Source organism: Anarhichas minor, unplaced genomic scaffold (assembly GCF_050575085.1).
Source record: "Anarhichas minor isolate MPS153535 unplaced genomic scaffold, ASM5057508v1 ptg000037l, whole genome shotgun sequence".
Classification (NCBI taxonomy): Eukaryota; Metazoa; Chordata; class Actinopteri; order Perciformes; family Anarhichadidae; genus Anarhichas; species Anarhichas minor.
The window spans coordinates 3,484,160-3,620,000 of record NW_027466483.1 but is presented as its reverse complement, the minus strand read 5'-3'; the positions used below and the strand labels follow the sequence as shown (position 1 = coordinate 3,620,000).

The 135,841-nt window shown below is 41.6% G+C and overlaps 4 protein-coding genes across 13 annotated transcripts in view; 3 read left to right on the top strand and 1 right to left on the bottom strand.

The window, feature by feature from the left end:
* pals1a (protein associated with LIN7 1, MAGUK p55 family member a) overlaps nucleotides 1-6,827 on the top strand; it is a 32,713-nt gene extending 25,886 nt beyond the window's left edge. The window contains exons 11-17 of one of the 2 annotated variants that reach the window (XM_076106952.1): nucleotides 1,078-1,149; nucleotides 1,466-1,537; nucleotides 2,316-2,483; nucleotides 2,585-2,674; nucleotides 3,624-3,736; nucleotides 4,022-4,080; nucleotides 4,191-6,827. In XM_076106952.1, coding sequence (XP_075963067.1) covers nucleotides 1,078-1,149; nucleotides 1,466-1,537; nucleotides 2,316-2,483; nucleotides 2,585-2,674; nucleotides 3,624-3,736; nucleotides 4,022-4,080; nucleotides 4,191-4,437 — 821 coding nt within the window. In that variant the 3' untranslated portion in view covers nucleotides 4,438-6,827. Of the gene's footprint in view, nucleotides 1-1,077; nucleotides 1,150-1,465; nucleotides 1,538-2,315; nucleotides 2,484-2,584; nucleotides 2,675-3,623; nucleotides 3,737-3,969; nucleotides 4,081-4,190 lie in introns of both variants that reach the window. The other variant, XM_076106953.1, reaches the window with a different exon arrangement.
* Nucleotides 6,828-14,552: 7,725 nt separating this feature from the next.
* ccdc88c (coiled-coil domain containing 88C) lies at nucleotides 14,553-78,381 on the top strand. 2 transcript variants are annotated; one of them, XM_076107000.1, is made up of 31 exons: nucleotides 14,553-15,146; nucleotides 16,686-16,798; nucleotides 19,391-19,499; nucleotides 33,145-33,214; nucleotides 33,726-33,784; nucleotides 34,670-34,753; nucleotides 35,983-36,126; nucleotides 37,051-37,283; nucleotides 37,996-38,077; nucleotides 38,876-39,034; nucleotides 39,585-39,731; nucleotides 39,986-40,136; nucleotides 40,242-40,423; nucleotides 40,513-40,650; nucleotides 40,838-41,122; nucleotides 41,225-42,022; nucleotides 43,207-43,334; nucleotides 43,465-43,606; nucleotides 43,692-43,802; nucleotides 44,182-44,343; nucleotides 44,478-44,755; nucleotides 61,384-61,527; nucleotides 62,175-62,361; nucleotides 62,486-62,631; nucleotides 63,220-63,309; nucleotides 63,420-63,724; nucleotides 67,558-67,647; nucleotides 68,274-68,378; nucleotides 68,467-68,604; nucleotides 71,076-71,314; nucleotides 74,458-78,381. In XM_076107000.1, the coding sequence occupies exons 1-31, from the start codon at nucleotides 15,087-15,089 to the stop codon at nucleotides 75,229-75,231; spliced, it is 5,853 nt and encodes a 1,950-aa protein (XP_075963115.1). In that variant the 5' UTR covers nucleotides 14,553-15,086; the 3' UTR covers nucleotides 75,232-78,381. The 2 variants fall into 2 exon arrangements, 1 of the variants encoding a protein (XP_075963115.1); XR_012957828.1 differs by lacking the exons at nucleotides 68,274-68,378; nucleotides 68,467-68,604; nucleotides 71,076-71,314; nucleotides 74,458-78,381 and adding an exon at nucleotides 65,332-65,765 and having other exon boundaries at nucleotides 67,558-67,649.
* A 17,714-nt stretch (nucleotides 78,382-96,095) lies between these two features.
* gpr68 (G protein-coupled receptor 68) lies at nucleotides 96,096-105,606 on the top strand. The gene is made up of 6 exons (XM_076107032.1): nucleotides 96,096-96,343; nucleotides 99,637-99,786; nucleotides 100,117-100,250; nucleotides 100,367-100,589; nucleotides 102,023-102,203; nucleotides 102,891-105,606. The coding sequence occupies exons 1-6, from the start codon at nucleotides 96,248-96,250 to the stop codon at nucleotides 103,427-103,429; spliced, it is 1,323 nt and encodes a 440-aa protein (XP_075963147.1). The 5' UTR covers nucleotides 96,096-96,247; the 3' UTR covers nucleotides 103,430-105,606.
* Nucleotides 105,607-120,288: 14,682 nt separating this feature from the next.
* The window catches only part of dglucy (D-glutamate cyclase), a 35,657-nt gene continuing 20,104 nt past the window's right edge, over nucleotides 120,289-135,841 (bottom strand). For 5 of the 8 annotated variants that reach the window (XM_076106942.1, XM_076106947.1, XM_076106943.1 and 2 more), the window contains 7 exons: nucleotides 135,658-135,768; nucleotides 134,243-134,385; nucleotides 134,019-134,118; nucleotides 133,331-133,479; nucleotides 126,870-126,989; nucleotides 123,207-123,367; nucleotides 120,289-122,087 (listed from right to left, as the gene is read on the bottom strand). In XM_076106942.1, coding sequence (XP_075963057.1) covers nucleotides 121,926-122,087; nucleotides 123,207-123,367; nucleotides 126,870-126,989; nucleotides 133,331-133,479; nucleotides 134,019-134,118; nucleotides 134,243-134,385; nucleotides 135,658-135,768 — 946 coding nt within the window. In that variant the 3' untranslated portion in view covers nucleotides 120,289-121,925. Of the gene's footprint in view, nucleotides 122,088-123,206; nucleotides 123,368-126,869; nucleotides 127,022-133,330; nucleotides 133,480-134,018; nucleotides 134,119-134,242; nucleotides 134,386-135,657; nucleotides 135,769-135,841 lie in introns of those variants that run through there. The other 3 variants (XM_076106945.1, XM_076106946.1, XR_012957817.1) reach the window with 2 other exon arrangements.

The following is a 135,841-nucleotide window of genomic DNA, read 5'->3' as shown; positions in this document are numbered from 1 at the left end:
CGAATTGTAATAGTATGGCTACTCGTTTGCATTAGCAAGCTAATGTAGGCTAACATCAGTTGGTACTTGTTGCCATGGCAACGATACACACTTTCATGCCGACTGAAAGAATGCAAATTGTAAACATGGATAATATGCATTGTACTGTTTAGAATGATAGCAACCCATATAACCTATTGACTTGGATATATATATATATATATACACATACAGTATATGTATGTGTATATAGGTATGTATCTATATAAATATATTTATATGTATGTATATATTTATACAATTTGTATACAACTTTTTTTCTCTTTGTCCTGTCTGTCTCAACAGGACAGTAGGGGGAAGTAGTTGGGGGAGGCAGTAAGAAGAACCTGATCACATGTTTTTTTACTAAACTAATTTCAACTACCAACAGTCATACCTTCAAGGACCTTAATGTATTGTCACATAATGTCAAATAACGACAAATAAAGGCTAAACTACCGCGGAATCGGCACCAAAACGGTGGGAGCTTGCAACAGGAAGTGCCTTTGAGCTTGCCCTGTCACCTCCGCAAATTGCGCAACTCTAACGCTAGCAGCCTCGTGGGGAGGGGAGGGGGGAGCTGCGCTCATGTGATTGGTTGAAAAAGAGAACGTTGAAAAAACGCATTTGCGAATCCAGCCACGTCAGGAGAGTCTCAAAAACCCACAAATAAATGTGTAGCGATCCACAAAGAAATGCAGTGCATCCACAAACAAATGCATACAAATCCACAAACAAATAGAAAAAATCCACACAGAAATACATACAAATGCAGAAATATATTTGTGATTTATTTTTACACATTTATATAAATTGTAATTTATTGATATGTGCATTGGAATGTATTTGTGAATCGTTCTGCGTGCATTTGTGAGTCAAATTTATTTGTAAATCCTTCTGTGTGCATTTGTAAATCGAATATATTTGTGAATTGTTCTGTGCGCATTTGTGAGTCTTTCTGTGTGTATTTGTGATTATTGAGACTGATCTGACCCCATACTATTTAGTCAAACTCTTATATGGCCACTGGTTGTTTGCTCTCATATTCTCTTTCCACAGGGAAGAGTTTCCAGCAGCAAAGAGAAGCCATGAAACAGACCATAGAAGAAGACAAGGAGCCGGAGAAGTCAGGTCTGTTGCTCTCCTCACTACGCCATAACCTAATGGCTGTGAATACGTTTTTTTTTAGTGTACAATGCACAGTATATAGTTTGTTGTATAGTCTATTTAATGATTGGATTAATGTCCAGAGGGACTACAGGAAATATCTTATTCACTTGAGGGAGTTTGTTGGTGCCCAAACTTCCAGCTAGCTAACTGACAGAGAGATGAACTTCTCATGCAAAAATTAAAAAATTGATTTAGTAAAAAACATATGCTCCGATGCAGTAAATGCATCAGCCTTTTAGCTCCAAGGTGTGTTTCAAGTTGCCTTGCTTGTTTACAGGGAAGCTGTGGTGCGCAAAGAAGAACAAGAGGAAGAGAAAGAAGCTGCTGTACAACACTCACAGGAATGATGGTATGGCTTCCTGTCTCTCTGGGACTCTCATTAAATCTCATTAAATGTAACTGGGGCACAACTTTCATGTGCACGCAAACTGCTTCTAAATGTAGTAGTGGATGACCAACTGTGAAGAAAAAAAGATTGAATTAGTCATGAATGGGTATCTACGACGGCTTATTCGGGCCATTGTAGGTAACGAATGAATGATGAAGAGGGACGAGGTTTAAATGGATAATTAAAAAAGTTCAAAGTAAACTATTAATACCGTCTGAATAGCATCTTTAAAGTGCTGTCCTTATGGTAGGCACAGCCACTAAGTTAGGCAAAGGTCCTGAAAGATACATTTACGTGTTTCGTTCAGGTTTATTTCTGTCTTCTTTTATGAACATAGATAAATACTAATACAAGTCATATATTTTGCACTCTGTGGATCACGTTACAGCAGTGTTTAACAGTGGGGTCCTCGGTGTGATGAGGTTGATCTAACTTTGCAAAGTGAAGCAATGTTATTTTCAACAGAAAGAGGACAATCTACCCTTCTACACTGGCCTGGTTAAAACATCACCATTCACAGAGTCTAAATATATAACTTTTTTTAAACAAATTAAATCAACTATTCGCTGCTGACTTTCTTGCCTTACATCTTGATGAGTTGATCTTAGATACGTCATGTTCGTCATCGTTTCCTCTCTTCTTTGATATCCTAACTTTCTGCCTCTAACCTCTTCTTACAGTTTTTCCTTTGGACCCTATCATAACATTTTCATTCAGTCCTTTCTGTCCATTTGCCCAGACATTGATAACGAGGAGATTCTCACCTATGAGGAGATGGCTCTGTACCACCAACCAGCCAATAGGAAGCGGCCGATTGCACTGATTGGTCCAACCAGCTGCGGGCAGGCGGAGCTTAGACAGAGACTGCTCAACAGTCAACCAGAACGCTTCGCTGGAGCTGTACCCCGTACGACTAACACACACACACTGTACACTCTACACATGCTTTTATGTGTTTGTGGATATACTAACTACTAACCTGTGTGTGTGTGTGTGTGTGTGTTGTAGACACCACGCGGAGCCGTCGGGATTGCGAACTGAGTGGTCGAGATTACCACTTTGTGTCTCGTCAGACTTTTGAGGCCGAACTGGCAGCAGGTAAAGTTCCATATAATTAGATACTCTGACACACAGACGTGTATGTAAATGTATTATTTAGAGGGACATTCTTCACTCAGTATCCAAATTGGCCTGTTTTTTAATAGTTTACTCAATTTCACTCAACAAAAATCAATTCTCAAGCGATCAAGCTAAAAGTATGTAGAAGTAATTTATGAGCCTAGATTTAGAAAACGTCTCCAGAATAGTAGTAGCTAGAAAGCCTTAATGACATACTCATAGATAAGTTACAGTATATAGATGTGTCCAATCCAAATGGTCTGAAAGTGAAGCCAATGAGGAAGTGTGTTAAACCTGCATTCTCTCTACTGACCATCAGGGGGCGACTCCTCTGGTTGTATAGAAGTCTATGAGAAAATGACTCTACTTCTCTCTAGATTTATTACCTCAGTAAACATTGTAAACATGAGTTTATGGTCTCAATCTCTAGTTTCAAGTCTTCTTCAATACAGCATGATGTTCATTTCGTAAATGATGCTCCATTTAGAATCAAATAGAGCATAAAGCAGAGGATGCTAACTCCGCCATCTACTGATGAGGACACTCCCACATACGCAGACACTCGATGGTACTGCCCACCCTTCCATGGTCACAGTGCAAACAGGAACTGCTGTTAGCAAATGCAGCATGGCTTTCCATGGTGTGTTAAGTTCCAAAACGTATCCATGAAAATTATTATTTTGTTTCCACTGTCACTGTTGACAGTCATAAGGTTCAGGAAGCCTCTAACTAAAGTGAGTAAGAAAAAAACTATCATTTGCAGTCTAGATTGATGCAAATCAAATGTTACAACATGACAAGTGATTATGAGCACACTGGCGCTATAAAGGTCGTTTAACTCTGTCAGAGTAACACAGAGACGTCTCGTCCTAGTCCGAGGAAATGATGCAGTACCAGCACTAATGTGGCCTCTGTGTTCTGTTCCCAGGGAAGCTTATAGAGTCCGGTGACTTTGAGAAGAACCTGTACGGGACGAGTACAGACTCAGTGAGACAGGTCATCAACACTGGAAAGATCTGTGTGCTCTGTCTGCACACACAGGTGTGTAAACACACACTCATTGAATGAGCACTGCAGAATACAGTTAAAGGGTTTGTGGTTGAATTGTGTGTGTGTGTGTGTGTGTGTGTGTGTGTGTGTGTGTGTGTGTGTGTGTGTGTGTGTGTGTGTGTGTGTGTGTGTGTGTGTGTGTGTGTGTGTGTGTGTGTGTGTGTGTGTGTGTGTGTGTGTGTGTGTGTGTGTGTGTGTGTGTGTGTGTGTGTGTGTGTGTGTAGGCTCTTAAGGTGCTCAGGAGTTCTGACTTGAAGCCTTACATCATCTTCATAGCTCCGCCCTCCCAGGAAAGACTCCGAGCCCTATTGGCTAAAGACAACAAGAACCCCAAGGTATTTATTCAGTGTCCCTTCTACTCCGCCTGTTTACACTCTGTCAAAGATAAATATCACCAGTGTTTACATCTCTGTTTTTCTCACTAATGTGTGTGTTTTGTGGACAGCCCGAGGAGCTGCGGGACATCATTGAGAAAGCGCGGGAGATGGAGCAGAGCTGCGGTCACCTGTTTGACGCCGTCATCGTCAACGCGGACCAGGACAAAGCCTTCAACGAGCTGCTACGACTCATCAATAAACTGGACACTGAGCCCCAGTGGGTGCCCTGCTCCTGGCTGCGCTGAGAGAACACACACACACCAGTCAGAGAGAGTCACAGCAGAGTACACGTTTCTAGTGGTCCAACACACCTGATGCTGCGTTACGATGGAGTATTAGGGCCACCGCAGCGAGACTACAAGTCTTTTGAGAGATGAAGTTGTAATTTTATGGGAAAACATCACAATATTACAACCTAAAGTTGTTATTTTACAATATAATGTCATAATATTAAGAGATAAATTAAGAAAAAAAAACCATCATATTATAAGATAATGTAGTTTTGGGAGAAAAAATCCTGATATTATGAAATCAATTTCTAATTTTACAAGAAAAAGTCAAGACTATTAACAACAGTCATAATATTACTAAATATAGTTGGATTTTCACTAGAAAAGAAAATCCTAATATTACAGTGACAATTTATTTTTTTTAGAACAAAAGGCTGTATGTTGGGATAAAAACAGCGCAGGTTAGTTTACATACATGTGTTGGTATATCCTAACACATGTATGTAAACTAACTAGACTATATAGTGCGACTGTACAGTTGTTAGTTGAATGGGTTTGGAGAACTGCGTGTCTTTACGATGACAGACATTAGCTTCATCGTTCCCAGCAGACTGGATACACAGCATACTGTTCTGCTGACAGCTGATTCTGGCTGCCTGTCACCATAAAACCCACTGGACTCTATTGTTGGGTTTCACTTCATCTCAATATCCTTCCAGATATAATATTAATGTGCTTATTATAGAAATCTTTAACATCAATACTCCCTCATGTAACGCATAAACGCTGACAGACTGCCATCAACTGTTCTCTTTTAATATTAAGATCTTGTAATTTTACAGTTAAAATTGTAGAATATTAGATTTAGTAAAATTTTAACATTATCCTATAATATAAGGATTTTTTCTTGTTTCATAACATGGAAAATGTTTCTCCAAATACTCAATTATCAAAATATCACCTTACTAGTACAAGTTATATCATACAATTATGACTTCATCCTTAACTATTAAAAGAAAAATACAACTTAATTCTACACCTTTAATTAATAATTAACATTATATTCTTGAAATAAGTTTTCTTCCTCAGAAAATGATTACTTTATTTCCATAAGATCATAAATGTATTGTTGAAATGTGACTTTACTTGTAATTCCAACTTTATTCTCATAACATCATGACCGTTGTCTTTTCTTAACATTGACCCTAATACTCCATTGTACTGCAGAGAGTATGGATAGTAGAATGTATTGACCCTAATACTCCATTGTACTGCAGAGAGTATGGATAGTAGAATGTATTGACCCTAATACTCTGTTGTACTGCAGAGAGTATGGATAGTAGAATGTATTGACCTGTTGGCCCTAATGACATACATGCCATGTAGCTTTGTGTGTAGGGCCTCCTCAAAGGGAGGACCCCTCTACAAAGAGATCTGGTTTGGTGCCCGAGTGATATGACACTCATCTCTTTCTTATCTTCACAGTTCTTAGTGAGACCAAAATATGGACCTGGACAAATCCCTCTTTCCTCTGAGAGCTCTTTCTCAGAAATGTGAGGCCTCGTTCGTTACGCACCCTTTGCCTTTATTCTGTCGTCATTTCAACCGCTATGATTCAAAATATTTAAATGATCACAGTCACAATTATTTTAACCTTTTGCAGTGCCGAGAATCTGTGTAAAAAATTGAATTTTGTGTTATGGCTTTTTAGTTGTTGTAGTTAATAAGTTGGCCCCCCGAGCACAGAGTACAGATGAGGCCCCTGGTGAGAAGTAAATGTGAAAAGTCACACACACACACTAAGATTCATAAAGTGCTGATTTAAATCCACGCTGATTATTGCTATGAAGAACACACGCACACAGGTGTGTACGTACACACCAAAACAGCATTAGATGCTGACTTTACCCTAAAATCTGTCCACTGTGGCCTGAAGCTGCAGCCTTCTTCACACTGACTGACAGCTTCTGACCGGCTCTCCTGTTAAAGTACAAGCTACTGCAATAGAGGACGAAGCACTTGATATTTCCTCTCGGACTCTTACGCTCCTGTCTGATCACATTTGAGTAGTAGTGACGTCTGAACCTGAGCAGGTACAGAAAACGTGGAAGTTGTAGTTTTTAGTCGTGTGTGTGTGTGTGAGAGAGAAGACAGCAAAGTATTATTATGAACTGAAATAGACCTGACAAAATATCACTCGTCACTGGCTAGAGCATTTATATATTTGTAATATTGAAAAATAGATTTATGAAGTCCAGAATGCACCAATAGGATTGCAGGTTTTACCTTTTGCCTCAACTGCCATTGGTCCAGGAGGAGGAGGAGGAGGGGGTGGAGCTAAGCAGAATTAACTGTATTGAATGTAAAGTTAATTGATACCACTTGTTTATCAGACATCACTTCCTAAGTAAATCTGCATTTTGTATGAATATTCACAATGAATAAATAAATAAATAGATGATTGATAGAAAACAACTGACTTTGTTTTTTTGAGGTTTCTTCATGTACAGATTTTGTTTTACATATTTCCTCAAGTACATATTTTTTCCAAAACAGATCTGGCCAAGAAAATTTTCTCAAGACAGAGACTAACATCTTAAAGTAACTCAAATGAATGAAAGCCAGATGCAAAATTTCTTTAGCGGAGTTTGGCTTGAAATGTTCCCCATGCGAGGAAGAACATCCATCGTTGAAGGTTCCCTCTTTGTCCTTTCAAGTTCAAGAGTTCATCCGAGGACATTTTCAGCCCGCTACTGATCGCTGTGCTTTATCGGCCAATACCTAGAACTGATCTGATACCAGACCAGTGTTGAATTAAAAAGCTGCCTGCCTCACTTTATATGTGTATAAGGCAACTTAAGAGGCAAAATCAGGCTTGACTTCAACATTGCTTTTCCTCACTTTGTAAAACAACATGTAACAAATAAATAACTGGATATAAATGCACTTAATTTCTTAAAAGAATGATATCCGATTCTGGACCCAGTGACTTGAGTCAGTGTCAGACAGATATCAGTATCGGTGCATCTCTAAATTTAACCTCAGTCACAAATGATGTAGTGTTGCATCGCTCCAAGGATCTCCACAGTGCTGTGAATTGGATAACCAGATGCCTGAATATCATATTATCTTCTCAACCAGATGTTGAAAAAAAATGATTGTAATTTAATTTTTTTTTTTTATTATACTATAGTGATCCCTTTAAGGGGGAAATTTGTCTCTGCATTTGACCCATCCCTGTATATAGGGAGCAGTGGGCTGCCAATGACGGGCTCCCGGGAGCAGTGTATTGTTCAGTTACACTTTGACACGTGACCCGTCCCAGTCCCAGTCGAGGATCGAACCGTTGACCTTTTGGTTGCCAGACAACCCTCTTAACGGTCACCCCTAATGTTATTTACCTTTTAGTTTGATTCCAGAAAGCAGGATGAACAATGATGAAATGATGCCGATGGTTACATGAGGCCTCTCCCCTCCATTTTCTCTGCTAAAATGACAATACTGCATAATACCATTGACTCGTACAATGGCCTGCTGTTGATGTTCAGTGTTTTTGCCTCTAAAAAGCATCAAAATACACAGTATTTGAATGTATTTTGGGAGAATGCTACAATACTGTTAGAATTTGTCTGAAGATTTTTACAGTGTATGTGACAAAAAATATCCTATTTCACTCAACCAGATCTCATGGTTTCCATCAGTGAATGGAACAAGTGGAACGTCATCACATGACCTAAGTGAAAAAAAAATTGCGTCACATTGCGGGACTCTAACCCGGCCTCCCTGAGGTCTTATTTAGCGTGGGACTCCAACCCCGCCTCGGGACTCTAACCCGGACAATTGGACGCGGGATTCTAACCCCGTCTAGACGCGGGACTCCAACCCGGTCTCGGGACTCTAACCCGGCCTCCCTGAGGTCTTATTTAGCGTGGGACTCCAACCCCGCCTCAGGACTCTAACCCGGACAATTGGACGCGGGACTCTAACCCCGTCTAGACGCGGGACTCCAACCCGGTCTCGGGACTCTAACCCGGCCTCCCTGAGGTCTTATTTAGCGTGGGACTCCAAACGTCTTTCAATGATGCTTACACTTTTTATCGGTTTACCAGGACTTTTCAGACATCGTAACGTAACATCACTAAATTTCGTGTTTTCAATCAGCAGTATTTGGAAATTGATTAATATATTAATTGAATGTGGTTCAATTAAAGGCAGCAGCAAACAGAAAAGTCTTCAATCTTGATTTAAAGGAGCTGAGGGTCTCAGCAGACCTGCAGCTTTCTGGGACTTTGTTCCAGATATGTGGAGCAGAACAACTGAACGCTGCTTCTCAATGTTTAGTTCTGACTCTGGGAACAGAAAGTAGACCAGTCCCAGACGACCTAAGGGGTCGGGATGGTTCATCAGGTAGCAGCAGATCAGAGATGTATTTTGGCCCTAAACCATTCAGTGCTTTATAAACCAACAGCAGGATTTTAAAGTCAATTCTTTGTTTGACAGGAAGCCAGTGCAAAGACCTCAGAACTGGAGTGATGTGATCCACCCTCCTGGTCTTAGTGAGGACTCGAGCTGCAGTGTTCTGAATCAGCTGCAGCTTTCTGACTGACTTTTTACAGAGACCTGTAAACACACCGTTACAGTAGTCCAGTCTACTGAAGATAAATGCATGGACAAGTTTTTCCAAATCCTGTTGAGACATAAATCCTCTAATCCTTGATATATTCTTCAGGTGATAGTAGGCTGATTTTGTAATTGTCTTGATATGGCTGTTCAGGTTCAGGTCTGAATCCATAACTACACCTAGATTTCTGACTTGGTTTGTGGGTTTTAACATCAGTGATTGAAGCTGAGCGGTGATTTTCAATCGTTCGTCCTTGGTACCAAAAACAATTACTTCAGTTTTATCTTTGTTTAATTGAAGAAAATTCTGGCACATCCAGTTGTTGATTTGTTCAATGCAGTTACCCAGCCCTTTTATGGGATTATAGTCCCCTGGTGACATAGTTATGTAGATTTGTGTGTCGTCTGCATAGTTATGATAACACACTTTGTTGTTTTCCATAATCTGAGCTAGTGGAAGCATGTAGATGTTGCACAGAAGAGGCCCCAGTATTGAACCTTGGGGAACACCACATGTCATTTTAGTCAGGTCTGATGTGTAATTAGCTACAGACACAAAGTATTCTCGGTCCTTCAAGTATGATTCAAACCAGTTAAGTGCTGTGCCAGAAAGTCCCACCCAGATTTTTAGTCGACCGTCCATGGTCGACCGTGTCGAATGCAGCACTGAGATCCAGTAATACTAAGACTGAAATTCTGCCATTGTCTGTGTTTAAGTGGATGTCGTTGAAAACCTTAACAAGAGCAGTTTCAGTACTGTGGTGCTGTCGAAAGCCTGACTGGAAGACATCAAAGCAGTTATTTACGGCCAAGAAGTTGTTCAGCTGTTGGAAAACCGCTTTTTCAATTATTTTACTTAAAAATGGGAGGTTTGATATTGGCCTATAATTTTTCATTGTTGCGGAGTCTAAACTAGCCTTCTTTAGGAGCGGTTTAATAACTGCAGTTTTTAGGGGTTGTGGGAAGACACCTGAAAGAAGGGATGTGTTTACAATTTGTAAAAGATCAGTGGTCATGCAGTTTGAAATATTTTTGAAAAAGTGTGTTGGTAGAATATCCAAGCAGCAGGAGGATGACTTCAGATGTTGTATAATGTCTTCTAGGCTTCTACGGTCGATTGAATGAAATTGTGTCATGATATTTGAATGGATGTTATTTAGAGAAGGGGACAACACATATCCTGTGGTTGGTGTGGAGGCTGCTTGTCTAATTTTCCGAATTTTGAATTCTGAATTTTGTCAGTAAAAAAGGAGGCAAATTGATTGCAATCCCAGGTGGATTGGAGCTCAGCACCTACCGACACTGGAGGGTTTGTTAGCCTGTCGACGGTAGCAAATAAGACACGTGTATTGTTATTGTTTTTGGTTATGATGTCAGAGAAGAAGGACTGCCTTGCATTTCTAAGTTCCAAATTATAATTGCGAAGTCTCTCTTTATAGATGTCACAGTGAACCTGGAGATTAGTGTTTCGCCACCTGCGCTCAGCTTTCCGACACTCTCGTTTCTCTATTTTGACCAGCGTAGCATTTCTCCAAGGAGATCTTTGCTTACCCGAGACAACCTTCACTTTAGTGGGTGCAATGGCATCAATAATATTTTTAACTTTAGAATTGAAGCCATCTACAAGCTCATTGACTGAGATGCAAGAGAGGGCTGGTGTGGAGAACTTCTGAATAAATAGTTCACTGGTGTTTTCAGAGATGTAACGCTTTGTCACAACCTCGTTTTGGACATTTGTGTGCAAGGAGATTGCACTCTCAAAGAAAACACAGAAATGATCAGAGAGTGCAACATCAGTCACAGCGACCTTGGAAATGTTTACACCTTTGGTGATGATTAGGTCCAGAGTGTGCCCCCTGTTGTGTGTGGATCCTGTCACATGCTGAGTCAGATCATAGTTATCAAGGACACCACATAGTTCTATAGACCCTCTGTCCTGGGGATTATCAACATGGATATTAAAATCGCCAACAATAACAACACAGTCAAAATCAATACAGATTATAGACAGCAGTTCAGTAAACTCATCAAAGAAGGTTGCGCAGTATTTAGGCGGTCTGTAAATATTTAGGAATAAAGCTTGAGTGGAATTCAGAGCCACATCTTCAAAAGAACTAAAATGACCAAAGGACATCTGCTTGCATTGAAGAGAATCATTAAATAAAATAGCAACTCCACCTCCTTTCTTATGCGCTCTTGTTTCACTCATGAAACTGAAGTTGTGAGGTGTTGATTCAATAAGAACAGCTGCACTGTTATCTTGATTTAACCATGTTTCAGTTAAAAACAAAATGTCCAGTTTGTGCCTAACAATAAAATCATTGATTAAAAATGTTTTTCCTGACAGAGACCTGACATTTAATAAAGCTAAGTTTAATGTGGTTAAAGCTTTCTTTGCCCAATTTATTTGGACAGGCTGACGAGGAAAGAATGTTAAGTTTGATAAGTTTGCAGGTTTACTATTGTTTCTTCGCAGCCTCACCTTTCTTTTTCTATAAACTTGCAGGACAGGAATTGAGAAGGCTCGCTGCATACAGGGCCCCGACTTTTCCTGGAGAGAATCATTGGTGTCATTACCCTTGTAGCCTGGACCCAGAAGATATCAATTATTGCCTTTATCAGGTAGGGGAGTCAGAGGATGGTTGTGACGTCGAGGAGTGGGGCGAGGAGTGTGTTTGGTTCCAGCAATGACCAGCTCTTTCATGTGGTCAGTGAACTCCAGGTGGGGGAGGATGGGGAGAGTGTGAGAGAGGAAAGGGACCTGGATGGAGTTTGGGGGGTGGAAGTAGGTGCTGGGGAGGGAGGTAAAGACTCCTCGTCTCGGAAGGGTAGGGAAAGTGGGAGATCGGAGGCGGTCCCTGATGATGAGGTTGGAGACTCCTCCTTTTGGCTGTCGCTAGGAGGGGGCATCCTTCCCGTAAGGTCTCCATGGCGATGCTGTGTGGTTATCTCTTGTTTAGACTCCTCTTGTGTCTTGTCCTTGGCAGTAGGAACAGACGGATGACGCAGGGAGAAAAATAGGTTAGAGGTAAACAGTTTTACCCCTGACTTGTTCAAGCAAACTCCATGTGCCGTAAAAAGATGTCTGCGCTCCCAGAAAAGGTAGAAATTGTTGATAAAATGTACTGAATGGTCAGTACATGCAGTTGACAGCCATTTGTTCAGTGCAAACAGCCTGCTGAATCCTTCATCTCCTCCTCTGACTGGTGGAAGAGGGCCACTGATAAACACCTCAGCCTTGACAGAGCTGACTGTGTTTAACAGATCAATAATGTCTCGCTTCAGAACTTCAGACTGTTGTTTCACAATATCACAAAGTACAAAGTATCACTATATCGCAGCTATTGCTGTTATTTATACCACCATTTCAATTCTTCTGAAGTTAATGTAAAATAAGAAATCATGATTTAAAAAGTTGAAGGATTCATGAAAACTATTATTTGAGGTTTCACCCTAACTCTCCTCTAGCTTTCACAGCATATCCTTTCACTACATGTCCTACTGACCACTGGCTTTCTAGTAAGAGGTCAGGTGTTTTAGAATACATGAGCCACAGGGGGGCGCTGTTCTACAGATTATTATTTTTTACCACGTGTGATCTCTGAAGTGGAACAAAGTCCACTTCCATGCCACAGTAGACCCCTGGATCCACCACTGCAGCAGCTACAGTGCTTTGCTTGTATTGAGCTCCGTTAGTGTCGACTACGTGTTTGCTCTGCTTGTGGACATGAAGCCGGTGAACTGGCCTCTTTCCTTTCTGATCATGCCAAAAGCAAAAGCATACTCCGGACTGACTTTCTCCAGGTCGGATCCACCCTGTACTCCCCCACATGTAATGCTGTCAGACTGCACTGAGATCAGCATCCAAATCTCCCATTATACTCCTCTGTAAAGGTCCGTCAACTTGGACTGGGCCAGAGGATCAAGTTTACTGAATGCTTTACTCGACAAAGTAACCAGAAACATTCACATAAAGTTGAAGACTTCATATAAAAAATATAAAAAGTACAAGACACACACAGAAATCCTTTGTCATCAGTTGCTGCTACTTTGCATTTGGCCTTTGTATCCGTTTGATCTGAGCTGATCTGAGCTTTCCTTTTCAACCTGTTTGAGGAGCAGTCAGAGAGTCTCAATGCAGAGCAAGAGATTTACCCCAACCCATGTCTGTGTTAGTTTTAAGGGAAAATTCCACTTAGAACCAGTTCCACTCAAACAAGTTTACTGGAAGTGTTTTTTCTTTTTTTTAATTCTATTATCCTCTTTTTCTTTCTCTCTTTTTTTCTTTGCATTCGTCATATGAAGCAAATCACAAGGCCTTGAAATCCATACTTTATATAATCTTTCCTGTAATGTTGCTATGATATAGGACAGAGCCTTCTCTTTCATATCTGCCATGTAAATCGCTATCTGATCTTCAATCACATCTTATCTTATCATGGAGAAAAGTCTCTGTTATATTTTAGATCAATCCATATCATAATTCTGAATCCACTATTTGGCTTAACCCCAAGATAAGTAGGGATCCCATTCCATGGACAGGGTGGAAAGATTGTCCTTTAAAAAAATGTAAAATCAGTAAAATATTCATAAAATTAAGTTTGGTCTTTTATCTATCCCTTTATTTTTTCATTCTCAAATGGTCAAACATTGTGAAATATATTCATAGCAACTATCAGACAAAATAAATAACCCTACAGCTATTTGTAAACATTTGTTTTTGCAGACAAAAGTGAGTGAAAAACTGTCTGACTAAATTACAGATAAACTAACCTTTGTGAAAACGTCTTGCTTATGAACACAGAATAGTTGTTGGCTTACTGGGACATTTAAATGGAATGAGCCATATCATGTGTTAGAATTTACAGCTGTGCTTTTACTGCCATGACAAACAAAATGTCTGCTGGGAAAAAGGTTTATTGTGCATGGCTAAGCACTGTGAAGTGTAATTAATTAAACACATGCTAGGGAGCTAAGCACATAGCTGGTAAGCTAACTGTTGCTAATCCAATCTGTATTTACTGCCTGAGTATGGTAAATAGTAAATAGTTGCTTGAAAAGCTAAAATTACAATTAGCTAACTAGCTAACACAAGTAAGAACTAACAATAGTTGGAACCATAATTAATATACCAGAATATCAAGACACTAATCGACACAAATATACAGCCATGGTTTGTTATAGTTATCTTTTGTAATCCGCTTTAAGAAACTCTGTTCAACAAAAAATATATGCAAAGAATGTAAAGTCAACATCATAAGACCATTAACTATAACATCAACTAAAATAAACTCACTTACTACTATTACCTAAATCACAGAAATCCACTAATTTAAAAATAACAAAAACGTTAATCTTCTATCGTTCTGAGGACGATTACTATCTTGTTCCGTCTAAGGTCTTTGGTTGGTGGCGAACGGTGGTGACGTCAAGCTCAGAGAAAACGCTGCCAAATTACTGCACTGTAATTGGCTGATTTAACGCAACGGGCGGGGACCGCGCTTTTTACGGTAGCGGATTGGTCGGCCCTGCTGTCGGTCAATCCTCCCCTCCTGCTGGTCGCACACAGTCAGGTTGATGGAGAGGAGAGGAGAGAGGTAGAGAGACGTGGTGAAGATGTAGCAAACAACGGAAACATATATTTTTTAACATTCTCTGTTTGCCTCTACCGCGCATTTGACTTTTCTCAACTTTGTTTACTTTACTTTTCGTATTTCACGACCGTTTCCCCGCTTTACGGTCAGAGTCTTGTATCCTTGGAAACGCGTCCTGCGAAGTTTGGATCAAGTGTTACACATTCAACCGGAAAATAAACTGCATATTTACCCTCCAAGCTAACGGAACGGCCAGCGTGGTGCATATGGGCGTTTGTGGAAGTATTTCGAACAGTTTTTATTCATATTTAACGCTTTTCATTTTAAACCCAGTGTTTAGGGAAACGGGACAGCGCGAGACAATAGTGGTGTGAGAAAGAGAGCTCGTGCAGGGGGGGAATCGATGCCTCGCGGGGGCTTTGTTCTGTCCGCGAGCCTGCTGCGGATATCGACTGACCGGCCGGTGGATTTATGATTGCTTGGTGATTGATAAACGGACTCGGGAGCCGTTGGAACAACCATGGACATGACTCTGTCCGAGTTGCTGGCCACTTTCATGGAGTCGCCGCTGGTGGTGTGGGTGAGTGAGAGCAGCACGCGCGCACACACACAACTGTGTGTGCGGTGATGCACGCGACTTGCCGACTCGTGTCTCTGTTGTACTTTCCCTCTGCTGTTTCTCTCAGTTCAGCTACACTTTTTTTTTTTTTAGAACTACCCGACTAACTAGTAGAAAAACAAAGTACTTTGACCTCTAATGTACCATTATGTAGTACTTTGCTCTCTCGTGCACCATTAACCCATTTATTGACACTGCTCAGACAGATGCATTACAGTGACAGGGGCAAGATTTTCAGTATAAAAGCCTCAGATAAACTGTATATTTAGAGATGTTGGTTTGTATCTCTGGGACTTTCCAAGTTTAGATCTCATACTGCCAAACAGAAAAAAAGTGAATTCTGTGTTTCTTCTGCTTTACTGGCCACAGTCCTTCAGTTACCGCTGTTTCTTTACCTCTTTATCATCTTTTGCCATTAAAATCATAAAATGCGCTAAAGTTTTCCACCAAGTATTTTCAGGGTGTGAGTGATTGTAGCTGCCTTGCATGTCCCTGGTCCAAAGGGGTGAATGTGTTGAAAACAACTTGTCCATCTGAGCCAACAGCACTGCATCTGATTTCCCTAATCCAGCACAGCTTTAAGCACAAACTAATGTCAACTGAATCCAATGTAAAGCAGCGTTATTTTACCCAACTGCAAACTTATAATTATATATTTGTTTTACAGTGCTCTTCTGTGAAAATATGTTTCATAACATTAACAGGAAGCAACAAAACAAGTTGTATAAAATCTATTCATTCCTTAGTAGACTTTACTTTAGATATCAGTGGCCTAAGAGTCTGGGACAGTTGTAATCCTTCTGCTGGCCCACAATGGGCTTCCAGTCCGGACTGTGACGACCCACGAGCAGTCAACAGGTTATTAACTCTGTGGTCCTTCCTGTTTCCCTGTGACCACATCCTGTTGACCTGACCGCTCAACCAACAGTTTCTCCCAGCTTTGGGAGAGAGGTTTTGTCAGACACAGACAATCAGACTCTGTGGCCAGCAGCGGATCAGACTGTGGTTGTACTGGGCAGCTTCCAGCTGTGTCACTGTGTGAGCGCCAGCAGGGCCTTCAACAGAGAGCATTACTCTCAGCAAACAAAGAAAAACTCAATAATTAGGCTTTAAAAAAGATGAAATATGTAATGTAGTGCATTTTAATTCCAGCATAGCTCTGAAAGAAAGGTTCAAGTCTATCTTAAAACATTGCTGACATGCCCATTAATACAATAACAGGGTTTTTGGTGACTGTTATTGTTCCTGCTGGCCATGAATAGATGTCCTCCAAACAAACTTCTGTGTAAGCAATGGAGGACAATATCCACAGTCCTTTTCTGTGCAAAGATGTATTCCAATGTTCAGCTGTCGTCTTTTTAATAACAAATGTGTCACTAACAAGGAAGGATTGCCCAGGTGATTCAGCAGGACGTCAGCCAGCATATTAAGTTGAAGGGGAAAAAAAGATCAGTTGACGTGTGTCGGTGGCATGTAGCTGACTTCTCTTTCTGTCCCCAGGTGAGGACACTGGGTCCTCTGGGTTCGTGCGACGACGCGGGCTCAGAGGAGAGCGTCAACATGTTCATGGAGCTGGTGGACGGCGTCTTCCTGCACAAGATCATGACACACATGTAAGTAACGCCACAGAGTGAGAGTTTAAACATTTAATTTGTATAAGTTGGCGGTTCTTTTGGCGTGTCTGGAGTGGGTTTATGAACGGCAACTGAGTTAATCCAGTGTTTCCTGTGTGTGTGTGTGTGTGTGTGTGTGTGTGTGTGTGTGTGTGTGTGTGTGTGTGTGTGTGTGTGTGTGTGTGTGTGTGTGTGTGTGTGTGTGTGTGTGTGTGTGTGTGTGTGTGTGTGTGTGTGTGTGTGTGTGACCACATCCTGACGCGCTGGTTTCAGGTTGTAAACGTCACAGCCAGATGTGCTGCTGAAGTCTACATCAAGACAAACAGTAGAGTATGAGCGATCATTACCGGTCCCTTTAGAGCTGAGCTGCTGTCTGTTTGTGCTGTGATTTAGGAATTACACCTGTTGCAGACAGGTAAGAGTGTGGGCCAACATCTCTCAGCATATTCAGTGTATGCATATTTAGCTAAGCTAGAGACGCACTGAGAGAATCGGTCCTAGCTATGAAGGTGATGCAGCCCTTGCTGACTCAGTAAGAGTGCAGGATGTCCATCTCTGACAGCAGAATGTGGTGTGATGAGGCTTATGATAGGATGATACTTCTTACTGTACCAGGCTTTGTAAGTACGCTCGTGGTGATCATGGAGCCGTGTGGCTCATTGATGTGTCTTCAGAGGAGCTCTATGGCACTGAGGAATAAGATGTATCAGGCTTTGGATACACACACAACACTTGTTAGTAGGACACGTTCATTGTTGGCTTTGCTCTTTTCATGGGACTTGTTGACAATAAAATATCTATACGCTTATTCCTTTAATTGTTTCTGGTTTGGACAGACAGCATTTGGACCACAGGGACACTAATACTGTCCACAGTGATTAAAAACAAAACATACCCACTCCTCCCACCCAGACGGCCCTCTGGCCCCAATCAGACCACATAGTTATTGTCTTCAGAAACTATGATAATCGCCCTATTGTTCTCCACACACTGAATGTAGGCTGGGCTATCTTGGGGGGGATTAGGACTTGGTAGGGGTTTAGGGGAAAGTGGGTTACAGAGGAGGAGGCCGGTGTGGCCGTGCCATGAGGAACATTACTGGAAAGCCACTCAGAGAGCGTCTGTAAATCAGTCAGTCAGAGAAGCAGTCAGTCTGTAAACCTATTCTCCTCTCTGACCTTCTGAGCTGGAGCAGAACTTTGCAATGCTATTGCAATTTAATGAGGACATCTTCAATGAACTGTGTTGGACTTGTGGACTGGGAATAAAACTAAAACAGGGTACATTCCCTGAAGAAAATGTAGCATTGCTCATTGCTGATTGTTAGCGGTTGAAACATTAGAAAAAGTAGGAAACACTGAAATAGGCTGAAGTTGAAGTGGTAGTCAAAATATAGTCACTGAAGGGAGTGGACATGGCGTTTAAAATGGACGCACTGAAAAGAAGTTAAAGTGTAACTGTAGTGAACTGAATAGTGTCAATTTACTTCAAGCGCCTATGAAGTTTTAGTAGAGTTAAAATTGTGGAAGTAGAAGTGATAAATTGAGTTGGTAGTGTCAATGGAAGTGGAGGTGATGAAGAAATTAGTTGAACAGTTGAAGTTTCTGCTGAAGTGGAAGCACTGAAAGCAGTACGTGTTTTATAGTTTGTCTTATCAAGATCTGAGATCTGAAAGGGTCCAAGTGTCAAAGGAAATATGTGCAGAGTGAAGTGAAAGTGCTGAAAGGAGTTAAAAGCGTTGTAAGTGATGAATTGAGCTGGAAGTGTAAGTTGAAGTGCAGGCTAGGTGATGAAAGACAAAGCTGTAGAAGATGTCATTTGTGATTGTTGAAGTTTCCAGTTCATTTATCGATTATCAGTCAAAATAGTTTTCAACTAAAAATGTCCCTCGCTCTGTGGTTTCTGATTCGCCAGGGGGAGGAATCGTTGCTTTTTTTCTCTGTCATAAATTCTATTTCACCGTTTCCTGATATCGTGTCACATTTTGGTTTGAAGTGTCAGTTGAAGTGAACAGACTTGAGACGTCGGTTAACCACCGAAGGAGATGAAACATTGGTTAAAAGAATAGCAAATGAAAGCAGTGGAACTGTCAGTCCCAGTTCCAAGCGTTCCAGGTGCATGACGCCAAACCGTAAAGAGAAAAACATGGCTGACCGTGACAAACTGATGTTTCTTTGCCTGGTGTACAGCCAATTGAACTGTGAGAATACAAAAAAACTACGCATGAGGTAACAAATGCCATCATACATTTTATTTTACAGCCCTAAACATTTACTGTGTGTGTGTGCTAGGTCAAGCAAAATGAAAGTGTGTATATTTAGAATAGTCTCCATTAGGCATCAAACTGACGTCATGTTTTTGTAAGTCAGCCAGACAGCGTTACCCCCCCCCCTGTTCACATGCAAATAAGTCTGGCACGGGCTGATGTGTTGATGTGAGCATCCATCTCTCTCGAACACAACAGTTACCCTGCACTTGGAATGTGTGTGCCTTTGTGTGTATAATTAACAAGATCTTTGTCTTAAGAAGCAACAAGTAACGTCAATCTAATCTGTGATGTGTGTGTGTGTGTGTGTCTGTCTGTCTCCATAGCGACCCCAGCCCAACCAATCAGAGGCTGAACAAGAACGTGAACAACGACGTGTCTCTTCGCCTATACAACCTGACCGTTCTCACCAGACACATCAGGACGTACTACCAGGTATGCACACACACACACACACACAGACACCATGCTAATGGCAACATGCATGGGTCAAACTGCACCAGTCTAGATTGTATTATTACTTTGCCTCCCCCATGCAAAAAAGTCTTAACTAAGTAGAATTACTGTAAAACTTCATGAGCACCAAAATATAATACATTCAAATGTATCAGCATGGTAAACAAGAGAGACAAAAAACAAGTGGTGAATGTGTGTCCTTTCCTCATTTTTAATATTCCTTTAGTCCATAATGGTCCAAAGCTTGTTGTGAAATTTTTCACGTGAAGTCCTTTTAATTCTCTGTCTGAAAACCACACTTAAACTGGCACAGAAAATATGTCCTCCTCCTCCTCCGTGTCGTTGGGTCTGCTTGTTTTTGTTACCTCGCTGGCTACGAGATTAAAGTGTGCGCTCCTCTCCCTGTGGGTTTTTAGGGCGATAAAGAGAGGTGTCGGTGTGTGCCGTCAACCGTCTCAGAGCTAGATCAAATGAATAACTCGTAATTGATATGATATTCCGTAACGTAAGTATTTAAAAGTAGTAGCTCATACTGGTTTAAATGCACGATTTGATAATATTTCCCATCTATGCTGAGCACACGTTTTGTGTTGTCACATAAATACTCCAGTTGATTTGGGTGAAAATAATTATATTATCTGCAGTTGTATTATCTGCAAATCAATTGCTCCTTATTCTGCCATTTGTATGTAATGTATTATATAGTATGTTTTTAAACCAATATTACTAAAGTTTTACTTGGTTTGAGAGTCTGGAGATCCAGCTGTTAATGTCTCCTCAGCTGCTGGTTAGCCTTCATCATTGTCATGTGTGTGTCTTCTGATGTGTGTGTTTGAGCTTGGAAGTTTCGAAAAATAGAACGGGCTTATGCAGACACACACGCACATTCGTATTCCTAAACCACATGCGCGCGCGTGTGTGTGTCACTCATGGGATGTATTGATGATGCTGTACATCAGTATGGATCAACCTTGAACTTGCTGGTCAATCATTTTTGAGTTTCCTTGCTTGACAACCAGTAATCTGCAGCGATCAATGGGAGCAGGAAGTAACACAGTTCGGTCAGATGATTGGGAGCAAATCTCCTAACGTCATGCTCAGTGTGGGGCATTTAGTCACTTTGATATAACATAGCGACACCCCGACACTTATTTCTTGTTGTTTTTTAAATGTATGAGTCATTTAAAAAAGGAGAGGTCTTTTTGAACTGCTTCTGAAAGGTTTGTGAGTTCCACATCATTGTCTGTGTTTGTAGCTTTGCTCCTGTTTATGAAGGACGGCTGTGTTCAGCTTGGATTCACAGCTATTGCACTACAATGTATTCTAATAGTGGATGTTGTTACAGTGGAAGAAAAGTATCCTCGGAAACTTCCAGTTGTAAGATCATAAGCATCCTTTGTCAGTCACATTTTGGCCAATCGTGTTCCAGCTGAAGCTCATATATACATCGATTTGGAAGTATAACCAAACTGTCAGCCTCTAGTTTCCCCACATCAACAGATGGAGCTCTGAATGGCTTTGTTTTCTGACTTACAGGCAAAAAACTACTAATTTGTCCCATGACAAATAATGACATAATTACTTTCAGAACCAGCCTGGTTCAACCAGGGGATTCCTAGACAGCAGGCAAAAACACTACATAATCCAGAAAGGGTTGCATATCGTATTTAAGTATCTTACTACGTGCAAGCAATACACTCCCCATCACTGTGTGGGGTTAGAGCTCAGAGGAAGTGTGTGTGTCAACAGGACATGACTGCAGCTCCGCCAAATCAACTGCATCTGAGCTCCTTATCTCTTGATTTATTACACAAAAGACACGGATGCCTCTGAGCAATGAGCTGTGATTAGCTTTGAGAGGAGGCTTACATTACATCATGTGCCTGTCATCAGTACACACACACACCTGTGTATATCATTGCCAACACTTTTCTCTCTGTAATACAGTGGAAGCCTCTGGCAGTGTTGGATGATAATTATGACCATTTTTTGAACCATCTGATTGACATTTGTGTAGATAGGTCATGTAATGCACACCTTTACATGACCTAACATTATCATTATCAATCCACTTGAGTAGGCTGCTTCACCCACAGGTGGCTTCTTTGTGCTCATTCGTGTTCTGTGTCCGTCGATGGCAGCCATGACCGTTTCTCCTTGTGTGAGTACGACACGAGGCCTGAGGAACACTCACTTTCTCTGTTGCACGTTGGCCGGCACTTTGTCATGAGCTTCAAGGAGACTGTGTTTTTCAGTGTGAGAAAACGACTCTCTTTTCCCCGTCATGATTTCAAGGTGGACGCAGCACCAGCCACAAGTAGCCAACCGGAAACATTCAAAAATTTTAACCAGTAAATTCAACTTTATTTATACAGCACCTTTCCAACAAATCAAATACACTTCAAAGTGATTTACACGTACTAATAGATATAAAGATGATAATAGAATAAGTACAACTAATAAAACCACAAAGATTATAAGACACAACACAAAAGAGAAAAAGGGGGGTTTATAGTTAGGTTTAAAAATATCAATATTATCAGCTCCTTGGAGCTAATAATAATAATGGGTAACCAGTGTAAGGACTTTAAAATAGTCTTTGGTCTTGAAGGATGGATCAAGAAAGTACTGAACTGTAATGAGCCTGTGAAAATGGCATACTCATTAAGGAATATCTTAAAAGCTGTGATACTGCATGGAAACCTTTTCTGGATTGTGTCAACTTTTGCCTGGGCTCGAGGACAACATATAGTGTGACCCTGTTTACACTTGGTTTTAGAATGCATCTTGGTTAGTTGGATCAAAAGTGGAACGTTTTTATTTGAAGTGTAAACGACAACCAATGATGTGACCCGATCACTCAAACCACTTGGCGAAGGAATCTGGGCTTGACCACAAATCCTTTGTGGTGTAAACACTAATGCTACCAGAGGTATGTTACGAGTGAGTCAAACATCTTGTGGAGGTTTGGTTTGCCTGGAACACGTCAAGGAAAAGACCCGGTATCATTTCGATTTCTTCTTCTTTTAATTTCTGGCAGTCAGACTAGGAACAGGAAGTGATGCGCTGCCTCCTACCGGTTACAAACAAACGCATGTTGTCTCTGTAAACAGAAGTGATGAAGCCTTTGTGTCCAGTGTCACAGAATACAGTACAACACTGGGCATGTGTCGCTCATGCAGATCAGACAACAATAAAGGCCACATCTGCTGCTAGTGGTATGTGTGTGTACACTTGGTAAAGTGGGTCATTCTGGGCAGTATGGGGTTAATCTGTCCATGATGGTTAATCTCTAACCCCGGTCAAACACGCTGGCCTCAATGCACACACACGCACACATGCACACACCTCATAGTACAACCTTAAGTCAATGAGTTGTGAGCCTCAGAATGCCACTTAGTTTAGGATCAGCCATAATGACACACACACACATTGTGTACGGAAAGTATTCAGACCCCTTTAAATTTTTCACTCTGTTTCATTGCAGCCATTTGCTAAAATCAAAAAAGTTCATTTTATTTCTCATTAATGTACACTCAGCACCCCATCTTGACAGAAAAAAACAGAAATGTAGAAATTTTTGCAAATTTATTAAAAAAGAAAAACTGAAATATCACATGGTCATAAGTATTCAGACCCTTTGCTCAGTATTGAGTAGAAGCACCCTTTTGAGCTAGTACAGCCATGAGTCTTCTTGGGAATGATGCAACAAGTTTTTCACACCTGGATTTGGGGATCCTCTGCCATTCTTCCTTGCAGATCCTCTCCAGTTCCGTCAGGTTGGATGGTGAACGTTGGTGGACAGCCATTTTCAGGTCTCTCCAGAGATGCTCAGTTGGGTTTAGGTCAGGGCTCTGGCTGGGCCAGTCAAGAATGGTCACAGAGTTGTTCCGAAGCCACTCCTTTGTTATTTTAGCTGTGTGCTTAGGGTCATTGTCTTGTTGGAAGGTGAACCTTCGGCCCAGTCTGAGGTCCAGAGCACTCTGGAAGAGGTTTTCTTCCAGGATATCTCTGTACTTGGTCGCATTCATCTTTCCTTCAATTGCAACCAGTCGTCCTGTCCCTGCAGCTGAAAAACACCCCCATAGCATGATGCTGCCACCACGTTTCACTGTTGGGATTGTATTGGGCAGGTGATGAGCAGTGCCTGGTTTTCTCCACACATACTGCTTAGAATTAACGCCAAAAAGTTCAATCTTGGTCTCATCAGACCAGAGAATCTTATTTCTCATAGTCTGGGAGTCCTTCATGTGTTTTTTGGCAAACTCTATGTGGGCTTTCATATGTCTTGCACTGAGGAGAGGCTTCCGTCGGGCCACTCTGCCATAAAGCCCCGACTGGTGGAGGGCTGCAGTGATGGTTGACTTTGTGGAACTTTCTCCCATCTCCCTACTGCATCTCTGGAGCTCAGCCACAGTGATCTTTGGGTTCTTCTTTACCTCTCTCACCAAGGCTCTTCTTCCACGATTGCTCAGTTTGGCTGGACGGCCAGGTCTAGGAAGAGTTCTGGTCGTCCCAAACTTCTTCCATTTAAGGATTATGGAGACCACTGTGCTCTTAGGAACCTTGAGTGCTGCAGAAATTCTTTTGTAACCTTGGCCAGATCTGTGCCTTGCCACAATTCTGTCTCTGAGCTCCTTGGGCAGTTCCTTTGACCTCATGATTCTCATTTGCTCTGACATGCACTGTGAGCTGTAAGGTCTTATATAGACAGGTGTGTGCCTTTCCTAATCAAGTCCAATCAGTTTAATTAAACACAGCTGGACTCCAATGAAGGAGTAGAACCATCTCAAGGAGGATCAGAAGAAATGGACAGCATGTGAGTTAAATATGAGTGTCACAGCAAAGGGTCTGAATACTTATGACCATGTGATATTTGTTTTTCTTTTTTGATAAATTTGCAAAAATTTCTACATTTCTGTTTTTTTCTGTCAAGATGGGGTGCTGAGTGTACATTAATGAGAAATAAAATGAACTTTTTTGATTTTAGCAAATGGCTGCAATGAAACAAAGAGTGAAACATTTAAAGGGGTCTGAATATTTTCCGTACCCACTGTATATCCAGCTGTTCATAAGGGGCTAGGCGTTGGCTTTCTCCTAATTAGATGATGTCTCAGCAGACACACAGGCTGATCCAGTGACTCCTCCCAGTCTCCCCAGTGAAAAAGCACAAAGTGTGAGTGTGAGTGTGTGTGTGAAGAGGGGGTGTCCGTCACCTCCCTTCTGTTCCGTCTCTATTGTACAAAGCACAGTAACCTGATACCACAACCTCTGAATACTAAGCTGTTAACTCTCTTCACTCCTGCTGGGTTTTCTGTCTAACGCTGGAATAAGTAACCAATTCATTGTTTGACAGAAAATCAATCCAAGACATTTAAGACAGTAAAATGACCACTTGGTGGTGATAGCCTGTCAAATGTGAGGATTACCATTTACAATGTTTAATATCATTGTAGATGGAAACCTACAAAGTAGCCTATCCTCACTTTTTGTCATATGTGCTGAAACTGTCATTAGAACAGACATTAGAACAACCATGAGCGACAAAAGCAACAGAACCAAAGCCGAGCATGGCCCGCTACACTGCTGCAGAGTCGCAGTTGAATTGTTGCATTTAATGTCACTAAGAACTGGTTTTCAGAACTAGGGGAATCAAAAACAGAATTGGTTGAGGCTTCACCGCGTTATTGGAGCGCTGAAACAATTGAGACCGGCTCCACTTTGATCTGTAGGCCGACACGCCCGCCACACTAGGAAGTCCACTGTCTTACAAACTACACCTTTTAAACAATGAATGAATTAACAAAATTATTGGTTATTCTTTTTCTGTCATGGACTAATCGATGAATTAATTGTTTCAGCTCCAGTTTATAGTATGCCCACTTCTTCAGTTACCACTTTATGTACCGTATTTTCCGCACTATAAGGCGCACTTAAAAGCCTTTAATTTTCTCAAAAAACGACAGTGCGCCTTGTAATCCGGAGTGCCTTATATATGGATCAATTGGTTAATTGGTTGATCCATACTGGTTGTACACGGCGCTCTGTCAAAATGTTTCAGTACGACTGGTAAACTACAAAGCCGCACCGCGGTAAACACCGGTACTGTGCTTACTCCTAGTCCAACACCACTTGTGTGTATAAAGACCCCAAAATGGCACCTTTCAAGAGACACGTTTACGACGCTATTCTATTCTATGCGCCTTATAATCCGGTGCGCCCTATATATAAAAACAGTTCTAACATAGGCCATTCATTGAAGGTGCGCCTTATAATCCGGTGCGCTTTATAGTGCGGAAAATACGGTAAGAACCATTATAAATCGGATACACATGGCAGTTTAAATGGCACGATGATTACATTTAGTCCAGAGCACAAGTCCCAACATGTGAACCAGTGACAATATTCTTCTTTTGCACTGAGACAGATACAGATTTCATACTAGAGAGACGGACAGAATTGAAACAGACAGCGCTACAGTGACAGGACCAAATGACAAAGCACTCGATTGTTTGGATAAAATGGGATGCTTCATCCAGAGGTTGGTCAGATGACAAATGTTTGCAGGCTGTCAATGGCAAGCAATACAATCAACCTCTTTTATTGCCTCAACATTAAACTTCCATGAGTGTGAGGAATTTTTGAGAACGTACTTATTCAAGCTGGGACACAAGTAGCTCTACTGTTGGTGTAAAATGAAAAGAAAGAAAATAAATCTCAATGCAGACATCACTGTGTCAGGAAGGAGAACGTTTGTTTCTGTCAGGCCGAGGGGCAGATCCGGGACTCAATCGCAGATAAGACACAAGAGACGAGGTGAAGTTCAAACTCAAGAATCTTTACTTGAAAAAAGGTCAAAAACAAACTTAAAGCGACTCCAACGGAGCAGGCAAAAATATCCAAAAAAACAAAAGAAGGGCAAAGGTACACATCAAGAAGGAACTCTGGAACGCCGATCAAACACGAGGAAGGCACAGAACGAACAGACAGGGAACAAACAAGGACGATCTGACAACCAGAACAGGGAAAGCAGGGGAGTATATGTGTGTGGGGTGATGAGGAGATTGAAGGCAGCTGGGTGGACTGGGCAGGTGAGTGGGATGAGTGTAATCAGGGGAAACACACACACACAGATACACAGACAGACACAGAAACACAGGAAACACACACAGAGACATGAGGAAGCTAACGGGATGTTACAGTTTCTCTCTTTCTATCTGAGTGTCGGTGGTACTGTGAAACTGTGGCTCTTGTGAAAGACGTTTTATTGTTGTGTAGTAACGTAAGCAAAGCTCTCCCCTCCTCTCTTTCTCCCTTCACTTTACTCCTTGGTCACCGTGGGAACAGCAGAACAAAGCCCTGAGCCTACGTGGGATGTTTTGAACTCCATATCCTCAGGCCTACTTCGTACTCACTCGTCCTGGCCGGGTGGATTGTGATATTCAGTGTGTGTGAATTGGTGCATGTGTGTTTGTGTGTGTGTGTTGACCCTGGTCAAACCCGTCGACAGTGTTTTATTGCCCCTAACTAACTGCTGTTTTAATGTGTGTGTGTGTGCTGGAGGGGTGAAGCTGCACCGTGAGGTTACTACAGATCTGACTTTACTTTGATGAAACACATCAATACTGGAGTAAATATTGATATTTCTTACCAAATGTATAAAAACAATTCTGCATTTTATAGTTTAAAATGGCTCAAAACGCCATCCACTGTTTTCAAGCACAACTCTTATAGCAGCTGGCTAGTAGCTAACCCCTCCATGTTATTGTGCTAACGTTACGCTGGTTACAGAAAATGAGCAGAACAGCTGGGTGTATGTTCCCCGCTGCTAGGAGACTACAGCCGGGTGTTGGGTTAGCGCTGGCTGAAGCTCAGCTGCTACAGACGACGGTTCCTCTCTGAAGCAAGCTTCAGGGAGAGCAGTTAGCCAGCGGCTCGGAGTTGACCCTAATTAAACCACCATCACTCCTAAAGACACACACATCTTATTCAAAGATTAACACAACATTATAGTTTTCTGATTATCAGAAAGCTAGGTGAAAAAAATGTGATCCACAATTATATTACTTTATTATTATAATTGTAATACTTTTGGTCCAAAATAAATACATATGGAAATAGGGTGTTTTTTTTGTTCCTAAATGTTAATTCAAAGGGAAATATTGTACTTTTCTTACTGCAATTCATTATTTGATAACTTGTGGTTACCTCGTGGTTGATTCGGGCAATGAGCCTCACACAGCAACAGGCTGGAGAAGAGCTGAAGCAGCATCAGCCCTTGACCAGTGACTTCAAAATAAAAGCATCTATTTTTGACCAAAAGAATTTACATTGTGGATCAACTTCTTTGTTGGTTTTCTGATAATCAGAGAATCATACTGTTGTGTTTATTCTGGAAGAAGATATTTGTGTCTGTTGGAGTGCGTGGTGGTCGTCTAATAAGGGTCTCCTGATAGGTTGGTCCTTACGGTGTGAGTGTGTGTTGTGTGGCTGTCCACAGCTCTTTTGGACTGGTAGAAGGAAACAACTGAGGGCTAATGTTCCCTGTGTCAATAAAAAAAAACACATAAAAGAAAGGACAGCAGAGGAGTAACTATGGAGGGAGGAATGAGCCTCTCCCTGTCTCTGTCAGTCGGCCCTCGAACCGTGTACTGTAACTTCATGCAACCGTCACTCACTTTGTACAGACGGAGTCAGACGCTGCAAGCTATGTTTGCCTCCATATCGTAGCATTTACACACATTTACCCACTTAAGACTTCAGTTAAATCACATGGAACATTAGGCCATGGGCCAGTGAATAAAGGAATAAAGAACTTTTGTAACTGGCCGTCAATGTCTTGTAGACCTGGACTATTTGACACCAGTTACGTTCATTCTTGAAAACATTGGGCAAGTGCAGCCACATTTAGATGACAAACAGTGTGTGAGTGATCTTGCAAAACTGTGATAACATTTGAACCACAAGTGGCCCTGCAGCTCGCTGCTTAGTAGTTTTGTAACGGACCAATGTCCAACCGTACGGATCGTCCCTCTGGCTCTGTTCGGTTAAATGAGTACTGGGTGAAGGTAGATTATAACGTTGTCATGATGCGTTCACATGTGATCTGTAAAATGTAGTGTTGGTGATAAACTTGAATAAATGCAGTTGTTTGAAGGAGACATTTTCACAACAACATAAATAGATATTAGAGATGACTTATGAGCTGTTTACATTACAGATTATAATACATCATTAAACTAAAACTTTATTGTTTACAGACTTCAGAGTCATTGAAATGATTTTTGGGATGGTGGCAAAAAATAAATTGTATAAATCCTTGTAGACCAGCTGCTATAATCAAACAACAAAGGGATCGGTATCTGCCAATATGGATCATCAATGATCGGCAATTAGTATCGGCGGCAAAACAACCTGATCAGGGATCTATGAACGTTTTGTTTGCTCCATTTTTCTTTTGTGTTGATCCGATCCGTGTCTCTGATCTGTGATCCGAACCGTGAGTTTCATGATCACCACTACTGTTTAGTCTTTTAGATTTAAAAGGCAGGCTTGGGGTGAAGTAATTTGACTATACTTTAGCACTGATAAGTAGTATTTCAGGATAAATTATGTTTTTGTCCACAATGATCGTAGCATGGAGATTTGATGCCAGCACATCTGTAGTGGGGAGGAAAGAGCTCTGTGGTGTGTTTAGGGTTGCTGTTTCCATTCAGACAACAGATCATGGCTTTAATGCCAGAGCTAACTGGTGCTAACTAGCTTGTATTGTATTGTATTGTTATTATAGATGAGACCGATAGACTTACACTCTCTAATAGCACCTGGACCTGCACTTTGTGAGTGTACACAAATTAAATACAAGCTGTGTGAGTATGGTGAATGTCAGTGTCTGATCAAAATGCACTCTGTTTGACTTTAAGTGTGTGTGTGTGTTTGTGTGTTTGTGTGTGTACTAGTGAGAGCTCAGATCTATAGATATTCTCCTGCAGCAACATCACCAGCAGGATCTAACACTTAAAACTGACAAGGGATCAATATAGCCTGCTACATGACCCATTTATACACACACACACACACATGCAGGGCCTGAATCCATGGCCCACTAACACACTGGGCTCGCATTTCTAATCCCAGATCAATAACATGGTGGCGGCTAACACAAGATGTGACTTTAACTGAGCCGCTGGGTTCTGTGCTCCACAACTTAGACACCACTTTAAATCACAACCAGTAATGGGAGACGATGCTGTTTTTTGCTGTTATAAAAAAGATAAAATGGGCAAAACTGTATTTGGGTCAGCCATTCAAATGTATCTTATTGCCAATACAGCTTTGTTGGATTCTGCAAATGAACTAATATCAAAACAGTTTTTTTTTGTTTGTTTTTTAAGTTTGAGGCAGTTGATTGATAATTACTTTAAACTAGTGCTGTGCCCATTGAAACATGCCTGTTGAGAGTGGTCTGAATGCTTGGCCCGCTCATAAACAACTTCACACGCGGCACAGAACTTCCTTGGGTCAGCAACACACCTGCCATGACACAGTTATGTCACACACCCAAGTCGTGGCTACTCATGGTCAGAAACGCCGGCTCATGTGTAGCCCAAGTTGACTAAAGTGGGTGATAGCTCTAAATCAGTCATCAGAAGATGGACCCATCAAGGGACAGTGCAAACATATTTTCATGTTGCAATAATTAACCCTTGAAGATGCATATATTAATAATATAGCTTATTTTATGCTTTGACAAGTGTTTATGTTTTGTCTACAAGTACATCCTTTATTATTGATTTATTCAGTTTGTGACTCAAACTCACAAACTATATAATATAATTATTAACACCAACCGGAACTGATTATTCAACTATGAAACATTCAAGTTGAAATCAAACTTCAATCAATTTGAATTGATCAATTTTAGTGTTACAAGATGTTATGTGATAATACGTCACAATGCTAATGTTTTCAACTGGGATTTATGTCATAATATTAGCACAAAGTCTGTTATGATGTTTGAGGTGTAGCTTGAAAGTCTGACAGTGTAGAGTCTGATAAACTTTTCCTCTGGGAACACCGATGTAATATTTAAGCCATGTTTTAGATTTAGCCAAAGCTGATTTTCTAATTTCTATATTGAGTTTTCAGCAGTGGCGGGCCGTGCATTTTATACCTGGGCCTTTACTGCTGTCCTGCAGCTGAAATACCACCTTATAACCACATGATGGCGCCACAGCTATTATTTGTTTCTAAAGCTGTAACTATGCACGTAATTGTATTAAACCATTCGGTACGAGGCTTACAATACGTTTGGATAATGCTAGAGCATTTGGAAAACGGAGGCGCTTAAATACAGGAATAGACAATGTTTTCTGTGTTCATGTAGGACAGTGGTTCTCAGCTGGTCTGGCTGTGGGACCCACCATCGTCCCTTAATGATATGCCACGGCCCATTAGTCTCTTTAGGAGACAGTTTTATGATTTAACTTTCACAATTTAAACATTGAACGTACTGCTTTGCAGTGTCTCTCCTCGTCTCAGTCCCCTGTGTCATGGTGTGTGGTACATCTCACTCGAGTCAGGAAACTTGTCAGAATGCCCATATTTGATTGGCTGAGCTGCATCACGTGATGTGATTCACAATGCCGACTAAGCCTCTGCTGTTAAGTTTCGTTTCACGATAGTCACGTGCTCGCCCACTGACCAATCACAGCACACTCTGCACCTCGCGGCAGAGCTGCACATGGACACTGAGCTGCACGTAATGCTGACGTCATTATAGGCCAGTGCTGACACGTCAAAGAATACGCCCAACATGTCAAACTAAAGATCTGATTGGTTGAACACTATGACAATCAACAATATCATCCCCATTCACTTAAACTGCAAAGGGATTCACGTGTGAGTCTGCAGGCCTCGGGCCTCTCTTCTTACCTAGAGACACAGAGGTGAAATCTGATTGGATAAAAGCTCTACTTAAAACAAGCTGCACTGGAAGCAGAGCAACTGAGGAAGACAGGAGCTGTGCAATGAGAAAATAAGATAATGGGAAATAATACATGTGTATTTAAGAAAAAATATTAAATTATAAAATAGATATAACTTTGTGATTCTGTTTAGGCCAGCAGAGAAGGCCTTGCAGGCCCTGACGGCCCACCACTGGTTTTCAGTAGATATTTTTTTTAAACAGTATCAGTTGATGGATTGGAAAATATCCTCTCACTTGCTCTGTGAGAGTTTCTTTGGTTTAGTTTAATGTTGTCGTCGACTCAATCTGCAGTGTGTCTCCATGAAACAAACAAAACGTTGTTTGCAAAGCCTCCAAACTGACGGTGTGTTTCAGCTGAATTCCCGCTGTGCCTTCAAGACATCTGGTAGCCAGCCTGCATGTTTTATTCACATTGTGTGTGAGTGTGAGAGATCGACAGAGGGAGACTGCAGGGCCTCTCGTTACCTCCTGGTGTATGGGCCGGTGTAACAGTATCTGCAGGTACGCTGGCTACCTCAAAGCTGTAGCCGTGGTGTAAGCTGATGCGTTTATGTGCCTGGTTAGCAGATGACACTCTAGACCAGAGCTCTGTATCTCTGATCATGAAGTTGTGACTGTGACCAAATGATTGTGAGTGGGTTTTTCCAATCCTTAATAACCATGGAAACGGCATCAACTCGCATGTGAATTTTTATATCTTTCCCTATCGTGAGATGGTGTGTGTGTGTGCTGTTGAGTGTATTATTCCAGCCAGCCTCTCCCTGCTGACAGTCACTTCCCTCATCCCACAACACCCAGATCTAACACACACACACGCACACACGCACGCACGTGCGCGCGCTTCCCTTCTCCTTAGCCAGAGGTCGTCAGCATGTCTTCTCCCATGTGTCCTTTCTTTAAACCTGATGTCTTCCTATGTGACCTTATTCCACTGTCATATTTCCTCATCCCAAAACAACTTGCTTTGACAGTCAAATGAAATGTTTTGATAAAGACACTGCACCTCTGAGGGTTAATTAGAAAATAAAATGAAAGTGTTTTCATTTGTATAAAAATTCTCTCTTCCTGTCTGGACAATCAGGTGTGTTTTGGGGGACAGGAGATGATATTCTGGAATGGGAAGCTGTTTCTTTCCCGACTCAGACACACACACACACACTCTCTATCGACAGCAGGGTGTTTCCTGTTGGCTGCTCGCCTATATACACACACACACACACACACACACACACACACACACACACACACACACACACACACAAACATGTAGGTGCACAAGTCTGGGTCAGTTGGTGGCTGAACTTTGATTCCTTTCCTCTTGAATCATCAAAGCCCAACAGTTACATTTTCATGACTTGTATCGGCTGATTTACTTTATCATTGATGTAAACTGGCCAACATTCTTTCTTTTTCCTTCTCAAATACTGATATCAGCCTAAACAATCCAGCATCTTTCAGGCTCTAATACCAAGGACCCACCTCAATGCTTTTGCTGCCCCCAGTTGGTGTCCGATGGACAGTTTTGTCAGTGACACTGCCTTTTGCTCGGTTATCATTAGGACCATGAAATTGCTAATGTAGTTGTTCTTTTCCTCCCTGTCCAAACAACCCCCATCTCCATCTTCTCTGCTGCAGGAGACCTTACAGCAGTTAATAGTCATGCCCCTTCCTAACATCCTCTGCATCGCCAAGGATCCCATATCAGGTAACACCCACACCCACACACCTCAGTACTAATCAAGTCCTACATTTTTCTACTGTCCGAGGGAAGTTACATGATGGCCATTGATGAAAGTTCGTAATTTAGTAAAGAAGTAACACATTTTTTTTTCAAGATTTAAGAATGGTAGAGTTCAAAACGGTGGTTACTCCAGGCACCGTCTGCATTTTGTTGCTCCTAAAGTAGTGTTATTATAGTAAGGACGGCTTCTGAGTGAGGCAAAGGTCCTTAAAGATACATACGCAAGATTTATTTTATGTCATTTCTGTGTTCGTTTATGGACATAAATAATATTGTTGAAGTAGAAGAATAATGCCTGAGGTCACCATCAACCTTTAGATAATTTCTTCAAACATTCAGTTCAAAGTCTTGCTGTTTGACTTTTATTCAACTTTTCTCTCAAAGTGACTTTTCTTCTTGTCGCTGTTATTCAGCTGTGTCGTGGTTTCTTGGGTTTGAAGTACTCTAACGTGTCTGTGTGTTGTGTTTTCTCCAGCTAAGAGCATGGAGCAGCTGAAAAGACTTTTGTTGCTGATACTAGGCTGTGCTGTCCAGGTAACACACACAAGCCCAAACACAGCAGCTTACTATACCACCCAGTCTCTCAGCAGGAAGTCTATTTGTGTCTATTTAGTTTTGCATGTCTGAGCACAGCGGTGCCTGCTGATACGGTGCAGGCTGGGACAGCAGGATCAAAATGGAGTCACATGGAGCTCCATCAATGGTTTATATATACAGTAATAACCATTAGCATTACGGTGCTTTATAATAAATATGATGCCTGCTGGTCGGCACAGTTTGGCGCTTTAAAAGCCTTTAAGAATCAGCCAGATATGGCGAGTTAAGAGTTAATTGGGTTACCTGTAGTAAAAGAGGAGGGGCTAGTCATGTGGGAGGTGGGGGTGCAGGTGGTTTCTCTGTCTGTTTGTTTGTTCTGCTCTTTGTTGTCTCTCATTTCCACCTCTCCCATGGCTCAGAACCCACCAACTTGTCTTTTGGTTTAGCTTTGTTTTCCTTTGCACACGGCTGTTCTAGTTTCTCCCTTCATCGCTCCTGCCTTCCTAATTTCCCCTCCCTTTCCTTCACTCTTCCCTCTTTTTGTCTCTCCCTCCCTACCTGTACTGGTTCTACTGGTTCCAGGAAAGAGGCCACGGGGGAGCGATGAATGGAGAGATGGAGGGAGGGAGGGAGGGAGAGGTGGATAAAGCCACGTGCAAACAATTGATGTAAATGTTGTACAAAATAAACACTTTTCCACCTCAGCAGTGGTCCAGTTAAGGTTTGCCAAACAAACTCGCAACCCTCATCATACATACTGTATTTCCCATAGTCCTGTTCTGCTCAACACCAATGTGATGGCAACAAAGAGACATTAACGAGCACAGTTTTCATTCAAATGTGTTTGCTAATTTTATTTCCTACTGTGTGTGTGTGTGTCAGTGTGAGCGTAAGGAGGAGATGATAGAGAAGATCAAGCTGCTGGACATTGAGACCCAAGCTGCCATCGTGTCTCACATCCAGGAGGTCAGTGGAGTGCAGTGATAGAAACATGATCGACTTCACTGAACAGAAGTTCTAAAGACTAGCAGAAGTTTGACAACAACATCGTCTTAAAGGAGACATATCATGAAAAACTCACAATCTCAGTGCTTGAGAACTGCCTTTGCAAATGTGCACCAATCAGAGCAGACTGAGCGTTTTTAGGACGTGAACCTTTGACCTCAAGGTCCAGGTCACCTATTTCTTGGGCTTTCACCCACATCTCACAGTCTTCATCAGTAGATGGAATTTTTGCAGTTGTCATGGAAACGGTTCAATTGTCATGTGACCTAAGTAAGTACAAATTGTGGAACTAGTCAGGTGATAACAGGTGGTTATGTATACTGGGGGAGATGAATGTCCTCTTTGAGCTTTTTATTGTCCTTCACTGACTCCGATTAAAACGTTGTGTATGCACAAAGCCTGAAATATATACTTTTTAAATACGTTTTTTTTTTTTAAGCTAAAATTGTCAAATATTTAGTTAATTAATAGTTTTCTCTTCTCAAATGTGAGTATTTGCTGGTTGTCTTATTATCTATGATAACAAACTCAATATTTTTGATCTCATTAATCTGTTAATGTTTTTATTTAAATAACTACTATTAACATTTCAAATTTTTGACTGCTTACAATGATTTTTCGAGATGTTGAAAAAACAAAAAAACAAAGACAATCTGTATTGGCCGATATGGCTCAACAATCAGCAATGTGAAAAACCGTGATGGGGAATCTCTGAAAGTTATATTTGCTTGTTTTTTTTCCGCCAATCTAATCCGTGACTTAAAACCATGATACGTTACGATCCATTGCATTCTTGTTCTCCATCTATCTATCTGTGTGCACCATGAAACAGTCCAACATCAGCTGACATCAAAGAACAATAACCGCTCGCTCAGCAGTAATCACTTAAAGGCATTTTGTTCTGAATGTGATGTTTAATATAGCTCCTTCCTATTTCTGTCATTACTCGCTGTGTGGACAAGCATTGTTCAAACTCACACAATTTAACTGTTTTAAGATCCCGAGGTTTCCAATTGTGTCAAAAAAAGTCAAGCCAAATTACAGCAGTAATAAGTGTGGGGAAAAACGGCAAGTCATTTCAAATCAAGCATCAGCTGTAAAAAGTGTCACTTGGGTTTTAATATTTTTACTAACGATATAAAAGTGCACTACTGTATACAGCCTGAATTATTTTATGTTGTTTGTTGCAGGTGACCCACAACCAGCTGAATGTTCTGGACCTGTCCTGGCTGGAGGAAGGATCGGAGCTGGCTCACGAAGAGCTGGAACCTCTGTCCCGTAACATGGCTGTGTCGCTACAGCAACTCATCGACCAGAGAGACAAAGCCAGTGAGGTACTGTGACTCACACATTATTTTATAAACAATGATGAGAATATTTATTACACTTTAAATACGCATTATTATTGTCTACTTCTTGTATGGTTACATAGGTTTGATTATTGTAATAAACCCTCTGAACTCCAAGCAATTTTATGGCATTTTTAAAAATATTTTTGCTCCTGTCAAGTTTTATTCACCCTGACCTAGTTTTTCACTGCGTTGTATACGTCCTGCACCTCTATAGAAACAGCACAATTATGGCTAGAAGTAGAGAGGACTCAATTATGTCCTTTGTACAGTACAACACAGTTATAATGCCATACATCATTAAAAAGAACCATGCAAGTTCATTGATTATTTATTTTACCAAAATTTGAATAAATGTAACATTTTTCCAAGGGCCCACAAGCGTGACCAGCATTTGAAAGTCTCCACATACTTTAGCCTACATATTGAACTATTTACATGTGTTCAACCTTTCTGCTCTTTGTAAACTTTGTCACTGTTGGTCTCCAGTGGCGCTGAGGAGCACAGAATTTAATGTTTTTTACAGGATCTGGTTCGTGCAAATGGATTTTGGCAACATTTTAATTGAGATTAAAGTGATTTTGATGAAACATCACTATTTTAAGCTTAGATTTGGTTATTTTTAGAAATTCAATGATAATTTCTGTCGTAACATTTTCCGGCTATGATTAATTGTGTAATTTTAGCATTTTCTTCAAAGAAAAACCCTGTTGGCGGGTTGTGGGGTTCGAGTCCAATTTGTAATGTTAAATAGTGAAATACTGTCTGAGGATTTTCCACTTGAACACAATAATAAATCAGGAAACTTCTCAAATTTAAAGAAGAAAATCAGCAGAAGTCTGCCTGTAACATTTCAATGGGAAAACAAGAATGAAACGTGAATTTAGCAAAAACACTTCTGCGTTCCAGGTGATTGTGGATCTGACCCAGGAGAGGGACTACCTGTCCAGTCAACAGCCCCAGGAAGGGTGCAGGAACCTGGGCATGAGCAGCCCAGAGCGTGGGCAGAGATCTAGGGGAGTGGGAGTAAATAACGGTGGATCGGCCTTGACTGTGCCAGGGCTGACCAAAGAGGAGAAGCAGCATCTGTCTGTGGAGCTCGCTGACACCAAAGCCAAGCTACGCAGATACAGACAAGAACTGTGAGTGTGGGTTGCTTGTAACGTGGAAGGTGTCGCTTATAGTGACGACCTCATATGGCTAAAGCAGCAGCTCATTTCTTACTGTTACACAGCAGTCCTAAAGGGTTCTGTGGGTATCGCTGGTTTAAACTGTGGTGATACAACAGCAGCTGGTAGTCATTATATATGCAACATAGCTTATTATGCTGTCTAGTTCTGATAGATGCGCAATGTAATCACATAGGGGGATCCATCTATTTGCAGGTAAACTATATACTCCCACTTTACACACAGCAACTGGAAGTCATTCTGCAGAATGTACTGTCTGGATTCATTCACATAGCTATATTAAAGACTTTCTGTAAATCTACTGTGTGTTTCTACAATGTCATTACTGTTAGTTTTCAAACTCTTCAATTACATCAAGCTTTCTAGACATTACCAGGGCGTGGGGCTGATGATACAACGTAATTAAGGATTGTAAAAAAGAAAAAAAATAATGATTGAAGCTGAACTATTCATTTATTGAGTGTGTGTGTGTGTGTGTGTGTGTGTGTGTGTGCGTGTGTGTGTGTGTGTGTGTGTGTGTGTGTGTGTGTGTGTGTGTGTGTGTGTGTGTGTGTGTGTGTGTGTGTGTGTGTGTGTGTGTGTGTGTGTGTGTGTGTGTGTGTGTGTGTGTGTGTGTGTGTGTGTGTGTGTGTGTGTGTGTGTGTGTGTGTGTGTGTGTGTGTAGGGAGGAGAAGACAGAGCAGCTGATGGATTCAAAACATGAAGTGGAGCGACTGGATCAGGAGTTACAGAGACAGAAACAAGAGGTCAGGACCTGTTAGAGAGAGATTGAGTAGATCAGTATGACCTAGATGAAAAGCAGTTTGGACTGCAGGGTTTCTGACTAAAGGCCTTTTCACACGGGTTTTTTTGGCGAATAAATTTAGAATTTTTTTTGGTTGGAACACTTGTTTTTGTCATGAGTACTTTTACACAGCTCAGGATTATTTTGTGGTGAAAAAGATCCATAATTCTTTTTTGGAGCAAGGTTGATTTTCTTTTAGTTTTCTCATTGCGAATAAAGATAAAGGCATCAACCAATCACGTTGTGTGGAACAGAGATAACGTGACAACGTCAAATCTCTGGAAAAGAAGTGATATATATATATATATATCTATATCTATAGATATATAGATATATATATATATCTATATATCTATATCTATATATATATATATAGATATATATATATATATATATATCTATATATAGATATATATATATATCTATATATAGATATATATATATATATCTATATCTATATAGATATATATATATATATCTATATATAGATATATAGATATATATATATATCTATATCTATATCTATATAGATATATATATATATATCTATATATAGATATATAGATATATATATCTATATATAGAAGGTAGCATTCTTCTCGTAACCCCCCAAATGCCCATCCAGTCATATCTAATGCTTAGAATGTTTTTTTTTTTTTTTTGGATGTGAGGATATGTATGCACTGTGTCTTTCTGTCATGTTAAACTAATGCATTAAAATTCAAAAAGATATTGATGAATATGTGTGTGTGTGGCTCAGAACCAGTCGTTGTCTTGTGAGGCTCGGTCGGTCCGAGTGTACCGGGACGAGGTGGACTCACTGAGGGAAAGAGCAACGCGGGTTGACCGACTGGAGACTGAACTGACCAGGTGTAAAGAGAAGCTCAATGATGTTCACTTCTACAAGACCAGAATGGAGGTACACACACAGCTTCACGCTGCACATCAATATGTTACCATCATGTTCAGCTCTCCTGTCTGAAGACACTGTGAGAGACTCTGGATCTGTGAAGGTTCACTGGAAGAACTTATTTTATGTTTTGATAGTTTTGGTATATTTTCATATATTGAGTGTTATGTTAAATGATCTTTTGCTGCTGCAGTTGAAATGACTGGTTGACTTGTAACTGTACGATTTATGTTGACACTTCATAAAGAGTCAGCAGCAGACAGAAGATTTAAACAAGCTATGAAGATAGACTGACTAAGCAGCTGGCACCAGCAGTCCACTCAGAGAGAGAGTGTGTGTGTGTGTGTGTGTGTGTGTGTGTGTGTGTGTGTGTGTGTGTGTGTGTGTGTGTGTGTGTGTGTGTGTGTGTGTGTGTGTGTGTGTGTGTGTGTGTGTGTGTGTGTGTGTGTGTGTGTGTGTGTGTGTGTGTGTGTGTGTGTGTGTGTGTGTGTGTGTGTGTGTGTGTGTGTGTGTGTGTGTGTGTGTGTGTGTGTGTGTGTGTGTGTGTGGTGTCATACAGGAGCTTCGGGAGGACAACCTGACTCTGATGGAGACGAAGGTGCTGTTGGAGGAGCAGCTCTCCGCCTCTAGGGGGCGCTGTGATAAACTGCACACGCTGGAGAAAGACAACCTGTTACTTCGAGCTAAAATACACGACCTAGAAATGGTATGACACAATGTCATCATCAACAATTTATGAGTCAAAATGACATGTATCTGCTGTTTTAAAGGTTTTTACACATTAAACTGAAACTCATTATTTGTGGCGTAAACATAACATATTCAGAATTTTTTTTTTTTTTTTTGAATCTATGGTTTTATTCGGGAGTTTTTCACATTACCAGCCCCAGATATCAGACCAAAATGATTGCCTATTATCACCCTTATTAAAGAATATGATCTCGTGTGTGTGTTGAGCAGGAGAGGGACAATGAACGTCTGCGGTTGGAGGAGCTGGTGGAGGAGAACATGCTGCTGGAGATCGGACAGAAACAGAGTATGAACGAGTCGGCTCATCTGGGCTGGGAGCTGGAGCAGCTGACCAAGAACCATGACAACACTAACACAGAGAGTAAGACATGCTGTTATATTCTGTTCTACCTACTTCTATTTGTGTGTCCACACATGTTGTTTATTATATTTTGTCCAACCCAAATGATTTTTTCCTGTGCCGCAGCTCGTAAGTCGTTGGTCCATGAGCTGAACGAGTGTGTTTCCAGTCGGGTGTTGAAGCTGGAGAAGGAGAACCGGGAGCTTCAGGCCTCCGTAGAGAGATTGAAAGAGAACAACCACCTCCTGCAGGAGCAGCAGCTCCACACCCAGGAGCTAGACAGGGAGAACCAAGGCCTCAGCAAGAAGGTAGGAGGACACATCCATTATTTTTCTGTTACCTGTTACCCATTTGCATCTTACTAATCTACAGTACGTTTATCTTGTGTGTTTGTTAGTTGGACCATCTCCAGGGTTTATTGGACCAGGAGAGACTGACCAATCAGGATATGGAGTCTCTGGGAGAGGAAATATTGAAGGAAAAACAGAGTCTGGAGAGAGATATGCACACTCTGAGGGCAGAGAAAGACAGACAGGTAGTTAACGCGCGCGCGCGCACACACACACACACACACACACACACACACACACACACACACACACACACACACACACACACACACACACACACACACACACACACACACACAGGTAAGACATTGTTAACGTTCACCATAAGAGACCAGAATGCATCATTCGTTGACACTCTTCCTGTCCAATCAGATTTCAGAGTTGGAGAGCGAGAAGCAGCACCTCTCTGACGCTGTGGCGTCCCTTCAGGAGCGCGCTCAGTCAAACAATGAGGCGCGGGTCCGCGAGGTGGAAATGGAGAACCGCCTCCTGCACCAGAGCATCACCAACACCAGCTCCCGATTGGCCAGCTTAGAAACCCAACTCAAGCTAGCCAGTGAGGATGCAGAGAGGCTGAGGGAGAGGGCGGGTCGGTGTGAGGAGGTGGAGCGTGAGGCGGCGAGGCTGGAGAGGAGCAGGGACGCCCTGAACCGAGAGGTAGTAATAAAAAAATATATATATGTTTTATGTATTCTTAAAAGCTAATTTAATTCATACAAAAATGAGTATATTAAACGTACTTCTCTATTTTACTTCTAGGTGGCCTCTCTGCGTGCATGCAGTGAGCGGTCCGAGGCTCTAGAGAAGCAGATGTCCTCCTTGGAGCAGGAGGTGCACAGGCTGAAGCGGGAGGCAGAAGAGGCCCAGCGGGAGCAGCAGCGACTGGGGAGGCACGAGGTGGAGAACAGCCTACTGTCGAAGGAGAACCTGGATTTGCGCTGCTCCCTGGAAAATCTGCGCTCCTCATCCGCCCGCCTGGCCACCCTCCAGGAGGAGCATAAAGAGGCCCAGAGAGAGACGCAGGATCTGCAGAGGAGGCTGGAGGAGACCCGAGAGGAGGCACAAGGAGAAAGGAAGAGGGCAGAGAGGCTCGAGCTGAACGTGGCAGCCCTGAACCAGGAGAAGCATCGCTTAGAGGACAAAGTACAGAAGAGCAGAGAGGAGAGGGAGGATGAGGAGAGAGAGAAGCAGGACACCCAGGCCAGAGAGGAGGAACTGAGAAGGGAAGTAGGAGAGCTGAAGGAGGAGCGGAGAAGGAGGGAGGAAGTTGAAGAGGAGAGGAGGAAGCTCCAACTGGACTTGGAGCAGTCAGAGAAGGGCAGGAAGCACCTGGAAAAGGAGAGCTGGAGGATCAGAACGCTGCTGGAGGGGAAGGAGACAGAGCTGGAGGAGAAAGTCAGGCGATTGGCCACTGTGAAGAAAGAGGGTGCGACTCTGGCTAAGGAAGTAGATAGGCTGAAGGAGGTGTCGGTCAAAGTCAAGGAGTTGGAGAGGGAGAACAAGGAGCTGCAGAAACAGGCAACTATTGACAAGAGGACTCTGGTCACTTTGAGAGAGGTGAGAGTCTGTGGTAATGATTCATTTCTTACACAAGGTAAAATATTGAACAAAGAGATGAACAAACTCTAAATTCTTCCCTTGTGAGTTTTTGTCAAAGAAAAACAATATTGGACAATCTTTTCCCCACAGCAGTTCATAAAATACAATAAATTGAACTTGAAAAACACGCTCATGTGATCAAAAGCTCCGGAACAGCTAAAAAAAACTGACCTTGTGGTTGTACTGTTTTGCAAACCACTGTTTCCAAGATCCAGAATGAACTCAGTCTCAATAGAATAGTTTTGAATAACTTAACATTAAATAGTCCACTATATCGGGTAGATAACACTGACCCATAAACCCCATATCCAGTTTTTAATACAAGAGTAAAAGCGTTTCTCACCAGTCTGATGCCAGAATGTGGTGCAGGAATGCGGAATATTTGCATGGCAATCTTCCTTATGACAACAATGTACACGTGGCGCGTGCGCAAATTAACCGCGTTGCAGTGTTCCATTTTTGTAAAATACAAAAACACAAAAAAGTCTTATTTTGTGAAGAGAAAACTGAGTCAAGGAGTAGCAGCTATGACAATGGACAGTGTGCTACACAATACATAAACTAATTGGACCCCAAATTTGCTGCTGACGCTAGCTGTAGTGGCTGTTCCGTGACCAACATATTATGTAAGTGGACATCAGCTACATTACTATCTTCCTCGTATCCCAGCTGCTTCTCAAGCCATCTATCACCATTTATTTGGTTGTTGAGGTAGTCGGAGTGTTTCTCATACATTATTGGGTGTTTTTAGAAACCCATATGATAAGCCGTTCCCCCATTTTGGCAGGAAGCTATCTGGATGTATGACATCACCTGGAACAAAGGATTTCATTGGCCAAACATTTATTTACACGGGTGGAAATCTGCTGAAATCAAGGTCCATCCGAATATTTTTTCCCCTCACAAATGTTCAGCAGGGGTGTTGAAGTGTTCATAATGCACAAAATCAGTTTTTTGTAAATTTCAGGGCAAATTCTTTGAACAGAAAACGTTTGATGTGAAACGGCTTCAATATTGGCATAACATTCCGAACAACCTACAGTTTGCTTTTTTTTAACCCTGATGTGCGTTGTATCATCTATGTGGAAATGTTGATATGTATGAGTTTCATAGCTGCAGCTCGTGTATCTTTATGTGTGCAGGAGTTGGTGTCCGAGAAGCTGAGCGTTCAGCAGCAGAGTGTAGAGTTGGAGAGACTCAACCAAGAACTGGAGAAGATCGGGCTCAACAGAGAAAAACGATTACAGCAAGAGCACACACTGGAGTACAGGTAGTCTGCTCTAATACGCTGCTATGCTGTTCCCATGCTAGGCTTGCTAATCACATTGAGATGATTTCATGTGTAGAAATGAATGTCGGATGGGAAGTTGATCGACCGATTTCTCTTGTTCACACGGCAGCAAGTACAGGCTGCTGGAGTCTCGGCTCGAGGAAACCGTCCAACAGACGATGAAGATTAAAGAGGAGGAAATCTCCTGTCTGGAAAAGAAACTGGAAGACAGCAACACACTCAACACTACGCAACGTGCTAAGCTAGCCACCGTAAGCACATGCACACAAACTCTTACTAAAAAATCTGGTGTTGTTTTTTGAACAGTGTGTTACAATTTGTTTTGTTTTTTTCCAGGGGGAAGAAAACCACAACTACCAGCAGTGCTCAGGAGGCGACCGGGGTCAAGGGTCAGCCACTGCTGAACTGCTCCGAATCAAAGATCATCTCATTGAAATAGAAAAGAATGTACGATTTGTCTGTTGTTTTTATTCAATTCAGTTTATTTTGTATAGCCCAAAATCACAAATTTGCCTCAGAGTGCTTTACAATCTGTTTTACTGTTTCTATTGCATATATTTATATTTACAACTTATTCAATTTTTTGTGTATATCCATGCGTTATGGAGCATATTTAATGCTCTTTTTACTTGTCTATTTTCCTATAATTCATTCATTCATAATTCACCTTTTTTTGCACAATTAATGAGCATATTTAATGTTATCTGTTTAATTATTGAACCATCAGGAATTCCTCGATGTGCCTCTTTATTTTAGAATTACCATTAGATGTTCTTTTTTTAGTAGGCTGAGTTCTTAATTGTTCTGGTGTCATTACTTTCCCTAGAATGCCTCCCTGCAGACGGAGAGCAGTCTACTGAAGGGGCATCTCAAACAGCTGGAGAACCAGAACACGTCTCTTAACAACCAGATGTTGGGCCTGCAGCGACACACCACCACCCTGCAGGAGCAGAATTCAGCCTTACATACACAGACTGCAAAACTACAGGTACAATGTCCAATTCAGCCACATAGTGATTTTGTAAAACTGAGCCAATAAGCGCCAGTAACATCCGTTGTACAATAATTCCCCGGATAATGTTGTATTTAACCACTGAGTTCTAATGGATTTCTGTGTTTCAGGTGGAGAACTCCACGCTCTCCTCCCAGAGTGCATCTCTCATGGCCCAGAATGCAGTCCTGCAGGGCCAAGTCACCGCCTTGGAGTCGGAAGTGGAATCGTGGCAGAGGCAGCGCGAGGAGGCGTGGCGAGCCAGAGAGGGTGTGCTCAGCGACCACGAGCGCCTGCTGAGCGTTCACGAGAGGCAAGCGCACGAGTACGAGCAGCTCATCAGTCAGCACGCCGCGCTGAAGGGCAAGCAGAGGGCGCTAGAGGGCGAGCACCGGACGCTGCACAGCAAGTAAGTGATGACAAAGAACCTTACTGCCAACAGTAGAGCGATAGTCAAAGTAAAAAAGATAGTAAAAAACACTGTGAGCAGAAAAGCATTAGTGAGAACAATTTAGTAAATAATTAATGGAGGAAGCAAAAATGAATGTAGTCCTCTGTTAAAATCACAGTGGAATGCCATTAGAGCGTATTTAGCTTCTATAATTTAGGTTTAGTTACGAGAATGATTTCAATCAAATCCTTGAAATGTGTGGCTTCATGGATATAGTACGATGTAGCTGTGGAAAGATATGCAGCTGTAGGATTGTTCACCTGCACCACCTCATCGACATCTTATGGAAATGTAATCAGAGTTTTTGCCAGCTGAAATCTAAATACACCTATGATATAACGGTGGAGTGAGGTTTGATATGATGGGCGGGGTTATCTAGTCACCAAAATCACATGATTGATTGGATACATTTATGGAACTGCCCCGAGTTCAGCATGAGTCATCAAAAATATTTTTACATTTTACAGGAAGAGGAAAGAGAGATTTTGTGATAAAAATACTAAAACAATAAATGTTTTAAACACATACGCATTAACAGGAGGTAACACGGAACACAGGATTAGAACGTGGTAGATAAATAGTTCTCATGTCACTGTGACTTTGTTAGGTTCATGGAACCTCTAGACTGTGTGGAAACCGCATGTAATCCAGCCTCTTACACAAAGAGAACCGGTTTCAATTATAAACAAAGCATTTAATACCTCTCATGCTAAAACAATTGCATAGTGGAGTACAACATTTACAGTTACACCGAATATGACCTGCTCACCCCAAATAACGTTACCACCCACCCAGTGGTACAGGAGCAAGAGCCCGGAATTTCTTTATCCCCCGCCTTACATAGTTCAAAAAACCTCCCATAATGTCCGTAGTTCCTATTGGCTAAATCCAGTTGGCTCCTCCTCCTCCTCCTCGCAGGACCCTCGCACGGGTATGACCTGTAATTGCCTGTCTAGAAATCTATCTGTCCCTTACTCCCAACATACTATTCTTTACAGTTTAAAACATTCAATGACTGTCTTTTATGGCTTAACACTTCTATGGTAAACATTCTATATAAAGATAAAGATTTGCAACTTTTGGCAAAAACCTTCACACGTTTCACAAGCATAGAGCTAAAGGTGCTACAAATACTAAGATACACTTCTAACTACAAATCACTTGTAACTACAAATTCTAAAACACTTCTACAATTATGAATCTTCTAATTATGTATTCCAAGACACTTCTAATTATGATTTCTTATTTATTAATCATTAAACACTTCTAAACCCAAATTTCCTAAAACAGTTCTAAACCCAAATTTCCTACAACTCCCCCCTACTCCGCTGTTCACAGCGGATTAAATAATACCTTGGAAATCACAATCCCCCTCAACAATTCAAGGTTGAGTTTACCTATCTAAACAATAGCAAACAACAGTTCAAGTATTTTTCATCATCCACCCCTAACTGATCACCCTACGCTTGCCTCTCTACACACAATAACAGTCGATTCCGGTTGAAGTCCTCTGGTGTCCAGGTGTTGGGGCTGTAGATGGTGGAGGTGGGAATGGTCCTGCATCGAGTTCAGGCTCCATCCTGAGGGCTAGAGAAAAATTTCTGAGAAGCCTTGTCTGCTCTTTTTACTTGACAAAATTACATTTCTTAATTATTGCACCCTGAAATCCCATTATAACCCAATAAAACAAAACAATCACTCAGTCTATTTTCCAAATTTCCAGTATCTCACCGGATGTGTTTAGAAGTCCATCTGGGCCTAATCAGGTCCTCCAGGATCTCAGTGAAGATGTTCAGGAGCCGCTTGTGAAGTCCTGCTATGGCATCGATGGTGGCCTCAACTAAACAGTGGCCATCAGAAGTTCAAATTCTTCCTCATCGTCAACACGTAACTGATTGCCCCTCCTACCAGTCGGTGACTGGATTATCGACACCAGAGTTCTCTGCTAGCTCTTGGCCGAGCGTCGTCAATCCGGCCAGCGCCTTGGTCACCGATCCATCAGAAACTGTTATTTGGAACGAAAGTACCACAGGCGGATCCAAACTCCGCCCCTCTCAGCTAAAATCATATCTAATGCTATTCTGCAAGGTCATTAAACTAGTCTTCGCTAGCTGTGCATGCAGTCCTGATATGGCGTCCCTGGTGAAGTTTACAAAACGCTGTTGATTATAGTAAATGTAATTGATCCAATTGACATTTTTATTGAATGACACCCTTCGAGAGAAAACAGATTCTAAACCTGCAGCTATTTGATTGCTGGCTTTAAATTCATTAGACACCCCCCTTGGTACCCCTATGTCATCTATGTATCTTGGCTATAAAATGAACCTCCCATGGTCCAGTCCCCCCTATTGGTCAGCACCACTTACACCTGTGGACCCCATCCACAGCCAGCTGCCTGGTGATACAATAGGCAACTGCTTTCTCCCGTCAGCGGATGCCTCTGTGTTCTCCACCTGTGAAAACAAAACTTGACTCATGTTAGTTAGCGCCCTTGTATATTCTATTGGTCGGCATCGCCCCATGGTCCTGGTGGCAGCACGGGCATCTGTCGCTGTGGGGGTCTCATGAAGGGAGGTGGTCCTGCCAGACCTGGTCTTGAGTACTGCTGATGTTGTGGTGGGAATGGAGCCCATTGTGGTGGTGTTCTGGCCTGTCTTCCTCTTCTTTTATGTGGGCAATCTCTCGCCCAATGACCTTCTCTCCCACATACGTAGCACTTCCCTCTACATACAGGTCTTTCGTACCCCCCTCTGTAGTTACCTCTCCCTCTGGTGACTGCACATGCACATCCTCTGCCTCTGTAATGTGGTGGAGGTTGGTAGTACACCACTGTGGGGGCCGGTTCTGCTGGATTTGGTTGGTATGAGGTCGGGGGTGCAGCTGGATATTGGGGCTGTTGAGAGGCCTGAGCCTTGGCTACGGCCATCTGTTTCTTGGCCTGATGTTTTCTACTTATTTCTCTGTCCGCCTCCGCTATTTGAAGTTTCAGCAGGCGCAGCTTCATTCTCTTCAGATCTTCCTGTCCACTTGTCTCCTCAGTTTGATGTCTCTGGTTGTGGTGAGTGAGGTGTTCCCTCCACATGGCATCTCCCATGTTGCTCAAGCCTACTACTCCTTCCAGCGCTGTTTGTACTTGTAGGGGCAGGCCCTTCTGCACAGTGTGTCGCCATACTGCAGTGGTGGCTTCATTGCCGTCATGTCTCCCCCCTGTGGCCACATGCCAATCCACTTCTGCTCTTTTTAGATACTGATGCATCTCTTCTTCTGGTTTTATCTTCAATCCACTGAGGGAAGTCATGTTTGGTTTCGTGGGCCAGATGCTTCTCATCGTTTCCCAGTAGATTCCTCGGAAGTTGTCGAATGGGGTCTGGTCCACTCTGCGGGCCGTTCCTGTTCCTGCTTCTAGGGCATTTAACTTTATTGTCCCCTCTGTGCGGATAATCATGGCCCGTATGTCTCCCAGTGCCAATTTATCCGCTGCCGTGAGTTTTTCAAAGAGACGGATCCCAGAGCTGGCTCCTCCTCCCAGCGGTGGCAGTGCCTTCTCCAGTGTGTCCATGTCTCGATGTCCCCATGGCACATACTCAGCTTGCCCATTGGATTTCACCAGCAAGGGGTACTGTTGGGTCAGGGCTAATGGCGGCATCTCACCTTTTACAGGATAAAAATGTTCTCGATAGCGTTCTGGTGCCTTCCTTTTCCTGCTGAACCGTCTGGGAAGTGGACAACCTCCGGCTGCTCCACTTACCTCTTCTCTTCTGTTCTCCTCAGTGTCGTCAAGGGTGTCATCATCACTTGTGGCGGCTCTCTGTCTGTTTCTGGGTTTTAGGAACAAATAACCGTCTGTCTTATACTCACCACTCCCCATCTTCCACTCCTGTTTTATCTTTTTTTCCTCTTCTTCTCTGCACCCCATTCGCCCTGCTTCGTCCTGGCAGCTCCCTGGAGTCTCCACGTCCATATCCAATGTTTTCCCCCTTTACTCTGTACACAGGTGCTTGGATTGAGGGTTTTAACAAAGAGGGATAGATTATTCTGCACTCCTTCTTTCCATACGTCAGGGGAGGTGAGGGAAGCTCCGTCTGCTTCTGTCAGCACTGACGGGTATACTGGTGTGTAGACAGGGTTGTCAGGTCTGGGAGTGGTGATGGGTTTGAAGTCTGTCTCTTTCAGGACCTCTGGTAGTCCCACAGTACTAAAAACCAAAAAATGTGAGTAGCACCTATACGAAAACCGTTTTAAATGTGGATCTATCTCTACAACAAAATCACACACTACATATCCCCCCCTTTGCCACGCTATCGCTGCTGTAAGAGATCACGTGGCAATTGCGTAGGTGCATCCATACATCATTTTGTAATAATTGGATCCCCTTGTTACTGTACAGATTACCAGGATCCTTGGTGTGTCTAGTCAGTGAAGTGAGTCCGAGTTGCTGCCAGTCAGACATGTCCTCTCACACCATTCCTGGGCCTCGTACCAGAACTCATGTGGCATCTCCCCCCTTGACAACTTCAGATTTTGTGGGGACAGAAACAGCAGCAGTATATTTAGACCAATAAACTCTCTAAATGTGACGTGAATCAGCCTGCATGTGACATTCTAAACATTTTTACCTTAATAGTTAACGTGACTTGCTGTAACCTTCTAAATCCTTCAATCTCATTCAAATACATGTGCTACATGGGTGTGAGTGGTGTTTGTCTATTTTCTAATGTGTGTATTAAATGTACAGATTCGTCATCCAAATAATCTAAAGTTAACTCAGCAGTAAATGTTAGAATACATCTTTGCTAATCTGTAGTTGGGTACAAAGTTTTCTCATGTAGGGATAAAATGCAAAACTTTACAATCCAATTCTTAGATGTGTGTGTGTGCGACTCACCTCTGCATCAATTAATTTTCCTCTGCTCCAAACACTCGAAGTTAATCACATTTATTCATAGGCAAATATTGCCCCTTTCAAAGAACCCTAATTTAGTTCACCCTTAAATCCCATGTTGACAAAATAATACCATTTCCGGTAGCTAATCGTCAGCATGCTAACGACAAAACGACTCTTAAAAAACGTATTTCCCCCCACACGTGTCACCAAAATCACACACTTCATTTCCACTAGAACGTGCTTTGTCCCCTCTAACAATCCACCGGTTATTTCCTTTACAATCACCCCCGTGTGTACTCACAATTGTATCTCCCCACAACGCTATCGCCAACACGGTAACAACGCTCATGACAAAACACAACTGCTACCGGACTTATTTCTCATTTACCCACCCCAAAAGTCCGTTAATATCTCGCATTCAAGCTCTCAAATGCTACCGAAGCTGTCCTGGCTCACCAGACCCTTCTTGTTCGTCTCTTTATCCCGTTTTGAACCACACCATTCAAAATCTCAATCTCTAGGCAAGGCCGGCGAGGTAGTCCGCGTACATCGGGCTCCTTTAGTGCAGGAATCCCCGACCCCCAACGGTCTAACTCCGCCGGTCCTACCTATACCGAGCAGTTTTGGTTCACCACACCCGAGAATACCCCGATCGGGCCCTGAAGGGCCGCCACCCTTCAACGTTTACCGATTACGTACTCTCAGTCCGCGTAGCTTACCAAACGCTCTGAATCTCAGTATTCTCAATACTTACTCTCAGTATTCTCAATACTTACTCTCATTCTCTTTACTCATAATATTCCCCCTTATTGTCAGTACCCGTAAATAAGTTTGCAAACGCTTCACATAGCATAGCATCAATACACGCTACTCAGCGTCATGCGACTCACCACGTGTTCAGCTTCTGGTCGCAGACCACGGACATTTCTGGCTAAGATTCCTATATCTACCTACACAGATTTTATTGAAACGGTTCTGCGTACCTCTCGTTCGTGGCCACTCCAAAAATGTCCGTGATTCATGACCGTAAGCCTGCACAAAACCAGTCGAAGAGGCCACTCATCTGGGGTGCCAAATTGTTAGGTTCATGGAACCTCTAGACTGTGTGGAAACCGCATGTAATCCAGCCTCTTACACAAAGAGAACCGGTTTCAATTATAAACAAAGCATTTAATACCTCTCATGCTAAAACAATTGCATAGTGGAGTACAACATTTACAGTTACACCGAATATGACCTGCTCACCCCAAATAACGTTACCACCCACCCAGTGGTACAGGAGCAAGAGCCCGGAATTTCTTTATCCGCCGCCTTACATAGTTCAAAAAAACTCCCATAATGTCCGTAGTTCCTATTGGCTAAATCCAGTTGGCTCCTCCTCCTCCTCGCAGGACCCTCGCACGGGTATGACCTGTAATTGCCTGTCTAGAAATCTATCTGTCCCTTACTCCCAACATACTATTCTTTACAGTTTAAAACATTCAATGACTGTCTTTTATGGCTTAACACTTCTATGGTAAACATTCTATATAAAGATAAAGATTTGCAACTTTTGGCAAAAACCTTCACACGTTTCACAAGCATAGAGCTAAAGGTGCTACAAATACTAAGATACACTTCTAACTACAAATCACTTGTAACTACAAATTCTAAAACACTTCTACAATTATGAATCTTCTAATTATGTATTCCAAGACACTTCTAATTATGATTTCTTATTTATTAATCATTAAACACTTCTAAACCCAAATTTCCTAAAACAGTTCTAAACCCAAATTTCCTACAACTTCAGTGGAAATGTTGCGCTGCTGCTTATTAAAAATGTTTAAATGTGAAGAACGTTGTAAGCTTGCAGAAAAATTGATGGTAGTATTACTTACTTTACCCAATATGCACCATTGTTTCTTCGTAGTTCCAAACAACAGACATTAGCTGATGTTTATTAGATATTAATCTTTATTTAGGTCAGAACTTAAGATGACCTGTCTCGTAGCTCTACTGTAGTTGTAACTGACCAAAGTAACTAAATGCAACAGAACTTCACTTGAGCTCAATGTACAGGATGTAAACGGATGCATGGCGTCACACATATGCACACACACACACAGCGTTCTCAGTTCTCAGTCAAGCTTGCTTTGTTGATTATTGTTGGAATGCTGTTAAGCATTCCAACTATTGTTATCCTGTTTCTCTTTATTGTTGGAATGCTGTTAAGCATTCCAACTATTGTTATCCTGTTTCTCTTTATTGTTGGAATGCTGTTAAGCATTCCAACTATTGTTCTTCGAATCTTTATTCTTCTTTTTATTGTTGGAATGCTGTTAAGCATTCCAACTATTGTTATCCTGTTTCTCTTTATTGTTGGAATGCTATAAAGCATTTTTTAAGCTACAGAAACCGTTCAAATATCAAAATGTTCAGCTCATTAAGGACACGTGTGCTATGACTTTTCATATTTCTAACCTTTAAACTTTATGAATTATTAAGCTTTTTGCAATTTTTTTTTTTAATGGGTTTCTATGGAGAAAATGTTCAAATCCTCTTCAACTTTCAAATCCTTCTACTTCCTCATACTTTCAGCTACAGACACCATTTCAACTTTCAAATGTTGAGAAAACCCTGATCTATTACCACATTATTCAGCTTTTTGATATCTTTTATACTTTTTGAACTGTCCCATTTTAACTTTTATGATTTTTTCACTCCTTTTCTGACTTTATAATGGGTGTGTATTGCGCAGCTTAGAGTGCGTGATGTCACCGCTAGAGTGAAGAGCAGCTTGAGATTCTTGTGAAAAAAACATTTGTCTTTTGCCACTGTGTCCACAATCTTCACTCTTCATGCATCATTTCTGGATGTAGAAGTAGCTAATGTTGTCCTTGTCGTAGACAAATGACTGTGGAATCCCACAGATTTACACATTTGACACAGAAGCCTGTAATTGAGAGGAAAACCAACTTTCTGCTCCATAGAGACCAATGTTAAATTTTGCTTCAAAAACATCTTCCACAGAACACGGTACCCCATTTCTAAATCGCCAGTTCAGCCACATTTTTTACACTACAGACACAATTTTTACAGGATCTGTTCTTCAACTCATCCTTCCTCTCATTTATTAATATCGGAGCAATAGGAGCTACGGTTATGGGAGTTTTGAGGATTTGTATGAGAGGTGTTTCCCTGTTTAATCTCCATGAAAAGGCTGCAAGGACACAGGTGTTTCTGATTTAAGCTCATTAGTGATGTTGATAAACACACAGACTCACAGACACACACACGCTCCTCTCTCTCTCTCTGTGTCTCTCTCTCTCTCTCTCTCTCTGTGTGTGTCTCTCATACAGTCATTCAGGTCTTAGAGACTTTTAGAGGACCCCCCCATTTTAAAATAAAAGCCGCACACACATGATTTAGAGATATACGTGATGCAGTTCAGCCAATCAAATATGGGTATTCTGATAAGTTTCCTGATTCGAGTGACATTTACACACACCGCGACACAAGAGGGAGAGACGAGGAAAGACATGGCAGAGCAGGACAATAGTCATGTAAGCTGTAAATGATAAAACATAGGACAATCTCCAAATGAGAAAGATTGCCAGAGAGATCAGAGTCTCTCTCTCTCTCTCTCTCTCTCTCTCTCTCTCTCTCTCTCTCTCTCTCACTCACCCTCTCTCGCTCTCTCTCTCTGTCTGTGTCTCTCTCTCATACAGTCATTCAGGTCTTAGAGATTTTAAGAGGACTCCCCCCCCCACACACACCCCATTTTAAAGTAAAGGCCCCACAAAATGAATTCTAACTTAAATGCCTGTCATTTAATAACCTGTTTGTTTATCTAACATTATGATTATGTCTCCTCTCCCCCCCCCCCCGCCCACACCCCATTTCAAAATAAAAGCCCCAAAGAGTGAATTCTAACTGAAATGCTTGTGATGAAGCCTGTCATTTAATAAACTCTGTTTATGTGTGTCAAACATTAAGATTATGTCTCCTCTCCCCCTCTCTCCCCCACCCAGTCCCACCCTTTCAAAATAAAAGCCTCATGGATTAACTGTATTTAAACGTTAAGCTGAAAATTAGGCATTTTTTGAAGTAATGAATGCTCTTACTAATACTGCGACAACTACTACTATTGCTGCTAATATTTCTAGTATTACTACTACTGCTGCTACTACTACTACTTCTACTACAACTTTTGCTGTTGCTACGATTACTACTGCTATTACTGCTACCATCAATATTATTACTACCACTACTGCTATTACTACCACTACTACTATTACTTATACTACAACTGCTATTCATGCTACTACCAGTACTAATACTACTACAGCTATTAGTATGACTGCTACTAGTACTACTACTACTGCTATTACTGCTACTTCAAATACTGCCATTACTATTACTACTACTACTACTTATACTACTACTGTTATATTAAATACCACGACCACTACTACAGCTATTACTACTACTACTTCTACTACTTCTTCTAAATACTAATACTTCTACTACTAATGATACTTCTACTACAACTACAACTTCTAGTACTACTACTACAAATATCACTACTGCTGACATTTTTTAAGCCACAGAAACCATTCGAATATCAAAATGTTCAGCTCTTTCAGGAGAGGGGTGATATGACTTTTCATATTTGTAATCTTTAAATTCTTTGAATTATTAAGCTATTTGCAATTTTCTTTTGAATGGGATCTCTATGGAGAAAATCTTCAAATCCTGTTAAACTTCTTCAACTTTCAAAGCCTTCTTCTTCTCATACTTTCAGCTACATATGACTTCATATTTGTAATCTTTCAACTTTTTGAATTATTAAGCTTTTTGCAATTTTTTTTAAATTGGATATCTATTTTCAGCAATGTTTTTGAGATTCATTTCAGCTTTCAGCATTCCAACGCATTTTCAGCAGGAAATGCATTTTCTAGTTCAACTTCTTCAACTTCTATTTCTTCCGTACGTTTTTTGCTACTTATCTCCTTCCACATTTTTTAACCTGTGTCCTTGCAGCCTTTTCATGGAGATAAAACAGGAAAACACCTCTCAAACAAATCCTCAAAACTCCCATAACCGTAGCTCCTATTGCTCCGATATTAATAAATGAGAGGAAGGATGAGTTGAAGAACAGATCCTGTAAAAATTGTGTCTGTAGTGTAAAAAATGTGGCTTAACTGGCGATTTAGAAATGGGGTACCGTGTTCTGTGGAAGATGTTTTTGAAGCAAAATTTAACATTGGTCTCTATGGAGCAGAAAGTTGGTTTTCCTCTCAATTACAGGCTTCTGTGCCAAATGTGTAAAGCTGTGGGATTCCACAGTCATTTGTCTACGACAAGGACAAGATTAGCTACTTCTACATCCAGAAATTATGCATGAAGAGTGAAGATTGTGGACACAGTGGCAAAAGACAAATGTTTTTTTCACAAGAATCTCAAGCTGCTCTTCACTCTAGCGGTGACATCACGCACTCTAAGCTGCGCAATACACACCCATTATAAAGTCAGAAAAGGACTGAAAAAATCATAAAAGTTAAATTGCTGCAGTTCAAAAAGTGTAAAAGATATCAAAAAGCTGAATCATGTGGCAATAGATCATGGTTTTCTAAACATTTTAAAGTTAAAATGGTGTCTGTAGCTGAACGTATGAGGAAGTAGAAGGATTTGAAAGTTGAAGAAGTTTAAGAGGATTTGAAAAATGTCTCCATAGACATCCCATTGAAAATAAAAATTGCAAAAAGCTTAATAATTTAAAAAGTTTAAAGATTATTAATATGAAGAGATATAGCACCCATGAGCTGAAAGAGCTGAACATTTTGATAGTTGAACGGTTTCTGTAGCTTAAAAAATGAAGAAGAAGAAGAGTTTCAAAAAACGTACGGAAGAAATAGTTGAGTGAAGTTGAATAAAGATTCGAAGAACAATAGTTGGAATGCTCAACAGCATTCCAACAACTAGAAAATGCATTTCCTGCTGAAAATGCGTTGGAATGCTGAAAGCTGAAGTGAATCTCAAAAACATTGCTGAAAATAGCTATCCAATTAAAAAAAAATTGCAAAAAGCTTAATAATTCAAAAAGTTGAAATATTACAAACATGAAGTCATATGTAGCTGAAAGTATGAGAAGAAGAAGGCTTTGAAAGTTGAAGTTTAACAGGATTTGAAGATTTTCTCCATAGAGATCCCATTCAAAAGAAAATTGCAAATAGCTTAATAATTCAAAGAATTTAAAGATTACAAATATGAAAAGTCATATCACCCCTCTCCTGAAAGAGCTGAACATTTTGATATTCGAATGGTTTCTGTGGCTTAAAAAATGTCAGCAGTAGTGATATTTGTAGTAGTAGTACTAGAAGTTGTAGTTGTAGTGGAAGTATTATTAGTAGTAGAAGTATTAGTAGCATTATAATAAGTAGTAGCAGTAGTGATATTTGTAATAGTAGTCGTAGAAGTTGTAGTTGTAGTAGAAGTATCATTAGTAGTAAAAGTATTAGTATTTAGAAGAAGTAGTAGAAGTAGAAGTAGTAATAGCTGTAGTAGTGGTCGTAGTATATAATATAACAGTAGTAGTAATAGTAATGGCAGTATTTGAAAAAGTCTAATTTTGAGCTTAATGTTTACATACAGTTAATCCATGGGGCTTTTATTTTGAAAGGGTGGGGCTGGGTGGGGGGGAGAGGAGACATAATCATAATGTTTGACACATAAACAGAGGTTATTAAATGACAGGCTTCATCACAAGCATTTCAGTTATATTTCACTCTGTGGGGCTTTTATTTTGAAATGGGGTGTGGGGGGGAGAAGGGGAGAGGAGATGGACTCATATTGTTAGATTAACACAAACAGGTTATTAAATGACAGGCTTCATCACAAGCATTTCAGTTAGAATTCACTCTGTGGGGCTTTTATTTTGAAATGGGGTGTGGGCGGGGGGGGGGGGAGGAGACATAATCATAATGTTAGATAAACATAAACAGGTTATTAAATGACAGGCTTCATCACAAGCATTTAAGTTAGAATTAATTTTGTGGGGCCTTTACTTTAAAATGGGGTGTGTGTCTGTGGGGGGGGGGGGGGGGGGGGGAGTCCTCTTAAAATCTCTAAGACCTGAATGACTGTATGAGAGAGAGAGAGAGAGAGAGAGAGAGGGTGTGTGAGTGAGTGAGACTCTGATCTCTCTGGCAATCTTTCTCATTTGGAGATTATCCTATGTTTTATCATTTACAGCTTACATGACTATTGTCCTGCTCTGCCATGTCTTTCCTCGTCTCTCCCTCTTGTGTCGCGGTGTGTGTAAATGTCACTCGAATCAGGAAACTTATCAGAATACCCATATTTGATTGGCTGAACTGCATCACGTATATCTCTAAATCATGTGTGTGCGGCTTTTATTTTAAAATGGTGTGTGTGTGTGTGTGGGGGGGGGGGGGGTCCTGTAAAAAAGCTCTAAGACCTGAATGACTGCATGAGAGACACAGAGAGAGAGAGAGACACAGAGAGAGAGAGAGAGAGGAGTGCGTGTGTGTCTGTGAGTCTGTGTGTTTATCAACATCACTAATGAGCTTAATCAGAAACACCTGTGTCCTTGCCGCCTTTTCATGGAGATTAAACAGGGAAACACCTCTCAAACAAATCCTCAAAACTCCCATAACCGTAGCTCCTATTGCTCTGATATTAATAAATGAGAGGAAGGATGAGTTGAAGAACAGATCCTGTAAAAATTGTGTCTGTAGTGTAAAAAATGTGGCTGAACTGGCGATTTAGAAATGGGGTACCGTGTTCTGTGGAAGATGTTTTTGAAGCAAAATTTAACATTGGTCTCTATGGAGCAGAAAGTTGGTTTTCCTCTCAATTACAGGCTTCTGTGTCAAATGTGTAAATCTGTGGGATTCCACAGTCATTTGTCTACGACAAGGACAAGATTAGCTACTTCTACATCCAGAAATTATGCATGAAGAGTGAAGATTGTGGACACAGTGGCAAAAGACAAATCTTTTTTTCACAAGAATCTCAAGCTGCTCTTCACTCTAGCGGTGACATCACGCACTCTAAGCTGCGCAATACACACCCATTATAAAAGCAGAAAAGGGCTGAAAAAATCATAAAAGTTAAACTGCTGCAGTTCAAAAAGTATAAAAGATATCAAAAAGCTGAATAATGCAGCAATAGATCAGGGTTTTCTCAACATTTTAAAGTTTAAATGGTGTCTGTAGCTGAAAGTATGAGGAAGTAGAAGGATTTGAAAGTTGAAGAGGATTTGAACATTTTCTCCATTGAAACCCATTCAAAAAAAAAATTGCAAAAAGCTTAATAATTCATAAAGTTTAAAGGTTAGAAATATGAAAAGTCATAGCACCCCTCTGCTGAAAGAGCTGAACATTTTGATAGTTGAACGGTTTCTGTAGCTTAAAATATGAAGGAGCAGAAGAGTTTCAAAAAGCGTACGGAAGAAATATAATTATAAAAAAAATAAAATAAGGAAGAATAAAGAAACAGGATAACAATAGTTGGAATGCTTAACAGCATTCCAACAATTAGTGATGTTGATAAACACACAGACTCACAGACACACACGCACTCCTCTCTCTCTGTGTCTCTCTCCCTCTATCTCTGTATCTCTGTATGTCTCTCTCTCTCTCTCTCTCTCTCTCTTATACAGTCATTCAGGTTCTTAGAGATCTTTAGAGGACCCCCCCCCACACACACACACCCCATTTTAAAATAAAAGCCCCACAGAATGAATTCTAACTGAAATGCTTATGATGAAGCCTGACATTTAATAACCCGTTTGTGTTTATCTAACATTATGAGTCCATCTCTTCTCCCCCCCACACCCCATTTCAAAATAAAAGCCCCACAGAGTGAAATATAACTGGAATGCTTTTGATGAAGCCTGTCATTTAATAACCTCTGTGTTTCATACATTCTGATTCTGTCTCCTCTCCTTTCTCCCCCACCCAGCCCCACTCTTTCAAAATAAAAGCCTCATGGATTAACTGTATTTAAACGTTAAGCTCAAAATTAGGCTTTTTTGTTGAAAAACGTAATGCTCTGACTAATACTGCGACAACTACTACTGCTGCTGCTAATATAGTATTACTACTACTACTACTACTGCTATTACTGCTACCATCAATATTATTACTACCACTACTGCTATTACTACCACTACTACTATTACTTATACTACAACTGCTACTACTACTACTGCTATTCATGCTACTACAAGTAGTATTACTACTACGGCTATTAGTACAACTGCTACTAGTACTACTACTACTGCTACTTCTATTGCCATTACTATTACTACTATAACTACTTCTACTACTGTTATATTAAATACTACGACCAATACTACAGCTATTACTACGACTACTGATACTACTACTTCTACTACTTCTTCTAATTACTAATACTTCTACTAATACTTCTACTACAACTACAACTTCCACTCCTACAAATATCACTACAGGACTTTTCCCTTTCAAAATGTTCAGCTCTTTCAGGAGAGGGGTGCTTTGACTTTTCATATTTGTAATCTTTTAACTTTTTGAAATATTAAGCTATTTGCAATTTTTTTTTAATGGGATCTCTATAGAGAAAATGTTCAAATCCTGTTAAACTTCTTCAACTTTCAAAGCCTTCTTCTTCTCATACTTTCAGCTACAGACACCATAGTTAAACATTTCAACTAGAAGGGTTTTCAGCAGTGCAGTTTAAATGCTTTCGAGCTTCAACATTTTTCAGACAGGTAGTCTCCCATTTCTTAATTTTCAGCAATTTTTTTACAATTAATTTCAGCTTTAAGCATTCCAACGCATTTTCAGCAGGAAATGCATTTTCTAGCCACCACCAGTGGCTGTAGGTCACAGCAGTGGTGGGCCGTCAGGACCTTCAAAGCCTTCTCTGCTGGCCTAAACAGAATCACAAAGTTATAGCTATTTTATAATTTTATAATTTTTCTTAAAGACACTACATGTTTAATGTAATTTATACAAATATTTTTCCCATTATCTTATTTTCTCATTGCACAGCTACTGTCTTCCTCAGTTGCTCTGCTTCCAGTGCAGCTTGTTTTAAGTAGAGCTTTTATCCAATCAGATTTCACCTCTGTGTCTCTAGGTAAGAAGAGAGGCCCGAGGCCTGCAGACTCACAAGTGAATCCCTTTGCAGTTTAAGTGAATGGGGACGATATTGTTGATTGTCATAGTCTTCAACCAATCAGATCTTTAGTTTGACATGTTGGGCGTATTCTTTGACGTGTCAGAGCCTGCTAGCTGGCCTACAACTACGTCAGCTTTACGTGCAGCTTGGTTTGCAGGTGCAGCTCTGCAGTGAGGTTCAGTGTGCGCTGTGATTGGTCAGTGGGCGAGCATGTGACTATTGTGAAACGAAACTTAAAATAGCCATCAGAGGCAGAAATTAGTTGGATTAGTAAGAGTTCAAATTGAAAGATATGGAAGAAATTATAACATTATAACAGCAGCCCCTGAAATACAACTGGGGAGGCTCGACTGTCACTGGTGTCCATGAATCGAGAAGGACTTCTTACTGGAACTGAAACGATGTCCTGTACAACCGTGGGATTAAACTCTTTGTAAACAAAGAAAGGAGGATGGACTTTGTCTTTAAGTGAACAGCATTCGGTAAGTGACAAACTGCATTTGTTTTTTTACATCTGCAGTAACGTTTTTATGAATAATATTTGATGGCTCGTGCTCTTGTGTGGTGGAATGCGTGGATCCGCTGCAGGTTTGCTGGATTGATGTGTCATGCTTTGTTGTCATATGAATATATGTGACTGGTTCTTATGACTTTGTTGTTAGATGTGTTAATTACGTTGATTTGACTATGCATTGTCCGTTAATGACGCAGCGTCCCATCATGCACGGATTCATGTATCTGCACCGTAGCTGTTCAACTGTAGTAGGACAGCACAGAAGGCCCAGGCATAAAATGCACGGCCTGCCACTGCATCCTCCACTCCAGACGAGTTCAGGTGAAACAGCGTTGCAAGTTTTGATGCGAGTGAATCAACCTCCATATCTTCCCTAAATGGGTAGCACATAAATGTAGCGACTGGCTCTAGTAAAGCAAAGTCTTGAAAGCGTTTGTCCAACTCCGACAGACACTTGTCAATCTGCTCTGTGTAGCGCGCACTGTCAAGTTGCGCACACGCCTTCCGTTGCGTCTCCAGCTCTCACGCGAGGTTTTGGAAGTTCCTCAAATCATGGCGCTGCAGCTTTAGCTTCTTCAGTAGAAATAAATTGGAAGGCTAACTAATTAGCTGCCCGGAGTTTTGCAGTAGCTCGTGCTGTTGACCGTGCATACGTGGTGACCCGTGTGTTAGAAAAGACGTGATCTCAGACCGGCTGCCCTGTATGTCAATCAAGTGGCAAATGTCATAGGGAGGATGGATGATAGGCTAACATCCCATTGTTTTTGAATGGATGCGATCTACCCGCACTACCTTTGCGATCGACTGGACATATTGGGCACCCCTGGTTAGGAGTTACTTTTAAAGAAACATAATATTTATACATCTCACCTTGTAATTTTTTTTTTCACCATATTTGTATTTGGGAAATGTGTGTCTGTGGGCATCACAGGTGACACACGGTATCAAATAGTTATGTAAACATAACCATGCTCAAGTTGTAATCACAGACAATATCATGTCCTTCTGCAGGTATTGTACTTTGCTGCAGCAGAAGGAGAAATGGGAGGAGCAGGAGAGGCACGGTCTGAAAGAGAAGGAGGAACTGAACCAGGAGATCCAAAAGAGTCGTCTTCTACAACAAGAGAATCTACAGCTCAAAACAGAAGTGGACAGGTACTGTGTTGGAAGTGGTTTTCTTAAGGTCTAAGCTTTGAAAAGGTAGTTAAAGGGATAGCATGGATGTTTAGAAGTGGGGTCGTATGAGGGACTTATCCACAGTCAGTGTATAAAGTATTACCTACAGTAGATAGCGGTCGGCACGCCACCAGTGTGAGAAACCTAAAAAAGTCATTATCAATTTAAATGTAAACTATATTTGGAATATTTTGCCAGTTATATAAGAGCAGTAGACCAGCAACCCTCGTGTTCTGCAAGGTAAAATGATGTTGTTGTTTTTCAAAATGGAGTCTGGTGTCTTTGGCTGAAACTACAGCTTCAGTTCCTCGCCAGAAACGGCTGTCTCACTGTCTCATGGCAAGGTTAAGGTCTACAATATGTTTTGCTGACAGCAGTACGTTGCTTTGCCCCTGTGCGGTAGCTCAGGTCTGTTTCTCCAAACTGGGGACGTCATGACCAGCCATGAACTGCACATGATACACTGACTATGGACAAGTACCTCATACAACCCCACATCCAAACATCCAGACTAGAACTCGAGGCAGAACCTGGGAGCACAGTTGGCTTCAAATTATAAAACTACCTGAAATGATTACTTGACTTTCCTCGTGAAGTTATTCTTTCTCTTCTGCCCCCCCCTTTAGGTTAACAGAGAGCCAATCGCAGCAGTCAGAGCAATGTGAGGGGCTGCAGCAGCGCATGAATGAATGCAAGAGCTCATTAAGCTCCGCCCAGCTGGAAGAGAGTCGATGGATGGCACGATACGATTCGCTAATGGAGCAACACCAGGGCCTGGATCTAACCATGACCAAACTAGACAACCACTGTGAGGTGAGCCGGGCCTTTTACTTTAGAAATAAGTGACACGTGTGTCCTGAAGCACAGCAGAGTAATCACCATCACCTTCTTGGTTACTTTCCTGACCTGACCCACGCATGCGTGTGTGGTTTTTTAGCTGTTGAGCCGACTAAAAGGGAACCTGGAGGAGGAGAACCACCACCTCCTGAGTCAGATCAACCTGCTGAGTCAGCAGAACCACACTCTACTAGAGAGGAGCATGGAGAGCAAAGACCTGTATCACCAGGAGCAGAAACTATACATGTAACCGCACCGCAACACCTGCAACACAAACTGTGCACCATAAAACAACACCAGCAGTAAACAGACTATACATGTAACTATAGAGCAGACACCACCCTAAGAGGGAAGTATCCAGAACTGCTTTTAAAGAAATGACACACTGGTTGACAGTTCACTACCAGAGCCCGTATACGGCGTCTCTACGTCAGTCGCCAGCAGTCCAAATATGGTCACATCAGTTCACTGGTTGCAAAAAGCCAAGTTGGCGACGGCCAAAATGCCGGACTCTAAGTTTAAAAACAGCAGTCCACAAACCAACGGGTGACAGCATGGGGACTATGTCCACTTCTTATGTACAGTCCGTGATTGGAACGCACCCCAACGTTTCCAGGGAGTCCCGTCACAAGTACAATACACTTCCTGGTTTGAATCACATGACCTAAATCATATATCTTTCCTATTCGATCTTAACGAATAGGAAGGATACAGTAGTAAATTCAGTAATAACTGTTGTCCACTGAGTGTCTCTGAAAACAAGATATACTAAAGTGTACTATGGCAATGAATAAGATGTGTTTCTGTGTTTTTTATTTTTATTTCTCCATCCAGTGATAAGCTGAACGCTCTCCGTCGCCAGAAAGAGAAACTAGAGGAGAAGATCATGGACCAGTACAAGTTCTACGACCCCACACCTAAAAAGTAATGCTTTTATAGACTCATTTTATTTTTTACAGGAAATGTGGAATATCTGTGTGCAGTATTCAGTGTACAACCAGCCCCACATAACGGTACATGTTGTGTCTCGTCAGGAGGAGTCAGTGGGCCGGAGCCAAAGCTTTAGCCAAACTGATTAAACCCCGTAAGGAGAGCAGCAGGGAGAGAGGGGCCGACCGAGTCAAGGAGGGAGGCAGAGAGAGAGAGAGAGCAAAGAGTGCCCCAGACATCCCGCTGCCTTCCCCGCCCCCCCTCCTCCCTCCTGAAACCCCACCCCCTCTTCCTCAGCGTACAGGAAGTGACACACAGGACAGCGGCCATGACCACAGTAACCATAACAACCACACCAGCAGCACCAGCCTGGGACCCCAGAGTCCAGCGCTCACGCCCATCGGCCGAGGTAAGCACACTCCGTCTTCATACACTATTAATTATCAGGACCGGGAGAATTTACCCGTCAAAGATCACAAGTTTCATATTGACATCAGAGGAGAAATTCATGTCTATGATGTCGTCTTTATGGAACATGAGAGAGTGGAAAACGGTTTAAAGTGTTTTATTCTGAAATGCACAATCTGCATGTATCAAGTATATTCTTTGTTAATATTTTGGTTCCAAAACCTCAAAGGTGATGGAACATGGTGACTTCTGATCTGGTGCACTTCCATATATTCACCTGTAGAGGGCACTGTTGAACACCACATAATATCAGTGACCATTTCTCACGTCTATGATCATCCACTGTACCTGTACTCTACTGGGTTTCCATATCAACAAGACTCTGCTCGTGCAGAAGAGTTTTAATAGCACACAGATGTATTATGGAATGTTCTAAACTAGGTTTCTACTGCATTCTTTCCAAACTTTGTTTTGGAATGTGTGTAATGTATCATATTTTACACTTCCAGGTGCTTCCTGATACTTTATAATTTACACATTTTTCAAATAAACAAACTAACAAAAGTTACAAGTTTGATTCAGTCAATTTAAAACAAGTGTCGGGAGCTTTGTACCTTTGTAATACTCCATACTCTGAAGTGCTATTAAAAGTGCTATATAAATACTTAAATTATTACTATTAGCCATTTAAGTTACTATTATTGTCAGAATAAATATGTGCTTTGTGAAACATTCTAAAAAGGGTAAATCACTATTAAACTAATCTAAATTCATCAACATCTAACAACTTTTCATGAAATGATCATAGCAGATGCAAATATTACAGATAAACGGTATTACCTCAATGTTTATCAAACGTTTCTGAAATAATACTTTTAGAGCTGAAGTACAGTGAAATTACTTCATTCCATGTTTGCCTTGGATTATATCAAACTATGGATCTTATAACATTTATACTGATCTCCTACAAGCCACTAACTATACCCACATCTTTAATCCAGCTTGTGACAAGGGCTCACAAGTAGACATTGCTTTGTATTTACACATACAAGAAAAGGTATGGGACCACTTCACGCTCCAGCGAACTGACTTTTCATCTTTCTGTCCTAATAATAGAAGTGGGTTCTAATGCATGGTCCAAAGTTTGTTTATGTTTCTATTTCAATGTTATTTATATTTTTAGAGCTCTACTCTTAAATGGAGTTCTCCTCATGGCTGAACTCAATTCACTCTCAGTGGCTTTTTAATTGAATTCCACCGGCAAGTGGAAGTTGTCATATTAAGATAAGTTGAAACATAAACTGTAAATCTTAAGATTTTGTCTGCATAAATGAGTCCCCAACATATTCCTACACCACGCGTTGCACTACCAGTCCTACTTTGTTTGAATTCAGAGTGAGTTGAGGTCAGTCTCTTCGAGTCTAATGCATGATTTTACTTTTTTGTTGTTTTTATTCTCATGGATCTTCTTGCATGATGTCTATTATTTAGCATTCTGCCAATAACTTCTGAATCAACTGTTTCCTTTGATTTACTCACTGTCATTATTTCATCGTTTGCTTTACATTTCTCCATCTCTCCCTCCTATCTCTCTCCACTCTCTCTCAGCTCCCCTCACCCCAAAACGCTTCCGTTTCTTCCGCAGTAAAAGTCAAGAGAAACTCCTCCCCTCCTCCTCGTCTTCCTCCTCCTCCTCCCGTCCCTCCCTCTCTCTCACCAGAAGACTGCGATTCTGGTCTTCCACTGACATCACAGCTGACGTCGTCACTAGCCAGCCATTCTCAGCCAACGGAGTATTCTAAACCCCCCCCCCCCCTCCTCCTCCTCTTTAACCATGCACATCATCATCATCATCACTGTCACCTCCACGTCATGATGCTCAGCAACACTCATCGCTGTGACTCGTAGTACTTCACACAATAATGCACATACCATGCACTTCATCAACACTAATGCAGTCACACTCCTCGAGCCTACAGATAAACATTCACAACACACATAAACAGGTACGCGTTGCAGGTGTGAGCCAGCCAGTACAACTAGTAAGTAGTAAGCACACACATGAGATGGTTTATGTGTGAGAACGTGTGCGCGCCATGTTTCCCTGTACGCCAGGCACGCCTGCATACGTCTGCATGTCCTTGAAGAGTTGTTTTATTTCTGATAGGTCTGTGTAAAGAATGTTCGTTTGTGTGCTGTCTGCTCACTTAATGTTTTTAATCTGTTGTCTTGGTGAGGACACATTTCTCAGTCTGGATCTGAGCTGTGAGCTACTACTACTGCAAACTCCGTCACCCAGCACCTCTTCTTTTTTTTCTGCCTGTCTATTTGCTTTAACCCTTTGTCTGTCCATCCTCTGTCTGAAATAAGCTTTTTAAGCATCAGAAGCCTTCATGGGTTTTTAAAACACCAATGTTTTTTGCTAATATCGGCGTCTTTAAGGCAGCTAAGATAAGAATCACGACACCATATCGGTTTAAAGGGAAACTGCGTCACTTTTAAAAGAAGAAACAATACTGTCTTCCTCCTACAAATGAAAAGTTGAAGCAATTAAACACACACACATTAAACACACACGCATGCAAAATTCACTCAGGGGTTTTGTCTCCACAGCTTTATGACCGGTAGATTATGGTGGCTAACATTAGCTAGTGTTACCTTAGATTAAGCAGTTAGCTGACTTTGAGTCTCCTCTACCTTTCTTACTGTTACTGTTACATTTAAGGGTGTCCTAGATAAACATTTCAATGACGTAAAACAAGAAGTAAACACATCAAGGCCTATTTGTTGTCACCATCCCATTGGATCTCAGTCAGGCTGCCTTTCTATGTCTAAAATGCATTATAAACATTTTTATAATGTGGTATAATCTACTTAACACTGTATAATTTTAGTTATAAGCACTCATGAATCTTCATAATGATTTATAACCTAAATATCACAAATTATAAAGCATTTTATGACTTATAATAAGTATCATAATATTTCATAATTGCTGGTCACTCCCTGACTTATTTTTGCATTGATCATAGTGCATAGAGCGATGCAGGAATGACATATTTTTGTAGTCCAACAGGACGTTAGCCTCACACTGGTTCCCTCTACGGAAAGCCAATGGGATTTTTTCATTGGATTTCTGATTATTGCAGAAAATAATCTCTGTGGCAAATAAACATTTATGATACTTACAAGTTTTGTTAAGCGAGCTAATGTACACCACTTTTATGATTTTTGAAGGGTAAATGCTATCGGCAGAGGACAACGCTAACATTAGGCTATAAAGGAACTACACCACGGTCACATGGCTTCACCTCACCACCACCAAGCTAAAGGAGAACCGCTGTTTTTAAGAAACATAAAAGCTTCTAAACAGTTGAACCACAGACCTTTTTTCAGACATCTAACCAAAAACACACAAAAAACATTGACTCTGAGACGAGGAACAGGAAGTGAAAGAATGCTGACTCATTTCCTGGTTTTGGACTCATTCCTGCAGAACTCTATTATAATTCTCATAGTTGTTAGGCATTATTATTACCATTATCGATTCCCCCACTTTGGCAAAATTGACCATTTTGTTACTGTTGAAAAGTGCCCATAAGAACAACAAGAGCAAAATGCCAGGGAGCAAGTGTTATAAGTTCCATCCAGTGATGTCAGTGACCCCCGTCCCTTGACATTGGTCAGAAATATCCAATCACAATGTCCAGTGTGCCTGAATCAATGAATGATGTCTTGCTTGGCTTTCTTGCTACTTTATGTGACGCACACGACACGTCTCATGGTCATACCATGGCGTGCAGGCTCCCTTACAACACTGTCACTGGTCTGCAGGTTTGGCTGACAGAGGCCGCGGTGTTTACCGTAGCAGTACTCCAGGAGGCAGCAGTGAGAGTGTCAATGGAGAGGATGGACACGGCCAAGGTAATGAACGTGTTGATGTTTAATGATGGTTAACATTCTGCCAACATGTTGTGAATCCAGCAGGAAAACTGAGCTTCTTGATTAAGATGGAAGGTAAATCTATGTTTACGGTGTTCGCATACATTTTGAGACGGTCTAATTATTGTAAAGGAACAGGACTGTTAGCCTGCTCAGTGTTCACTCGGTGAACCACCTGCTTGGATTGATTGTGAAATCAGCAGCTGGAATCATATTTTTCATTTAGGCCACAAATTCCAACCTTTTACTTAATCAGGTCTTGTGCACATTTATTGCTGCTAGTGGCCTATCTAGCCACTATCGTTTGGTCTTATCGTTCTTGCTTGAAAACCTAAATTGAGTCACTGGGAAGGAAGGCGAAGAGAATTATACTATTATAATATGCGGCTTCCTTTTACCAATACTTGTGGCTTTGAGAAATGCTTTGAAATTTAAGGTAAAAGGAGATGTATGTCTAGTATTATTGTTTATATTACATGCAGTATATAAGGACAATGTATGATATAAAAAGTAAAAGATATTTTCAGTATAATATTAATTCATTAATTTACAATATTGCATTGTTTTGCTCCTGGCAGCCTAACGTCTTTGAGTTTGCTGCCCTCCAGGTCAGACCCATAGAGCTCTGAGCTCAACTCCCAGCAATCAGTCACCCTCATTGGGCCTAACTACCAGCTCCAGACTGGGACAAGGTCTCAGCCGCAGGCCCAGAGGTAAGCCAGGCTATCAATACTAATATTAATAACCCTTATTCAGGAGGCAGCAAGAGAATGTTTTGTAATGGTGTGTACAAATTTACAGGTCTATTATTTGATGAAGACTCCCGCCACAACTCCTCTGACTCTATGTTTGGTCAACATGGCAACACGGGAGGTCGCCCAGGGTCAGCAGACTTCAGCCACCACACCTCCAGCTCCAACTCGCCTGTCAATGGCAGAGGTACACACACACACACACACACACACAGTGGCTCAGTGGTAGAGCAGGTCATCCTGGGTTGTCTCTCACATCAATTTTTAGTTTAAAAAAACCCAAACCATTTTGTGTCACTGCATCCGAGGGAACGTTAGCTAGCTAACAGTAGCAAAACAGGTCTGTCTCTCCCTGGCAATGTGTTGTGAAATGCGAGGTGATATTCAAACATAACTGGTCATTGAAATTATGCATTTTAATTTGATGTTCTTTATTCATAAGGTTTTTTTTTTGTGACCAACTTTTTATTCATTATACATACTTAGGTACAAAAAAGGAGCACTGACTCATCCTATTCCCCACTACGTTTCACAGATATTACAGGTTATGTTGTTTGTTTGCAATTCTAGTTTATCTATTATTAAAATATATATATATATACAGTTGTGTGAAAAAGTGTTTGCCCCCTTCCTGATTTCTTATTTTTTTGCATGTTTGTCACACTTAAATGTTTCAGATCATCAAACAAATTTAAATATTAGACAAAGATAACACAAGTAAACACAAAATGCAGTTTTTAAATGAAGCTTTTTATTATTAAGGGGGGGAAAAAATCCAAACCTACATGGCCCTGTGTGAAAAAGTGATTGCCCCCTAAACCTAATAACTGGTTGGGCCACCCTTAGCAGCAACAACTGCAATCAAGCGTTTGCGATAACTGGCAATGAGTCTTTTACAGCGCTGTAGAGGAATTTTGGCCTACTCATCTTTGCAGAATTGTTGTAATTCAGCCACATTGGAGGGTTTTCGAGCATGAACCGCCTTTTTAAGGTCATGCCACAGCATCTCAATCGGATTCAGGACTAGGCCACTCCAAAGTCTTCATTTTGTTTTTCTTAAGCCATTCAGAGGTGGACTTGCTGGTGTGTTTTGGATCATTGTCCTGCTGCAGAACCCAAGTGCGCTTCAGCTTGAGGTCACGAACAGATGGCCGGACATTCTCCGTATATATATATACGTGTATATATATATGTATATATATACACGTGTATATATATGTGTATATATACGTATATATATGTATATATACGTATATATATGTATATATATATATATATACGTATATATATATATATATATATATATATACGTATATATATATATATATATATATATATCATATTTTACATGGAGGATATCAGCAGCTCTTTTAATGGCCTCTTAGGTTTCTCCTTTTAGCTTCTTCACAGATGCATTTGACAGTTCTAAGACGAATACATTATGAAAGAAATATCTGTTAATTCAAAGATTGAGTATGTGGAGGTATCTATATTGTGATAAACCCTCTGTTTAATATATTAGGAGAAAAATCCTTATTCAGTAATACAATGTGAACCCCAATGATATCAGATTTTATGTCAGTCACTTGACTCCAAAACTGTGAAACTGAAGTACACTCAAAAAACATACGTACACATGTACTAACAGTCTTTAGGTTACACAGAAAGCATGTTGGGCTTGGGCTCAGCCTCAGCCGACAGCATTACCTTGTAGACAGATAATAGCTGTGTAGAATTTTGTATCAGTTGGTGATTATCACTACCTGATGGAAGATAAATGTTCTTCCATATTCTCTTCCAATAGATAAGATGTCCATAATTTTACAATTTTGCAATCCATACAGCAGTAATGCCAATGTATCCAAGTAATTTCCATTGCATCTATTCTATATGCATGAGGACTAAGGTAGCCTTTCGGTGATGTAAAAACATGAAAGTCTCTCTAGAGCCAGTGTTTGGTTTGTCCGTTCTGGGCTACTGTAGAAAGATGGTGGTGTATCATGGTGGACTCCATGAAGAGGACCTGCTCGCTATGTACATATGAAGGGCTCATTCTAAGCTAACGAAAACAAAACCATTCTTAGTTTCAGGTGATTACACACCATAAAAATATAGTTATGAATGTCATATTCCGGTCTTTAGAATTGAAAGGTCATGTATCCCACGGTAACACAACGGGTCCCAACATGTTCCAATTTTTGTGTTATATGTTCCAGTCTAATTATGTCTTCTTCCCATTTACACAATTTCTTTATATGTTGCCAGTGAACAATAGATCTCCAAGTTTAAGGGGAGTCATTTATTATGGGAATTCTTGAGTATATATAAAAGAAAAGATGTAATATGAACAGATACTAATAACAGCTAGCTAGCTTTTTTGATTTATTCTAACCTTTTGGCAGTATCTCGGAGCCCTCTAGATAGTGCTCTGCGGCCCACAATTGGGCAGCAGGCAGAATATTTATATGAATGAAAGAGAAATTGCTATTATCTATTACTGATAATGTATAACATTAGATAAATAACAAAGTGAAATGACCCAGTCTATATACAGCTCATACATGTTTTATATACAATATTCTGTCCTAAAAACCTCAGGTGTACTGAAGTGGTACCCAGTTTCAGTCAGTACTAACTCGATATTTCTAACCGTCTTAGACTCATCAGATCGTCAGGCTCGCTCAGCCAGCCTCTCTAGTGACGATGTCATGGGTCTGAGCCAATCACAACAGACTCTGTCACGTAGCTCCACCCTTCCATACGACCACGCACCCCAGAGGGCCCAACCGCAGCGCGGAGGCGGGGTTCGAACTAAGGCCCGTCCGTCATCTCATGGAAGTGAGATGGTGACGCTAGAGGAGTTTCTACAAGAGAGCAACCAACAGTCACCTCCTATGGTAGGAAATATATGCATGTATAGTGAAAAATAAGTTTACTATTATGCTAATATGTATGTACACACATAAGAAATATAGTTTGCTCTTAAAATAGGAACATTAACTCAGTATTCACTTTATTATGGACACCTCCCTATCTACACATCTCATCCCTGGAGACTGTAAAACATTATCATAATACAGACACAGTGAAAACCCACAACTGGTGGCTTTTAGGGCAAAAAGGCTTAAAGACAACGGCCTCACAGTTAGTAACAAACACTCACCTGTGAGACGAGACAAATCATTATTGCAGAGCTCCCTTGGGTCTGTGGTTTCTACAGAGGGTTATCTGTACAGGTCATGTCAGGCTACACAATACATGATATGGGGGATGTTAAGAAATTACAAATGAGTCACCTTAAAAAAAAAACATGTTTTTTTTTTGTGAATCACATATTCGTTGCGTTTAATCGGGTTTTTTTTGTGACTGGTCATCCACTAAAAAAATACATTAACAATTTAATTTGTTGGGTCACAGAATGATTCTGAGTCAGCCTCAAACCCATGAACATTTCAGATCAGTTGGTGGAACACTTTGAAAAATGTACTGTGTGCATGAAAAACTGTAATGCAGGTTTCTTTAATGCTTGAATCTCCAATTCCCTTCCTGAAGATAATGGTACAATTACAATCAATCCTTGAATGCATTTATTTGAAAACGTGTTGATATCGACACTTCTGTGTCTTTTTCATGTCTGTTCATTTTCAATCTTAACAGTATTCTGTTGAGTTTTAGGATAAACTTCTCTGACTGGGGGGGGGGGGGGGACCTGTCCCCTGTATGGTCATTTTACATTTGAAAAAAGACAAATTCTTTAAAGATGATGACTTCCAACATTGAGGAAAATTACTTTAAACTCTCTGAACACTCTCAGTTCCATCAAACACCTCACACGAAGAAAGAAACCATGACACGTGTTCTTATCTCGACACAGAGCTAAACACAGTTTAATCTGCATCACCACAGAGCAGAGAAGACAGCCGGCCAAAGAAGGGACGTTTCTGACTGAGCAGCAAACGCTCATGTATTACTCATTGTCCATATTTCTGAAGTAGTACTTTTCACCTCTAATCTAACAGCTGTGAGGTAGACTCCTGCCTACAAATCAGATGTGTCATTCCAGCCTGTCATCCATGTCCATGTCACTAGAAGAACTGCAACACCCATAATAATTCTTATTGATGGTCCCACAGAGAGAGCTGCCTCTAAAACAACACGCATTCCTTATGACAAAGAAATATCAAATCCAGGGTGATTCTGATATCGGTACCACATTTCTATCAGTATAATAAAAGAATATGATAAACAGGGATTCCCACCCTTACATCAAAGGTTTCACGGCCGTCACATCAGATATATTAATGTAGGCCAGACACATGTTCTTTCTTTCTACCAGAAGTGATCGTTTCTACAGCACTTGCTCACAAAGCACATAACAGGAACACAGCAATAATAATAGTGAAATATGAATGTGGGATGTCCAGCAGAATAGGTTTGAGACCAAAACATAGTTATGAGGGTGTTAGCTATTGACCCTGCAATCAAATAATGTTTTATTGAAAGTAAAATAAATTTGTGTGTTAAAATGTGTTGTATGTGTTTGGAAACTAAATGTTTTGCTAGCTTTTGAGCTGAATCTCATGGGCGGATCTACGCTGAAAGAGCTAAAGATATGTATAATAGTGTATTAATACTGGGGGGCTCATCTCGTAGACCCATATTGTGGGAGGGCCCTCTGTGAACTAAGCTCGAAGGCAGGGGTGCCCACACTTTTTCGGCTTGCGAGCTACTTTTAAAATGACCAAGTCAAAATGATCTACCTACATTAAAAATGCTGAATATCTATATATATATATATATATATATATATATATATATATATATATATATATATATACTGAGTATACTTTATATTTACAATATATATATATATATATACTGAGTATACTTTATATTTACAATATATATATATATATACTGAGTATACTTTATATTTACAATATATGTTAGCGTACCTTGCATAACTGCATGAACCCTAATGGCACAATACAATTCTGTACATGTTTGGTCATTAACTTACTCTGATGACTTGCACTGAATGGGATTGGCCAGAGTTGCATAGTCCGGACAGTAGCTGCTGGTAGCCCGCCTCAAGCAGACTTCAAATGATCATCAGTCATGGTGGAACGGTGTTTGGACTTAATGTTCTTCATGTGGGAAAAGGCTGACTCACATAAATGAGTAGAGCCGAATAATGCAGTCAAAAAGGTATCACATTTCCTCATGTTTGGGTACTTTTCCTCTGTGAGAAAACTGTCCATGAGCCCTGGACTTCAGCTGAATGTCAGCTTGCAGTGTCAAAATCTCATCCTCCACTCCAGACGAGTTCAGGAGAAACAGCGTTGCAATTTTTGATGCGAGTAAATCAACCTCAATATTGATACCAAATTAATGTGTCACACAGCAGCAGATGGCGTATGTCAGTAATTAATCAGTATATGCTGATGGGGAGTGGTGAGTGACATGCCGTTCACGTGTCACATGCCATATTGTTAGAGTCACTTGGAAAATCTAGCTAAACCCTCGTGATGTGTCCTTCCGTGTCGAGGCTTCGAAGCGTGTGTCGAGTAATCGGGAAGATTTTTGTGATGCGCGTATCGAGGCTTGTGTTGATGACGTATGTGGTGACGTTCGAAGCCTCGCAAGCCGGCCGTACCACGTGACAGATTCAGGAAATGGTTCGCGGGTTTGGCGTGCGATTCGAAATATAAGGGGCAGCGAAACGCAATGAACCCCCCTCACATTTTGTGGACTTGGGACTTTATTGCGCGTTTGTTTGCAATCTATTCGAGCATCACAAACATCCTTCATGTATTCAATTTAAAGCTTCACACCCCAAAGCCATAGTGTCGTTATAATCACTCTGCCTGTTTTACATTTATTGTCCACTTGATGGCACAGTAGAGCAAATGAAGCACGTCGAAGCTTCGGCCCACGAGTGAACCAATTGGATGGAAAGCTTCAATGCTTCATGAAGCTTCATCTCGCCATCACTACTAAACCCTAAAAAAACTATTTTTTTTGTATTTCCTTTGTCTAGGTGTCAACAGGAAGCAAGGAGGATTTGATGACTGACTATTTCACCAGAAGTCCCGCCCCCTCAGCTCCCGCTGGCAGAGATCAGGTGACTCCCACCAGCTATGTCACGCCCACTGTGCAGTCATCCAACCAGAGGCCGGGCCAGAGCGTCAAACCCTCGCCACGCCAGCCTGTAGGCCAATCCCCGGCCTCAGGCCAGCCCGTCACCCAGAGAAGCAGCCAATCACTGAGCAGAGCTTTCAGCCTGGCCTCAGCTGATTTGCTGCGCTCCAATGGACCAGACAGTTTCCGTGGAAATGAAGGCCAATCGGATGTGGTCGTTCGGAGACAAGGGGGAGGGGCTAGTGGGAGAGAGCGGCCGCTCTCTGCTCGGCTGGCTGGCCCGCCCAATCAGCCCGGAGACGGCAGCTTCCTGAATCCCCCTATTCACCATTCGTCCTCTCTCAACCTGCAAACGGAGAGACACGCGGAGAGAGAAAGAGAGAGAGGGAGGACCCCCGTCTCTCGGAACGGCCCCACCTCGTCCTCCCCCTACCACCACCGCGGAGAGGTTGCCATGGTAACCCCCGTCAGGGCTGTTCCTGCCACGCGGCCTGACGAGGCCTCGGAGCACGGGGAGGTGTTAAGTGAGGGGCAGTCGGGTGACTCCTCCCACTTAAAGAAAGAAAGCGAGAGAGCCAGGTGTGGCTCCGTTGAACGCCCAAAGAGCACACCTTCTTCCCCTGACCCCAACAACGACCCTCAGACCGTGTGGTATGAGTACGGCTGTGTCTAAACACTGATACTGATGGACTTCCATGGGTGTGGCTGTGTCTAAAGACAGAAACCTAAAAACTGAAACTACAGTCTGCTGGGGCTGAATCCAAACCCTCAGTCAAAAGCAATCAGTCTCTGGACTGTGCTCCTTGTATTGTGGATGAATGTTATTCTGAGCTTTGCTCAAATACAACATCTACTGGGAATAAGTCTAAGTCCTGGAACGCAAAAGCCAAATGTAAACATTTCTGTACATAAAGGAGTCGTGACTTCAGTTTGTATTTTCTGGAGCTAACTTTTGTAGATTAACAAGCAGACCTGATTCCGTATGCCACCTGCCGATACAGCTGGTTAACACAGAAAGGAAGCTTTCCAAATCAAAGCAGCTGCCAGGGATTTCAGCACCACCAAAACAATCACGTCCCACCTCAACTACTGGATCTGTAGAATCAATTTCACCATTTTTCATCACAAGCTGGATCTCTCAGAGGGGGATGCTATGTAGACATGATGGGATCCCTGACAATCTTTCTCAGGATTTAGACATGAACACCACAACACTATCGATGGTGCCTGACAATGCTGGAATTCATTGGCCTCTGTCATTTTATTATCGCCCTGTTTACCGGAGCCCACAGGCTGTTTTTTATTTTTCACATCCAGAAATGGAGATGGGAGCTGAGATGTCTGAAGTCTGAGAATCCACAACACTTAAAGCCTGCGGGAACAGAGGACAAGTCCTACATGCAGAGCTGAGGACCAGAATACTAAGGACGGGCCTGGTCTATGAGCTGGAACTCTTTTGATCTGTTAATGTTTACCTGGAGGCCGCTGGGAATTAGCCATCACCGAGAGGAGTGGTTGGACTGACGTGAAGGCGACCAGAAGCGAATGAATGTATCAGATTTTTCCTCCTATTTCTGTCCTCCTCCTCTCCTCTGCTATCTAGAACAAAGACTGGAAAAGAGGAGCGAGAGAAGGGATGGATTCAAGCAAAGAGAGTTGAGACAAGCGAAGCAGAAAGGCATGTAGAGATAGAGAGCGAGAATAAATGGAGGGACGCTGGGACGGAGGAGAGCGGTGGACAGATATAGAGATGGACGGAGTGACGGGAGGACAGATAGATAAACAGGAGAGAGGAGGAGGCGCTCCTCCCAGTTAAATTACAGTTCTTCTCCCTCCATCTTTAGATTCTGTCCCAGCATGCAACACTGTTAACACTTTACTGGAAACGTTGCACAGCTCGAGCCAACACTAGCTTCACAAACACACACACACACACACACATATATAATGATATATACAGACACAGAGGAATTGTCCTTGAGGTTGTGGCTTCGCTAACCATTCAGCTGGCCTTCATTTACACACACACACACACACACACACACTACTGTGTTTTGGTATGGTGCACGAATGCACGCTAAGTTAGCTAGACAGTTGTGAGCACTGCACAACAACGGAGAGAGAGACACAGATTCAGACCCCCTGTGATCTGGATAGTTGGAGTTTGCATGTGATGAATTTAAGTTTTTAGAATAACCAAGTCACCATTAAGAGAACAGCAGCAGAAGGTTGAATGCACACACAGGGAGGTGTTCACCTCATTAAGAGCACTCTAGAATAATAGAAGATGTTTAAGTCTTTCACACTGTCACACCTAACTTGGTATTCTTGAATCTGGATCCTATTTTCCCATGTCTTTGTGTCTCTGTGACCAACTAGGGACAACAGTTTTTTAATTGTTGTCTTTTGCAATATAACTGTCTGACAACTTTTTTGAAAGAGTCTCGCTGGAGGAGAAGGCATGTTTTGAAATCCTGTGGGGTGATGTTACCAGAGGACAACGCAGAGGAGAGTTTGTTGTGATGGAGCACAGAAAGAGTAGCTCGGCATCTAAAAGATTTTCTATATCATGGCTGGATATTGATAAGATTTCAACAATGTGGATGAGGTCTTTGAATTGGATTGCTGCCTGTAGTTATTTGAGCCATAGTATACGGATGAAGAGGGGTACACTGCTTGTTACAAATACATCGTGTTTCCTTTAAAGCCCAGCAAACAGAGAGAGGAGGAGGATGAAGAGGCGGGGGACGTACATGAAAGTATGCCTCTGAGACGGATGATGATGTCAATGGAAGAAAAGAATCTTATGCTAATTATTGTGATCGACTGACCTTTTGTCTGTACTGCTGTTTGTACATACAAAGCTGTCCCTCCTGCATTAGTGACGACTGACTGCAAAGACTTTCCTAACTAGAATGATGAAGAGGAGGAGGAGGAAACACTGGAGAAAGTTTGACTGGAAGCCGTCACTAACCGTTCCGCTCACCTGTTGAACAAAAAGCACATGTCAATATGCAGCGAGCTAAATTATTTTACCTGTAACATTTGTACATGACATTAGATTTTTATAAACGGGGCAGATATTCCCAGACTTTTTGGATACTTTTTTGTAAAATCCTCTGGAACTTGGAAAATGAAAATGTTTGTTAATACCAAAAAAACCTATTTCAGATCAATTCCTGTATACTGGTAAAAGTCATGCGGTTCCAAGAGTTGTAGATTATTTTAAAATTGTTAAAACATTGGTGCGTGCGTGCGTGCGTGTGTGTGTGCGCGAGACAGTTTGCTGACGTCGAAAGAAAACGTATTGAATACCCAAAAGCAATTTTATATTTTCTGTTATTGAAACAAGACCATCACACACACTCGTGCATTATGTTATTGGCTCTGTGGACAGTGTGTGTGTGTGTCCTAGTCTGTGTGTCTTCTTGTCTGTCTACCCGCTCTGTGTTACTGTTCCATCATTCCCTTAACAACACACCAGTTTTGGAGGGTGGGGGGGTCGATTGTTCCTATTGGTCAGCTTTACCTGCTCCATGTTGAGAGCACCACAAATCCTCAGCTGGTGCTTCCTGCTCTGTTTCTGGTCTCTGCACTAGAGGCCCACAGAAGGACACCAGCTCACTGCAGGAGAGAAGTGAAAGCAGAAGGTGAAGCGGAGCCCACGCCCTGCTGTCACTGGAATGACTGCTGCTTGACTTCACTTTATGACTATTGCTGACTACTCTGCTGTGATGTGACTACTGTTTGAAAAAGGCTACTAGTGTGATTCAGTAGAAACTGAGGTTGAAGTTTTTTGGTATTAAAGATTTACAAACTTGAACTGATGCTCCGACTTCATTGTGTCAGCGGTGCCTAGTGTCTTTATTTTAGCACAGTGTCCCAGTTTATTTCCTTTTGCTGTGCAAGGAATATATCATCGACATATATTTTATATGTATACCGAATGTATATGTATGTGAATGGCAGGGACCTAAGATGTTGCTTATCAATAATTGGTTTAGTCTATAGGCCTTTTTCAGAGTGAAAGTGTCCATTTATTATTATTAATAATGTCGTCTCCGTCCCTGTAAACCACAACAGCATGACAGTGGGCCACCGCGTAATACCAGGACCCTGAAACTGAAGCAGTGAATTTCAATAGATTATTACTGCGGTGAAAGGGTGAGTCTGCTGATGTCAGGATATTGCAGATATACTGAGATATGTATATTTTGGTGGATATAAAAACAAAATGCACAGCATCATTCAAACGGAATAAATACAGTGGGTACGGAAAGTATTCAGACCCCTTTCAATTTGTCACTCTTTGTTTCATTGCAGCCATTTGCTAAAATCAAAAAGTTCATTTTATTTCTCATTAATGTACACTCAGCACCCCATCTTGACAGAAAAAACAGAAATGTAGAAATTTTTGCAAATTTATTAAAAAAGAAAAACAAATATCACATGGTCATAAGTATTCAGACCCTTTGCTGTGACACTCATATTTAACTCACATGCTGTCCATTTCTTCTGATCCTCCTTGAGATGGTTCTACTCCTTCATTGGAGTCCAGCTGTGTTTAATTAAACTGATTGGGCTTGATTAGGAAAGGCACACACCTGTCTATATAAGACCTTACAGCTCACAGTGCATGTCAGAGCAAATGAGAATCATGAGGTTGAAGGAACTGCCCAAGGAGCTCAGAGACAGAATTGTGGCAAGGCACAGATCTGGCCAAGGTTACAAAAGAATTTCTGCAGCACTCAAGGTTCCTAAGAGCACAGTGGCCTCCATAATCCTTAAATGGAAGAAGTTTGGGACGACCAGAACTCTTCCTAGACCTGGCCGTCCAGCCAAACTGAGCAATCGTGGAAGAAGAGCCTTGGTGAGAGAGGTAAAGAAGAACCCAAAGATCACTGTGGCTGAGCTCCAGAGATGCAGTAGGGAGATGGGAGAAAGTTCCACAAAGTCAACCATCACTGCAGCCCTCCACCAGTCGGGGCTTTATGGCAGAGTGGCCCGACGGAAGCTTCTCCTCAGTGCAAGACATATAGCCCACATAGAGTTTGCCAAAAAACACATGAAGGACTCCCAGACTATGAGAAATACGATTCTCTGGTCTGATGAGACCAAGATTGAACTTTTTGGCGTTAATTCTAAGCGGTATGTGTGGAGAAAACCAGGCACTGCTCATCACCTGCCCAATACAATCCCAACAGTGAAACATGGTGGTGGCAGCATCATGCTATGGGGGTGTTTTTCAGCTGCAGGGACAGGACGACTGGTTGCAATTGAAGGAAAGATGAATGCGACCAAGTACAGAGATATCCTGGAAGAAAACCTCTTCCAGAGTGCTCTGGACCTCAGACTGGGCCGAAGGTTCACCTTCCAACAAGACAATGACCCTAAGCACACAGCTAAAATAACAAAGGAGTGGCTTCGGAACAACTCTGTGACCATTCTTGACTGGCCCAGCCAGAGCCCTGACCTAAACCCAATTGAGCATCTCTGCAGAGACCTGAAAATGGCTGTCCACCAACGTTCACCATCCAACCTGACGGAACTGGAGAGGATCTGCAAGGAAGAATGGCAGAGGATCCCCAAATCCAGGTGTGAAAAACTTGTTGCATCATTCCCAAGAAGACTCATGGCTGTACTAGCTCAAAAGGGTGCTTCTACTCAGTACTGAGCAAAGGGTCTGAATACTTATGACCATGTGATATTTCAGTTTTTCTTTTTTAATAAATTTGCAAAAATTTCTACATTTCTGTTTTTTTCTGTCAAGATGGGGTGCTGAAATGAACTTTTTTGATTTTAGCAAATGGCTGCAATGAAACAAAGTGAAAAATTTAAAGGGGTCTGAATACTTTCCGTACCCACTGTATATTGTTGGCTGCATTTTTAGATAGCCATTTAAATGTTGTGATTTTATACATAGTTAATTCAGATGATGCATCCTGTTCAATGTCTACTGTGATGTTTGTTTGTTTGTTGGGACATTATGCAAGATGATGGGTGTGATGAAACAAGTCACTCACATCCATCAGCCAACCCTAATCTGTATACAATAATTTTTTCTATCATGCATGCTCATCCCTGGAAGTCACTAGAACAAAACTAAAAATATAAATATATAGGCCAAATTTTGGCCTATATATTTTACAGCTTTTCCTTTCATCTTCACATATTCGGCGAGTGTGTGTGCGTGTGTAGGCAGTGTGCTTCAGGAAGACGGACCACGTGCGTTTGTGTGTCAGCGAGAGAGAGCTGGCGGTCATTGTGCTGCAGACCTACAGAGCGGAGAGACTCGGTAAGAAATAAGCTTCCTCATTTCATTGAGTTATGTTTTATTTTTTTTTTCCACCAAGCTCAGTAGAGATAATGTGTATTCATGTGCCTAGGAAGAGTATTTTTTTTATTAGTCATATCAGTCAGCGATAGTCTTTGATATTCGTTATTTATAGCTGAAGTGACATATCGGCGGACTCCTGTTGAATATAGATTATTATGAAGCGATCACGTGTTTCAAGTGAAGACTTCAAATGCGTTTCAAATGCGTTTAGAATGCATCTACAGGCTCTCCAGTGCGGAGATATTCATTATTGATCTGAACTATCAAGTCGTGTCAGTCGGCACTCGGCAGGCTGTTGGGGGAGACAAACAGTGTTTGTGGAGTCACACAGAGACATTGTCCATCACTGACTGGACTTCATTTACTGCGTGAAGCAGCTGATGGACTGTAGAGCTTCATGTAACATTCACAGAGTTTCCATGTGTGGACTCAGTGACTGCTTATCAAGTGATGGGATACAGCATGTGGGCTACTTTATCTCTAAACGACACAGATCCGATGTAAGATAAAGGAATATCATGAGTATTATGAAGATGCTGTTGGAGATAAGAATACCAAAAGTCACCGTAGTCTTGTATTGTTGTGTTGATTTTGTGTCACTTTAGCCAAAATACATAACAAGCTTGTAACCCCCACTCTGTCCGGCTGTGCAGTTTGATGTTCTGTATCTTGAGATCTTCACTGCTGAGATTCCTGCCAGCAAACCAAACAGTGGAGAGGAATTCTAACCATTGAATCAAATCAAACGAGACTGAAGCTCCGTTGGAAATATGACTCTAGCTTTACAGCTGCAGTAATCAATATTTTTTTAATTTTATGTCAAAATATTTTACACATGCGTAATGTGAAAAGGGTGGCCTGTAGGGACAAATATGACACATAATATTCTGAATATGATTGGTCTTTTTTTTTTTTTTAATGCATTCCGTGATCCATGAGATGTGCTTGAAAGCTACAGGAAAAACTTGCAACCCTGAGTTAATAATTTTCTTCGTCAAGCTGTGTATTTACACAGATTGGATTATTCAAACTTAAAGGGATGTTTTTATGGCTACACCATTCAATCAAATGGAAATATTCCAAATGCCTTACATCTTGTGCACATTATCCCAAAATTCGTGTTAATTTGATATCTTTGGAGATTTTGAGAAGTCTCTAGAATTTAAATTGAAGTTCTGTGGGTTTGAACGACTTTAAAGTGGTCAAATGACATTTATTGATGAGCTTAGTTTAGTTTTTAGTTGCAGGATTGTGCTGCAGTCTATACATCGCAAGGACTTGATAAGGTTGGCCTATACAGTCAATACAGTCTTTCTACTTCCTGATTAATATTGGATTCACTCTAATTTTCCCATAACCAAACCTTGACTCCCTGCCCACAAAAACAGAGGCTCAGCCCAGCAGCTCTGCTAATTCATCCTGAGGCTTCTTTTTCTTCTTCTTGTCAGGCTGTCTTACACCGACTGACTCGATCGTATAGACTGACATGGAGGGAGGAGCAGCAGCATTGCCAAAGCACTTCCATGTACCGCAAAGAATTAGTGCCCACCATTAACATTAACAGCATTAGTCACAGCAGAGAGAATGAATACAAGACTTCACATAGTAATAAAGAAATCAAACTAGAGCCAGATAACATGAAATAAAGGCAATTAAGTTGTAACCAGCAACAATCAAAGACATAAACTGCAAATGTAATTGATTTTTCCTCACATTGACGTCTTTCAGATCAGCAGTCAGAGCAGAACTCTGCAGCAGCTTGCCTCCGACTGCACAAATACCTGTTGATCACAGTCTTGTTCCTTTTGACTTCTGCTCTTCATTCTTAATTCAGGCAGTCTTTTTGAATCTCCTTACAGCCCACACTTGGGTCCAGGCCCAGACATTGGGCACCAGTTGGACAGAATGCAGTGACCCTTTGTGTACACTAACCTCATTCATCCGTGCAAAGGCCATCTCAGCTCTCTGCAGACATTAGCAGAAATTAAGTAAAAGCCAAACTCTGTTTGTAGTGTCAGTGGCTTTACATACACAATACAACTCAGGCAGTGGTGCTAAATGTGGGGATCAAGGACTGCCAAGGGCCTTGAGGGGAGTCCAAGAGGCCTTTGTGACTGTGCCAGGGGCCCACAAGGGAGTCCAGTGGCCCTGGCGGAAGTCTCCCGGTGTCCTCCAGGGGGTTCCAGGGTCTCTAAAACGACCATTGATAATGAATTTCTAGTGACTTGTAACTCTTTGAGGACACCTTTGGCCTCCATTTGGACCACAAGTGGCCCTTCACCAGGCCCCAGGGTAGGAAATTTACATATTTTTGGGGGGGCAACTTTTGCCCCCACTGACTGAAATCCAGGGGCATTTTCAAAAAATTGGGGGCACTTATTGAAACTTGTGAAATAACAGTTAACCTTTGTTCAAAATAATTTAATAATAACTTATTTAGGCTTACAATATATGAGCAATTGTCATCAAATGGCAATAATAAGACTATTAGGTAGTAGTCTACAGATTCAAAGTGTTTTTTTTTAAACAAAAAACAAACATAAATCAGACTCATATTAAATTTTATTCTTATTTCTTTGTGGTTATTTATTATTATTACATTTTTTAAACAACTATTAACAATTAAGTCAACGATGCCTTGATTACATATACATCAGTCATTGTGTGGAATATTTGAGAAAAACATTTTTATAGCACCTTAAAAATTAAAAAAATGTGCCATTTGAAGGTACAAATTCAGTTCAGAATTTAGGTGTATTGTCCCTTTAACTCACGAGATGCAGGTAGCATGTTTTATACTTAATGTGAATATAATTCTTTTAATCTAATTGCCATTATGCAATATGTCTACTTTGTTGGCATCTTATTCTGAAAACCGGATGTTCGTCTGAAGAAACCGGATGTTGTCTCACGTTAATCTTTCCGCTAACTTTCAAAGTCCTTCGCTCGCTCCCGATCTGTGCCGTTTGAATGAGTTTACCGTGAATTTCAGCATATAGGTGTACTCAAATTTAAGTGTCTGCTGAGTTGACCGCAGTCTCGCAGTCACAGGTCTGATTTAAGAAGCGCTCCATTTATTTATTCGTTTAGAAAGTTCGGGGGCATTTTTTGCCCCTCTCCTAGCGATATCAGGGGCAAAATTATATTTCTTAGGGGCAGTTTTGCCCTTTGCCCTCGTGTATTTCCGACGCTGCCAGGCCCACAAGAAAGCCTAACATTTTGTTAAGGCCTCTTGAAGACCCCCAAACCTCCCCTAGTGACTGCTGGACTCGTTTGTGGCAGTAGTGGAGGTTTCAGAGGTTCACAAGGGAGTTCCAGGGTCCCCCTGGAAGCTCTGCCAGATGCTTAAGGGGGACTCTGGTTGCAAGTGTTTTTGTCATTGATGACGGAACTGGGTCTAGGGACCGGTTACTCTTGAGGACCCGTTAGACCTATACCAGGGCCCTCAACTATAGGCCCAGGACCCCACTGGACACTGGAACTCCTTTGGCCCTGGTGGACCCATGGTTGTCAAGGAGTGCGGGGGCCCTTGAATGGGGTTTCAGGGCCCATCTAGCAGGATTCAGGGCTTCCTTGTGACTTCTCATTTTGTAACATAAGGAACACGATTTAAATACCATGACATGATTTGACAGAATGACTATTATATTTAGCTTATTACTGAAGTGCTAACAGTTAAAAGTGTAATTCCATAAATGTTTAACGTAAGTCCCATATAGTACCCTGGATGAAAATCTTTGGGCTAACAAGAGGATTAAGAATGGATTCTTATTACTTTTCTTCTTTCTCCTCTCACTCGCTGCCTCTTTCTGTCTGATAAGCTTGTTGTTCAGAGGGTGAGAGGGAGCGAGCAATTGGGTGTCTGGCTAATCTCGGAAGAATACTTTAGTTATTATTCTGTGCGAGTGTTAACTGGTAGCAGGTGTTTTATATAATTGGGGAACCAGCAGTAGACCCAAATGTAGCCCTGTTGTAACTGATATATCCTGTTGCTTATGAACTGAAGCTGGCTGGTGTAAAGCTCATATCTTATTTACAATCAGCTGCACAGGCTTTTATCCCCATACGGAGAATAGCACCGATAGGATTGTCTGGAATGAAATGATACTGAGGCATGTGTACACCTTATTACATGTAATGCTGCTTTGTATGTTTTTATTTAAATATTGGATGTGTGGATACTGGGAAGCAGATGGAGCATATGCATAATGTATTTAGTATTCTACTCTCTTTGACTGACACCTAATAAAGCCACATACTCTGTGTTGTATTGCTGCGATGTGGCCATGTAGCGGATCACATTGAGCAGGCTGGATTACCAAGCAAGCAAAGTCTCAGGTTCACTGTTTATTATGTTTTGTGGCCAGTTGATTAATTGTAGATTTGTTTGTGACTGTGCACCACTATATTGCATTTTCAACTGAAATTGAAATGATTAGGGCCTTTCAATAGGAATTGCATTACTACTTAAGGCCCTATCTCATCACTCTCTAATTGTCTTTGTCAATTAGTTTAAATACCTTCCTTATGTATTGTGCTGTCATGGTACATATTGTTTTGCCCTGCCCAATCAGAAGGAAGTGAAAGATCAGGCCCACGTTTTAGTCCACATCATAGCTGTGGTCACTAAGAACATATCATGCTTTTTTTACGAAGACAGAAGAAATTTGTGATTGGTCGATTGCTTATCCAAACGGTCGAAATAGCTTTAGACAAGCACCAGAGCTATTTAGATGGTGAACGTGTTTCAGAACGTGGCCTTGATTCAGAGCCAGGCTTGGTGGGAGAGTCAACATTGGGCCCATAGCTTATTTTTGCCCCACACCCCCAAAGTGGGTTAATCCATTCATCGCCTTGAGTATGAAAATCAAAAGATTGATTGATAAATCTGAACTAAATAAAACTCCACAGCTGGTAGTGTCTAAAAAGCTTTGAGCAGAGCGATTGCACTCAAATAGTTCTGGGTACCCGGGATCTTAAACACAGCTTGTTGTTGGAAGTAAACGTTCAGTAACAGTATTATCCTCATATAAGAAATTATATGTTTTGTGAAAGAGCAAAGATAAGCACCATGTCTGATCAGAGAAAAAAAACAAGAAAACTAAATTGAAAAGATGTCACAGTCCCACTTTTGGGTCGCGGGCCTTTGCCTGACAAAAAAAAACAAATCTTGTGCTTTTATTTTGAAGGGGATTTTTTATGCAGCGGAGTGCAGTCTATTCACACTCCTTAACAATATTTGGCGTTAATGCCTTGTAATGCTAATATCAGCAGGGGATGAACTGAAAACTATACCTCTGTCAAATGACACTATAAGTAGACGAATTGAAGACATGTCGGATGAAATCAAACTACAGACCACAGCTCGAATTTAGGCAAGGTGGTCATTTTGCATTAGGCTACTAATGGCCGAATCTACAGACGTCACAAACAAAGCAGTTTTACTGGTTTACGTGAAACATGTGGGACGGGGAGTTACAGGAACAATTTCTCTGCACAAGCGAGCACCCTACTACTACGACTGCAGAGGACATCTTCAGCTCAGGTTCAAACTGCACCATCTTTACATTAAATACATTTGAGAAGTTGAAACTTTTCCTCGATTTGGGTCGCAGCTTGTCATTAAGGGGTGATGGTGGGTCCCGCAGCCAGACCAGTTGAGAACCACTGGTGTAGGTCATTGCTGGGAAATGCAGTGCACACAGTAATTAGGAGACTAAAGAGGGTTTTGCAAAATGCCACGCACTGAATACTGATAGGGACATCACCTATTGCAGCGGACTCATCAGAGCCTGTCTGTCAGAGGATGTCTTTCCCCCAAATTTTTACTCAATTTTTTTTCTATTATATTCAATTGTGATGCTAACTGTCAGCCTCGAATTCCTAGTGGTCCAAACCAGAATTTGACCAGTAGTCTCTTAAATCTAATATTTAATTTAATCTACCTGTAGCTGCTATTACCTGTGTGTGTGTGTGTGTGTGTGTGCTGATGAAATCACAAAACTTTACAGGTGTGTAGTTAAGATCGAAATAGAGGCTGAGTTAGAAGATGCATGTGGTCCGAGGCAAAGGCGCAGGAATGTCCCTCCCACTTTACGCCCCTGGCCCAATTTGGCACCTCGGCTGGTGGGATCCCATCGCAAGATGGTCTCTATTTTTGCGCTTATTTTTAGAAGTGCTAATGACAGGGTTCTAGGGTTGTTGGCCACTCTGGTCCAGACTAAAAAGTCTGGACAAATATTGGATGGATTACCATAACATGTTCATGGTCCCCAGAGGATAAATCATAATCCTAATGGCTCATGTGAACCCCTTTCCTTAGAGCAGCCATTAAGGTTGACATTTGTGAAGCGTCTCAACAACAATTGGATGGATTACTATGAGATTTTTTTTAACTGATGATTGTAACTTCAGATTGTATGGACCCAGTAGTCGAGGTGAAATGCTGCCTCTATCAGGTATTACACGTTGCACCTTCAAATGGCTATACAAAGACCTTAGGCATGATGTCTGACAATAATAGCAACTTCTATTGTCATCATTAATAGACTGTTGTTGCTGAATGTTACAGGGAATGTTGTTTGCATGAGGAAATAGCTGTCAGCCTCTCTTGAACATGGTGTTTGGAGTCAACAGAAGATGTTAGCTAGTGCTAAACATCACCTACATTGATGTGAGCTATACATTAACAACATCCAGTAACTGACTGCTAACACTTGCTAACAGTATACGCTTACCAGACGCTGGTCTTTTCTGGGCAGTGCCCAGTTGTGTTTGCCTCTGTTTCTGTCTGTGGTTCCTCCCTGAGTGTGTTGTAAATCAAACATAGCCACCGGGTGAATAAATCAAAAACTGTGCTGCCCTTGTAGACAGATCAGAGAGAGACCTCAGGAGCAGGGGAGGAGGGAGAGACATATTCACACCAAGTTTGATTGAAATAAGTCTTAAGTATCCAGCCTATTGGACCTATTGGATGAAAATGTAATTGCGGTGAGGGCTTGTGCCCAAACCATCACCAGAGTTAGTAAATGAAATATTATTGCACCGTTTTTAATGACAATCACTCCTTCCCGTATGTTAATTTGTTATGACACTGCAAAAAGGATACATTGGAGTTGTGTTACTATTGCTGCATCAGACCAAAGCTGAAGACATTGTACATCAGCATGTATATTTACAGAACGTCTCATTCCAGGAATTTAGGCATAATTGGTGCTGACTGGTAAACTAAAACAAACATAGATGATTTGCTTCGAGCAAGTAACACAAAGTGATACTGCGATGTAGAATGACACACAAACATCCTGTGATTTGCAAGAAATGTGTTTGTATGTCTATCACGATGAGATCAGAATGTTTAACCCTGTTACATCAATATTCTAACAGAATGGGGCTGAGGATAACAATCATGCACGACAGTGGTGGGGATGATACTGATTGGTCAGGATGAAGATGAGGGCGACAATTCCAGATGTGTGAGTAAGAGGAACAGCATATTCCCTGTAGCGGTGACAGGACCCTCACTAGTGCCTGATTTACAACTTGCTGCTGTTGCCCTGGTTACCGCTGTCAGGGTCACTGATCAAAGAGCAGCAATGGCATTCCAACTGCCTTAGGGAAAGAAGTCAAGGTATTGTTCACATATGTAATTTGTTAAATTATTGTTTCTGGTGTCTGAAGAATAGATTAAGTTTAGAGTTATCAATGTTCAACTGGTTTGTTTTCTGGGAGAACTGGACGTCTGCACTGGGACTGTGTACGTCACACTGTGGACATGCAGTCATGTGTACGTGCACACAGTTTGGCGGCAGCTGTAGCTGTGTATGGCAAGTGTCCAGAATGTATTGTATTTGGTGTATAATATGATGTAATGCCTGAAGAACATACATACATACAACATTCTGTGTACCTGTTAGTGCGGTGTGCGCTAAACCCCCTCCCCATAAAAATACTTGTTCAATCATATTTTAGTTTTTAGTTTAGCCTGTGGCTGCCAAAATACCAATGCCAGAGACTTGCAACCCCCACTATCCCCAGAGGTGATTGAAGCACAAACGGCCTGATCATACTGAAGTTTGATAGCCAACACAATAGCCTTTCAACCATAAGCATTGTAGTTTACACTGCTCGGTGAACTCAGTGCTGCTTTGCTCTATTCTGCCGCTGGCCTCTCTGCTTGGTTTTAGGCATCAACCCTCATTTTATCTTGTATGAAAATATAAGACATAAAGCTTATTGATTTGAACTACATAGGCTACCAAGAATTGGACCCACATTGTTTACATTGTGGGTCTGTAGACTGACCGGCAGCTGTCGCTAATCTGGCGTAATCACGGGTCATTGGGGACACATTCAATTTATACATTACAATATTTTATTTATAGCCATGTAGCCTTTACAAGTATGGTTACAATATACACTTTGAAATTGTTTAAAAAAATATTTCACACATTCTGCAAATCATCTCGCGAAACGCAACAATATTTTAGAATCTTGCAAAAGGCTCTTGATAAGATAATAACATTATTGATCCCACACGGGGAAATTAATTTGTTACGGCAGCTCAATAGTCAAATAAGCAAGAAAGAAGAGTGATTGAGTAATAAATAAAAATGGGTCAGAATAGAAAATAAAAAAATATGTTTATAAATAAATATAATTGTACAGGATACAGAAATTTCATAATCTAGGCTGCTTCTTGCACTGCGGGTACACATCATACACCCATTCATACACTGATGGAAGGGGCTACCATGCAAGGTGCCTGCCCATCAGGACTAACTAAGCGCTCCCAATGTTCTCCAGGTATAAAAGGGATCTATGCAGTAGGTAGATGACTGCTCCCCCCCCCCCCCCCCCCCCACTTCAATGCCTGGTTGATAAGCAAAGTGCAAGGGGGTCCAGCTTTGGGCTCACCAGGGGTCGGATGTGGTTTAAAACGACCCTCTCCGTGGTCTTCATCGGGTGAAAGTTGAGGCTACCGGTCTGAAGTGGTTGGGCTCCCTGGGGTGCACAGTCATTGGTACTGGAACCACACAGGCCATTTTCCAAAGGGCTGGAACTCTCTCGAGACCAAGATGTGCAAAACCACGTCACAGAGCTAATCTGCACCGTCCTTGAGTGGTTTGGAGCTGATGCCATCTGGGCCTGTGGCTTTTCTTGTCTTGATCTTCCTTAGCTCCTTCCTCAAGTGATCAGTTGTTAAGGAGAGACTGTGGGCTGGTGTTAGTAGGGTGCAGGTATTGTCCCGGATGCCCTGGGGAAGGGGGTGTGGTAGGTTTATGGGGGATTGAGGCCAGAATTGTATCTGTTAAAGAACATTTGCTCATTCCCTGTCTCCACATTCTAGGCCACTGCATTTGCAATGACCTGAGATCATCCTCAGTCCTCTCCAGACATCTCTTGCAGGACTCCTCCATTTTTCTCCTCTCCTGCTTTTTTATTTTTAAGTATCTTTTGTACCCTCCTCAATGCCTCTTTGTCCCCAGATCTAAAAACCTTCAGCAAGTCTTTTAGTTCAGGGGTCACCCAGGGTTGTCATTGGATAAACACCTGGTAGGCACAGTGTTCACCAATGAGAAGTTTATGTAGTCTGTGAGTCAAACTGTCAAAGTCCTCCCTATGTGGTGTTCAAAGTACTTCCCAGTTAGTGGTTTCAAAGCAGTCCCTGAATGTCTCACTGGCCTCCTCAGACCATTTCCTCACAGATCTTGTGGTTGGGGTTTGTTTATTCACCATTGGTATGTAGATTGGAACCAAATGTGACAGGGAAGCATGGTCAAAGTCTCCGGAGATCAGGAGGAGGGACTGCATTGGCCGAGGTAGGGGATGTACAATGCTACCGCGACGACGTGAGAGAACTTCCTCGATATAGGTAGTATGGCCCAATGAGTAGCAGCTCAATGCCCTTTGTGCAGCACTGATGTGCCCAGGGTTGCACCATCTATCATTGACAAACTTCGCTATTCCCCCACCCTTCCTCATACCACGCTCTCTTGCTCTCCTGTCTGCTCTCACAAGTTGAAAACTATCCACAGTTACTAGTAAGTCCCCATTGAGTTTGTTTAGCCAGGTTTCTGTGAAGCTCCCTCTGCAGCGCTGTTGGCGCCGTTAGCGCCTCCATCTTACGCTCCCCATATTGACAGACGCTAGGCATGGTTTGTACCATCTTTCATCACCCGGAACTTTGCTACAGCATTGCATCCTCTCGCCCTTCTCCTTATTTTCGAAGAGATCTCTGGTCTCTTTCAGAGTGTCCTTATTTGGCGCAGCGGCAACAGCTGTTCTCGGGTGTAAACAATTAAGTCGTGGTTAGATGGGTCTGCTGGTACGGTTTTAAGTAGTCAAAAATAAACAAAAGGCATACCAGTAATCTTACCAGTTGCACATCCATAGTTACATACAAACAAGGGAGATTAGGGTTAGAAAGAGGCACAAACAAACATAAAATACACAAAAAATTCAGAATGAAGAACAGAGCTGCAGTAACTGGCTGCCACAAGCACAGCACCATTAGAAATATGCATCTGATGGCTTAATACATGATCATGCTATCAGTGGACAGGACACATATTTTGACAACAGAAAAACAGTTTTGCGTTCTTACATACACACACGGTTTAACCTTCCAATTATCCCAAATAAACTCATGTGTTTGAAAGACTTTATTAAAATCAGAACTCTCTTACACTCTGGATGGATGTTGCTGGAGGTCAGAACAAAAGGCCATTTACCTCCAGTCCACATGAAGAATGAGTTTGCTGGAAGCAGCATGAACAGTAGAAATTCTTTTTTAGTGTAGATATTTAGTGAGCACCACTACAGTTATTATTTTGAATGCCACTTCATTGCCTAACACACTATCCGAGGTGTCCGCTAAAACAACAGCATCTGTCTGTTTTCACTTTTTTTATTACATCATTAAAGGGTGATGAATCAGGAGTCATTGATCCATCACAGGTAGAAAATCCAGACTGATCCTTTAAATGTAGCTTGTTTTGTTGGGTCTGTTTGCACAACAGATGTCTTGGTCATCAACAAAACATAAAGATTAGTATCACCTGCATATAAGATATTATGCCTTTGGCGACTGGATAGCTGTTGGCGCATACCAAAGTCATATTCATAGTTTGTGCCCAGCAACATTCGATGCTGTGACCACCATAAATGGAGTTACATCCTCCTCCATTGTATTGGAGGTGTCCTGATCTGAAACGCCCATCAGCAAGACCACATCATCTGTCTGACTTCCAAAACCATTACAAATCCCTGTTGAACAATAAATCTGTTTTATAATGTGACACCACTATGGTTTGGTTAGGTAAAGACACAAAAACAACCTTCTTTAGGTTTGGGTTAAAATGACTACTTTGTTAAGGGAGCTTCTTCATCATGGCAAAATAATACCCAAGTGGTTCAGGTTATGGAAAGATTGTGTTCATGCTTCAACAAAAACATTGTTGACTGTCTGTTGGAAATGGGATGCGGACACCGGTGTCCTGTGTTAAAGTCTTATGTTTCGTTGACAATTGAGTTAAGCCAAGTTTATAAATTCAGGTTCAACAGTCTGTATATATATTGTGGTGGGCTCAACAGGTAAAGTAGTGGAGGCCTGCCGAGCGAATACCTTATTTTACAAGACAGGAAATTTCACATACGGTTTTATTGCATGTGTATAATTCAAACTTATTCCATTTACCTTGCAGAATAAGGGTTAAAAGCATGAGTTAGCTTGATACTTGAGGAATGTAAAGCATATCCAGCTGTGCCTTAATCTGTCCGTGGTTTACTTAGGAAGACCAGAGGGAGGCATCCAGAAGGACACACTGAGTGAGAGAAAGAGAAAGATGATGCTTGTGGTTGAAGTGTGTTGTGTTCAAGTGGTTTTATAGTATGCTATTATGGAGCCATTCTAAAGAGGCTGGGATGCCAAAGCAAAGAAATATATTGGTTATACTCAGAAGCTTCACCGTCCGTTGACTCTGTCTTACACTGCAGCTGGAGACAGGAAGCAATGCTGAATTTAGATGCTATTCATGTGCTCGTTTGTTCACTGACTGGTTTCTTCCAACAGCGGCAATGAAACCCAGAACAGCTAAACTAAAACGCTGACAAGACGCTACTTCTGCCTCACATTTAAATGTCAAAGTCAGGAATGCATTTTCTAGTTAAGGTCTCATATTCCAATTTCTGTGTCTCAATGAGAAGAAAACAGCCAATTACAATGTGGTTTTAAGTCCTGCTCAGAGACAGTAACCATATAACAAAAAGTGTCCTTTAATAAACAGGGTAGGGTAAAGGGGGATAGGGTCAAACTCAACAAAAGATTCCTCCCGGTCGGGGTCTTTGGCCTTTGGTCTACACCCAGTGTGAGACGATTCCTCCGTCCTGTTTGGGCAGAGGAGAGAGCTGAGTCCGCTGAATTACCTCCGGTCTGCTGCAGCTCCTCTCCAGAGGTTCAGGAGATCCTTGTATTCTTCTGCCCAGTCTGTCAGGACTGTGGATGATTACATCATCTATGTAGGCCGCTGCCGATGAGGATGGAGCACCTGGTCCATCATCCTTTGGAATGTGGCTGGCGCTCCATGGACTCCGAAGGGCAGGACTTTATAGTGATATAGGCCCTCCGGGTAGCAAAGGCCATCTTTGCCTTGGCTCCTTCTGTGAGGGGAACCTGCCAGTAACCCTTGGTGGGGTCAAGAGTGGACACAAACCGGGCTGGGCCTAATCGCTCGATTAGCTCATCAACTCTCGGCATGGGGTAGTCATCAAATTTTGAGATTTCATTCAATTTCTTAAAATCATTGCAGAATCTATCCGTGCCATCCGGTTTGGGAGTCAGAACAATTGGGCTGGACCAGGCACTATGTGACTCCTCAATAACCCCCATTTCCAACATCTTTCTCACCTCTTCCTTGATGGTCTTCCTTTTTGCCTCTGGGATGCGATGGGGCCGGAGCCTCACCTTCTTTCCTGGCTCGGTGATTGTCATGTTGGATCACATTGGTGCATCCAGGTAGGTCAGAAAACACATCCTTGAACTGACTGGTCAGTTCCACCACGTCTTGCCGGTGGGCTGGGCCCAACTGGGGGCCTAGAAGTACCTGTGAAGGGACAGGGTCTGGGATTTCAACGGTTATTGTTGCCATCGGAACACCGTAAGGGGCATGCCATTTCTTTAAAAGATTGATGTGATAGATTTGACAGGCCTTCCTTCTCTCAGGTTGTCTCACCTTATCACCTTTATAGTTAACCTCGCTCACCCTCTCAATCACTTCATAGGGTCCATGCCACTTGGCCAGGAACTTACATTCAGCCGTTGGAACCAGGACAAACTCACCGGGCCGGAACTCCCGCACTTGAGCTTTCCGGTTGTAGATTCGGGCTTGAGTGTGTTGTGCTTGCTGCATGTGCATGTACACTAGGGGCCATATTTTACCCATCCTCCCTTGCATCTGGTCCACATACTCTATGACGGAGCGGTGGGGTGATGGCTGTTGCTCCCAGGCTTCTTTAGCCAGATCCAGCATGCCCCTGGGTCTCCGTCCATACAGCAACTCGAACGGCGAAAACCCTGTGGAAGCCTGGGGAACTTCTCGGATTGAAAACAAGACAAAGGGGATTCGTTGGTCCCAGTTTTTCCCATCCACATCAATAGTCTTCCTCAGCATTTGTTTTAGGGTCTTATTAAAATGTTCTACGAGGCCATCCGTCTGTGGGTGGTACACTGAGGTTCTTATTTGGCTCACCTTCAACAACTTGCACATCTCCTTCATGACCCGAGACATGAAGCAGCTTCCCTGGTCGGTTAGGACTTCTTTTACAATGCCAACTCGACTAAAGAGGAGGAATAATTCCCTGGCAACTGCCTTAGCACTTGCAGTGCGTAATGGGACTGCCTCTGGGTGGCATAATCCATGATGACCCCTAACGATGTAACGATGCCCCCTACTGGACTTCGGCAGGGGTCCTACTATATCCATGGCCACTCTCTGGAAGGGGACATCAATTAAGGGTAACGGGATCAAGGGATTCTGATAGTGTACCTTTGGAGCTGTCTTCTGGCACTCCTGGCAGCTTTTGCAATAATCCTGGACCGCCCTCTTCACTAGGGTTGGGTATCGTTTGGGTTTTTTCCGATACCGGTGCTAAAACGATACTTTTAAAACGATACTGGTGCCTAAACGGTGCCTGAACCGATACTTTTTTCTTCAAATTGAACAATATATTAACTGTTAACAGTTTACAGTATACTTAAATAAATAACAATAAATACAAAACACACACACACTCTGTACACACACTACAGCTTCAAATTTCAGCAATTCTTTTGCAGAAATATGAGCATATTTGCCCTCTCTGGCGAAATAAGACCTCTCCTGACTTATTTTATTTTATTTAACCAGTTGGTGGCGCTAATGCGCCAATTCATCGTTTGCCAACCGCCACTACACCTCGAAGAAGAAGCTTCCGCGTGCCTGTGTTGTTGTGCTTATGAGCTTATTTTGTGTACAACTTGGGTGGTGACAAAAACGTCCTTCTCACACCCAGTGGACACTGCTCGACATGGAATGACTGAAAACTTATGACCAACAAAACCAAACTTATGGCAAACAAAACCAAACGTCATTACAGTTTATTACAAACTACATATAAAGATTAGGTATTTGGTTATACATCTGCCCACATAAGTGAAGACTTACTGTTTTATCTAACAGGGCGTGCAGCAGTTGTGCTCTTTTCTGTACTTAGCAGGAGAGCGAGTGTTGTCATCTTCACCACATGGGAGCGTCTAAAAAACGCAGATATTGTTGTCTGCTTTTCAGTTGGTTGACGCCACATATTTTTTCCGACGCTCGCTGTGTGTGCGTGTGCGTGTGCCGCGTTCCGCGCGCATCGAGGCGGAACTCCGCCGTGCGCGATACAGAGAGCAGAGGAGAATTGTAAACGCGCGACCATGTAAAGACAGAAATGACATGCCGTCTATAAATAAGATAAATAACAAGACTATTTAGTTTGTTTAAAGAACACGGTATAGACCTGTTCTATAGGAAAGGTAACCTTAAATGACTTCTGTTGTGATGTGGCACTGTATAGAAAATAAAAGACGAGCCCCCCCCCCCCCCCTAATATAATGGTAGGGTAAACACTGTTTATAATATATAATAAAGATGAATTCTTCTGTGTTCCACAGTGACCAAATGAAACTGGACTACCCAATAAGAGAAGACAAATGAGAAAACCCAGATGAGACAAGTTTAAGCCATCGCTGAGTGCTCCAACCAGCATGAAGATTTGTGTGTGTTACATGCATGCATGCATGTTAAAGGTGAAGTAGTGTGAGCGAGGTGTGATGGTGTACACCATGTCTGAGGACATAATGAACTGCACCATCAGGCATGAAATCCACCAGTACCTCTTCTCCTGTGTGTATATACTTGTACTATTGGTAAGTTTGTGTACATCTTCAATACCTGCACAAAACTGTTTAGGTGTCTGAATTCTTTATAAAGTGCATAAGTAACTATTTTAAAGAAATGTTGACAGTGTTCACATTTTTAACACCACAAACACATCAGCGTGTTTGCCAGAGTCTTATCTTTCTCATGGTATCCATATTTTGGCACTTAGACTCCTGCTAATTTGTTAAAAAGAGGCAGGGGTTTTGTTCAAAATCACTGATTACTGCAACGTTTCATAATCAGTCTGCCTGTAGCACCAGGCAACCAGTTACTACACGCACGCAGGTTCTCTGTCTCTACGCACACAGATGACTTCGAGATATTCAGTGAAAGGCATTGTTGGACCTGTCTGTCTGCCTGTCTCTCTCCCACTCTGTCTCTCTCTCCTCTCTGTGTCTTTATCATACAGTCATTCAGGTCTTAGATATTTTTAGAGGACCCCCCCCCCCCCCCCCCCCACATTTCAAATTAAAAGCCCCACAGAATGAATTATAACTGGAATGCTTGTGATGAAGCCTCTCATTTTAGTGTCAAACATGACATTCTGTCTCCTCTCACCCACCCAGTCCCACCCTTTCAAAATAAAAGCCCCACAAATACAAGATTCAATCCAAGAGTATGAATCTAAAATGCAGAAAAGAGAGTAGCGCTATCTCAATTGAACCTGAATGACTCTACCGGTAACATTGGCGTGTGTATATGTTGGGAACGTAAAGGAGCGTGTTTGGTTATCAGCAAATATGAAACTAAATTATCAACATCAATGGAGTTATTAACATCAATAAGTTAATTAGTAATTACTAATAAGAACGGGGCACCACCCTGCGGACAGGGACCAATAACCAAACTATAAACTAAGTCTCATAATTAGTGGTCACTCACGATATTAACAGTCTGAATACACGTTTGGAGTGCGAGTGAAGGGTTAAGTTCGAGCACAGGCCACTACATCCAGTTGTTATTACACACTTATGCACAAGTAATCACAGACGACTGCTCTTTAAAATATAACAGTTTATTAAATCAAAATAATAAATGATCAAATCAAGTAATATCATAATCAACAAACGCTATCATACAATTATGTGTCTAATACCTAAACTCAAATGAATTGTGTGTGTGTGTGTGTGTGTGTGCGTGTGTGCGTGTGTGTGTGTGTGTGTGTGTGTGTGTGTGGGCCTACTCAACAGTGATGGTGGGTAATCTCAATAGGGGCATGTGAGCCTACAGGCAAAGATGGCGGAGTCTAGAGACCAGCGACCAAAATGGCTGAGAGGTGGCTGCTATAACCACGTGGGACGGCGTACCATGTGGGTTGGGGTCAGAGATTACGTAATCACGAGTCTGAGAGGTTCACCCAAAATCAGTAGCTCCAACTACGTGTGTGTGCTGGTTAGTAGAGGGAGAGAGAGAGAGAGAGAAAATCGACCTCTGAGCGCGGTGCTCTGCGCAGTAGTGAGGAAGCGAGGAACAGCACGCTTTTACGGTGATAGTTGCGGTTCTAGATCTCACTCGCAGAGCCGATTTAAAGAGGAGAGAATAAAACCAAAAACAAAATAAAAGAATCCCCAAAACAAACAGATCTTTGCCACTGCTTGTCTCCCTATCACCCCGAAACTCGGTCGGCCACCGTAGTTTTAGTTTTTAAAGTGATAGAATCACAAGCTCCACATCCACTAGCAGCGACGGATCAAATGCGAACGGTTACAGCAGGAAATACACAATATAACGGGACTCCGTGGTCCGCGATGCTGGCGTAATAACACGTTATAACACGACAGTAACTTAACACAACAAGATACAGGAGTAACCGACATAAACGAATAGTCAAAATTAAGCTAATGCTAAGCTAAGCTAAGCTAGGCCCAGATACCAGTAACTCTTACTTTGAGAAGCTTCGTCCGGTAGGGTCCTTTTCCCGTGGTGGGAATCATTCAGTCCTCGGGAGGTGAGGGGTCCCGGTGGCGCGGCTATTAGAGCTAGCGCAGACTCAATCCCCTCGCTGCAGAGAGGGGTCTTAACGTCGGAGGCGTGCGGGAGTCGCTCGTCTTTGGCCGGAAATCTTCGGCTCTTTAGGGGCTCAGTTGCCCTCTTTTGCCGGCAAGGTGTGCACTAAAGGGTGGGAGGACGGGTCGTAGAGATTATCCGTTCTCGCACTACGGGATCCAAAACTCAAAATAAAACACAACTTTTGTTTGAAAAGCACGTGTGAAGGTCTCAGCCAGCCAGGAGAGCAGGGTCAGATCCCAACATATATATTGCGATTTCTTCGGGCAGTAGAAGCCACACTGTCAAAATTTCTTTAGGAATTTTCTAGTTAATATTAGTATTAATGTGAATGACATGGGGGGGATATCTGTGGACTCACTTTGGAGATACTGCTGGATAATGGGTAAAGAATTTACGTTGTCTTTTTCCACTAAAGGGGATAAAGACAATGAGGATGAGGATTCAGTCACCTCATTGTGTGACTGAATCCCGGAGTTATGTGCTTTGGTCACACATGGGTTTCTAGGGTGTACAGGGTTTCCAATGTGTGCTGGGTTTATACCTCTGCGGCAACTCTGCAAAGAATAAATCTGAGCCAAAACTTGTTTAGAAAATTTGTCATTTTGCAACAGGCAGGTTTTATAACATGCATCCAGCTGTATAGCTGCTGCCACTCTCTGCTGTGGGGCCTCCACCCTAATGTCCACCCTCCACCCTAATGTCACCAAGAGCCCTAAACTACACTCTTCTGCCAGTCCAGAATCCTTAGGAATCCCTTCCATATTGGAGGATTCTGTACCTCACGATTTACTGCAATGTCAACATTCACTGTCAAATGACCCATTATGTAGCGAGGTGTGGAGGTCGGAGGCGGATGGGCGTGTAGTGAGTTCTGCTCTCATGCAGAAGACAGTTTGTGTTCTGTCAGATCTTACAGAGCTGTAATTAACGTTTGCCTTTTTAGAAACCAAAACCGCAACGAACCTGCCATAACCATGCTCTTTGCCGACAGTTACTTAAACTATACACTCCTTAACTGTGTTTTGTTTCCCTAACCATACCAAAGTTCCCATGTGCAGATGTTTTACAAAGAGTGCATTTAAAAAATGTAGGCATTGAAAATAAAAACGGTTGAACAGTGAATATGAATCATATAGGCTGTTGAACATAATCCAGGGTTTTGTTGAATCATCCAATGTGGACGTTCTAAATATGTGTTTTTAGTAATCAAGTAACGAAAAAAGCTGCCTGGTGTCAGAATAATCGCATTAAATGATCTTCTTGATTCTAGGTTGGCGTTCCCTCCAACCTGTACTCTTTGTACCACGCTGCTCTGCAGCTGAAGCAGAAGAATGAGCTGGGAGTTTATTTAATGAACCTCACCGTGTCTGATCTGTTATACCTGGCATCGTTACCACTGTGGCTTCAGTATTTCTTTCAGGTAGAGTACAACCACTCATCTACAAAAATTTCGAGAATTGTTTTTTAAATTTGTGTTGTGATTTTTCACAATACATTATAGGTAGGTTATCGCTGTCTATGGACTTTTTTATGCAGCTCCTAATATCTGAACAAAAATGTGTGTGAACACACATTGTAGACTTATTTTGATATTTGTTCATTATAGAATGTGATGTCAGTCTAATTATACCTTTAATTTGTATTTATCCATGTAACAGTCCAGCTCCATCTGCTTTTAACCAAGTGTTACCTACCTGTTGTCTCGTAAACCGAGCTAGTCTACTCTCATGTATGTGTGTTGCTGTTTCAGGATGATGACTGGAGTCACAGGGAGTGGTTGTGTCAGCTCTGCGGCTTCCTGCTCTATGAGAACATCTACATCAGCATTGGTTTCCTGTGCTGTATCAGCCTGGATCGCTACCTGGCTGTGGTCCATCCTTTAAGGTCATTTATAACAGCAGGTCACCGCCACTGTTACCTTTTCATAATATAATATAAGATTTGTAATATATGAGCTTTAATTTAACGCTAATTACCAGTTTTCTCCTTTCTGTCTCCAGGTTCACCTCTCTCCGCTCTATGAGTGCAGCGTGGCTTGTCAGCGTCGTCATCTGGCTGAAAGAGATCGCCGTCGGTGTGGTTTTCTTCCGCCATAAAGAACTGAGCAAAGACCGCAAGAACCAATCAGTGTGCTTCGAGCACTACCCCATGCAGCCGTGGGAGTATCCCATCAACTATTACCGCTTCATTATTGGCTTCATGTTCCCGCTGGCTATTCTATCGGTATGATAGCCGTTTTACTACAATAATAATCTAATTTTAAAAGATTTTGATACTGTAGCACTTTACTGCATTTGATCACATTTGTGTTGATTTATTGATATTTTGAACACATATATTTAATGACAATGACCTTTTTGTGCCTGAAATCTCTGCTTTAGTATTGCTGTAGGAAGACACCCACACAGGTGTTTTCACTTATATTTCCTAATTAGACCTCTTGTCAGGACTGTGTAGATCAACACGTTCTTACTCACAAGTCGTCAAATACCGACGCTTGGTCAGTGGCCTTACGCTTCAAACTATGACTTTCTACCACCATGGCGTCAGTTTTGAACGCGTCAGTTCCTTCTTGTTACGTGCATGGTGTCTTTCAAAATAAACTTCAGTGTTCACAAGAAATGTACAGTTTCCACTCGTTACATGCATACAGTGTCTTTTCAAAATAAGCTACTTTTACTACTACTTTTAAAACTGGTCAAGGAAAAGATTGGGGTTTGGGTTCAAATAAGTATGTTTGTTACGTAACTGACTAGCAAAGTACGGATGTTTTGTGAAAAAACTACAGTAAAATAAGTAAACGTGAATTTTTTGTTTGACCCATCCAACCTCCCCTACTACTACAGGAATTTGCTCACTCTTTATACTACGTCAGTTGCTCTTACTGTCTAATTATGAAGTGGATGAGTTCACATCAGAGCTTGGAGCACCTCATACAGACGCTGAAGGCTGCCTCGGTGCAAGCGGCGATATTTGACGAGTTGGGAGGATGAACAGGTTCTGTAGACGTGCACAAACTGCACTTGAGTGGAGTCTCCTGTTGGGACAACTTACCCTGTTTTCAATCTTACTAGTCCATAGAGTTTTGTGACATCATATACTCAGCATAGCACCACCCAGCTTTAACATGGCGAGAGAGTCTTTGTGGGACATTCAGAGTGACAGATGATTGGCCTATATTTAAAACACCACACTTCATTTTCCCACCCACTGATAGCTGGGCTGTAAATAAAACTCCCTCTTGAACAGTTGTTTCTGGTAATAGATGGAAGCTGACATCATCCCTAAAGATGGATAAGAGAGCTGTGTCTCCAAAGAGAACTGATGTATAAGCTATGCTTCCAGTGTGTTTGTGTTAATCAGATTGAGTTCTGAAAAGACTCTTTTCTCAGTTAGAGTGAGATTCTTCTCTACTTTTGCTTCTGTTAAACTACATTTTAGCATGTCACAGATAAATATTTCAATGGTTTCATTGTTAAAGTAAAATGTAACAAGCACAAGATTGTGGTCTAAATGGTCTTTGATAAACAAGCAACTGACTCCAGAGAATGTTAGGAAATGACCAAGTTGGTAGCTATTTGGCAAAGGTTAGGGGACACAGTCTTGCTTTACTGCACAACATCTATTAGTAAATGACTTCTGTTTTTTCTGTCCAGATCAGCTACCTGTGTGTTCTCCGTGCCGTGGGTCGGAGTGCTGGGACTCAGCCGGATCAGAAGACGAGGATCAGGCAGTTAGTCAGCAGCACCGTCCTCATCTTCCTCGTCTGCTTCTCCCCCTACCACATCTTCCTGTTAGTACGCACCCTGCTGGAGCGAGACTGCAACTTTATTGCAGGTACAGTGCATTTTTTTGCAAAGTCATCCAGTGACTAAAAGCCTTTACACACCGAGGGCGTCTTTTATTTGTACGATTAGTTTGTACGCCAATATACGTAGAAATCTTGTTTTTCCCGAACAAGGTTGATTTTTCTGAGCTTTAGCGCTGCAAATAAAGGCATCAACCAATCACGTTTTACAAAACGGACATATTCGAATGTACAATATACAACAACATGGAGGCTCTGTAGTCTGAACCAAGACCGCAAAATTTATTACAGGGATTGGGACTGAAAATTCACTCAAAATGTATTCGCTGTCCCGTGCCATGGTCATGGACCATACAGTAACTTTTGACGTCAGAAATAAAAAAATACAAACTCTGACTATAGGCCGGTTTCTGGAATGGAGCCTTCGAGAACTTCCCGATGGTCAGTCTGTTCCTGGCTTACAGTAGCTTTAGGCAACAAAACAATTAAGCTCAGACCCTGCTGTGGGTCAGTTGTAGTTGTAGTTGGTCCTCTGCTTGCGCAAATCCAAACCTTTTATTGAACAAGTGTTGCAGCTCTCACTGCCTGTGTGAATGAAGTTTTCAGGGGGAATATTCGCATTTTCGTGTAATTTATTCATCACGCCCTCAATGTGTTAAGACCCTACGGATGAAAACTTTTTTGTCTTAACCATGTGGCCTGTCGTTATTTTACAGAAATATTTAACTACTACCACCTGTCATTGTTGCTGACCACCCTGAACTGCGTGGCCGACCCTGCTCTCTACTGCTTCGTAAGCGAAAGTGCCCACCGCGGCCTGTACAGAGCCATAGTCAGGCCTATTGTTAGGATACTATGCTGCTGCCGTGGCAACGCCAACCCTGCCACTGATTCCCAGGAAGTCGCCACCGACGACAACGGTCATCCGACCGTGGTGCTGCTCACGCACACCAGCACACTCAACAACTTCAAAACAAACACTCCCACCAAAACCACAATTTTTATCACACAGACTGACGTAAAAACTATCATACCCTTAATTGTACAGAATAATGGACACTCTGACAAACGTGTGGACAGTGATGGAAAGCCCAGCTGTGTGATAGGCATTGAAGAGCCAAGCCAAGATACAGAGAGGACTCAAGAGACTGAATGCCAGCTAAAACAATCCAGTGAGCAGTCAGGAACCAAGCTAGTAGAGGCATCAGAGCAGTGGGATTTAGACAACAAGACTGCCCGTAAAGACTCAATCTAGCAGTGGCCCTAAAGAGAGCCTGCTGCCCACTCAGCTGCGTTTACATCATCATCATCACCATCATCCAAAGGCATTGGACAGAAAACATTTTCTTCTCTATCTGGAGTGACTTTACTGAGTTGTAATACAGCAGGATTCGCCTACAATGACGTCTTTGTTGCCTCTGTAAATGCCCAGTTTACGTTTCTCTGGTTTGTAGACATGGGAGCAAAATGGAGGTGCAGTTTGAGATCAACAGAAGGTCTTAATGCATCAGGAGGTCACAATTATTGCCCTTTAATTAATTGTCCATTTGGGTACCAAACCCTTGGAAGGGGGTTTTCATTTGAAAGAATAGCATTATGCTACCACTTTCTAATAAGGTACCCTTTATAAAGGGAGATTTCCAAATCATGTTTTTATTAATGGTTAATGAATCCTTAACTTATAGATCAGTTATAAGCAATCATTAACAACAATGTTGCCAGCAGTAGCATGGCCATAATTCATGTTGTGGGTGGGCATATAGAAAATAAGGGGGGCCTACACCCAAGACGAAAATAGATAACTATTACCATCACTCCACAGTCACTCTTAACTGCATTATAGGCACCAGTTATTTTAACTTATGGCTAACTAGCTTCATAGGCCCCACCACTGCTCTGAGCAGTACGTCACTGTACGCTGCGTGACAGAGGACGATCATGGATGAGGTCTTGACATTCAGAACAGAATGACACTCAACACAACAGAAAACCATTAATATAACTATCAGTTACAATTTATAACATAAGCTCCATAATGCGGATTCTTATCTCTACCAAGAAGCAATCTATAATGTGTAATTTACATTTTGGACACATTACATTACTATTGTACTGTTAGAAGTTGAAATTATTCTTATATTTGTAATGATGTGACCGCAGGCAGAAACCCTTTAATATTGATAAAAAATCGGTTAATTTTGCAGCATAATCTGTATACAATTCTTCCTGCCATATAATCCGTAAAAATGACGTTGACAATAAATTGACCCTGTGGATAAAGTAACAGCACAGAGCATTCGGTATCAGAGCAAACATGATAACAACCGAACTGGAAGTGGTGCTGATGCCACACCACCACGGCATAACACCACTGTGCATGGTGGCCAATTGTTTTGATCAGAAATATAAGGTGTAAGGAATACTAATGCAGCTATACATTTCCTGTTAATATATACATGGATTTCCTCATGTTTGCCGTCTTGTCTGATGAGAAAAAAAAGTCTTAGTTTCTAATGAAACTCTGGGTAGGGGTTGAATATATTTAAGTTGACCATTAATATGACAGAAATCTACCAACTACCTTCTACAGTATTATGTTCAGCATAATGTAACATCCATGGTAGCATTGAATTGGAAATCATTGTCTTTAAAGCAGTACTGTGTAACCTTTGTGACTGTGTAACAGCCAAAATGGTCAACAATTGACAAATAAGGGATAATGGTGAATCCTGGAACATGCAAGTGTAACAACAGCACGTGTCGAGGAGAGTCGTCGAGTCAGCTAACTGACCCAGTAACGTCAGTCACAAAGCAATTGCTACCTAAAGTTTACTAACGTTACGGGCTAGCTAACATTAGCAACCATATGCTCATGAATTTAACTTATTTGTTACCGGATGTTTGTTTATTTATTTATTTTGTCAAAAGTTACACAGTCTTGCATTAAATAGTAATCTCTAAATCATTTTGCTTGTTTTACAACTTTAACTTTTACCTTAACTTTGTAATACCCAACATTTGTTTTTAAAAGTGCTGCTATTGATTGTTGAATATTTTTGAAAAAAATACCTATCATTTTAAGAGCTGATACTATGTGTAAGCTATATCAAAGTATAGCATTACTTTAAATGTTATAAAAGTATGAATTATTGTCAAAATGTCAACAATATGAATTAACCATGACTTTATGGTGCAAGATTGAATTGTTACAAAGATGTTTCATTATGGTGAAACTCATTTGTTATGGAACATTATGGTCAAAGAATCTTGTCATAATTAATGTTGAAATTGCATATTTCACAGTGACAAATGATAAATAATATTTTCATAAATACATAGTATGTATAATAATAATAATAATAATAAACAATTATCTTTTGAATGCTTTTTTTTGATTGAGCACCTTTTTAAATAAAAAAATACTATGACTTGTTAATGACTGATTACTGAGTGATTTTTCGACATACTGTATGACGTTTTCATTACTTTTTTTAACATACTATATACTATGCCTTTTTTATGCCATGTTTAGACACAAAATACTATATCTTATTTTTTAACATACTATACTATGACTTTTTGGACTATATACCTTCTATTTATATTAGCATATGCCTTTTTAGAATGCCTTTTTTAGACATACAACACTATGACTATTCTTAAACTGAATATACTATGAACTTTTTTGACTTCTGACTTTTTTTGACTGACCCTTTTTATGACTTTCACCGACATAATGTACTATGACTATTTATGCCTTTTTTTGACATACTAAACTTTGCGCTTTCACACAACACCAAAATCATTGTGACCCTCACGCTCCAGCCTTTCATTTCCTGTCGCCATTCAAACCTTCCTTTTTTAGCGAGCCAACCGCCATCTACTATAATTAATACACTGAGTAAGTAATACACTTAGTATTAATTACTTTTTTGATATACCATACTATGACGTTTTTATAAAAGAATTTGACTTTTTCTTGCTTTTTTTTTTTAAACAGCTTAAACTATGATTTTCTTGACAAACAATACTACGACTCTTTTATGCCTTTTTTGACATACTATACTAGGCCTTTTTCATAACTTTTTTGGACATCCTATATTTGAACTTTTTTATGCCTATTAACGACATTACTTGACTTTACTATGACTATTTTTGAAATTGTAGTTTCAGCAATCTCTTACCTAACAACAACAATAACATGTTTACTCTTTATTCCGTCTGCATAACGTATAACATTTGTGTGGAATGCTTCAATGTATGACAATACCAAGGCGAAACACAACGCGGGAAACAGAATGCTTTGTTTACCGACGCATGAAGTTACTAAGCCCAACAAAACAAAGTCAGAGAACCTCAAGTGCAACACAGGAGACACGGAATATTTGTCCACATGATAGAGCAGCTCTTTATTGTTCCAAAAATGACAGTCATTTTTCACCAAAATGAAAGTACGGTATTTTGACCTTGTAGGGCAGCTCCCGTCTACAGCAGTACATTACTTTGCTCCGGTGCTGGTACTCCTGTCTGTTTCTCCAAACTGAAGGGCGAGCCAACCGCCATCTACTGTAAGTAATACACTGAGTATCTTATACAACCCCACTTCAAAACATCCAAACTATCTCTTTAAGCATATTAGACTATGCAACAGGCACATTGAACTTTCCCATCAAGCAAATTGCACCCAGACCGTATAAACAGAAACACTAAAGTATACAGTAGATATGTTATAAATCCCACATATAAAAGGACATACTTTTCCTTTAAGTACAATGCTTGAGTGCAGTTGCTTTAAGTTTTAAGTTGTAGCACTTCCCTTTTGAAGGTTTCTAGAAAATGCAGTATTCTGTCTCTTTACTTCGGTGAAGTAAAGTGATGGTTGGCTGGATGTGACTTATTAGTGTTTATTGGTTTTAGAAGATCAATAAACACAGTTGTCAGGTGAAACAGAGCTGAAAATCAAAATGAGTTTGTGTGATATTGTATTTGTTTTTGTAACAGAATCCTTCCTCTGGAGGCACTTATGATGTTGTAAGTGTATATGTGTCTACTCAAAGCAGTAGTGTAAATACTCCAGACAGAAAAGGGACAAGTGTGTGTGTGGGAGCAAGGCAGAATATGCAAATGCATGCGATTGTGTGTATTAATCTTGGCAGTATCAGCTGCTGCTGACTGCTGCTGCCGTCCAACAGGAAGTCGCATCAAACTTGGGGTCATAGGTCACAGTTGAAAAAGATCTGAGGAGAGATGAGAAGAACAGGAAGACAAAACAGAAGCAGAAAGGAGAAGTGTGTTGAAAGTGGCCCCCATTCTGACGCTTTACATCGTAAAACTTGTCCTAGATTTACTTCTGTAATACTTAGTAATTTCCTGATTGATTCAAGAAAGCTGGGGGTAATGCATTTCAAACTCCAGTGGGATTTAATTAAACAAAGCAGAACTGGGTAACAATAAAAAATATAAAATAACACATTGTACCTAATCATATTTGATTATATTGGAATAAATAAGGGCTAAATAGCACCATTTAGTGCATTTGTAAAATATAGAGATGTTTGGCAATCTTGGGAGAAGTTTTTGACAAGGAAGTTTGTCCTTCTTAACCTGAGCGAGGACCATTTGGGGTTCCATCGAGAAAGTTTAGCGTAGAGCGTGAATGTTACACACGTTATATACCCAGTTAAAGAAAAAAGTCTGGCAACAATATCATGTAAGCCATTTTTACATGCTCCAAACACAATTCTACACACCTAATATTTCAACTAGAAGATTTACCACAAGATCACATTTTTCGCCATGAGTCCACAAGCTACGCACTCCGGACAAAGCTACCAACACAAAGCTAAAAGCTAACACGGACAACCAATACATCAGAAAGCAAGATAATTCGATACAGATTCCAGAGATATCTTCAGAATTTCTCTCCATGAAACCATTACAGAGATACAGCCAACAAGCACCAAAACCACAAACTGCTTTACCGCTAATAATCATAAATGCGCCTCACCTTTACGCTGTATCATGAAGACAAAGGCATAATTTCCTGGTTCTGGAGCTATAAAAACTGTTCTACGTATATCCTGTGTGTCTGTGTGACAGTTTCCGTGATGACAGGGGGCTTTTATAAGGCAGGGTACGAGGGGGGGACGATTTGACTTTCGGCATATCGGATTTTATGCTTCGCGAGGGACGGCGGTTTTGATTCTGACTGGCTAACGATTATGTCAATCAATATCACGTTGTCCCAGCTAAATTCTATAGGCTCTGACGCGTCGAAGGAGGGTTCATTGACGGAAATCGACCAATGGGCTGCTGAGTTAGGTCTCCATAGACACAGAGAAACTGCAGTCAGACGAGAATGGATCCATGGATCACAGACACAAACAGGCTCAGAGAGGATTCTAGCTCTCAAAATGAAGCCAAACTGCTGTATTTGGATAGATTGAACACTATTAGTGATACAACAAGTGAAATATATAGTCATATAGTATATAAAATTACAATGGAACAGCTGGTTCCAAAATGACCATTTGGTTGACCTCGCCAATACATCAAGCTGGGGGTAATGCATTTCATACTCCAGTGGGTTTTAATTAAACAAAGTAGAACTGGGTAACAATAAAAAATATAAAATAACACATTGTACCTAATCATATTCGATCTCTGTACTAAAACCTCTCTAATTTTGTTCTGCTTCACTTTATCAAAGTCAAACTTTGCACAGAGACTGTTCACATGTTGTGCTATGATTTGGGAGAGGTTTAAACTATCAGATGCATCATTCAAAAGAGATAATCATGCTTTCAGTGCTTTTTTTTCAGATGAACCTGAAACTTTTCAATTTGAGCTGTGTGCCATCTTCATTTACTCTTAACCAGTAACATATACAGTGATATTTACACATCTGAACAAATCTCACAAGTGTTACCTTTATTATAACATCAAAATTATTCAAATAGACCTTGTAGTTAGAGAAATACACTCTTTTTAGTATGGGTATGCAATTTTTGAGCAGAGGCCTAAAAATAGGGCTAGGGATAAAGAGAACTGCAAATTTGGAAATTACATCACAAAGGAAATCACCAAGAGGAAATCTAAGACCTATGTGTGGAGTTCACGTTACCATAGTTTTGTCCTTAACACTATTTATACAAATTAAAATGATTCAATAATAGTTAGCACACATGTGAATGTGAGTTGGAACAATAGCCTCTTCATGGAACATTAAAGCGAGCTCATGTAACTTTTTTGCTTAACAATGACATTGTGGAAACCCAGTGATGGGCCGTGCATTGTATACCTGGGCCTTCACTGCTGTCCTGCAGCTGAAACACAGCTACGTTTATTATTTGTTTCGTGTAAAAATGAAGCCAACACCTATAGATACACTATCTGCCGAGAGTGCGTCTCCTCTCTGCTCTGACTGTAGCTGGGACTGCAGCGCGAGGCTTCTGTGGGCGGCGGCGGAGGTGCTCACGGCAGCACCCGCTGCTCGTTCACGACAGTGCAGAACGTACGTGCTTTAACGTAAAAACACCAGAAAATTCTCCAACAACACCAGAACAAGTCTCTAGATTTGTCACTAGTAGCTTTTGACAAAGAAAAGTCGCCATGAGGGTTTTGAAAGTCGCCAGATTTAGCGAGAAAGTCGCCAAGTTGCCAACACTGGCACCTGCTAAATATGTCCCCAGAGCAACATTGGACATAACAATAGTTCCTATCACATATAAAACCAAACAAAAATCTTCATAAAAAGAAGTTGTACAAATAATAATATATAAACAAGCAAATTAAAGCTACTGCAGATGTAAAAACAAACGCATTTAACTTACCAGAGCTGCTGTTCACTATTTAAAGACAAAGTCCATCCTCCTTTCTTTGTTAATAAAGAGTTTAATCTCACGGTTGTTCAGTACATCCGTGCGTTTTAGTTTCAGTAAGAAGTCCTTCTCGATTCATGGACGCCAGTGTGGAAAACCTTAAGATAATGACTAAGGCTGTCAAAGTCGACGTTATAACAACATGTTCACGCAAATTCATTTTTAATGCTACTAATTGTTTTGACTCAATAGCGCAGGTTCTCTTGTGATATCCCTTTGCCCAAAGTCAGATGGCAAGCAAGCAATGGATGAAGAAAAATGTATTTTGAATGGCAAGTTCAGCTACAAAGCCCTGCCAGATGGCCTGAATCATCTAGCTTGCGATGTGTCATTAAACATTGTGGAAGACGACAGTCCGCGGGAAATTTGGATTGAATATAACTTCTACACTTATGAATTGCCTTCAAGAGCCATCACTGTACCGAAGATGCTTAATTTGTACGAAGGCCGCACAAGTAGCAGAGGAGTTGGGATAGACTACAGCGGATACACTCACCCGAGACTTCACTCAACAATCACAGTTACCTCGGGGTGACAATACATTATTTTCACCAGCAGTGGAAAGTTGTAGTTACTGGACGTAACTCCAGTTCTATGCGTTAGTGTGAGCCTTCTAACTATTGTGTTGTTAATTGATTTCCAATAATAAAACAAGTCAAGTCAGGTCAAACTTATTTTATATTGCACATTTAAAAACAACCACAAAACAAATGAACACGAAGAAAACAACAATAAAAACCGAAGAAAACAATAAACATAATGTACACATAATACTAGTAAAGGAATTGCAGCACAACAGAAGATGAAGTCAATTTGAATAGCGCAAGCCAATCAAACACCAATGAAAATAGGTCTTCAGCAGTTACTTAAAGCTTTCTGTAGTCTGAGAAGTTTTTATATAAACAAAGTGGGCTGTTCAAGCAAGGCCACAATAAAAGCTCGACCACCACTGTTTTTGTATTTAGTTCTGGGGACATCCAAGGGTATTTGATTGATTAAGCTCAGTCCTCTAAAGCCTCTTATCACTCCTGTAAAATTTGTCTAAAACGCCTATCCAACACGTACCCAAAGTAAACTGACAGCTCTTATTGAACCATTGGGAGTACATGTATGGTTTTAGTCTCTATTGAACGGTAGCACTCTGAAGGTTCTTCACAAACAGTCAGAATCACTGTTAAGTGCTACTGGCATTGACCTATGGAGTTTACAACACATTGAAAAAGAAGATTTTTATTTACGCCTGGATTTGTTTTGGCCAACAGATGGCAGCAGTTATCTATGGCTGGGACTTACAGGCTTGAAAAGACACTCCTACGACAGCATGCAGTCATGACACCTGGTAGAAGTTAGAATTTGATAACAATACGACAGAAAATTTATATTTTACAAGTGGTTTCTAAGAGTGCGGCCGCGTAAAAACGCATTTGGAGGCTAGTGTCACCACGTCAAAATGCAAATGCATATACTACGTGTCCAAAATTTAAATTATAGTTTATTTATGTTGATGTATGGTTAACTATATCATATTTAACCATTGTCAACTTTCACAGATTCTCAAAAATTCTCATGAACCAGACTTTGCTCTTGATAATCGGTCTCAGGTACCTGAGTCACGGTTTACAATTTCAGTTTTGAAAACTTTCCCAGGGGGCCATCTGATAAATCTGCATATCCTTGTCTTCGTAATTTCATTGGCTATATGGAGCCTGAGTTTGAACTGTTGGATCTGTTTCCAATTGGCTCGAGCATTACCCAAAGAAGAGAGGCGGGCATTGTCTTTCAAAGCGGACTCTCGTTGGCTGTTCCAGAATGTGACCGGGCTATAGAAGCTCCTATTGGGTCAAATGAGGTGTCAATCTATCCGGCGGAATGCAGCCTCCATTTTGCGATGAAAATCTCTGCTCTGTTGACATGAAAAGTGAAATTATGACCGAAATATGATCGTGAGTTATCATATCTGCTGGCTAATTTGAAATGATGCAACAGCCCCCCGTGGGTCTTTATGGACGTACTAATGTGTTTTGGACTAAATCTTTTACTGGATTCGATCGAGAGGACCCTTAGCCACCTAGCAAGACCGTTTTTGCTGGACTAGCATGCACAATGAATCATATGAATCATGATATGAATCATAATCGGTGAGTCAAGGCGATATTTTATCGGCTATTTTTGGAGTGCTTGTTTGACAGAGACTTTAACTGTACCTGCTGTTATTGTATCTTGAAATGGTTTGCATAAATCGAATTACAAGAACCGTAGCTTTCTAATGAGATATCACATTAATACTCATCGTTACAGAGCAGTTGTGTACATAACACAAATCTACACTTAACACTGACGGCCCGCCCGCGGGCCGTCAGAGTGAGATGAGGCTAACTGGAGTTGAATTGGTGTCAATCCTCAGTTAATCATGAAACGGACAGGAAGCCGGTGGGAGGCCAATATAATATGTGCAATTCATACTAACTGCAGACGATGAAGAGACGACCCACATACAAAGAATTATAGTTGTCTAACTGAGAGGTAATAAAAGCTTACAAAGAATTATAGTTGTCTAACTGAGAGGTAATAAAAGCTTACAAAGAATTATAGTTGTCTAACTGAGAGGTAATAAAAGCTTGAATAACTTAGGTTAAAACTCTTAACTGGAACTAACTAGTCAAACTAGTTTTGACAACAAATTTTATCAAATTTGAAGGATCTGTTTTCAGGAAGTTAAAGTTTGTGACAGTGGATGATACATATATCTACTCCCAACAATACAAGAATTCCTGGACTCTCTGTGTTGAGCCATGTGGTCGACATGGATGTTGAAAGCAGGGAAAATACAGCCTTGGTCTGTGCTATGGGCCTGTACTAATTTAAGGTCAAGCCTTTTGGTCTCAAAAATGCTCCAGCAACCTTTCAGGTTCCTTGAGCACATGCAACATAATGCTGGTGTTCAAGTGGACCCTGAGAAGACCAAGGCAGTTGAGGAATATCTGTAGTTATTCTTAGGAATGGCTAGGTGGTACCACACTCACTCAATGCGACTCAAGAGGTCACAGATCAAGACAAAAGTTATCAAGTGTGTCAAACCTAGGAAAGTGGCAGGAAAGCTTCATCAGACCTTTCCCTGTGAAAAGCTACACCAGAGTCTGCTAAAATTACTCATCCAGGAAATCGTTGGGAGTTCCTGACTACATCCTCTCAGACCAAGGCCGCAATTTGTTGCAAACATCTACAAGGAAACCTGCAATGAATGGCACGTAAAGCACAAAGACCACAGCCTATCATCCACAATCAATTATGACGATGATGTGGGAAAACAATCACAAGCAATGGGATAAACACTTACCTGAATTCCAGTTTTCCCAGTTCACCGGAGTAACTTGTCCAGACCTTTGCAAGAAGCTATGTTGTTGCCAAGACAGCCCCCACCGGACTCTATATCATGTCCAAAAATTGCTCAGCATAGTGAAATGCAAGGATTTGTGGGTGGGTTGTGCATGGATGAGATAGAAAAGAGATTATGAAAAGAACAAACTGGAGTTCGAGTTTAAAGAAAAAGCTTGAGTGTGGCTGCAAGCTCATCCTCTATCAAAGGCAGACAAACTGTCTGTGGCTAAACTGGCTCCGGAAAGAACCATACAGAATCGTGCAGCAAAAGGCCAGGTCAACTATGATATAGAGGAGAAATAGAATGGTCTGGGGCGAAGGAAATGGGTAAAAACCCAAGAGCAGAAATCTTGTTACTCAACAATTTAAGGACGTTTTCACAGAGCGGTCAAAAAGGGAGGCAAGCTCAGCACCGAGATCACAACAGCCATCATTTTTCTAAAACAGTAGAAAACTGTGACATAGTTATTGGGTTAATCACAAGCAGGTGGTGTGTCCCTTGTTCTAATGTTACAAGTTGTAACATTAGAAAAAGGGACTGTAGTCGTTCATAAAACAAAATTCCCACCACAAAGTCCTGTATAAAATCCTTATTGAACTTTGGTGCACGGCACAGGACAATGAGAGTTTGTCTCAAGTAGCTACCACTCAAAGCTGGAGTAAGTTTTAGATGAAGTCTCCTGAGAGTGGAAGGTGGACTCAAACACAGATCCTAGCCCTCCACCTTTGCCAGTGATCTGCAAAGTCCACAAAAAAGGGGTAAACTAAGCATGAAGCCAGGTTTCCGTCTGTAAAACTTGACAATAATTTAAGGATCCAACCTTCTGAAAAAAATGTGTGTCAGTCATCCTTTGCTGTGCTATTGTTCTACATGGTACGTGATTTAACTTCTTGTGTAAGCTGTTGATTCGAAGAAGAGGACCATGCTGTTTTTTGGGCCAAATTTAAATGGAGTGGAAACCACAGCCGTTGGGCAAAAACCGAGCACTGTGCAGGGCAGGGAGCACACACACTGCCTGTGTCGTGGTGCTGTGATGGATAGATGATCTTTACAAGGTGACATCTATCACCCAGTGTCTCCAGGTACAATCAGCCCCCTGTGAGCCTGCGTAAGAATATGCATGTAAAGACAGTGGTTGAATGAAATGTCTGAAAGATGGCTGCTTTGTTTTCACTACAGTTCCTCTGACACATCACTAAGTATACACACAAGGCCATTTAGCCTTCCAACCGGAAACTGATTAGTTACCGTCACTGCAGTTGTACACCCACAGTCAAGAAATAACGTTGCGAGACAAATTGGACATTTTTGAGAAAACAGCTCTTCAAACTCCATCTGCGAAACCAACCACAGCTGTTTACATCTGCATCTTTCCTGCTTCTCCCTCTCTGTGGCTCTTTCTTTGCTTTGGATAAATCACAAGTGTCAGAAACCTATAGAGCAGAGAAACGTAGAGGAATGGAGGGCTGGTAGTGTATCCATTTAAGGCTTGTTTTCTTGCTACTTTACCAAACTCTGTGAGCAGGATACAGTTTGTATGAAACATAGAGCAGGACTTAAAACCACATTGTAATTGGCTGTTTTCTTCTCATTGAGACACAGAAATTGGAATATGAGACCTTAACTAGAAAATGCATTTCCTGCTGAAAATGTGTTGGAATGCTGAAAGCTGAAATGAATCTCAAAAACATTGCTGAAAATAGATATCCAATTTTTTAAAAATTGCAAAAAGCTTAATAATTCAAAAAGTTGAAAGATTATAAATATGAAGTCATATGTAGCTGAAAGTATGAGAAGAAGAAGGCTTTGAAAGTTGAAGAAGTTTAACAGGATTTGAAGATTTTCTCCATAGAGATCCCATTCAAAAGAAAATTGCAAATAGCTTAATATTTCAAAGAATTTAAAGATTACAAATATGAAAATTCATATCACCCCTCTCCTGAAAGAGCTGAATATTTTGATATTCGAACGGTTTCGTAACGTTTAAATACAGTTAATCCATAGGGCTTTTATTTTGAAAGGGTGGGGCTGGGTGGGGGAGAGAGGAGGAGGAGACAGAATCAGAAAGTATGAAACACATATACAGAGGTTATTAAATGACAGGCTTCATCACAAGCATTCCAGTTAGAATTCACTCTGTGGGGCTTTTATTTTGAAATGGGGTGTGGGGGGATGGACTTATAATGTTAGATAAACACAAGCAGGTTATTAAATGTCAGGCTTCATCATAAGCATTTCAGTTAGAATTCATTCTGTGGGGCTTTTATTTTAAAATGGAGTGGGGGGAGGGGAGTCCTGTAAAAAGCTGTAAGACCTGAATGACTGTATGAGAGACACACACAGAGAGAGAGACATACAGAGATAGAGGGAGAGAGACATACAGAGAGAGAGAGAGAGAGAGGAGTGCGTGTGTGTGTGTGTGTCTGTGAGTCTGTGTGTTTATCAACATCACTAATTAGCTTCATCAGAAACACCTGTGTCCTTGCAGCCTTTTCATGGAGATTAAACAGGGAAACACCTCTCAAACAAATCCTCAAAACTCCCATAACTGTAGCTCCTATTGCTCCGATATTAATAAATGAGAGGAAGGATGAGTTGAAGAACAGATCCTGTAAAAATTGTGTCTGTAGTGTAAAAAATGTGGCTGAACTGGCGATTTAGAAATGGGGTACCGTGTTCTGTGGAAGATGTTTTTGAAGCAAAATTTAACATTGGTCTCTATGGAGCAGAAAGTTGGTTTTCCTCTCAATTACAGGCTTCTGTGCCAAATGTGTAAATCTGTGGGATTCCACAGTCATTTGTCGTATGATAACAGTCATGATGTCATAAGATAACAGTAATAGCTTCAATCCATTTCAGGTTCTAGGGATAGGTTCTGACCAATCAGGAACAGGTACCAAGTTGTAGCGTCTTGCTAGCACAGGTAGAGTAGCATGTGTAGCATGCGACAAGGACAAGATTAGCTACTTCTACATCCAGAAATTATGCATGAAGAGTGAAGATTGTGGACACAGTGGCAAAAGACAAATCTTTTTTTCACAAGAATCTCAAGCTGCTCTTCACTCTAGCGGTGACATCACGCACTCTAAGCTACGCAATACACACCCATTATAAAGTCAGAAAAGGAGTGAAAAAATCATAAAAGTTAAAATGGGACAGTTCAAAAAGTATAAAAGATATCAAAAAGCTGAATAATGCGGCAATATATCAGGGTGTTCTCAACATTTTAAAGTTAAAATGGTGTCTGTAGCTGAAAGTATGAGGAAGTAGAAGGATTTGAAAGTTGAAGAGGATTTGAACATTTTCTCCATAGAAACTCATTCAAAATAAAATTGCAAAAAGCTTAATAATTCATAAAGTTTAAAGGTTAGAAATATGAAAAGTCATAGCACACGTGTCCTTAATGAGCTGAACATTTTGATATTTGAACGGTTTCTGTAGCTTAAAAAATGTGGAAGGAGATAAGTAGCAAAAAACGTACGGAAGAAATAGAAGAAGAAGTTGAAGAAGTTGAATAAAGATTCGAAGAACAATAGTTGGAATGCTTAACAGCATTCCAACAATAAAGAAACAGGATAACAATAGTTGGAATGCTTAACAGCATTCCAACAATTAACAGCATTCCAACAATAAGAAGAAGTATAAAGATTTGAAGAACAATAGTTGGAATGCTTAACAGCATTCCAACAATAAAGAGAAACAGGATAACAATAGTTGGAATGCTTAACAGCATTCCAACAATAATATAAGGAAGAATAAAGATTTGAAGAACAATAGTTGGAATGCTTAACAGCATTCCAACAATTAAACAAAACGTCATTATACATTCCTTTAATGACAAATGTTAGTACCTGGACCTGGAAAAAATGTTATTCTTGCAATTACTGCACAGAGTCATTTACATTCAGTATGAGATGTATCTCTTAGTCAGAACACAGACTGCGGTATCTCTCCTTCACACCTCCTCCTTCAGGCTGAAGCAGCCTGTCACTGAAGGAGTTGCCCAGTGCTTTCAGAGTGTTCTGCATGGGGTGGGACGTGTTCACAGCTGGCCTTCTTCACTAGTCTGGTGAGTCTCTTCCTGTCGGCAGTCGAGATACTGCTGCCCCAGCAGACCATGCCAAAAAAGATGGCTGATGCCGCCACAGAGTCGAAAAAGGTCATCAGGAGAGCTCCCTACACTCCAAAAGACCCCCACCATCTCAATATCCATTCCATGGATGTTTACTGGTGCACCTGAGAGTGGTTGCACCTGTGGAAGTACACCACCGGCTCTTTTGTTTTCCCTGAAGGCTTCAAGCCTTTTCCAGGTGAGAAAGGCATTGAAGGTAGATGACAGCATCATCGACCCAGTTTCCAGGTTTATTGGACTCACAAGGGGGTGAAGATGGACAAGAGCCAGCCTCTCCAGGGTCTTCATCAGGTGCCACCGGCCTCTGGCTGTTGACGTCCTTCGAGTGCGGGGTCTTCGGCACTGACACCATGCAGGATGCTTTCCACTCTCCCCAGCTTCAGGTTAAAGATGTGCTCAACAATCCTGCACGGTTGGTCTGCACAGGTTTTGAGAAGCCTTGAGCTGATGCCATCTGGATCCACAGCCTTTCTCGCCAGATCATTCACTCACTTCCCCACCTACTTCACCCGCTCAAAGGTACAGAATGTAGGATTTGGCAGCATCTAGCAATGAGGTTGCAGATTGCAACCAACTGAAACTGCTCCCATGTGCCAAGTGTATAGGAGAACCACGTGGCCGACACAAAAACACAAATGGCCCCATCTTGAGCCAGTGTGTTTGGTTTGTCTTTTTTTGGCTAGAAACACAGCGCCCAGCTCTGTAGAGAGGACTGGGTCCATATGTAGATATAAACTGTTCATTCTGATATAACGGGAACACAACGATTCTTAGTTTCAGGTGATTATACACTAAAGAAGATACTTATTTATATTATATTCCATTTCTGCCAATAGATCCCCCTAAATGCTACACACATTTGGAAACTGAGTGAAGTTTTCTTCAACAAGAGATTACTTCCACACTAGCGGCGCAACATCATGATAGGAAGTGTGTTTGGATTTTCAGCTGACAAAAAAAAAAGAGAAATATTACATTTAGAGAATGTGATAGGCACAGAAATATGTTATACAAGTCTTGACATTACTCTAAACTTCCTTTTGAATGCTTTTTATTAATTCAATATTTTTTTTACTCATTTATTTATTTTAAAATAAATAAGTTTAGAATGAAAGTTATGATACTACTACATTCCACCAACGTAGATAAGAGCAGGATGGTACATTTGTGTGAGGCTGGTAAACAATGACAACAATATGTTCAGCACAAGCAGCTATCTTAACAGAAAGCTACATACCTTTATGTATTCAAATTCTAGTGTTTTCTGTATTAAAATGATATAGTGACGTGTCTTGCCTTTCTGTTCATGCCATCTTATTACCCAATGTGTTTTTCTCTTTCTCCACAACGATTTGCCCTCTACCTGAATCCATCTGAACATGCCACAATCTAAATTATTAACACTATTTCAGCCAAGAAATGAAACAGCAACTGCAGCAAATATGACCAGGAGATCCATTTGCCCCTCCAGGCAGGGTGGAAATAAAATGAGGATATTACTGTGGACACACTGCACGGATGTAGTTCTTGTGCTAACCCTGAAAAGGATCGGATGTTGACAATGACGAGGGGAATTGATTGGGAAGGACAGGGTAGTTCAGTTTTTTTCAAACTGGATAACCCTTTGTGCCCTCTGGTTGCGACACACACAGCACATTCTGACTATAATTAATGTAATTTCTTGAAAAAATATTATTGCATTTGTAGTTACTCTTGAAATGTCTTGCTTAGTCAGAAATGGAAAGCATGTAAGTTATGTGTAGTGTTTAACAAGTGGCATTATGTCAATGTTACTAAACAAAACTAAGGGAATGCCCCAAGGCTCAATATTGAGTCCCATTTTGTTGTGCATGCGGACAACAGTTTGCACCTTTTAAAATATTGTTTTAATATGAACTGTATGCATCCTGTGGTCATAGTTCACTGATGCGCTTCATTGATCATTGCCTTGTTGAGAAAGCTAGTTCCCTATCAGACAAACAAAGGTATTGTCATTTCCATCATACACAGACTGCTTATAAGTGGGCGTAGTGATGATATAGGTGACTGTGATGTCACCTATTGGTTAGTGGACTATTTGAAGCCTTGAGTTTGACAAGAGGGAGGACCGACGGGGCCAGGTAGCATTAGCTGGTAACTTAGAGTTTGTCATGCCAACGCTAGCTTGTGCATCTGTAATTCACGTTAACTGGGATATTAATTGGGATACAAATTTTGGCTATTAAAACAGGCTTGTTTGTAATGTACTTACTGTACAAAAGCCAACTCCGAGAGTGTCTCTCTGTACAGCGAGCTAAGTTAACAAGCCATGTATGGTGAGCACAGACACCAATACCCGCTAATTAGTGCTAACAAACAAATAAAATAAAACTTAAATTTCACTCTCCAAAAGAACTGGAGCACAGACCTCTTGGACGGTGTACAACTACCTCACATCAAGGCATTTTAGGTCCAATATTTGCATGAAGAATCCTTCAAAAGGCACTTACACCACAAACACACCTGAGCTATGAGGAAATTAGCTTTAGAGACCAAGGTTATCTTTTTAGCAGGCTGTAAATGTGTTTATTTCTACTAAAAAGTTGTGCATTAAAATGGGCCTCTGCTTGATCATACACTAATAAAGGTACTACTTGGCAAAAACCAGCTCAACTGCTATAAAGGTGCACAACAGATCACCGTAGCGCAAATAAGAAAAAAAACTAAACATTTATGAGACAGACTTCAGATGAGTGGCATATTTTTTTATTTACATTACATTACAATACGTAACATTTTAATTTTCCTGGTAGTAACATTTAAATCAAAGCTTCAATTACAGCAATATTGTACAACAATGTTCAAGACTTATTGAATGTCTGACTACATAAACAGTCACTGGAGTGTTGCTGAGAAGTAAATCACTTGGTAAGGTGCATAATAAGCAGCATTTAATATTTATAAAATCATCAATGTAACCCTAAGTAGGAATGAAGTTTATTACAGTTTTTACTAATATTCATCAGAGTGTGACTGATACTGCACTCGCTTCGTTTGGGAGTAAACGTTTGATTTTAACAACTGATACATTGCCAAACAAGGGTTGTTCAGTGTCTCTGGTTTTAAAATAATTTCTCATAAGGTTTAACATTTTAAAACCATTTGAATAAAAACAATAAAATTAGTGGACGAGTAGTTTTCGCCTTCATAAAATCACATTTCTAAAATTTAAAAAAGCATGCAATTGCAAATATGTGTTTACTGTTTGAAATGCAGTAAATGGATGTATTCGGGTACCATAAACTAGTCCAAAAACACAAAATATATAGTGGTACAGTGTTACAGGGACATGACAAAACACTTGTGTGCTTCCAAAGTCATCTGAAGTGTTTCTCTCTTTTGCGTTTGCAGGCATAGTCCGCTGTCAGATATTTACATCTGAAGATCAAGGTCACATGTGAATTTTATGTTTGGATCCAACTTGTTGTGCAGCATTCTGTGACGTGTTCAGTTCATCTATCGCTGCATCCCAAAGGATCTCCACATCAGTAGTGCATCTAAACTAAGGCCGAATATTTTTAAGATGTTTCCTGACTATATACAAAAGAAACTCTTTGAAAAGCAGCCAAGTGCAGTATGTTAGCCGTCTGCATGCTAACGGCTGCACACAAAAATCACAGCCCATTTAAGTGACACATCTAATAGTTGGAAAATCTGTGCTAAAGATCCATAACATCGCAGTTATTCACACACCACCGTCTAGTTACTGCCAATGAATCAACTACACCCCTACAAAGTATATCTGATAAAAATGTTGTTCTGAAAGCATGAGAATAGTGTCAGAGCTCTGATTCATTCCTTCATGCCTGAGCCAGACAGAGAGAAGTTTGCTTTGTAGTCAAGGAAGAGGGCTGAAAGGTCTCACACTCTCTCTCTCACACACACACACACACACACACACACACACACACACACACACACACACACACACACACACACACACACACACACACACACACACACACACACACACACACACACACACACACACACACACACACACACACACACACACACACACACACACACACACACACACACACACACACACACACACACACACACACACACCTTTTTCATTCAGTCCTTTCTCTCTCACTTCCTTATGGCAATCTGAATAGAGAGGAAACAGAATGCCACCTCTGGCACATTGACAGCCTGTGCGTCTGTATATGAGTGTGTGCGCGTGCTCAGGTGTGTCTCTGAGCGTACATGGCTACTTGTATCAAGGTGATGTTAATACTCAATCACAGACTCAGATAATTCACTTTTTGATCTGTGCCTTTAAAAAAAAAATAGTGCTGAGAATAAACAGGAAAAGTTAGAGGTTTGGAGTGGTGCAGCCTAGTGTGACTTCCAGGAGTCTGGTGATGATGTCGGAGTGTGTGGGGTGAAAGGTCAAACCATCCACCTCCATGGCCAGATGACCAGTTTTCCCACTTCTTATCCCAAAACGCACCAGAGTGGAAAGGATGGACTCCTCCTGGAGGAGAAAGAGAGCGTGTTTGTGTGTGTAAAAGCCAGTCCTAGAGATGTACCATAGGTACAATTGTTTTTTATTGGAAACACAATATTCATGGCGAATGTGTAAGCAAACAGTTTCCTGCTTACACGTCCAGTGGAAACGGTGCATTATATTAGCATTCATTTGGAGCTGTATCCCTTGCCTTTTGGCAAATGTCCGGTATTCACTCTCCTTTTCTCCACCGACTTCTGAGGAAAATAGCCGCTTATGTACACCAGCTAGTCTAAGTTAGTTTGTCTACTGCTTGGTGCTGGGCAGGTAGTGTACGGTGGGCTTTACTCAAAACAGCTGCCTGCTGCTGCTGGAAATGAGGCTGATGAGAGTATGCAGGCCAGAACCCCCCCACAAATAAGGTAAAAGAGGCTTTAAGACTTTGTAGAGCTGATGGGAACTGCAGAGTTGTGATAATGTTTTGTGGGTTCGTCACTTTGGGCGTTACTTTTTAAATTAAACATATTAAATTATTCCAAAAAATACTGTTTATAGCTAAGTTTAATGAATAAATTTCAAAAGCAATAAAAAGGACTGCATTTAGTCTTTACCCTTTAATTTGTATGTAACAACTATATATGATTATATAACTTGTAATTTCCTTTATTTATTTAGTAATTTTTGTTGTACTGTAATATTTTTGTTGTACTGTAATATTTTTGTTGTACTGTAATATTTATCTGTTTTTTATGAATTTGTGGTGTCTTGTAAACCCATGTGGAATAGGGACATTCTGTGATGCTTCAGTAAAACTCATCTTAATAATTCATTCTCAAACTGAGAACAGACACATGAATGATAGATATTATTTGTAGTTTACTACTTCAGAGTAAATCAAATTGAAATAGTTCCTGTGGAATTCAGTTACTGTAGATTAATTTTGTACTCTCAGCTTTAAAAAAGTATTATGTAAATCAAGAAGATATATTTTTTGCTTTCCACATGATTTACATCTTAAAAACAGACAACATTGATTATTAAGAGGATGTGAGAAAGCAGATGGAAATCTCAAAAAGACATTTTATTCAAGAGATTATTTAGAAAGGCGTGTGTGTGTGTGTGTGTGTGTGCGCGTGTGTGTGTCACCTTGTCCACAGATGGCAGGTTAGCAGTCCAGTCCTGGAGCTGTTCTTGGGGGATTGTATTCTCCAAACCCAGTCCTTTCTTTCTGTATCGCTGGTGGGAGGGGCAGGTGTGGAGCAGATAGAGCCCACAGACCACAGCATATCCTCCCCAGTTAGACACCCCTTCAGGAGGGAAGGACGTTGGTGAGAGTGGGAGAAGGCAGGTAAACCACAGACATTGGCAAAACAAAGAAGGATATTTTTTTAGGGCATTTTACTGCTTTCTCAAAGCCTAATTGGTGGTTCTCAATGAGTAATGATATAAAAACAACAAAAAGACCAAAACAATTTCAAAGTAACACAAACCGACAACAAGAGACACAAAATGACTACAAAGACACAAAGCACCTACATAGAGATGCAAAACTACTAAAAGGAGCAAAACAATGTCAGACAAAAAAAAGAAACACCAAAACAAATACAAAGTGACACAAAACAAATACAAAGAGACGCAAAATGACTACGAAAATGGGAAAAACTAGAGACAAAAATAACTACAATTAACATATTACATTGATCGGGCCCTCGCAACTTCACGCACGTCGAGGGTACTAGCAGGACTCTGGCCATGCATTTCTGTGACCGTCATACACTGCGTGCACGAGTTAAACGGTATTTCCTGGTACTGGCAGGACTGGGTGACGCGGCCATGAATTTCTGTGTCCATCACACTCTGCGTGCACGAGTGAGATATTTCCTGCGTAAACCAGCAGCGTAGCAAGATCATGTTGCCAGGTCTTAAGCCTCAAATGTTTTGAGTGTACATCCAATACAATCATAAATGTAAGCCTTTAAAGATCATTAAGAAAATGAATGTGTGTGAATGTGCTTCAGTGTTTGTAACATAACAGACTGTCAGTTTACTGGGATGGGGTTCAACTCCACTAATGCCCACTGACATGGTTTGAGAACCACTGTTATCTAACTTTTGCTCTCCAAGCATCTTAATTTGCACATATTTAGATCAGAGAAGTCTTTTTCTCATGGTGCGCCCACAAACCCTTTCAATAAGTTCAGTGTTTGGGCCGCTGTAATTATATAATCCTGCTAACGTCCGTGCTTATCAGTAGGTGGCGTGATGACTGAGTTAATATTGGCATGCAGAAGTCCTAAAGCCATGACAGTCAACAAGCATGTCAAGTTTGGGACAGTTTTGACAAAGTACAGTCGAATTACAACAGCTTGATGGATGATGGCGAACCATGTAAAATGGCCATCACACCATATCCACGTCGTTCGATGAAACCTAAAGCTTTTAGTAACTTTTAATCGCTAAGGTCTTTAGATTGTTCTGACCAAATTCTAAGCTGATCGGATTAATTCCCTAGGAGGAGTTCGTAGTACAGCACCTGGAAATGGAAAAAAAACACGAGAAATTCATTCAAAATTCAAAATGGCTGACTTCCGGTTGGGTTTAGAGCATGGTCCCAAGAGACTTTATTTTAAGTCCACATGTGATACATGTGCCTACCAAATTTTGTAAATCTATGTGAAACGTACAGAGAGGGCTGCTTCGTCTAAATTTTGTAGGGGGCGCTATTGAGCCGATTTGCCACTCTGAACCAATAAAATCATATTATATAACTACATTTTGGGTTTTAAATCTGCTTGCCAAGTTTGCTTATGTTTCGAGCATTTTTAGCCTCTCAAAATGACCTTCGTTGTTAATGGCGAAGACTGCGTCGCCATGGCAACGGCGTTGGACGAAACATCAAAAGCTTCATGAACTGGTATTATGAACTTCTTACATTTGTGTGGAAGTAAGTTGATTTGATTTACCTACTAAGAGAAACAAGCCAAAGTATAAAGCCTTTAACTTACTGTTACCAGTAGGTGGCGCTATGACTATGATTCAAAATTGGCCTGCAGATGTCTTCAGGCCTGGAGTCTAATCAAACATGTGAAATCTGGTAAAGATCTGATGATGTGGAGTTGACTTACATCAGTTTATTCGTTCATGGCGAAGGATCGAAATTCGCCAAGCCGCCACGTCGCCGCCCTTCAACAACTTCTTACAATCTTCACAATGAAGCATTATCAAGGTCTTAAGGCTGTTCTGACAACATTTTAGAGGGATCTGATTAATCTGTGAGGAGCAGGATGTCAAAGTACACAACTTACAACTTCCGGTTGCCACTAGGTGGCGCTATTACTATGATTCTAAATGATCATATAGATGTGTTCCGGGTCAGGATGTTATGACATATGAGAGATTTGGAGCAGATTCGACAATGTACGGCCGAGTTACAACAACTTCCTGTTTCATGGCGAATGGTGTTTTTTTGACGCCACGCCACGGACACATTGTTCGATAACTTTTTGATCTTTGAGTAACTTTTCACTGCCAAGGTCTCAAGAGCATACTGACCAAATCTGAAGTCAATCGGGTCAAATCTCTGGGAGGAGTTCATTAAAGTATGACGCCTTGAAATGGTCAAAAAACGTCATAAAAGTCAAAATGGCCGACTTCCTGTTTGGTTTAATGAAAAATTCCAAGAGGATTTTTTGTACATCCCATCATGTTCCACATACCTACCAAATTTCATACAGCTAGGTGAAACCCGGTGTTGGGGCTACTCAATAGGGGGCGCTATCGAGCCAATATTTCATAACGCAGCTGGACACCCCAATCAGACTGCAATTTTCGCAAATTCTGGCTTGCGTGCCAAATTTCACAAAATTCCCAGTATCCCAAGCGCCTCCTTTTTGCGACGAAACACCAAAAATAAGAATAAGAATAAGAAAAAACATTCGAAAAACAATAGGTCCTCCGCTCCGACTACGTCGGTGCTCGGGCCCTAATAAACATACGAAAAACAATAGGTCCTCCGCTCCGACTACGTCGGTGCTCGGGCCCTAATAAACATACGAAAAACAATAGGTCCTCCGCTCCGACTAAGTCGGTGCTCGGGCCCTAATAAACATTAGAATAACAATAGGTCCTCCGCTCCGACTACGTCGGTGCTCGGGCCCTAAAAAGACTAAAACAATTCCAAAGCGACACAGTGATGCAAAATGACCACAAAGAGACACAAAACCACGGAGAGACGCCTAACGCCTACACAAAGAAACACAACACAACTACAAAAAGAGGCTGAACATCTGGCAAGTCTGTGTGTTTTGCTCACACGAAGGTCAGGTGGTTGGGCCTTTTGTATGTCTGTGCCCAAGGACCAATGTCTCATAATCAGCACATGACCTTACTTACGCCCCACAAAAGGTTGTGTGTTATTTCCTGATTATTTCCTCTTTTTGGTTTCACGTCTCCATTTAATAAAAGATTAGCGTAGAGATAATATAATTACTCCCCTGTGGAACTTTCTAACCACTTTTGGTACTTGACATGGGCTTTTTCTCAGACCACATACAAGGAGGTTACGGAGAGGCCAGGTGTTCAGTGTGTATGTTTGCCATACTGTACATGCATTCTGCATGTAGACCTGTTGGTGTGTACCTGAATTTCAGAGTGCATATTATGTAACCTGCAGGAGCAGTGTAACAATGATGCTACAGTCATTACATGTATTAAAAGCATATCTGTGCTGTGGTAATGCACCCATAACAACAGCAGCCGTATAATCTGCGGTGTTAAATTTGCACGAGTATAATGATGGCGAGTCCATACCAGCAGTGATGGCATAGTCAGCAGGAACATCACAGGCTATGAGACTCCCATTGGACATCAGAGTCTTCACCTTTTCCTTCAGTTTGCCCATCCCCAACTCATTACCACCATCACCGATTCCTGCAGGCTCAGAGAGAGGAACATCTGATGAGCTATAGGGAAATTCAGAGGTGAGCAACAGACATATTCAGAATCAGAATCAGAACCGTTTATTGCCAAAGAAGTTTGCACCTACAAGGAATTTGTCGTGGCAGGTGGTGCGTAACATTTAACAATAAACAATAACATTAAACTATCAACAACAATCAACACAGTGCAAGAAATAGAAACATATTAAAATTTACAAGAAAATATAAAATAAAGTGCACAACAAAACAGATAACAGGACTGTAAAACAAGTGAAGTGTAAGTGAAATGTTAAAAGTGATGAGTGTGTTTAAATAAAGAAACAGGGATGTGCAGGGGAGAGACCAGAAGGAAATGTCCTGGGGATGACAAAGTCAGTGGGGGACCCGGGCTTTGTTAATGAGCCCGACTGCGTACGGGAAGAAACTGTTTGTGTGGCGTGAGGTCTTGGTTCTGATGGACCGCATCCTCCTGCCAGATGGAAGGGGCACGAACAGATCATGTCCAGGGTGAGAGAGGTCGGCTACAATCTTTCTTGCTCGCTTCAGGGTCCTTGAAGTGAACAAGTCCTGGAGGGAGGGCAGATTGCAGCCAATCACCCTCTCAGCAGAGCGAATGATGCGCTGCAGCCTGCCCTTGTCCTTGGCTGTGGCTGCAGCGTACCAGACCGTGATGGAGGAGCAGAGGATGGACTCAATGATGGCTCTGTAGAAGTGCACCATCATTGTCTTTGGCAGGTTGAATTTCTTCAGCTGCCTCAGGAAGTACATCCTCTGCTGAGCCTTCTTTGTGATGGAGCTGATGTTCAGCTCCCACTTGAGGTCCTGGGATATGGTCGAGCCCAGGAAGTGGAAGGACTCCACAGCGTCGACGGGGGAGTCACACAGGGTGATAGCGGCAGGTGGGGCTACGTTCTTCCTGAAATCCACAACCATCTCCACTGTCTTTAGAGCGTTGAGCTCTAAGTTGTTCAGACCGCACCAGGTCACCAGATGGTCAGTCTCCCACCTCTAGGCAGACTCATCCCCACCAGAGATGAGTCCAATGAGGGTGGTGTCATCCGTGAACTTCAGGAGCTTGACAGACTGGTGACTGGAGGTGCAGCTGTTGGTGTACAGGGAGAAGAGAAGAGGGGAAAGAACGCAGCCTTTGGGGGAGCCGGTGCTGATGGTCCGGGAGGTTGAGACGTGTTTTCCCAGCTTGACGTGCTGCTTCCTGTCAGACAGGAAGTCTGTGATCCACTTGCAGGTGGAGTCGGGCACCTGCAGCTGGGAGAGCTTGTCATGCAGCAGAGACGGGATGATAGTGTTGAAAGCAGAGCTAAAGTCCACAAACAGGATCCTGACCTAGGTTCCTGGGGAGTCCAGATGCTGGAGGATGAAGTGAAGGGCCAAGTTGACTGCGTCATCTACAGACCTGTTGGCTCTGTAGGCGAACTGCAGAGGGTCCAGGAGTGGGTCAGTGAGGGTTTTTAGGTGGGACAGGACAAGGCGTTCAAAAGACTTCATGACCACAGAGGTCAGGGCGACGGGCCTGTAGTCATTGAGTCCTGTGATCCTTGGTTTTTTCGGGATGGGGATGATGGTGGAGACCTTGAAGCAGGCTGGTACGTGGCATGTCTCCAGGGAGGTGTTAAAGACGTCTGTGAACACCGGAGACAGCACAATGCTTCATGGAGGAGGGGGAGACAGAGTCTGGGCCGGCTGCTTTGCGGGGGTTCTGTTTTTTAAAAAGCCTATTTACATCTCTCTCCAGAATAGAGAGAGTCGTCACTGGGGAGGGGGGTTGGGGGGGGGGGGGGGGCGCGCTGGGATTGGTGATACAGAGGCAGGACTGTCCCATTGTCTTTCGAATCTGCAGTAGAACTCGTTCAGCTCGTCTGCCAGGCAGAGGTCATTCATGAATGGGGGGTTTTTAGGCTTGTAATTGGTGATCTGTCTGAGGCCTCTCCAGACAGAAGAAGAGTCATTTGCTGAGAGCTGGTGTTGCAGTTTCTCAGAGTACAGTCGTTTAGCATCTCTCACCGCCTTACTAAACCTGTATTTTGCCTCTTTGTACAAGTCCTTATCCCCACTCCTAAATGCCTGATCCTTCAGCTGTAAACCAGGGTTTGTTGTTGTTGTAACTCACCCTGGTGCTTGATGGAACACAGCTGTCCTCACAGGCCCTGTCCACACTACTCCGTTTCTCCTTGGATGCAGATTTGTCAAATAGAAACGATCTCCGTCCACACGGGAGTTTCAGCATCATTCTCGAGTTGATCTGCGTCCACATGGCAGCCTTCGAAGGCGGACAGCACGTGACCATTAACGTATACTGGGCATGCGCGTGACGGTTTAAACAGGAAGTGGATTGCTTGCTTAGTTAAAAAAAAATAATACGACAGAGTAATAAAGTAGTCTTTAATAATGAAAGGTTGTATTTGATACTTAAGATCTTCCTCTAAAATCTCCCTCTATAAACTCAAACAGACACAGTTCGTGGAAAGTTTTAGAAGTTTTATTTTTCAGACGTAGTTACAGAGCTGCGGGTCTCTCGCTCTCTCTCTATCTCTCTCTCTCACATCAAATTTACTTTAACATCAACACTTACACGTAAACGTTTACTAGATTATGGGTCCATCAATGTGGTCTCTCATTCGTTTCCTCCGTGTTGTTGATGTCTGTTCTCACTAGTAGCTCTGAACATCATGTCCGCCTAGCTAGCTTCTAAGCTAATTTTAACATTACCGCCAATGGAGAAATGCTAACCGCGATTAGCATTACAGCGGTGCGGGTCTATCTCTCTCTCTCACATCAAATTTACTTTAAAATCAACACTTACACGTAAACGTTTACTAGAATATGGGTCCATCAATGTAGTCAACACACGTCTCTCACTCTATTCTGCTCTTGCTTCGTGCAGGAAAGCTTAGCAGATCGCTAACAGTAGATCCGTGAAATAAAGACCATGGAATCCATAGAAGAGTTTCAAGACTTCAGTGTGAATCTTTCTTATTTGTAAAACTGTGGAAACACAATATGAAATATGGCTTTACAAACTGTCCCTATACACATTACATGAATACAAAACAACAATCCATGATATAGCCAGCATGTAACATGTCCGCCTAGCTAGCTTCTAAGCTAATTTTAACATTACTGCCAATGGAGAAATGCTAACCGCGATTAGCATTTAATACAACACAAATGTTATACTAAACACGCGAATAGAATATATCTACGTACATCTTTTCATGCTTCATAAATACATACTTACAGACTAAGGTCTCTCAAGGCTACCAAACGGAAGAAGTAAAACGTTAGTGCAGCGTGTCTTGTCATTAGAATCTAAAAACAACGAGCTGCTCCATAGGGCTGATGACGGTCACGCCGCTCGCTAATCACTCCAATAACAGCTGCTACCTCCACAGAAATGCAGACTTTTACTGCACAACAGCTGCTAGCTGCTGCTAGCTGTTGTGCTAGCAGCAACATCATGTAGCTGTTGTGCTAGCAGCAACGCTTGCAATTAGTTATCCATGTTGAAATGAATCGCTGGTAGCCCAGTTTGTTTTCTTCCGGGTACGGGTCACGTGATAGTGAGTGTGACGAATCAGGGACGGAGACGTCATGGTTGCCAAGAACCAATCCAGTAGCGAACACGGGTGTGGGCGTAATTTTTTCTAAGCACATCCGTATCCGACCGTCCACACGCAAACGCAACCCCGGAGTTCTCAAATACCTCCAACCTCGGCGGAGTTTTCAGATTCCTCCGTTTAGGGTGCTCCAAAACTCCGGCGTAGTGTGGCCGCTCAGTGTAAACGTAGCAAATACGGAGTAAAAACGGAGTAATGTGGACAGGGCCACAGAAGCTGATATATGAAGTCACAGCCTCTGTGTACTCATCCAGATTGTTGGTAGCAGTCCTGAATACATCCCAGTCTGTACAGTCCAAGCACGCCCGAAGATCCTCCATAGCTTCACTGGTCCACTTCTTGAATTTCCTCACCACAGGTTTACAGAGCTTTAATTTCTGCCTGTAAGCAGGACTCAGATGGACCATGACGTGGTCAGAGTATCCCAGTGCAGCACGAGGGACCTGCTGATTGTTGTGTAGCATCCATCCATCCATCCATTTTCCTCCGCTTATCCGGGGTCGGGTCGCGGTGGCAACAGGCCAAGCAGGCTGACCCAGACTTCCCTCTCACCGGCAACATGTTCCAGCTCATTCTGGGGGATCCCGAGGCGTTCCCAGGCCAGCTGGGAGATGTAATCCCTCCAGCGTGTTCTGGGTCTTCCCCGGGGTCTCTTCCCAGTTGGACATGCCTGGAAAACCTCCAGTGGGAGGCGTCCAGGAGGCATCCTAATTTGATGCCCGAACCACCTCAGCTGACTCCTTTCGACGCGAAGGAGTAGCGGCTCGACTCCAAGCTCCCTCCTGATGACCGAGCTCCTTACCCCATCTCTAAGGCTGAGCCCGGCCACCCTACGGAGGAAGCTCATTTCGGCCGCTTGTAGCCGCGACCTTGTCCTTTCGGTCACGACCCAGAGTTCGTGACCATAGGTGAGGGTAGGAACGTAGACCGAGTGGTAAATTGAGAGCTTTGCCTTCCGGCTCAGCTCCCTCTTCACCAAGACGGTCCGGTGCAGCGCCTGCTTTACTGCTGCAGCCGCACCGATCCGTCTGTCGATCTCCCGCTCCATCTTACCCTCACTCGTGAACAAGACCCCGAGATACTTGAACTCCTTCGCTTGAGGTAGGCACTCCGTCCCCACCTGGAGGGAGTTGTGTAGCAGTGATCTAGAATGTTCTCCTCTCTGGTAGGGCATTTAATGAACCGTCTGTACTTATGGGGAGTTCATGGCTGAGGTTTCCTTTGTTAAAGTCACCAAGGACAATAACTAAAGAGTCTGGGTTGGTCCGCTCCACACACAGTATCTGTTCGGCGAGTGTCCGCTGTGCTTCCTGCACGTTACCCTGCGGCGGCATGTACACACCGACCAGAATGAATGAAGCGTACTCACGGGGGGAGTAAAAGGGTTTGCAGTTTATAATGAAGGATTCCAGATCAGGAGAACAGTGGCTGTCACATCGTTGCACCAGCCACTGTTGGAGTAGAAACAGATTCCTCCACCCTTCGATTTGCCGGAGAGCTCTGTGTCGCGGTCCGCTCTGAACAGCTGGAAGCCAGCCAGCTGGAGCGCAGAGTCCGGTATCGATCCACAGAGCCAGGTCTCAGTGAAGCACAAAACGGAGGATGAAGAAAAGTCTCTGTCTCTCCCCACCAGTAGCTGAAGTTCGTCCAGTTTGTTGCACAGTGAGCGGACGTTGGAGAGAAATATCCCCGGCAGCGGTGTGCGAAATCCACGTGAGCGGAGACGCACAAGCGCGCCGGCCCGTTTCCCTCTCCTACGGCGTTTCACTGCATGAGTTAAGGTGAGAGCACCTTTGACGAGAATGTCCAGTAATTCCACAGAAGTTAACAGAAAAGTTGGAAGTAAGTCCGCTGGAGTTGTTCCCCTGATGTTTACGAGCTCATCTCTGGTGAAAGAGCTCCAGGTATCACAGCAGAAATAATCATAATCATTTCTAGAAGAATATACCAACTGTGTGAGAGCTTGACTGAGTCTGACGGCTAAGTTAATGCAATACACTTTCTGGAAACAGCAAGAGATTTATATCAACACATTTCCTGGAACTTTGACTTAGTTTCATGTTTGTTACATCTCCTAGGAGACAGAGCTCCTAATCTAATTGGATCGGTGCATCAATAACTTTACTCAGCATGTCACATAGAGCAAATAACAAAAGAGCTGTTTGTTGAATTTATCATGTTTCTCTGTTAGCTGTTCAAAAGACATGAAAAAGATGCCATAACTTTACCTTATCCCTCTATCGTGCCAAAGTTTAAAACGTTTATTACGAAAGATCATTGGTATGAGTTGGATTTTCCATAGAGGTGATTTAAGTAACAACTCGTTGCTCACTCAAAGAATATGATGGACTTTATAATTTAACCAGGAGTAAGTGGGTTTTTGGTTTTAATAATAATAATTTTAACAAATGAAACAGTATGATGAGATTTTTTTATGTTCATATTTAATACTAATATGTGACAATAGAAGTGAGAATAATTCACACATATGTTGGGCCATAATTCTGGCTTTTCTGTGCTAGTAAAATATGTAAATTGAGCTTTAACAGTGGAAAAACACGCAGTCTGTATTTTTCTTTGAAAGGCTATGAAATCATCAACATGAGTGTTCCATAATTAATTGCAGTTTAAATCCCGAAATTAGAGTAATAAAAAGTATGCATTATGAAGACGACTAACAATAATACGTGTTACCTACCTGTAGTGATTATTCCTGGTATATCCTTGGCAGCAATAAACAAGTTATCAATGGGATCCACCAGATGTTTGATGTTTACTCCTCTCATGTTGTAGTAATTTCCATCTTCAGCACGTCCAGTGCGCTCTATCGCCACAAGGTGGTCGTACCTGGTATTAAACATGACAAGCACATTGCATTTACACTCTTAAAGCTGAAAGACTCAATGTTTTAAATAATGCCGACTACACCAGATGGCAGTGTGATCACTAACAACTATCTATACCAAGGACACTAATCGAACCAACCCAGACTGCTCTAGAGAATCAGTCCTGATGTGAAGTAGTTTTTGGGTTGGTAGTAACGCAAGTCAGTGGGGACTTGGCTTGGGAACCGGAGGGTCGCCGATTCAAGTCCCTGTACGGACCAAGTATGGAGAGTGGACTGGCAGCGGATGCCAGTAAGCACCCACACCCCAACTGCTCGGGGCATCTGTTGATGGCCCCCCTCCCCCCGCTCTGCCATCCCTCCTGCACGTGTATAGGTCCCATATATTTGTGCCTTTATGTGTATAAATAACAACAGAGTGAAAAGATTGAATTTTCACATACAAGTAAAGGTTTACTTTCTTTCTTTCTTTCTTTCACAATAAAGGGTATTTTATTGTGTCCTCGTCCTTACTGCAAACACATACGACAGGTCAGCTCACCTGGGCTTGCTGGGGTCTCCATGGTGACACAGGAAGTGTAGTGCAGAGTCTGGGCCGCTGTCTTCAAATGTGACCAATGGGATTGCAGTTTTCAGCACACCTAAGGGTGGTATCACAGACTATTAAACCAAGACAAAACAATTTCAATTCAAGAGCAATGATGAATGACATTTCAGTGGCGTTAACATATTCTGGCGGCGGGTTGAGGTCCATCTCTTCCCCACCTGTCCTCACAGCTTCATCAATGATGGCCCGGTTCATCTCCAAGGCTCTCCTGTCAGTCACCATTGTCACCCGCTTCCCTAGCGACAGCAGCATGGTCGCCATGGCAATGGCTCCAGGGGGGCCGTCAGTCTCGTCAGGGGGACTAAAGGGGAAGGGGAAAGATTTTCATTTAAATAAATATCTGTTCAGTCACTATCTGTCACCGATTGAGGTAACACAATGGAGATTGGGTATAAAGCCTTTTGCTTTTGCAGCTTTACAAACTGGGTGTCTGTGGCGACAATCCGGGCAAAAATCACAAGCGGCTCTCTGGGAAGGTTGATCAAAAAACATCCCTGCAATTACCACTTACCGCCATGGGTGTAGCTAATGAGAACAAACGGAGATCTTTGCGATTGAGACTTTAAAGCTGGAGAGCAGAACATTTGTCTCCCCCTTCTGGCAGTGAGAGTAATGGGAGAAACCATGTGGGAGAAACCATAGCGACAGAGAAGCAGCTATCTGGAGTGGATGCTCCAGATAAAAAAGAAACTCTGCGTTAAAATTGCATGGGAAGACTTGAAGAGAGCACTCCTGAGGCCGATCCCCTGATCCCCCTGTTAGTGCAGGAAAGTCGCTACGGACACCACTGTGAAATACAGAGAGCTCTCCTTGGCAGCGATAGGCTTAACTAGCAATGCGTCAACCCGTTTGGCAAGGGCTTGAACGTAACGGACGGACGTTCATTTTTATGTAAAAGTCTGCCACTCAAGCTTGTTTCCACCTCTGGTTGGGGCAGTTTGAGCTGTCAAGACATGTCGGACTCACTGCTAATTGCCTGTTGCTCTCTCATCAGCCAGCATTCACCTGTGGAGTTATTCTCCATGGGCGTGATACCAAACAGAACCGTGGCACAAGTTACATTCTGAACAATTAACTATGCATCAGGATGCAAGCAATTCAAATAAACGGGGACTAGGATAATGTGTTGAAAGAATACTTTAAAAAGGAGTGTGAGAACCACTGCATGGCTTTGTATATAAATATTAGTGCTGGGCAACAATTAAAATATTTAATCGCATGGATTTTTTGCGATTAATCGCATTGTTATGGCAAAGTTCAATAATGAATTCAAAAGTAGTGTATTGCGCACTTTTATTTTAAAAGTACTGCTATATGAACAAAAGGGCAATACCATTTGGTTCACGAGATGCAGGTAGCATGTTTTATACTTAATGTGAATATAATTCATACTTTGTTGGCATCTTATTCTGAAAACCGGATGTTCGTCTGAAGAAACTGGATGTTGTCTCACGTTAATCTTTCCGCTAACTTTCAAAGTCCTTCGCTCGCTCCCGATCTGTGCCGTTTGAATGAGTTTACCGTGAATTTCAGCATATAGGTGCACTAAAATGTAAGTGTCTGCTGACTTTACCGCAGCGATGTCCAGTAGTCTCCAGGGAGAGCAACAGCTGGTGCAGCTTCTCTCTTTATTTCTGCCCCCCCCTCGACCAGAAGCGGAAGTCGCCTTTTCTCTACGGCAACCCTGAAGGGACATCATATCTCTAATACAAAACGATAAACATGAAACAGTCTGTTATGGTAAAAATACTTACCTG

Coding starts and splice junctions, on each gene's coding strand:
- ccdc88c (XM_076107000.1), top strand. CDS start 15,087: ATGGACATGACTCTGTCCGAGTTGCTGGCCACTTTCATGGAGTCGCCG. Junction 33,215..33,725: donor CGCCAAGGATCCCATATCAG/GTAACACCCACA, acceptor TGTTTTCTCCAG/CTAAGAGCATGGAGCAGCTG. Junction 42,023..43,206: donor CTCTGGTCACTTTGAGAGAG/GTGAGAGTCTGT, acceptor TTATGTGTGCAG/GAGTTGGTGTCCGAGAAGCT.
- gpr68 (XM_076107032.1), top strand. CDS start 96,248: ATGGTGTACACCATGTCTGAGGACATAATGAACTGCACCATCAGGCAT. Junction 96,344..99,636: donor TGTATATACTTGTACTATTG/GTAAGTTTGTGT, acceptor TCTTGATTCTAG/GTTGGCGTTCCCTCCAACCT. Junction 100,590..102,022: donor TCCCGCTGGCTATTCTATCG/GTATGATAGCCG, acceptor TTTTCTGTCCAG/ATCAGCTACCTGTGTGTTCT.